The sequence below is a fragment of the Microtus oregoni genome, unplaced genomic scaffold (genome assembly GCF_018167655.1).
Source record: "Microtus oregoni isolate MIOR12 unplaced genomic scaffold, Mior012 000009F_ref0000495, whole genome shotgun sequence".
NCBI classification, from domain to species: Eukaryota; Metazoa; Chordata; class Mammalia; order Rodentia; family Cricetidae; genus Microtus; species Microtus oregoni.
Window position 1 is genome coordinate 9,906,804 of NW_024543068.1, and position 135,999 is coordinate 10,042,802.

At 47.8% G+C, this 135,999-nt stretch overlaps 1 protein-coding gene and 1 pseudogene across 6 annotated transcripts; one reads left to right on the plus strand and one right to left on the minus strand.

Moving 5' to 3' along the window:
* Positions 1-6,618: 6,618 nt before the first annotated feature.
* Positions 6,619-110,486, minus strand: Adck1 (aarF domain containing kinase 1). 6 transcript variants are annotated; one of them, XM_041658617.1, is made up of 11 exons: positions 110,427-110,486; positions 102,465-102,610; positions 99,856-99,939; positions 68,042-68,245; positions 39,070-39,228; positions 29,004-29,162; positions 23,712-23,828; positions 13,995-14,144; positions 12,423-12,620; positions 10,063-10,256; positions 6,619-8,226 (listed from the first exon to the last, which is right to left on the minus strand). In XM_041658617.1, exons 2-11 carry the CDS (start codon positions 102,597-102,599, stop codon positions 8,055-8,057), a joined length of 1,572 nt encoding a protein of 523 aa, XP_041514551.1. In that variant the 5' UTR covers positions 102,600-102,610; positions 110,427-110,486; the 3' UTR covers positions 6,619-8,054. The 6 variants fall into 6 exon arrangements, with proteins under 6 accessions (XP_041514551.1, XP_041514552.1, XP_041514553.1 ...); XM_041658618.1 differs by lacking the exon at positions 110,427-110,486 and adding an exon at positions 110,053-110,182; XM_041658619.1 differs by lacking the exon at positions 110,427-110,486 and adding an exon at positions 108,751-108,774.
* LOC121452452 lies at positions 47,893-48,355 on the plus strand (annotated as a pseudogene).
* Positions 110,487-135,999: the final 25,513 nt, after the last annotated feature.

Genomic DNA, 135,999 nt, shown 5'->3' on the forward strand with positions numbered 1-135,999 from the left:
GGCACTGGGGCCAAGGCGAGCATAGACAGCCATATGCAAATGAACTGACTTTTGTCTCTGATATCTTGGGGTGGAAGAGCCTGAGAGAAAACCATCATGAAGCTCAATGTCTAGAGCTGGTGACAACACAGGCAGGGGAACAGTTGAGGGCTGGATGATTGGAATAGAAAGGAGGGACAGAGGACTGAGATGGGCAGATAAAAAAAAAGGAGCACAGTGGTCTAGAGAGGTCCCCACAGAAGGCAGGACTTGAGATTTGTCGCCAAAGTAGAGGGCAAAGGGTCAGATTTACAGATTCTTTAGTCACTGGATTTGGGATAAACCTACTTATCTGGGAAGGCCAAGATGGGCCTTTTATGAATCTATAAACAACGATACAGAGCCGGGCGGTGGTGGCACATGCCTTTAATCCCAGCACTCAGGAGGCAGAGGCAGGCGGATCTCTGTGAGTTCGAGTCCAGCCTGGTCTACAAGAGCTAGTTCCAGGACAGGCTCCAAAAAGCTACAGAGAAACCCTGTCTCGAAAAAAAAAAAAAAGATACAACAGACATGGGAAGAGGTGACAACTGTCTACCGAGTTCTACTAATCAACTCATCCAGATGCATGGAATGAAGAATGGCAGGAGGGAGTCCACACATGAGCCCAGCTCCCACACTCATGCACGGCTCAGGTAGGGAGCCTAGTACACAGCAGTAGGGGGAGGAGTTCCTGTGGGAGTCTGTCTTTATCCTAAACCTTCCCAAGGATGTCTGTATCAAGTAAATCAGTGATTAAGGAGCCAGTGCCTGCCTGCTCTCAGGGGATCACCTGTGTAGACACCAGCAAACAGAATCAATAGGAAAAAAATTAAGCCAAATAACCTGTTCTAATTCCCTTTTCCCCCAACCTGGGTCATCAGAAAAAGAGACACAATCAGCTTACAAAGCTAATCTCTAGTGTGGCAGGGGTCACAGATGACGTATAAAGCACCCAGTCCATAGTGTGCCTTTCACGGCAGCAATGACAGTAAGAGTGTGTGGCCACTTAACTGTTCTTGCTCAGCTCTCTGCAGAGTCTCCAGCCTGCAGACTCATTTTCTAGCCCTGCACACGGGTTCACATCTAGACTTCTCTAGGCTCCCTGATACCTTCCAACATAGATCCAGGCCCCCTAGGGAAATGACCAGGACTTCTTCCCTCCAAAATCAAGTAACCGACTTAAAGTAACTCACATAAAATGACGGAGTGACGGACTGCAGGTTTATTGGTTCATACATTTGAAACCTCAAGGGAGGATCTGGCCTGCAGGAATGGCGGGGACCCAAGAGAAGTGGTCATTCTCCACAGCTCCCAATAGCCCGCTCAGGAGCACCACTGGTACTGGATGCCATCTCTGTGACCATGGTTTGGGCAGGAGTCTGTACGCTTGTAAAGATGGGTATCTGTGAAAGCAGCAGGCTCCTGGGTAGATAAGCTGCCAGCGCTGGGCTGCACGCCACTGGGTTTGCAGTGTCGCTTTTCCACGTCACCTTTAGCAACTCTACTCACAGCCACTTCAACACGTCAGGAACACCCAGGGACAGCTGCCGCCATCCCACAGAAGGGAAGTAGTGGCTCAGAGACCTGGTGACCGGAGAACTAGGAAGACCAGACTAACCTCTGGCTGCATGGCCCAGCGTGGTGATGGACTGGAGGCTACTCACGGCGCGGCTGCCGTGATACTTATGAATCAGAACTACTCCGAGACAGAACTCACTCAGCTCCTTCAAATCTCCTAAATGGATGTGGTTTCCCTCCCAATCGCCTCACATTCTGGCCACTCTTCCCTCATTTTGGGGGATGGAGGGAAAGAGAAAAAATTTACAACTACTATATTCCTAGAAAGAAAAATTGCACTTCTGATACTAACTCCCATGAGAATTTTCTGGAAAGGGTGTGTCATGGCAGGCAGTGTTCCAAGATGCCTGGCTTTCAAGGACTCAATGCCTAAGTGAGAAATAACACTCAAGAGGTACCCTCACCTAGCGGTACCCTGTGCTCAAGTGCCCAGCAACTCCAGGCAGAAGAGGTTTTGAAAAGCAGCAAGGGCCTCTCCTCCAGCAGCCTGGCAAGGATCAAGCTCTAGCCAAGCTGTGCACTCCAATGGAGGAAAACAGAAAGTCAGAACAACATGTCATGCATGCAACAAAGGGCAGAGGACAAGTCCTGGCTGTGGTCCGCCTCAGCTCAGGGTCTGTCTCCATGATGGCCCTTGGTGGCCTCCCACAGTGACACACGCCTTCTGTACAGTGTGTCCTATCTAAGGTGACAATGGTGCTCCTTAGACCATGTAGAATTGTCCTATAAGCTGAATCCATGCAGAGGCAACATGTGATCAGTGTTCAGTATTCACTATTAATATTGTTATCTTTGCCGCCTTAAAATAGTATTTATTGGTAGGTAAGTCTTCCACTCAGAACAACACCGACTTAGCACTATCAGTACCATGGGAAGTAGAGTATTTGTGCTCTTGGCCCTCAAAGATGTCCACAAATGGGACCCTACATGGTCAGAGCACTTTGCAGACGTGATCCTATCAAGGTAGATTCCTCTGGGTTAATCAGAGGTCCAGTTTCATTAAAGCAATCTTTCTGCAGAGAATTGGAGGATCAGAGAAGAAACGTGACAGCTAGGCGAGGATGGAGTGATACAGCCACAAGCAGGGGATGCAAACAGCCTCCGTGACCAGAAAAGGCCAAGCAACACATTCCCTTCATTCTCTGTAGCCTGACCAATGTGTGGTTTCAGACTTCTCACCTCTGGAGCCAGGAGAAACTGAAGCTGTGAGGTGTGTGCCACTCCCTAAGTTCATGCAAATTCGTCATAGCAGCTAAACAAACAAACCACACCCAATACAAACCGGGACCTTTCAGATCTAACGTCCCTCTCCTGGTGTCAACCACAAACCACAGGCTTAGGGACATCTCATTGACAGACACAGGGTCCTCCTGGTGCTCTGAAGCCCCCAGTCCCATTTTCTACAACAGACATGTATCCTGGGTCTACTCTCACAAATAATCATGGTCCCACCCCTGACCACAACGAAAGCCATTCACAGAGGTCAGAGAGGGCACTGGATCCCCTGAAACTGGAGCTACTGACCACTGTGAACTACCAAGCAGGTGCTGGGAACCAAACCCATGTCCTCTTCAAGGATAAGTGAGCCACAGGAGTTAATTGTAAGTATTTACTGGGCATTTACTAGGTGGCTTTCTTCTCCAAGAATACATTATCATTTATATAACCTGATCCTCTTAGTAATTATAAGAGATAATAAATAAAGTGAAAATTATTATCTCCACTTTTTTCCCTTTTTTGGTTTTTTTGAGACAGGGTTTCCCAGTATAATCCTCGTTGTCCTAGAGCTCGCTCTGTAAACCAGCCTGGCCTCAAACTCAGAGATCCCCCTCCTCTGCCTCCCCAGTGCTCGGATTAAAGACGTGCGCCACCACTGCCTATACACAGCTGCATCTCTACTTTTCTGAGAAATTGTGGCCAAATTTACTTGTCCAAGATCATATTGACCATCTAGGGTAAATACATGAAAAGAAGACTAGAACTTGGGCCAACTCCTGTCCTTACCCTTCAATGCTACCCTAAACTGACCAACTTGGAGATGGTGCAGCCACTGTCTGTGGACACTTATGGCCACCTGGTTGCACCCGCTTGCTTTGGGCTGCAAAGGAGCTCTAACTACCTAAATAGCCCTGGCAGTTGAGCTGTGCCTTCTCGAAGCACCGTGAGGGCAGAAACAGCCAGATCCCTCGCTTTGACCTCTGTTCTCCAGCTTGGTGAGTCTGAAAGGACTTCATGTTCACCCAACGTCTGTACTGAAGAGAAGAAAGTCTCTGATCCCTCTGACTCTACCTCTTTATTATCATCCCGGGGAGAGGTCCAGCCGTCACCTCCATCGCTCATGACCAGCAGATCTCAGTACAACTGGCCACAGTCCAGGGAAGGCTCTTTTGTCCCTGCTAGAGTTGTAAGCACCAGTGGGCTGCCAGGTCAGACCCACCCTGCATGACTGGCTGATGGCTCCCTATGAAGCCCACAGGTCATTTCCATTCTCAAACTTCCATCAGTGAGTCTGCCTCTTGGGGAGGAAGGGGATTAATGGTTAAGGTTCTGGTGGTGCTATAGTCACTAGTCACTACAATTAGGGATGGTTAAAGAGTTCATTTACGGCTAATGTAAACATGGAAACCACAACACCATTTTAATTACCTTGTGCTTATTGACTTGTGTTATCTGTGGGGTTTATTTCTTGAAAGCTTTTTTGATTTGGAAGAGCCTCTGCCTGATGCCCAGAGATGAAGATTCCTAAGCTGTGTCTTCCTTCTCTGGAAGAATCTGGAAGGCATATGAGACCAAAGCAGGAGTCCCAACCCCAGCTCGGGAACCTCAGAGAGCAATGTCACATTAGAGTTGTATTCCTACAGCAGGGTGGGATAAAGAAGGTGAGCCCCTAATCGAAACCCCTCAACAAAGTCTAGTCTTAAGCATTAGACACCAGACAGAGCCAGTCTACAAAATCCCTAACCAACGCTGTTCCCAGGAGTCAAGGCCTCAGATCACAGGAAGGTTTGAGAGGCTGTGCTGTTCCAGATCAAATGAGTCTGAGGAGATGGGATAATGAAATACAGTAATGGTCTAGACGGGATCCACAGCACAGAGAGGGCATCGGGGAGGAAGGGGCCAGATCAGCAGCCCCTGGACTTCGGTCATTAACACTGTACCAAAGTCGATGTCCATCTTACTAATCAAGGCAACCTGGTGGTGTGAGATGTTTCCTAAGGGAAAAAGGGATGATGAATCTGCAAATCTGCTGGCGATCGAAAATTATTTCAGAATAACAAGTTAGCCACAAAGCTTAGGACGGGTTTGGTGTGTATTCAAACCAACTAACTCAGAATCTCAGGCACATAAGCTCTGCAGGGATTCTGCTATGCAGGAAGCATGAGCGCCACTGAGGTGGAACTTCAGAGGTAAGCACGCGTCAACATATTCTGGAAGAATTATTAAAGCAACTGGCGGCCTCGGGCCAGGGTTTGGTTCAGTGAGTCTGGGCAGAGCCCTGAGAGTCTATATTCCTAACAAGTTCCGGGGTGGTGGCTGTCCTGGGACCACACCCCAAAAATCACTATTCTCCATCCTCGCAACTCAGTATGGTCCCTGGCTCAGCCAAACTATAACCCCTGGAAGCTGATTATCAATGTAGTGTCACCCAGACTCGCAGAGGCAAAACTCGGGACTTAAGAGGACCCCAAGCCACTGGTTTCCACAGGGAAATCTATAGATAGATCATGCATGGTGCCGGGAGGGGGAGCAGGGAGGAGCTGGAAAGGCAGAGCTGAACACCCATCACTGTACTGCTCTCAATAGCCTGACCCTTCCCCAGGAGGAGAAACGTGGGAAGAAAAGTCAGGAGTTCCGCACCTCGGAACCAAAGGCAGAGTTGGAAGAAAGTGTCTCATAATCCCTGCAGTCCTGGCCAACGACAACAGCCTGGCATAGAGGGGAGGCAGGCTGGTGCTGGGCTGCCATTGCATCTCCTGGAAACCAGCAGTGGCAGCACAGTCCAGGCCTCCCACTGACCCTTCCTGGGGCTGAGCCCTCCTTCCATCAGATAAAGACAACCTGACCCTTCAGGCTTTGCTTCATAGACTAGGGCAAAGAAGAAGGGGGAAGAGGGGAAGGAACAAAAGAAAACGGAAAGAAGAAAATTTGGGGGAAGGGGACAGCAGAGGGCTGTTGAGCAAATGGCTCCTTGCCAAACATGGCTGGAGGCACCTCCTTCAGTTCACAAAGCCGGAACAGTAGCACCAGGGTTGAAAGTCTCCTGCTAAATATGGACAGCCCGCCCCCCCCCGCCCCATGCAGTCAGTGTGCCCCGTGTCCCCAATGCCAGGAATGCACCACACTCTGGCTTTATTTATTCTGCCAGTTATGGACATGTAGGCCACGCGCTGGCTCAGAGCCCATCTCTGCTCCAGCCACACCTGCCTGACTGTTTACCCCGCTAAGACCACTCTTCCACAGGGACCCACACTGACTGCTGCTGATCTCCCATCTGCCCCACTACCCAGGATTTGCTTGGGGGCCTCTTAGAGCCGTTCTGTCTTCACAGGGTGTCCCTGTATGGTGTCAAGAAGGCCCCTACAGTCTGTAGTATAGAGGCTGACCAGCTCCGATCCTGCTGTGGAAAAGATAAATTGTTGATAGTAACCTGGCCGTCCTCACAGCACTTCCTCGGTGCCCGTGAGAGAACATGCAGCCTTTTAAAACAGTTTAACCTCCCTGAAAACTGCAAAGTTTGCCAAGATTCCCACTATCTCCATGCTTACAGAGCACTAACCAAAGGCCAGGGCATCGACGTACTGGGTACTTAGAGGCACTCGGCTCAGGCACATAAAACAACTCATCTACAATGCTGTGGGAGGTCACCCGTAAGTACCAGCCTACTCCTAGATTTACAAAGTACCCTCCACTCCCAACTCTTTTCTCACCCCTCCTATCCTGAAACTATTTGAAATCCCAGAGTAAGCCAACCATTACATCCAAAGCAAAAAAGCAAGCGACCATTATCTTGAACAGAAAGGACATTTATATTTATTTCAGGGGCTGTAAAAGACGCCATAAAATAGAATATGCAGCACGTATCCTCGTGACTAATAACAGAGTTTGCGAATTAGTCTCCCAGGTCTCTGGGTACATCCAACTGGTCACCAAGAACAATCAATTCTTTGAGAAAATAAAAGAATGTAATAGTCTCTGATCACTAGAAAACTCTGTGTTGTATCATTAACCAAGAGAACAGGAATAAGGCTCAGATTTGGGGTTCCCTGATCAGAGAGTTACCCGTCTGTAAGTGTGGGTGATCGTGGAACTGAGCCTGCCACATGTGGGGTCTCGGAGCCCCAGAGGCCATGCAGACGTCCGAGCGATGATGGACTTGGGAGAGGTGAACACTGACAAGGCAATATGATTAGACACAGCATTTCAACAGGTGACATGGATGTGTCCGAATGCTCCATCAGGAAGGCTGATGTCTCCAAAGACCTGGAAGGACCAGGTACAGTCCTAGACCTGAGTCGCAGGTGAGGTAAATTAGGACCTAACCATCTGAATGAGCCCAGTGCCCCAGGCATCAGAAACAAGGGGGAGCCTATCTCTGCCCGAGGTCCGAGCTTGCGGCTTCTTAATACCGCCAAGGAAGATCCAGGATGTAGATGGAAGAGGAGAAGCCTCCAAGGAGCAGGGTGTGGCCCTGTGGCAGGAGGAGTCTTACAGCCTGCATGGTTCATAGGGGCAAGGTCCCAGTGTAAATGGTGTTCAAGTCCACTGCGAGCCATGTGGATTTGCTCCCAGCCTAGCAAATAAATTCTAAACCCAATCCAGACTTCATTCTCCTAGGCCTCCCTGAGAAACCTAGGGGTTTCCCAAGGAAGCGGCTACCAAGAGCAACCAAAAGTCCAAATGGAGCATTGGAGTCAGAAGGGACAGTGCCCGCAACCTCGGAAGGGTTTATTGAAACACAACACATACAACACTGGAGGTATCGCCACGACAGCATGAACCCACAGCGGCACCGTTTACTCCCGGATGCAGCCTTCCTCACTGAGGTGAGACACCGTTGGGAGTGATATGGCAAAAATGCAAAGTCTGTTCTTTAGCAAGTTCAAGAACCTGCTTATTTCCTACAAGTGAAATGCCCTGTTGGCGCATGTGGTTGGTCCTTTCTGCCAATCCCCAGAAAAGTGGGGATGACCAAGCCCATGGCACTTACAGGAGATGGGAAGAAGGTTGCTTTATCCCCTCCCTAGAAGAAGCAAACTCACTCCGCAGTACAGTCCAGGGCCCCAAGACAAGATTTCAGTGAGGAGGGCTCCAACAGCAGAGCTAGGTGGTGCCAAGGACGACCATCCTGGCACCACAGGCCAGCCCTTGGCAGACACAGGTCAATTGGTACTCAGAGCAGGAAAGAAGGAATGAGGTGTAGAGAGACATTAGGAAGGGGCAGGGAATGACAGCCACTCTCAGTGTGGAGCCCGAGTCAGCCAGCCCAGGAGAGTCGAAACCCAGCAAAACAGCCTCAAGCCCTTCACTCGAAGCAGAAGTTCATGCAGGTTGATCTGCCAAAGACTAAAGGCCTCGCTGAAAGATATCTGGGTCCTTCTGAAGAATGAGCCGGCATCTCTCTTCCTGTGCCTAGAGGAGGGAAGAAAACAGAGGTGAGAAAACACCTCCTCAGCATCATGGAGAAGAATCAAAGACGGCAGGTGACCTGGCCAGCTCAACAGCTCCCTGACCCTGGGGATCGCTTGCTTACTTGACTATACAACTGCCCAACTGAGGGGGGTGGGTGGATGGGGGGACAGGACGACTCGAATATCCCAAAGAAGATATTCAAAGCAGTAAAATAATGAGGCACAGGGGCTCTGATTCCCTCACCCAGTAGAACACTCCATGGTTTAATCAAAAAGCACAATAAATATACGTCAACGCAGAGTCCCATTCCACCCCAATTCAAATACAGTTAAAGTCTCTACAGAAGGTCTGGTGACACTGGGAGGCTGAGCACTTTACATGTCAACCCGGCTCAGTCTCTCTGACCAAACAAAAGACATAACAAAAACTAGAATTTATGATAATGACCTCTTGTTAGGTTTTCGGCTAGCAGCGAATCAAGCCACAATGGTAAAAGCAATGACAAGGCTCCTCTGGGAAGCTATCCGTGAACCTGTAAGCCCCTGGGAGACTCCCCAGGTGTCTGGATCCCAGGAGATTAGCAGGCTCCATAATTCTCATTTCCCAGAAGACGTTAACAGAGCCAGGTTATCAGATTCCAAGACATCAAAGGGTGCACCCTCCATCATATGAGTTTACCTAAACTGAATGTGGCCCTCCTCCCTCATCCTTGGGGTCACACACCCTTCCAGGAAATGTAGCAACCCCCCCCCCAACCCTTGCTGTATGACAATCAAGGACAGCCTACAAAGGGCCCTGCTGTGTCAACTACATGGTGTGAAACCCGCTCTCCCTCTGAAACCTGTAGGAAGGGACTCCATCTCTGCTACATGGGCCTGAACTCTCTCTAGAGGCCCTGCCATGCTCTGTCTGCCGTTTATCTGTCTATGGTGCTAGTGACTTCTAAACAGTCTCTTACACCAAATGGCTCTCTACCTCCCAGACCCTGCTGAGCTCCAAACCCAAGACCTTTCTCTTTTTAAGACTTGGCTTCCTTGGCCCTCAGCGAAAAAGAGAAACCACACTCTGCCCTTCATTGGTCAGAGTATTTTGTTGTAACCCAACCCATATTTGCTAGTGAATGATCTATGCAGTCAAATAGTTGCCCAGAATAATCCATTCCTTTCCCGGGATTGACAGGCTGAGATGCCACACTAGCGAGGTTTCTTCTCTGGGCTGAGAACATCCTGCCAGACCACAGCCTTTGCAGTATATTCACCCGACTCCACTGGAGGCCCAGAGCTTGATCCCCTAGATCCTTTATCCTAGATCCTGAAGAAGCATGGTTCTTATCATCCGTGTCTCCAGGATGCTAAGGCATCTAGAAAGATCTGTGACCTGAGAGAGCCTACTAGTCACACCTCCCCAGGTCACAGCCACATCTCCAGGATAAAGAGCAATGGCCTTCATGTTTAGGCTGGTACTAGGAGCCAATTAGAAACAGGGTCATGTTGGGACTTCCTGATCACAAGTCTAGAGGGCACCTGAATGGGTTGAGATGCTCAAAAACCAACTTCAAACTTTTTTGAGGGGAAGAATCATCTGGAAAACTGGGCTGGGAGGATGCGATCCCAGGTGCCATCATTTGGCAAAGCTCAGGCGTCCTAGGCCACACAAAGGAACCATCTCAAGGCACCTGCTGACTCGCTGCAGCTGACTTTGCCCCTGTGATTCTCTGAAGGGAGATCTAGAGCTTGATAAATCAAGATTGGGCCCTAAGGATTGAGTGGTAAGGAAAGCAAAGCCCATGGAACAGTTCCTGGAACTTGGAGGTGGCCGAGACGGGAGCATACTCACTCGGCCAGTGCCCTGATACAACACCGAGACATGTTGAGGAAGGAACTGGCACTGGACCGGGTGCCCAGGGTGGTCTCAATGCTGCGGAGGAGATCATTGGTCTTCAGGATGAGTAGCATCTGGCGAGGCACGTGGTTAAGGAGCTGGCTGATCTCAGGCAGGTAGCTGGCCGCATTATTGCGGATCTCTGAGTCCTAGATGGTGGTAAGAAGACATGAGAATGGGTGGTATGGCACACAAAGCTCACAGTGCCAGGGGTACGGGTAGCCCAAGAGAACACTAATAAGCTTCAGGTGGGAGCTTCTAGCACATAGCTGTCTTGACACCCTGTGGAACATCCCCACACACACGAAAGGAAAGCAAAGCATTGGGGCCTTGTGATCCGAGGCTGACTCCCAGGCAAGCCCTGGAGACGGCACTCGTGTACACTGAGAAAGGCCAAGGGCTCTCAAAGGCTACTGGATGCCGATGTCAATTGGCCTGGAAGAAGCCCTAACCAAACCCAGCCCTATATAGTCCGTGGATAGAACTCCCAGGTCCCACCCCAGCCCTGCACCACATCCTATCTACTGTCCTCTGTGTTCTACCACTGCCTGGGTCCTGATGATGGGTGTGTGCCCAACAGCCAGAGCCCAACTGTTTATCTGACCCTTCAGGTCACCTTCTTCAGGAACCAAGAGCTACTTGCTAGCCCTAGGCTACTGGTTTCATTCTCAACCAGCAGTGGCTGTGAGCATTTATTCCCTCCTAAGTGACTGGCCCATCATACTTCACTCCACAGAAACTCTTAAAAAAGCAGACCTGTAGCCGGGCGGTGGTGGCGCATGTCTGTAATCCCAGCACTCGGGAGGCAGAGGCAGGCGGATCTCTGTGAGTTCGAGGCCAGCCAGGTCTACAAAGGGAGTTCCAGGACAGGCTCCAAAGCTACAGAGAAACCCTGTCTCAAAAAAAAAAAAAAGCAGACCTGAGCATCCTGCTCCAAGCCTGCCAAAGGCTTCGTTTCCTCCTGAGAGCTGAGTCCATTCCTCTGCCCACAGCACATAGTCTCACGTGGTGTTCTCTGGGCCCCGCCACCCTTCAGACCACACCAAACGCTCTTGCCATTGGGCCTAGGTGTGCCGGGAGTGTGTCCTTCAGGCACTCCTATGGCTGGGGTCTCTCGTAGCTTAACACCTCAGCTCGGCTATCAGGCACTACCCTAGGTCTGAGCCAGGCCCCCAGCCCCTTCCTCCCATCACTTTGTTTCCTCCAAGGCGCCCGTAACCTGCAATTATCCCACCTGCCTGTTTGTTCAGTTGTTTACTGTCTGTCTCTTTCAACCAAAGTGTAAATTACACAAAAGTGTCTGTTGATCACAGGATCCTGGAAACACGCTCAGGGGCGAGCGAAAGCAAATATTTATTGAATGAATGAACTCCAGGAACTGGGAGCAGGCACTTGATATGCCATGACAGTAAAACAGAAAGCGTAGCTTCTACCATCCCTAGATTGCCCCTCTTCTAGGGGGCCTCTTAAGGCTGGTGAGCCTGGAAGAGCGGGTGGTTTGAAGGAAAATGAGGTAATAACAGGTGAGGGGTAGACTCTTTAAGACATGGTTTGAGACTCTGGATCCAGCCATTGTGAGAGGTGCTTGTGACAAGCCAGCTTGCAGAGAAGGGCCCTGAGGCCCAAATGGCTGATGGGAACATGGAATGTCATGGGTCCGGGGAGAAGAGGGGCTGGAAGCAGTGTCCATGGTCTCCAAAAGCATGAGGAGGACCACATCTGTACCTACAGTGAAGAGAGGCCTCAGGGAAGCCTGTGTCTGCTCACTAATAACCAAAAAAACTCCAGTGAGCCTGGGCGGGTATGCAGAGGTGGACAGGAACATGGGGAACATGAGCTCCCTAAAGTCTGCATCCTGTCTGGACAGACTAAGGTCATGAATGAAGGAGTAAACATAAAAAGGGGGGGGGCTGCTTCACTGGGACAGAGCTGTTTGTGATGGAGAGGAAGCCAGAGGGGACCCAGGCACAGGGAACAGTGCCCAGTGGGTGGAAGAAGTACAAGACCCACAGGAGTAAGATGGCCCCTGGAAGGTGCCGGAGAAAGCCTGGCATCTCACCAAGCTACTGAGGTCTAGGATTTTAAGTCCACAAGCCTCATCTCTCCTCTAGGCTAATGAGGCCCCAGGGGACACAGAAGGCTATCCTTCCCCTGCCCTCCTCACCCCAGTGCCAGTTCCTACTCTCCTTCCTACTTCTCATCCTATGTAGCACCAGTCCAGCCCTCCCTCCACAACCTACCAATCACGAACCTTAGACACCGGGCTGGAAGGGATCCCCAGGCCCCAGCCTTGCACCTGGGAGAGGGTCACCTACCTCAGTGGCAGAGACGGGAGCTTGGCCGATGCCTCTTTTGACTGAGTCCCAGGACCGGGCTGTCAGCATACAAGCGAACAGCGGGTAGAGCTCGGCAGCCCCCAGGCGCTGGCTATACTGTTTCACCCGCTCCATGTCGGTCCAGATCAGAGACTGCCACAGATGGCAGTAGTCTAGGCGGAACTCCTCCGTGAGCACCTAGAGCAGGGCAGCAGTCAGCAGGCAGTCTCTCTTGGCCCCAGGCCTGAACCCTGGATGAGTGCTGACCACTGCCCAGGGGGATGAGGAAGGCCACAGCTCCCCCAACACTCAGCCGTTTCTAGGGGCCCAAGTTCAAAGCCAACAGTTTGGATATAATGAATCTGAAATTCCTGGGACCAGAAGCATTCTAGATTGCAGTTCTTCTTTCTCAGATTTGCATATCCATCATTTCTTGGGGCTGGATCACACATCTAGGCATGAAATTCATTTGTTTCTTACATGCTTTACATACATGGCCTAAAGGTGGTTTTATACAACGTGTTTAGCAATTTTGAGCATGAAACGAAGTGACGTGGCATAGAATTTTCCACCTGTGGTATCACAGAGCTCCAAAGCTTCGAGGGCTGGGAATGCAGATTTTTGGATTAGGGATACTCAACCTGTACCGCAAGCCTTGGTCCTAACTGGCAGACACTGCTGACTGCTCTCCAAAATCTATACTACCATCTCCTTTTTAGGTACAGGCTACTTCCCTGGTCCCCCACAAAGACATGCACGGTCCCCGCCTCCCTCGAAGCTCTCCCACACATCCCCTAGCCCTCTCTTCTGCTGTCTCCTCCTGTGAATCCTAGGGAACAAAGCCCTGTGGACTCCAGCTGCCACACCCAGGACTAGCATGTGAGCAAGCCAAGAAACTTCTGTTATGTCAGGGCCAGCTGTCACTGGGGCTCCATGTGACACAGCTGGCCAAATTTGACCCGCACCCTATTTTACCAGGCCTTTCGGAGGAGGCTGAGACAAGCGATGTGGTACCACGGCCTGAGAAAGGAGCTGAGGTGGACGTGGAACCTCTTCAGGACCATTTGCCACACGGAATCAAGTCAAGCCAGGGTCCCAGGCTGACGGTGAACGTCCCACTTTGATGGTGCTGATTGCAGCTCATTCCTACTGGCTGCTTATCCCAACTTCCAGAAGACAAAGTCTAGGGCCTCCAGCCCCAGCAGTCTCAACCTTGTTTACTTCATGAGGGCTAAATATGCAGTTACCCGTCTCCTGAAGATCCCACACACACCCAGCAGAGTCTGAGGCGGCCTGCAGTTCCCTGGGAAGACACAACCACCCTGGCACACTCCTCCTACCTGCTCCTCACAATGGCTATAAAAGAGGCCCGAGCAACTTCACTTTGTTGCAAGGATGCTGAGGTTCAGGAAACTCTTGGGCTAGGACTATACAAAACTGACAGTTCTGGTGCTGGGCTGGGGGTGGGGGGCTCCCAGTCCCAGCTACCTTAGCTATCTGTCCCCCATCTGCAGAGCTTCTGGAGGGCATCAGTGGGCTCCAAACCCATGAAGGAGCAGAGTTTTCTCCTACCTGGTAAAGCCCATGGTCCAAGAGGACAATCTCAGCCTTGCCCGTGTCTGAATGCCTCCGCACTAGTATGTTGCCGGGGTGGGGGTCACAGTGCACAAAACCGTTGACAAAGATCATCTCACTATACATTTTGCCCAGGTGGCAGGAGATCTGAAAGAGAGGCAGTGGAGTGGGTGCTCTGCCCTTCCCACACCTGCTGCTGCAGGGACTTCTTTCCTCGCCCCGTCTAGCCACGTTCAAGAGACAGCAGGAACCGTTGGGCTAGAGAAGCTTGAGACAATGCCATTCTCACATTGAAGACAGAGGCTCAGTTCAAACACGGCCACACAATAAAACCACTTGGAACTCAGTCGTGCTGGGACCCTAGCCTCCAGAGTTTTCTGAGTTCCCACTGTGACTTCCTACGTGTAAGGGAGAGAATGATGGCTGTCAGTCTTCACCTCCCACCGTCCTGCCCACTCTCCCCATCTCTCTCTCCTCCCTCACCACTCTTTCCCCAAGGTGAGAATGGGTTGTGGGAACACTCCTACCTACTCCCTCAAGGAACGGGGCTGGGTCAGGAACAAGTGACAGATACAAAGACCCTCCTCTGGAGCTGCCCTGCCGCCAGGCTGGTCCTGGACAGCCCCAGAGTCCAGGCCCTGCTCCCCTCTCCCCATCCCCCAGAGCCCAATGCTAATCTGATTTATGATGTCTGTACAGAAGAAACGACACTGGAGAGGCCATTTAAATCATCCTGTCACTTCTGCACGCCCTGCCAAGGCAGACTTCTTATCTCTACTGCCTTTTTATTATGAAAGCTAAAAGCCTCTTCCCAGTTAGGGAGCAGCTGCTGAATAGAACCAGACCAGGGCCCCCAGATGATCTCTCAATGGGTGTCCAGGGGACAGTGACAGACTTGGCCAGAGGATAGACACCCCAAGACACCCACTGCCCTTGGCGTTCCTCCCAGCCTCAGTTGAACCTCAAAGTCATTAACAAATGAACATAGCGGAGATGAAGGAGGCTGAGGATTAAGATTCTCCCTCAACCGTTCTGTGCCTCCCTCCTGCTCTCACGGTGCACCACACACACACTCTCGGACCACATCAGCCTCCTCTCCTTCCATGATCCCAGTCCTTCCCACCTCAGGCATTTGTGCAACCCGTTCCTGCTGCCACAAAGCCATCCTGCCATCTCCTCACCTCTAGGTGCCGGCCCTCCTCCTTCCTATCCAGGGCTGGAAGATGCTCTCACCATACACCCCTAAAGGATACGTGCCTTTCTCTCTCCTGGCACTTGCAATACTCGTGTGATTGTTTGACAAACGACCATCTGGTTCACTATCATAAACTCCTAGGGTAGCGGGGACTGGCTCTGGTCTGTTAAACGGCTTTACTGAGGTGTAATGGATGTGCTATAGACTGGCTCCGTTACACACGTGCTTGCTTGTACCAGCACCAGACAAGCAAAGGAAGACTCTGCACTCGCTGTGAGTGAGCTCTCCATGGGCTTAAAGATGCTGTGTCCCCCTGGCGTTTACACCAATCCCATCAGTCTCCCCCAAGACCCATTTATAATCAGCACCAAGTCAGGAGATCAAGAATGACATAATGGTCAAGAATGGTGGCACAGACCTCTAACTTCAGCACTCGGGAGCCGAGATGGGAGGGTTGCAAGTCCAGGGATAGCCTAGGCTACAAAAAAACTTGAATAAAATAACCCTGCATTAGAACAACAGCTGCCATCCTGCTAATAATGCTCAGAAGGCAAGAACAATTATAAGCCCCCCCACACACTTTGCAGACAGGGGACTGAGAACATGGAGGTTAAAGCTGCTCACAGCAGAGCCCCCTTTGTTCAAAGCAGGTATGCTCCCCAGCTACCTACCAAAGCCTATCTATAGGGCTCACACCCACTTCTGTACTTTTCCCTTGAGACCTTGAACCAGCGGCTTACACTGCTGATTTCAGTGACTAGCCATTCTCATGGGTGGCTGCAGAAGTGAATGAGCATGTCACAGGGCTTGGGATCTAGTGACCTCTTGTAGACGTCTCTGTGGTATTTGTCACTGGCTCTTCAAAACAGGCCAAAGGCACTACCCTACCCCACCAGCACTCAGATGCCTGAAATTTGCCCCGGGTGAAACATACCTTGGGACTTTCATTCTCATTAGGAATAGGACTTTGTCCCAGGTCGAATCTCAGGGGTCCCGGGGTCACTGTGTTTTAATTCCTGGGAGATGAGTCTTGGCCATAGCAAGGCCTGGATAAGCCAGCCAGTTCCCCACATCTGTGTCACCAAGAACCCTTTTTGTTAGGCTCCTTGGAGCTCCTCGAGGCACGCTTCAAAAGGCCCTATCTGACAAACCGATTCCATTTATTAAGTAATCATTCATTTTTATTTGTCAAGGACGCATATAAAGTCCAATCAGGGCTCCTGATCAGCCCAAGATAAGCAGCGCAGCCAGACTGAGCTGACGGAATTCCAGTCAAAATGTGGAGAAGTGACATTTCATTTAGTCTGAGCAAACCTGTCACGGGGAGATGTATGATCTCCCTTAAGCTTTCTGAAATATTGTTAATCGCTCCGGGCCCCTTATTTCTACAATGAAAGATGGCCTTTCAGGGGCATGGGGATCCAGGGTGGGGGTGCTCATATCCCTGATCTTCATGGGCAGGTGGGGGTGCTGCTGACTACTGCCATACACACGAGTGGAGACGCCAGAGAGAGTGTGTGCACGCACTCACGCGCACACCCTTTCAACACTCCCCAGCCAGCTTGGGAGCAATTCTGAATGTTCAGGTCAACCAGATGTCATTAGGATCGACAGGTAGAGAAGGCAGAGCGCAAAGAACAGGAGTTGGCTAATGCCGATAACCCAGCACTAAGGCCATCTTGGTGCTGCCGCTGTGGGCATGAGTGGCCTGAGAGGTAAGCCACCCCAGTCCTCGATCTCCAAGTAGCAGCTACATGGGACTGATGTCATCTGACGCCATCTGCTCGGCCTCCTCACAGGGCAACCTCACAGTTCAAAGTCAAATACCACTACCCAGGAGAAAGCCATTACTCAAGGTTAGATACACAAATGTCATCGCTTTGGTTTTTGAATGCGGTACACTGTTTTAGACACAGAGAAAAATGCATACCAGTTCCTACTGAGGGTGACTGTTGGTGTCATAAGCACGGCTCACAGACACGCCAAGAATGAAGTGGCCAAGGCTTTTAACCCATCAGTTAGGAAGCAAGTGCGATGGCAGACATGCTTCAAGAGCATCTGTGAGCCAGGACTTACTGGGAGCATTTAAGCGGGAAGAAAGGAGAGTTCCTGGATGAAATGGGAACTACTTACTGTCCTATGGGGTCTTAAGGGAAAAAAAGTTTTTAAAAAATCAACCTTTAGGATTATCTTTTCTACTGGGCAGAAACTATTTGCATCTCAACTGGAAAAAAGCTACAAGCTGATGCATGACTTCAGGCTGAGCTCCTAATTCTAGAGAACAAAGAAAAGCACATTTCTTTAGATATTAAAAAAATCCTCAGGGGAAGGGAGTCGGAACTGGCACAGTGCTGGTTGAACTACACTCAAGAATGATTTTGAAAGGGCATGTCACTCTTGAGGTTCTGTTTTCTTAGTTTGGGGTGAATTTTCTTTGCATCTTGCAGAACTAGGCTTGACAGCCTCTCTGGGAATCAATCTTTCCACAGGGCATCCAGCCCTTCCTACCAGCACAGGTATTCAGGGCTCTGGAAAAGTCCCCAGGCCTCTGCTGGGCTGGTGGCATCCCAAAAGAAAGGCTGATATCCCTGAGCCCGTCTGACTGCTCCGTATTACTTCAGCTGTACCATCTACTGAGGCACAGTCCATCACGCCCCCAGTGCAGCCTCTGCCTTATCCGCAGAGTGACGGTGTCTACACCATGATGGGCAGGGGCACATTTCTGGAGTAGCCACAATGCATAGGGCTCTGCGACAGATACTAGTCATTCTCTGCAGGAAATGGCTGAAGGGGCTGGGGTGGGGGGGGGGGGGAATAAAAGACAGGAAGAAGCCTGATAGCTTGCTCAGCCCACAGTGACATCAATCTGTCAAGTAACCTGACTCCAGAGAACAGGTGCTCAATGGTCAGTCCACCTGCCTCTCCACTGCAGGGGGAGCTTCCCTAAGGCTGACTTCTGAGGTGCTCTCTGTCTGAAGAAAAGGACCTAGGAGGAAATCCTGGCTGGGTGACTCCCCCCCACCCCCGTCCACACCTCGAGGCAAAGGCACAGGACAGTGCTCTTTACTAAAAAGCCCCTCAGAAGTCGGAATTGTACTGTGTGAAAGGAACGTGCCACTCATACGTGATTTCACTAATTACAAATGCCTTTATTCTCGAACAGTAGGAGAGACGGGAAAAACAGGAATCCATAAAAAGGCTGAGTAAAGAATTAATTGAGTAAATAATATTTAAATCAAGGAGTTATTCTGGGACTTTTCTCAAGGCCTGAAGTGGCTGAAAGTAGTTTAATTGGTCTATAATTGTGTGGATTAATTCATTCCTACCCCCAAGGAAAAGTGGGGGTGTCTCCAAAGCAAGGCCAGCGTCTGTGGGAGAAAAGGGAGGCTGCTGTCATGACATCTGTCCCCAGAGCCAGCCAGATTCTCCACAGAGGCCAGCCTGCTGCCTGGGGCATGTCACCATCACCATCCTCCTGTCACCAGGAACAAAGAGTGAGATACAGAAACCGCAGACCACTCCAGCTGCCCAGTGCTGCCCAGTTCTGCCCAGTGCTAAAGTTGATGCATTCACGGCACACGGCTGTCCAGGATGAACATGGCACACAGCGATCCCAGATGGGCAAGCTGTGAGGTGATGTCCCTAAACATCCAGCGCTGTGAACTCCTCAGCCTTACACTGTGGTAGTGAGGACAGGAGCAGAAGTGCCAGGGGGTCACAGGAAACTGGGGAGTGGTTCTGATGGTAGCACCTGGAAAGCCTTCTGTAAAGACTCGTCTTAACCACCCCACGGGCTGGTGCTTTCAGTACCTGGTCCCCACCATGTGACACTATTTGCAAAGTGGTTGAGATTTTAGGAAGTGGGGCTCGGCTGGTGAATGTAGGTCATTTCAGGTCATATCTGCCCCTGGTTCTGCCTGAGACCTGGTTTTGGATCTCCAGCCATATGAAGACCCACCCTGTCATGGCCCCCTCCACAGACAAAGCCATTCCAACCACCACACCCTCCCCGTCATGACAGATACAACCTTTAGAAACCATGAGCCAAAATAAACTCTTCCTCAAGTTACTTCTCTAACAACAGTAAGTGCTTTATCACAAAAAGACCAAGACAGCTTCTCTAATTAAGCCTTACCAGACTTAACATGAGAGCCAGCCATGAGTACCTGAGAGACAGAAAAGTCTTCATCTCTCTACCAGAGATGCCCTGCAAATCACCCCAAGGGGCAAAAGTGAGTCCCAGGGGCCACTGCTATCAGACACATGTGAGAGGAAGGAACTGCTATGGGCATCTGGAGTCTTATTTCTAGGGAGACAACTCACCTCACACAGAGACTGCACCTCAAAATTAAAGGCCAGGAGAAGGATTCTCCCTCCCTATTTCCCTTGCCCTTGGACAGACATTGTCCTGCCAAGACAGTCAGAGACTGGAGTTTCGGTGTCATCGTGTACTGGGCGTATACTCTAGGCTCAGCGCTGTGCCTCAGCTATCAAAGGATACTCCAGGTCACCCGCAGACTCCTGCACACAGGGAGACCTGGGTTCCTAACAGCAACACCACAGCAGGACAGCTGACAAATGACCATCCAGAGACAACACTGGACTCCACAAAGAGTGGCTCCAGAAAATTCCTTTGGCCCAACCAATACCTCTGCAGTGAGAAAACAGGTCCCCGGGAACTACTAGGACCCCCTAACATTCACGAGCAACTAAGAGGGATGGGAGTGAGAGAGCAGAACTATTTCCCTTCTGATGATTGCAGGAACTGAGTCCCCAGCATCTTCAGATACCAGCCAGCCAGAAGGGCTGGAAGATGCTGAGCCAGCCAGAAGGAGGTTAGAACAATACTGAACAAAAAATGGGAAGGTTCTATTCTGTCCACATAGGGTAGCGACAGAAATGAAAGTAATTAAGGGAAAGGCAGAAACTTCAGCCCGGCTTTTCTGATCGATGGCACTGCATACCAATCAGGTACATCCAAATCTATACACTCACAGCCTACAGAAAGGGGACAAGAAGGAAACAAAGGTTTGCAAAGACTCTAAGAGGAAGAGATGGCTCCATGAGTAATAATACCCTCATGAATTATGAATTATAGAAAATGTTTTTACACGATCCTATTGCTTATAAAGCTTGCATGATAGCATCTGTCCCATACATAGCAAAAAGGACGTGGACTCCTATCTCAAGTACTTTACTCAAGAGGACCAGAGCAATGAACGGCAGAGCCAGACAATCCCAGGTACCCATCCTGTCCAGCACAGGTCTCTTAGAAGCCCCATGCTTGGCTCTGCCCACATTTCTATTCTAGCACACACGGGCAGTGCCTGCACATAGTAGGTACTCAGAAAACATGCTGAAAGGTGACTCTGACTTCAAAGGGAAAGAAGAGGCAACACCTCTACCACAGGAACAGCAGAAAGGCAGCCACAGCAGCCAGCATGAGACAGCAGGGGCACGACCTGGGGACAGCGGGCAGCAGAGCAAACTAGGGACAGCGGGCAACAGAGCAAAGGCTAAGGAGCCTTGAACCAGCTATAGGTCCTCTGTGCCTATGACCTCAGCTCCAAGGAGGCTCAGTACCTTGATCTCTGGAAATGGGTTCTGAGGTACTAAAAGAGAAGATTTGTTAGAAGGTTTCAAAGGTTTCAGCTAAGTCCTAAATCCAACCCCCCACTCTAACAGAAGTTTGCTCCCTGGAGAGGGAGGAGACAGACTCCATAGTCATCCTCATCCTCATCCTCCTGGGGATCCTGGGTACCAGAGTTGAATCCAAGACCATGTAACAATGGCCCACTTTTCCGACTGGCCCTCTCCCTAAGGAAGTACCTGACTGGCATCTCTGCCCAGTGCCCCTGGATCCAGTCAATCCAGTCATGTGATGTCTGCCCACCAGGCCTCCTGCATCTGTCCCTGCAGCCCTGTGGTACCAACTCCCTCACCTCTCTCTTGGCTAATTTCAAGGCAATTAAGTCAGGCCTCAGCCCAGGCAGGATCTTCAACCCATACTCACTGAAATCCAATTAACCTTCGATAAAGGTCTTGCAATCGACAGTCCTTCTGTGGCTAAAAGAAGCCCTGTCTGCCTGCAGAAGACTCCTGCACAACCTTTGCTTTTAATGAGACCAATGACAATTGCTGCCACCAGCTCTGAAAGTTATTGGCAACTATGATCCCTGGATATATATGCTTCTAGGCTCAGGGATATAAACGGAGCAGCCCTGGCAGGCTTCTGGCTCCTAGAAGGTGAGCATACCTAGGCAGGGCTGCCTGTGCTGCAGGTACAAATGACAGGTGAGCACTGACCACTCAAGGGCTTTATACTGTGGTGAGGTCTTCTGTGAAGACTCTGCAACCCTTCCTACCCCAGATACTCATGTGCATGTATAGATATGAATAATTTGCATTGGTATGGATCTTGGTTTATTGATACAAATTTAAGGTCAATTTTGCTATATAATTGTGCTCTTGATTAAGTTATTGTGTTTGTACAGCTCATTTAAAAATGTAATGTATAATTAAGAAATATAGCTCAATAGAGAATTATATATAACAGTCAAGACTGTAGTCATGTTAGATTTTCTAGATATACAGAGATGTATTTCAGATAGGTAGGTATTCTTCAAACCTTTCAAAGACTACAGAATATGGCATTTAAAATGTTTTAATAACTTAGGACTTTTCATGACAATGAGACACGTTTGCTCCTGGCAACACCAATCTACTTCAAGAGGAAGATGGGCATCAAAGAGGCTCCTTATGGAGTTTGCTAGACATTTGGGCAAGAAATTGCTCTTGCCTGGACTGCTTTAATGGACATGCAGGACCCACAGAGAAATGACTGCTGAACTTGCCTAAAGGTGAGATGCTCTTTCAGGGTTCCTGCTACAAGAAAGAGTCTACTAGACATTCTGCAGGACAGAAAAAAGTGACTGACAAACTGCCAATATATATTATAGATGATTCTCTATCGAGCTATATTTCTTAATTATACATTACATTTTAAAATGAGCTGTCTTTGAAAATTCCTCCTTCATGGAAAAGTCTGCTGGTCAGTAGGCTGAAGATGGATGCCCCAACAGTACAGAAAAACTTTGGGTGACTGTCCAGACAGTGAGATATCTCTGTCAATTCTAGAGGTTTAGAAGTTGCTTACAATGTACTCCTTATTTATTTAGGTAGTATTATATCCTCTGGAGTCTTTGATAAAGTTGAAGAATTTATAGTTATAGTTTTCTTTAGTAACGATAAAATATAAAGTAGATATAAATATTGTGACTGTAATTCTTGTTTGATACCTGTTTTGTTATATGTAATCTTACTATGTTAGAGTTAAAGCCTTCATTTTTATTTAAACAGAAAAGGGGAGGTAATGTGGGAGTCCCCTCTGTGTGCTGTGACTACCATTAATGAATAAAGAAATTTCTTTGGACCTATCACAAGGCAGAACTTAGGTAGGCAGGGAAAGCTAGGCTGAATGCTGGGAGAAAGAAGGGCAGAGTAAGAGAGATGCCATGGAGCTGCCAGAGTCAGACATGCCAAAACTTTGCTGGTAAACCACTGCCATGTGATGATACACAGATTAATGGATATGGGTTAAATTAAATGTAAGATTAGCCAATATATGTAAGCTAGACCAAATAGGTTAAGCAGTGATTTAAATGGTACAGTTTTTGTGTGATTATTTCAGATCGAAGCTAGCTGGGCAGTCAGGAACCAACAAGCGACCTCCTTCAACATGCACCCTGGGTTATTTCCCAGGGATCTGCAGAGCTACACAAGCTCCCCTATTTGTTCTGAAACAGGCGGCTCCTGAAGCACCCTGAGTCAGTGCTCACTCAGCCAGAGTCACTAGCCTATAAAATACTCAGATAGAAAGGCTCCTTAAAGGTCATCAGGTCCATCACCTCCACTAAGAAAACTGAGTACCAGAGAGGTCAGTCTGGCTTGTTTCATTCTTGAAAACTCAGGGTGTCTGACGCTAGCCTGGGCATCCTGAGTACCCAGACCCCACACATGCAGGGGACTTCACTAACAATGCACGTGGGTGAAAAAGCACAACGTCCTTTTTCCTAGGGGTCCTGGGGTAACCAGGAAGCAGAAGGTTGGGTAGAGCCTGCTCTCAACTAGCCAGTTTCCCTGATACTGGGGAAACAGGAAGTAAGGACACAGCTTCATCTTCTCCCTTGCTCTGAGAAACTGATCCAGGTGACTACCGCAGTCATCTTGGTTCCATGCTGAGTCCTGCAGTGGCGGCCCAGGAAGGCAGGGTGGAAGTCGATAAACAGGCACCAAAGAGACAGACAGACTGAGTCCCTGACTGGGCACCACTGCCCAGCTGTATGGACCTAGCTGCTGTGAGCAAAGAAGCCAGCAGCAGCCTCATGCCCAGAGAGGCTTGTCCCCATTGCCACTATAACCCAGGACTGGATACGGATGCTTAGGAGGACACGGCCAGGCCTAGCCAAGCAGCCCCAAGCACACTCTGTCCCCCTGCCCTCGGCACTAGCCCACCTCACCTCATTCACATCGATACCATTCTTCTCCATGTAGGCCCTGTCATTGACCTGCCCTCCCTCCACGAATTCCATCAGGAGCACCCTCTTGGTGGACAGCTCCCAGTGGATCTGGGGAACCTGGAAAAGGAAAAGACAAGTCCCATCAGAGGAGGAGGCTATGGTCAGGGCCGGGCCCTAGTATGGACACTGGCTCATATTGCTTTTAGGATGGAGCCGCTGCCAGAGGGGAAGCCGGGGTGAGGATAGGCAGACTGCCTCAATTGAGTGGCCTTTACAGCAGACCTCCCTCAAGGTCCTTCATGATGGTGGGAGCGGCTTCCTGACTGCCCCACTGCCACTCCCCTAAGCCTTCTACACCACTCACCCCCACCCTTACCACCCCTCCATCTTACTGCAAGCCAGACACTATAACAGATATGGGTACTTGGTAGAGCAAAATGTTTCCTACCTACCTGGAAGCTGCCACTTCAATTGGAAATGTCCGCCAAAGGCTCACCATGCTTTTAAGCCTGGTCCCCAGTTGGGGGCGCTATGCCGAGAGGTTTGGGAACCTCTAGGAGGTGGGCCCTGGCTGGTGGAAGAAGGCCTCAGTAGAGGCCGGCCTTTGGGACAGGAGCTCAGGCCCTGTATCTGGAAGCTCTGTTTTCTGGTCCCCTATGATGGAAAGAGTCTCTAATACCCCCTTCTAAGTCACCACCATAATGAAGTGCAATCCTCTGAAGATGTGAGCTGGAACCAGTCTTTCCTTACTTAGGCTGTTTCCATCAGGTGCCATGGTCAGTGTTACACCCGCAGCTCACACTGGCGTTAAGAGCAGTTTCCTTCTGCCTCTCCCTCCACCAGAGCCTTGCGGGGGCCCTAACTCTGCTGTAGCACCTCTAGTGCTAGTTCTAGTGTTAGCACCTGGAAGGTAGAGAGTTTGAACCAGAGGATAAATTCGGTTTCCTGCTAGCTTCCTACCAGCCTCCTATGGCAGACAAAGCTGGATCATAACCCAGTGTCTATGACCCATCTTCCTCTTCCCCACACATGGGAAACTTAAACCCTTTCCCAGCTGGCACATAGTAGGTGGTCATGTGATACCAATTCATGCCAATCAAATGCAAGTGGCCGTTTGCTAGAAGATTCAGTGAAGGGTTATTTGCTCTTTATAAAAGGATGTTTGTGGTACTACTCCTCTCTTTCTCTTCCACTCTGAAAGTGAATGTGGGTCTTAAAACAGTAACTGCCATCTTGTAATCAAAGGGGTTAAAAAAAAAAAAAACCCTCAGAGAATCACAGGTACCAGCCCTGATGTCGCCAGACTACTAAGTACCATCGGGAGGCAACTGAGGGACTCCTTCCTGCTTTATAAAGACAATAAACATTTTGTGACAAGTTTTTAATAAGTGCATGGGGTGTGTGTGTGCCCATGAGTGCCGTTGCCAAGGAGACCAGAGACATTGCATCCTCTGGAGCTGCTCTTGCAGGCGGTTGTGAGCCACTTGATGTGAGTGCTGGGAACCCAACTCAGGTCCTCTGGAAGAACAGGACATGCTCTTCAGCACCACGCCTTCCCTCCAGTCCAAAGAACAACCATTTAAAAAAAAACTGTTGGATTGGCCTTTTAGTTATTTGCAAACAAATTATAAACTAATTGACACATTCCTACCCTCTGTGACTCTAACACCACCTAAAAGAAAAGAGAACAGGTTCCCTCAGGAACAGCGAGGGGCAGAGGGCATCACAGGTTGCACGATACCACGTAAGCGGGTGATGCAATCACCACCACCAAAGCCATGATGTTTTCAGCATGCTGTTTCTCCAAAATGTTGATAAACTATTTCCTCTTAAGGAGAAACACCAAGGACGACTACTTCAAGTGTTTTGGAGACTGAGTCCTCCCTCACCACGCAAGACTCAGCTAGACAGCCCTCAAGTCCAACTACATACTTCTCCTAGTTCTTCTGAGAAAGCCGTACCATCAGTCACTCTCTTACCTCCTGGTGCCCCCATTTCCATCACTGGTGAGGGGCCCTTCAAGGGGTGCAGCTAACCACAAGAGCTGAGAACGCAATGAGCCTAAGCTAGGTTTTCACCATCTGGAAATCTCGACTGATCAGGAAATCTGTGCCTCTTGTGTTGTTTTGAATGAAATATTTAGACACACTGTCAACTGAAGACAAGTGCATGTCTATTGTTATAGCTGGTCCTGGTCTCCTGAGAAAGGTACATTACTCAGGGATTGAGTTCTTCCATTGATTTGGAAACCTAAGCTTGGCAGCGGGCCCTGGGGCTCTGTAAACATTAGGCCAGAGCCCCAGCAGGACCTACTGGGACATTTAGAGGACAGCCAGGGGAGCACCAAGGGTGGAGTGGAAGCCCAAGGCTGCAAGCTCTCTGGGCTGCCTGGGCAGGGAGAAGCTGGGGCCTCCCTCCCATGTCTTCATTCCCTACGATGTGACCATTCCACCCTGATAATCACAAGCCCTTTTCCTCACCTCCTCGGGACTGGAAAGTAGAGTGGATTATCACACGGAGATGGTCACAAAACAACAGCAAAGTGCGTGACTTAGCCCTCAGGTCCCCAAATGGCTACATCTCACCACTGCGCATCTACTTCTTCCATCCAGGAAGAGAACGTGAGAGACAAACACAGGTAGGCAGCCGTAAAGAAAGCAAGCTCTGGGAGGCACCTCACCAGGTACTCACAGGCCCCGCAGGCCACCACTGGCCTAGAGAACCCTGATTGACAGTCCCATAGAGCCCCACCTGAGGGTTCCACCTGCTCCCACAGCAAGGCCGTCCCAAGCCCAAGAAGCAGTCTATAAAAAGGTCTGAGATCTTAGGTAGTCTTGGCCTCATGGTGGGGCCCTAGCCTTGGATGTCTGCTTTGTCCATGTGCTGTGGCTTGTCTAGCCCCTCAGCTACCACCCAGGGTGCATTCCTTCTGTAGTCAGAGCCTGGCCAGGCAGAGCACAGCTCAGCCTCCTACTTGCTGTATTGACTACAGACACAGGCATAGTCTCTCTGCATCTAAATGCACCCCCAGTTAGATGCTGATGATGGTTGCAGGGGAAGCTGCTTCACCTTACTTACCATTGGCATGGAGACACCAGATGCTGACCCGCTGGTCAAACACCGGCTGCCCTGTGACAGCTACACAGTGACTCAGGAGGGTCCTGATCCATCTCAGGGCTGAGTCAATGCAATACACTCATGCAAGCGTATGTGGCTCTGTGATTCAGAAATTCTTCCAAGAAGTACTACAAAGGCAGTTTGATGCGCGGGCTTTAAGCATGACTGTTTCCACCCTAACCCTGCTTCTGTCCCCTGCTGGTTCCACTAGGCTAATGATTTGGTCGCTTGGGACTTCTGCTTCCCCACTGATGACATGGGGTTTAACACGACACCACGGGGCTGTTAAACATTAAAGAGGAAATACATGAGCAACGCTTCTAGGAGTGTCTAACACGTTGAAAGGTCAGCTGTGATCATACGTGTTGCTCATCTGGGAGTCTAACGAGCTATGACATGGCTCCAAAAGCACACATATCCCTCGGGCTCCTGAGCTCATATGAAGAAACTCTGGCATGACCCGGCTCAATGCAACCCACCCTTGTCCCCACTCTACCCATAGGCATGCTCTGACCTCTTCCAGTTCCAAACCTATGCTTAGAACAACTTCTCCCTTCCTGCCCGACCCCAACTATCCCCCATGTTAACCGCAAGCCAGACTGCCTCCGCCTGGCTGTCTCTCACCTCCTTCCGGCCTCTCCAAAGGTTTACCGTGAAGAGTCGAGGTTATTAGACCCCTCCCCCCACTTAGGCACTAGAAGAGGCAAACTCTTTGCTGCGGCTTGATTATGCACAGATGTTGTGATGGGGTGCCAGCGTGCAGGAGCAATCTATCTGCGGTTTTAAAAGCTGAGCTGCGTTTGCAGCGCAAAATTTGTTTCCTGCTTATGATGTGCTTAGGCGAAATTAATTACTCGGGAGCCCTCGTTTCTCCCATTGTCTTAGGAATGGTATGTGAGTTCTGGCAGCCGTGGGTCAGATCAGTATGTCAATTATTTACCAATTTGGCATCCTTGTTTCAAAAATCTGTGTTGTTGTTATTATTATTATTAGTCCATGTCTTGGTCTGGCGGTTGCTAGTTGGCTCCAGCCAGGGGAGGATTCTGCTGTTTCCATGGGAACACTGGAGGAGACTGTTGGGTTGTCTGGCTCAGCACTCTGGTGCTGAGGGACACCTCTGCCAGGTAAAAGGTGGCAGAAACTCCGAGGGGAGCAGCAGACACAGAGTCAGAGAGCCTGACTAGAACTGGAACTCTACCCACGACACCACTGTGCCCCGGCATGGACTGGAAGAGGCCACCTCCAGATGTGCACCGGCATGGACTGGAAGAGGCCACCTCCAGATGTGCACCGGCATGGACTGGAAGAGGCCACCTCCAGATGTGTCAGTGCTCTGTTAGAACAACGGTGCCTGACACACTATGACGCTCACTAAACACTGATGTCTCTTCTCCCTTCTCCAGCCAGCACTTTGGAGTACTCTGAGCTCTTTGTCCTGGGTAGACTAAGCACTTCCTTATGGGAAGGCACCAAAACGAAGACAAGTGTCCTTTGTGTGCAAAGCACTTTGTAAGACAGGCAACACATGGGTCTGCTTGCTCCCATTAAGAGGGAAGTTTCTAGAGCAGGGGCCGATCGACGGTGCCTACCACAGCAAGAGATCAAGAAAACAATAAATACAGAAAAAGAATTTCTTTTAAAAAAAAAATGGGACACGCAAGTGGACACTTGAGGCCCTGCAGCCTCGTGCTTCTTTTTCTGCGTCCCTGAGGCTGTGGAGTGTTGTACCCTGTGCCTGTGTCTCCCACGCACCCTGAGGTTTCTGTTATACAGTTTTGTACACTGTAGTGATGGTCAGGGACACTGCTGTAACAGAACTGGGTACTGCATGAGCAAATGTAATAAGTCTCTTCGGAACAGGATCCATTTGCAGCAGTGCTGGCTATCACTGTCGCCGGCACCAGCATCGTTCCGTGTTCTATGGCGGCAGAGGCCACAGCACACAGTCCCACAGGGGTGCTCAGTTCATTGACGGGCAGGTCAATGGTCGTACCAGGGTTCGCTCTTTTGGAAATGGCCTTCAAGGGCTTTAACCTGGGTCTCCAACTACCAATCACCTACGTAAGAAACTTTGGCAGAGATGTCCCAACTCCCATCTTCTAAGCAGGGATAACCAGGGTAGGACTCAATTCCACCCCCACCCCCGCACTCATTCCTACTGCCCTGCCCTCCTACCTTTAGGAAATCAAAGTGCTTGAGCATGTGGGCCACCTTCTCTGCGTTCCTCCCTTCATTCAGGAAGTCCAACTCGAGAGGCAGATTCTTCTTGGCTTCATCCACCAGCCACATGAATTCAAAATCTGGGAAGAGTTGCTTCACGGCCAGGACAAGCACCTGAAATCCAGCACGCAGCCTGTCAGCCAGCCCAGGGTGCCCAGCAAGGAAGAAACACTTCTGACCGGCTGCCTGGGTTTCCCGTAGAGGACACATAGGAGGGGAAACTGTTCTCCAGGACTGGGTCACTATAACTGTACCAATTCCAAGACAATGAGAAGCTAACAGCATCCAGAAGTAACCTTGACGACCGTTGGCTAGGTGCTCCCTGGCTGGGTACCAGCATGACTCTGAGCACTAATGTCCCTCTGAATCCACACAATTATGGGACACATGTAGGTACCTGCCATGTCACTAATTAGGGCTCTGAGAGCTCCTGTGGTCTCCACAGCTGCCCAGCAAGCAAGCCCGAGGCCAGTTTCAGGTGGGTCTACCAGGCTCCCAAGGCCTTGATCAGGTCAGCTTCCATAAACCATGCTGTGGCCACTCCCATGTTTGGTCTTACTTTGTTATTTGTTTGGGGGTCGAGGAACTAAACTTGGGGCTTTGCATGTGCTAGGTAGGCAAGCTCTCGACAGCTGGCCCAAACCCCTGGCCCAGAGTTGTTCTCCGCCAGTTATAAAGGGTGGAGGGGGTGCTGCCGCAGTAGCTGACACTTTGCCTTTGAAGCAGTTACCATGCAGGCCGAGCATGCCTGGCTCAAAGTTGTGAAAGCGGAAATGCCCGAGAGCTGAAGCTTCGAAGGCTCGAATGACATCACAAATGGAAACTTCCTCACCTGACCTCATGACAGGCTGCATTCAAAATGCAAGCGCACTAAAGTTATTGTATAAAATTACCATCAGGCTACGAGTGCAAAATGTTTATGAGACATAAATGAATTCTGTCTTTCGACATCCACAAGATGCCTCATTATATAGGTACAAAATTCCATAACCCAAAAGATCCTAAAATACTCCTGGTCGCCAGCATTTTTTATTAGAAATATATTCACCCTGCCTTATTTTCTGTTGCCTTCATAAAATAAGACCTTTCATAATTTAAAAAAAAATGGAATAAATAAACCTACAGGCTTGACAAGACAAAGGTTTGTCCACCTAGATGAAAAACTTAGAATTCTGGCACTGGGTTCACCGCAGCATCTTGATGGACGGGATGAAGATGGGAGTCCGAGGGTCTATCTGGCATCTGGGTGCGAGTTTGAGGATGTGTGTTAAACATCAGAGGCAGAGGACAAGAACCCAGTGAGAGGAGCCAAGCATGTACCACACCCTGACAGGTGTGGGCACTCGGTGTCAATGCCCCCCTTGTTCCCCACCTTTCCTTTCCAGTCCCCAGAAGGACTCTCTGATTCCCCCACCGACAGGCAGCTTCTGTGCCTGCTTTTGTGCTGGTCTCAGATTATGCATGCTGTACTAGACACATGTGAGAGAAGGAGAAATCAAAATCTACTGGAAAGCCGTCACCCAAAAGGCGTTTGCTGCTTTGTTTTGAAACCTTGTGATCTCTGTGATGTACCAGGTACCGTTTTAGAGCCATCACACGGGGTTACTATGGTCAATTTCTAACAAAACAATTTTTAATTACATTGGGACATTGTCTAATTTCTTTTCAGTCTTGTCCAGTCACTTACCAGCTAGACCTTGTGACCTTACACCAGCTGGCTTCATTTATTGTGTTTCCGTTTGTGTTGCAAGAAACATGAAGGGGGTAGTGACCCAGTGGGCCAGGGCACTGTGCATCAGACCCAGGCACCTGGACATAACACCTACAGGCACTGCTTCTCATCAGGTATCCTCAGATGACCCTGATAGATAGAGCAAGCGTGCAAAAATACAAGTGGCTGTCCTAGACCTAAGTCCAGCCTGGGGCACCAAGGCTACTGAAGGCAACTGAATTCCTCTTTCTGGGCCCAAATTCAGAAAAAAACAAACAAACAACAAAACTCTGGGTGTTTTGCTCAGACCTGAATGCTCAGTCTCACCTAGAGGTGCAGGAGAGCAGCCCAGTGAGGTCTCTTACTTGTCCAGTTAGGACTTGACCTCTTGGGCCAAACCTGGGTATACACAGGGAGGTACCTGTAGCCTACACTAGGTAAAGCTGCTGACCAAGCAGCCATTACTCACTGCTTTCTGTGTGTTCATGCTATTTATGAAATTTTTTAATTATTCTTAATATCCAAGCGTACTGAAAGGCATTTTAAAGGTTTTTCCATCACTAACCATTCATATAATTAGTCATTCCTAATGCTATTGGTCACCATTAGTACTCTACGCCATTCATCACAAAGGCAGACACTTTATTAATATTCATTGCTAATAACTAATTAGCACATTAGTTCATAACCCAAATCTTCACAGGACTCATAGAACTGGGTCCCATTCTATGGGTGGTGGGTCGCTCAGTGACTACACAGGCCCTCTTTCCAGGGGAGAAAACAAGAATCCTGAGGGCATCCAAAAACTACAGACAGCACCAAGCCCTTTGTTTACTATTCTTTCCTATGCATGAAGGCTTATAACTCATCCTGAGGCATAGCAAGAGAATAAGGAAAATAAGTAATTGTGATAATATACTGAAATAAAAGTTATACAGACGCAGTCTCAAAATACCTTCTGTGCTGTGCAGACTGTGGTTGGCGGTGGGTAACCAAGCCACAGACACCTGAAAACCGTGAAAAATCAAACCGGATAAAGGAAGACTCTGTCCTTCAAACTGAGAGGTTTGCAGGTCAGTAGGGAAACTCAACTATACAATCCTGATGATTTGAGTTCAATCCCCAAAATCCAGAATAGAAGGGAAGAACCTGACCCAAGAGTGTCTTCTGACCTCCACGCAATGCCATGGCACGCAGGCACCCGTATTCTCTCTCTCTCACACACACACATGCATGCACACATGCAGACCATACATAAACACACAAGCAGCCTTTTTGGAGGAAGTGTGTCACCGCTTGGGCAGGCTTTGAGGTTTCCTATGCTCAGGATACCAGTGTGACACTCAATCAACTTCCTGTCGCCTGCAAGATGTAGGACTCTCAGCTTCTTGTATAATACTGCATGCTGCCATGTTCCCCACTACGATGATAATGGACTAAACTTCTGAACTGTAAGGGAGCCACCACAATTAAATGTTTTCTTTATAAGAGTTGCTGTGCGCATGGTGTCTCTTCACAGCAATAAAAACTCCTAAGACAGGAGCATACACACACACATACACACACACACACACACACACACACACATATACATACACACATACCCCATACCCATACTTTTTTTTGGGGGGGGGAGTTTCAGACAGGGTTTCTCTGTAGCTTTGGAGCCTGTCCTGGAACTAGCTCTTGTAGACCAGGCTGGCCTCGAACTCACAGAGATCCGCCCGCCTCTGCCTCCCGAGTGCTGGGATTAAAGGCGTGCGCTATCACCGCCTGGCACACATACTTTTTTTTTCATGTGAGACCTGTTAGAGAAGTCGTCAGTCTCACAGTTACAGCAGGTCACCAGCCCGCTATGTGAGGTGGCCAGCCTGAAATCCTGATGTCAGTTATGAAGCCCAGGATATGCGCAGTTTTGCCCCACGGGGTGAAGCAGAAGAAGGGAGGGTCATGGTTCGAGAGGGTTAGCTGCTGTTCTCTCTTCTCACGGCTTACGAGAGTCAAGAACGCCCGCTTCCCCTTCTCTATTCACTGCACACCCATCTAGGAGCCCAACCTAAGGAGATTCATTTTGGTTTCTTTCTGACAACAGATGCCACCGACCAAAATAAAGCAGGTGTTGTCTTCTGTTTGCCTTTTTAAAATTGTTTCCCAAACTGCACTTCCTCCATAAGACCCTCCCGGCAGCCAGTGTTCGCACCAGCAGTCAGCACTTACTCAGCCTTACAGATGTCTACTGGGCACTCACACGAACGGAGAAACGGAAAAGCAAAGGGACACAGGAACATTTCAGGGTATCCATCTTCCCCTCCAGACAATTGCATGCACGGTTGAGTGATGGGAAGGGGCGGGGTTTCGTTTTGGAGGTCTGGGTGGGAACAGGGTTACCTCTGAGCTCTACCAGAGAATTCGCTTCCGAATCTGGAATCAAGGAACAGTGAGCAACTAATGCCTCCCTCAAGGTGCAGTAATCAAAACAGAGCAAGGCACTGTGGTCCAGGCCTGGTGATGCCAGCACGGGAGCAGCTGAGGCCGGACTGCGCTGAGTTCACAAACAGCCTGGGCTACAAACTGAGACTCTCTATCAAAAAAAGAAAAGAAAACTAAAGATAATGAAATTATTTTCCCATATAGTAATTTGCCTCACAGTAGAGAAAAATCAGTTGTCAGACACACAATAATACAACGGAAAACTAGAATAATGTGGAAGTTTGAAAGCAAGTGATGGTATTTATTTATTTGTTTGTTTTTAAAAACAAGATCTCTTAAGCCAAGGTAGCCCTGGATGTACTAGAGCTAGCTATGTAGACCAGGTTAGTCTCAAACTCACAGAAATCCTCTTACCTCTGCCTCCCGAGTACTAGAATCAAAGTCGCGTACCACCACGCCCAGCCACAGTGACATTTATTTTTAATTGAAAAAAGGAAAGAAAACACTCGTCACTTAGTACCCATAGTGTCCCAGATGTATGCTACAGGAACTTTGCAGACACGCTCATTCCACCATCCTGCCTACTTTCTGGGCGCCCTGAGCACCCCTGGAACAGTTTCTATCCGCCCAGCCTGAACCTGGACCCAGGTTTTCCTCCGTCCTTCCTGGAGTCCTGTCTCCTACGAGACAGCGTGAGCTGATACAAAGAGGAAGGTCGGGGAAGGTGCAGAGCAAGCTGTGCAATCAGCAAAGCACAGCGGAGTTTACTGCTATCAGGCGCTGTGAGATAAAAAGCACTCCGTGGAAAGCAGCACACAGAGACAAGGCCCACACTGATCCGCGCTGGTAAAGATGGGTGTTACGGACGGTCAGCTCGGGGCCATGACGGACGGTCAGCTCGGGGCCATGACGGACGGTCAGCTCGGGGCCATGTAAACACCTGCCACTGGCTGGGTTTATCTTTCTCCAGGTAAGTTAGTAAAGCTCATGCCTTTCAGAGCATAAAAGAACAGAGTGAACACAGTTGCCCATGGGATGGCTTACATCCCTGCATATTTATGTATCTGTTTCTTTTAACTAAAATCGGCTGTTGGATTCTGTGCCAATCCAGGAATTACCTAGCCACCCACTGTTCAATCCACCCATTTAGAAAAGAAACAAGATGACAGACACAGTGGAAATGCTACTTAAAAAGTTACCAGTCGTTTCTTTATAAGACCCTTGTGAAAGGCCAAGTGACATCAAGCAATAGATCAGACAATGGCACTCAGGCCGGAAAGCTCTGCTTCAATGCATCAGACCACTCGGGGGCCGTGGCACATGCATGGCCCGGCAATGGCCATGATTTAGATCCTTAGGGGGTGACAGAGCGAGGGTTGTTCTCCACCAGATTCAGAAGTTCTATAGGCAACAGGGGTATGGGGGGGGGGGGGGGCTGTCATAGGGTGGTGCTGTGGGAACTGGGGATGTCACCACCACTAGCTTAGAGGCTACCAAGTCCCACCCTGCTCCAGCAATGACCATGGCAGTACATATGGCCTGCTGAGCTCCCACCACCTTGGGCAGGAGAGAACTGCAGCGCAGGCCCGCAGGTGGAAAGATGGTGCCCGTCCCCTCGGTCCTTCCTGCTGAATCACTGTTCCAATCTCGGGGCCCAATTAGTCTGGCTCTGAGCAGTCACACAAATCAATAAGCGTCACTAGCGGTGCATCTAGAAGTGGAGTTACCCCGACTGCTCAAGGGACAGTAGCGGGTGATAATGACAAAGCTGAAACGCGTCCCTGGCTGAGCCTCTCTTGTCTGCACAAAGTCACTGGAGTCATCAGACTTGTCAGGCGCTGGGCTCTGAGTGACTTCCCTCTCCCTGCCATCTCGCTACGCTCTGTCCCAGAGACAGTCCCCCATCCCCAAGGGTATGGCCTGGTTTGCAGAAAACACCAGACCCTAGGGTGGCACGTATTCCAGGGACCAACCCGGGAGCCAACTCCCCCACCCACCTTTCTGGCTAAGATGATACTAGGGCATCCTCCAGTCAATCAGGGAAGACAGGCTTCACTGAGAAGGTGATACTGGACGGGCCTGTGCCACTCAAGGGGATTCATTCCTCTTGCCAGGACAGTTAGTGCCAGAACAATCATGGTGTTATTACTTCAAGCAACAACAAATGAAGAGACTCCTAGGGACTCCTTTTGGGGGTGGGGGCAGGGGAAGAACAGAGGGAGAAAGCAACTGTCTTTGGCATCTGAGTGATACCAGAGCCGTGCAGCTGTTTGGGGGCATGTGAGGAACTCTGTTAGGACAAGCCAGGAAGCTGAGGAAGCCAATGGCCAACTACAGATGGGAAGAACCTTGGTCCTTACAAACCACAATGAGGTGTCGGGTTAGTCAACCTTGGGACAGCTGGTACAGGTGCCTCCCCACGTGTGAGAGTATGGGTATTCCATCTGCCTTGTTTCTCTATGGGCACTCTAATAATTGCAGCCAAAAGCGTCCTAGCTGGCACAACCTGTAGTCTTCACCTCTTCACTCTCAAAAGTCTCAATCCAGGAAGCCACTGTGCCCTCCATCTTTAGATGAGATATATGTTCAGATTCATAAGCTTGCCTTCCTAAAAAAGCAAATATCCAGAGGCTAAGACGATTAGTCCTTCTCCTTTTAGTAGGAATTACTCTAATCAGATTGCCCTTCCAACAAAGAGGCAAGCCCGAAGGCATCTGATACCTGGAATTGGTGCAGAATGAAGCCCAGCAATCTATGCAGAAAAGCCAGCCACCTACGCCTGCCCACAAGCTTCTGGTACCTAAGATGGTCTTAGTATCCCCTAGAAATAGACCATTTTCCTCCTGCCATGAAGACTTGCACACCTTCCTAGGGTTGTCATTCCTAAAAAAAGATACCATTTAGATCTGGACTTTGGAAGAAAAACTGATTTCAGATGTCAAACAACCAAAGTTTTCAAATTGGGTTTCCTGGTGGAGAATGGTAACTATGACAGGACTTTCCCACCAAAGACCCAGCCTGGTCCTGTTCCTGCTGATAGCTGGGTGGGTAGCAGCATCAGGTCCTCCTGTGCTCCCAACCCTAACCCTCTCAGTCACTAGCAAGAGGACGTTGTGTGCTCTGCAGAGGACCTGCCAGGCATCCATCCCAACAAAAGCATCCTCAGGAAGGAGGATGTCAAACTTTTACTACTATTCTTAACGCCATTGACTCTACAGCCACCATTCCTTAAGAAGTCAGTGAGGATCTGAACAGAGCAAAGTGACAGCTCTCCTCCTGGCCCTTGGGGCTATGATACCTAGGCTGGGCAAAGGTAGGCTCTTGCCTGACTCTAGAACCATCAGAAACCCATGGATCCTCCCTGGCTTCTGTTCCCTCCTGCTTATGACCATGTCTTAAGTCACCAAGAGATTCTCTAAAACCTTAGACCTGCAGCATGGGACCAAGGCCACTCAGTGGTCCTGGTCCCTCAGCCCATCTACTCCCTCCGAAAGACACGCAGCAGCTATTCCAAACCTTCACCCCCTCGAGCCTCCAGTGCCACCTCCTACCCTCTCATTCTTGGCAGATGGTCTGGCCTCCTACAGCAGAGAAAAAATAGAGGCTATCAGCCTGGTACACACTCTGCTGCCCACCTCCCCTCCCCTCTCCAGGGCCCCACACACTCATTTATACGCAGCCTCGCTGCCTTCTACTTACAAAGCGAAGACTCATCAAAGGCCAATGTGTTTGTGTTCTCGGTGCCCAATCTCCTGAGCACCCTCCTCTGACTTGACTTCTCAATTATGTCTCTCTGCTGAGTCTCCCATATCCCTCCCCCATCAGCTAAGGCCTCCTTGTGTCTCAGGAGCACTGAAGTCTACAGTTTGGACTAACTCTCCCCAGCCTCCCATGGCTGAACACTGGACAAGACGATTGTATACTGTGCCCCACTTCCTTGGGTCTCAGTTCTCGCCTTCACACCTTCATACCTTCATAACTGCACTTCCTAACACCTCTAGGATCCCCCAACCCCAAATACCCTTTTCAGTGCCTTCCTGGTTCTTCCACTTGGCAATGCTAAGCAATTCTAGAAAACTCTACTTTCCAAAATGGCTACAACAATGTTCCCATTCCAATATGCCTCTGGAACCTCAGATACTCAATACTTTCCTAACCTAGAGCAATTTCTTTTCCCTCAACTAGACTCTAGCTGATATATAGGCAAAGATTTTTGCTTGTTTGTTTTTTCTTTTTGTTTTGTTTTGGCTTGATTTTTTTTTTTTCTGAAGCATGCATAGGCAGCCCATAGATGGCGGTTCTGTTGACCTTGTCCATACTGGGTCTCATGGTCTAAGTTGATGAAGACGACTGACCAGGTCTCTTCCTCAAAAGGGCACCAGACCTCATTACAGATGGTTGTGAGCCACCATGTGGTTGCTGGGAACTGAACTCAGGACCTTTGGAAGGGCAGGCAGTGCTCTTAACCACTGAGCCATCTTACACCAGAAACCTAAGATACACTTCTACCTCCTCCTCGGCCCCTCCCCACGAAGAGCTAGCCACAAAGTCCAGATGACTCCTCCTCTACCCCCATGATACTGTCTTGCTTCATACCTTATTCTCTCACAACAACACAGCAGCCCTTCAATTATTCGGACTATGCAGACTTTGTGCTTTCCCAACGCATTCTCCTGACTGCCCACACACTTTTATTTCCAGTGCATATCTGATCACAGCAGTCCCCTGACTAGAATTCTAAATGGTTCCCCCACTGAATACTGAACATGTTGTCAGAACCACAAGTACTTCATTGTTGACTACGGCTAGTGTTCCACCTGAGCCTGTTCCTCCTGCCCCACTTATCTTCCCAGTCTCACTCCCAACCCCTCCCACCATCTGAGTTAGTGGAATTCTCCAAGCTCCTTCTGCTCCTATTAGCCTCAGGGCCCTCCCACATGTGGGGCTATCCTTGCACTGGCCAGCAGTGTCATGAGTCCTTCGAGTCCACAAGGACATTAACCTTGCAGGGAAGCCTTGTCAACACCGCGCATCCTGACATAGCGCCTTCCCGCGGTTGAGAGCTCAGGTTCCTACTTGATGAGTGTTTGTTTACATACCTGTCTCCTGTACTAAACGGGAGGGTAGGGACAGAGCTCACTTACTCACATGCCCTCATTAGCCAGTGAGAAGAGACCTTGGTTGAGTCCAGATTAAGAAGGAAAGGAAGAGAGACTAGGAAGGAGAGGGATATGTGGGATCAACAGACCGTTGACCTCCACATATGAGTATTGGCTTCTTCTCCAATAATAGGAGCACATACGTTCCCTCCTTTGCTGGACACACATGTAGAAGATTCCAGGAGTACACAGGCCCTCTTGGAACCTCCTTAGGGCCATTTGCAAGAATGTTAAGTTTGCTAATTCAAAACAAACGTCATAGAAGCAAATGAGTCATCCGCCTAACTATTTCTATGTGATCTGCACATCATTTTTCTGTGCTTGGCTTATCACGTACGTTCTTAAGCTATAATCTAATACATTATGATGCATCTCGGTCTACCCCTGAGGAGACTGCCTTTGGGGCCTTTCATGTCCGCTGCACCTCACTGGAGGCCTCCCTGTGACTCAGGTCCCCTTCAGGACCTGAATCAGCTCGGCCCCATCAGCCTCTCATCATGTTCCGATACATATCCCAGAGTATCTCAGGACAAATCAAGAACTGACCAGCCTTACCAGGGTGTGATTCCAAGTTCTTATGACACAGCCTTGGTCGTGCCTCAGCTCTCCTCTCCCACTCTGTTCCTCAGAGGGCCACAGTCCACCCACCAGCCTGAGTAAGTATCTGGGAGGCTGTCTGGCTCCTGAGGAGAAAACAAGAGAGAAAGGGGGAAGCACCCACCTCCATCAGGAGAATGTCCTTGGAGCTTTGCGCCTGAACCTTCGGGTGCTGGACCTTCACGGCCACAGTCCGACCGTCATGCAACACTGCCTTGTGGACCTGGGCCAGGGAGGCTGCCCCCAGGGGGGTGTCATCAAAGCTCAGGAACAAATCATGGATCTGCCAGGAGGGGAAAGAGAAGAGAGTGACTGAGAGGAAGGCGGCCTAACCTGGTAAGAGGGTGAGGCCGAGAGATGATGCCCCAGAGCTGTCCAGCATCCCACAGCAGATCTACTGCCTCATCGGTTTTGTGGGTCCCAGAGGGCCCTTTTGCTATGGTCAGAATTCACACCAAACAAATGGATAAGACAGGACAGAAGACACACCTGGAGGACATGTCTGCACAGGAGCACAGGAGCCTTGTAACCCCCATCAAAGGCCATTTAATGATCCACCACTGAGTCTGCTGACCCTTCAAGCACAGATCACGACAAGTTCACAGAACTGGAGCCAGAGCCGCCTGACAGGCCAGAGGGCAGACATCCCAATCCTGCCAACCTAGACAGCTCAAGACCCTTTAAGCCGGAGGCTTCAAGTCACAGCCACCTTTACCTGAGCAGAGGCCTTGATACGGGTTTCTGAGCCACTGCTGGCCTGGCCACACCCTAGCAGGATCCTAGGGTTGCCAGAGACCTAAAGTGAGTCTCTGGGAGTTCCCTTGCTCTTCTGTGCCTCAGTTTCTCTCGGCATGAAGTAGGAAGTGCACCCTGACTCTTGCATCCTCTCTTGCTTTCTTCCCCACTTCTGTCTCTTTTAGAACTGCCACATTGGTTCTTTCTGACTAGTTGGTCACCACTACATGGTCCAAATACAAATACCCTACTAGATGGAAAGAGAGCCCCCCACAACCAGAAACTTTTCTAAAGATTGGCAAAGGCTGTGGTTCAAATCCTCTCCATTTCTTTAAGCCCCTGCACAGCCTTAGAGTTCCATTTTTGCAGACGAATATACACCAATCTATTTACTGTATTTAATCACATGCCTCTGCTTCCCTGCTCCCCATTCAAGGTCAATTCAGTCCTCTTTCCTACACCCTTCCTGCCTTTGTCCCCATTTGCAACCACCTTGTCCTGTCCTCAGCACTGCCCCTTTCTCTCCTCAAACCTGAGGTGCCAAATGTCACACAGCTACCATCCCAATTCTGCTTGCTAGGACTCCCTGTAATTCTCACGTCACAAATGGCTCCCAGCTCCCTGCCATCATTCCTGTACCTCCCACTAAACATCATTACATTTACCAACATCCTCCAGAGGACAAGACCCAGGCATCAGGGAAGCATCTCAAACGTTGGTCATGAAAGACAGCTCTCCAGTGGATTAGATACCAGGATGGTGTCTAATCTCCTTGTTCCCCCAACAACACACTTGCCTTTCCCTCCTCTGTGAGTGCTAGACTTCCTAAGGGCAAGTCTCTTCTGCTGTCTACTCACTTGCTCTGGCTCCCTCAGCACAAGAACTATCATCATGGACTTGCTCTTGGGATGGAAGAACGCCAAAGCCACCTCCCCCAGATGCCATGTGAATGGGTGTGGGTGTGGGGGTGCTACGCTGGCCACTGCTATACCCCTGTAATTTGTACAGGGTTGGAACTAGCTAGAGTCAAACAAGTACCTGTTGAGTGGCTAACTCCAGTGTTCTCTCCACTGGAGAACAGAATCAACCTAGTTTTCCCCTTGAAACAGCTCGGCCTTGGCACTCACACTGCTACGACCACAAATACTCCAATGGACGTCTGTCCAGAATGGGGAAAGCATAAACCATGTCTGAACTTTACCTGGGCACAGGTTATTCCAGGTGAGGCCTCAGCCTGGCCTGTCAGAACCCTCAGGAGCCCCAGCCACCCTGATTGGCTCAGAAATGGACATGTGGCCCAATCAGACTCAAAGTAGCCCAATCATATTCAATTCTTCTACGTCTGTTTAAACAGTGGGAGACGATGTACTTTCTTTTGAAACTAGGAAGAAAAATACAATTCTGGGCATGCCAAGGGTCACAGGACAGAGACATAGGAAGCTAAGGCAAGAAAGGAAGAATCAATCCTGTTTAGTTTTAACCCTTCATCTAACCATCCCTCAATACCTCGCCTACAATTCCTTTTCTGTTTGCCTTTTTGCCTGCTTGCCTGCTTGCTTGCCTAAGTCAATTTGAGCAAAGCTTTGTAACAGAGACAACTGAAGAAGCTCTAACTAACACCATCAGGCACCCGATGAGGTGACCGAGGAAGACCCAGGCCCGGGGCCCCTTAGAGACATGGAAAGTGTGGGTTTCAGCCCCTCCCTGCCCCCTGATTGGAAGAAGGACTCAGGCTCAGTAAAAGCAGAGCTTCTGCCACTGCACAATGAGATCCACACAGATCCCTGTGGAGACTAGCAATGCCTGGAGGACCCCCAAGGAGACCATTTCTCAGGGCAGGGTTGTGGACCTCGCCCAGTCTTCCTGTGGCCCCATTCCCTAACCCTGGCCCTTGCCTGGCCCAGGGAATGTGTCACCTCCTTCTCAGAGGACAACCAGTTTTAAGCCCGTGTCATTGCGGGGACACTGCAGAGTCACTGCAACCAAAGAGTGACATGGCATCTCTAGGGCTGTGTGACAGGAACAGCTGCCAAGAGCTCCCCACAGGGAAGTGGAGGAAGGAAAGGGCTGAGGCAAGCAGATCCTAATCTCCAGAATGAGAGGAAGCCAGGCTTGCCATTTCACCTAGGAACGGGAAGGGCCTGCCCTCACAACCTCCTGCCTCCATCCAGGGATGGAGGAAGCCCCCAAGATACCCCCTAATCCCAGCTGCTAACTTGGCATTTAAACCAGCTCTAGCAGGAAGGGGTTAACCAAACTCTCAGTTTCACCCGCAGAAGCAAAGGAGTCATAGAAAGGGTACCAGGAGGCATCTGTCGGGCAAACCCCTGTCCCATCATGCCCCGACCCCAAGCCCCAGCATCTCTACAGCCATCTTTCCTTCTCTAGCCAGAACTCCTCCACCTTCCCATGCTCACGCAAGGACATACACACATACACAATAATTGATCGCTACTGGATGCTCCTAGCCGGCTTATAAAAAAGGTAATTAAAGATTGGTGCTTCAGCCTGTAATTAAATATGAATAAAGTATCTCTAAATGGAACCTTAATTCAAAGTGTTCAGTGAAAGTACTTTATGCTGATAGATAGTAAGGAAAAATAGACCCTGTCCCGAAAGCAGAATTATACCCCCCGTGCAGCTGGAACAAATGCTGCCCCTCCCCTCCAATCGCCAAGGCCCTGCCTCATTCCCTAGCCCTCTCGGCAGAAAACCATTAGCAGAAACAAACGGCAGCATCTTCAGCAATTAGAGTCAAGCAGGGCCCTCGGCTGCCTCAGGTTCCTCGTGGAAACTTGTCTTTCTTCTACGGCTTGCTTCCCTGTTCTCTCTCTCTCTCTCTCTCTCTCTCTCTCTCTCTCTGGAGGCAAAATCAATTAAATAAAACAGCTGAATTTCAAAATGACTAGTTGTGTACTTTTTAATTACCATCGGTCTGAGATTCAAACATATTGATGATATATATGGTCATCTAAAAAAAAATTATCAGGGAAAAAGTTGTTCCTGTTCTGTGTGGAGAGAAACAGGCAGAAGGACAGAACATGAATGTAAAGGGGATGGTCTTTTAGGAGGAAAAACATTGGCCAGGCAAAAAGATTAGCATCCTCCCTGGGGCTCTGGCCATACAGTCATCAGCTGTCTGTCTTGAGGAGAAGGGGTCTCAGGACCTGAAGACCAAGTGACACTGTGCCTGGACAGGCATAAGTCAGGCCTGCAGGTTCCCAGAAAGGAGGCCCTGTAGGTATCTTTTCCAAAATACCACATGGAGTGGCTAAGTACTGGCCAGGAACCTCATTTGGCCCAAAATAAGATGACAAGTCAGGGTACCCTGGAGGAGCTGAGGAGTTCAATTCCATGTCTTAGCCAGCCTGAAGCCCCTCATGGCTACTGGCTCAAGGTCACAGGTTAGGGCAGAGTGGGGAGGGACTTTCTAATAAGGCCCAACATCAAATATCACACCCCATGGTCCCCATACTCAGATCAGGTCAATTTTAGCTTCAGAAATGCCACCATCCCAGGCATAGAAAGCATCTCCCAGGTCCTGGACAGCCTGGCTCCAGGTGACAATAGGAGCCTGTCTCAAGCAGACCTAAATGCCAAGCCAGACAGCTCTCTAAGAGCTGGGACGATGCCCTGGGCACCTAACACAGACCAATGCATCAGGGTTGTTGGTGGGCAGGGGAAGCAGGTTACCATAGCATCAGCAACCAAGAACATCTGGCTCTCTCTCGTGGAGCTGACCCACCCCACACCCTGCTGGGCTCCAGTTGCCATTCATTCAAGTCTGCTAGGCAAAGTCTCAGTCCATGCTAACAGAGTAGCTAGAAGGAACCTCAGTCTAAGGCAATCAGGACAGTTCCAGCCATCCAAGACTCAGCAAAATACCTTGAACAAACAATACCTATGTACCCCCAACCCCCTCCAACACCTCTACCTGGAACCCATCCCCACCTCTGCTTCTCTCAGTCCCACTGACCTGCCCCAGGTACGCCATTCCATTACCGCTGATTCAGTTTGTGCAACTCCTGCTCTCCCTCTGAAACATGCTCTGGTCTGTAGTTCCCCCACCCCCACCTTCACGGCCATGCCTTTGCCTTCGAAGGTCACGTTTGGCCGGGATAGCAAATGAGTGACAGTGGGGGCATTCTCATTCCCCCTGTGGTGGTTTTAAAATATGTTCTGAGTTTTTAAATGTCCCCCCTCTTAAGGAGTCTATTCCCCTTCGCTTAAGTGTGAACTGGAATTCATGACCCGTTCCTAAATTACATAAGCCTCCAGTCAATCTATCCCCCTCCCTCTCATTTTCTCTTTTGGAGTTTTGTTTTGTCTTGTTTTGTTTCTGGTTGGGGGAGGGAACAGATGTCCTACCACAGGTCATACCTATGGTAAGGGGCCAGGCTTTCTGCACAGACAAACCCCAGACACAAACCTTCTGGCCCCAGACATGACATGAGCCATGTGAGAAACCCTGAACGTGATTACTAGTGTCAAATGCCAGTTTGACTGGATTAAGTCCCACAGAGGGACCCGGCAAAGTGTCCTCTGGCTGTGTCTGGGAGGGTGTTTGCAGAGAAGTGAGACCTGTGGGTTAGGAGAATGAGAAGATCTGAACTCCAACTTGGTGCCATCCATTTGACTGAGGGTTCAGACAGAAAGAGATTTTTTCCTCCTCTCTTCTGGAGTTGGGGCCATGTTCTCCTCAGGCCCCATACATTAGGATCATGAGGATCTCAGTCCTTCCTCCAGTAGTCTCCTCAAGTCCCACTCCTGGGTTACCAGGCCTTTGGCCACAGATGGCAAACAGCCAATGGTTCTCCAGCTCTGAGGCTTTTTGACTTCAGAATCCTAGCCCAGGTCTCCGTCTTCCAGCCAGCCTGTCACAGAGTTCTCATCCTCCACGACTGCATGAGCGGTTCCGCTGAGGAGTCTTCCCTTGAAAGTTTACCTCTATTGAAATCTGCCCAATTGGTTCTGTCTCTGTGGAGAACCTTAACAACCTCAGTCCAGAATCATCCATTAAGCTATTCCTGAACTCCTGACTCACAGACACACAGAAACTTTAAGTAAAATTCTCCTTGTTTTAAGCCACGAGGTTTGAGGCTAACTTTTTCTGCAGCGATAGCCAAGCGATGCATCCAGCCACACCATGCCAGACATCACTAATCCATGCAGCATTTGGTGCTACTGTAGCCCCACGATGCCTTACAAGCTCTCACAATGCAGGGCTCCAGGCAGCCACTGCCAACAGAGCAGCTCTGTCATGATACAAACCACTGTCTTCATTTCCCCAGAGACTACACCGGCCTCCTAACCAACTCATCCACTTAGATCCTAGCTCCTCCTCTACCACACACACAACTGAACTGTGCCACGTCTCTATTTAAATCACCAGATACCTATGGTCTGAATCCCTAGCAGGCCCACCAGGGCTGGGGCCTATCTGCTTCTCTTTTCCAACCTCCTCCCTCTGTCCCAACCCGAAGGCTTCCTTAGACTCCAGACTCCTCCCTAGCCCCTACAGGTCTTCTCATGTGTTAGCCCCTCCACTTGGAAGGCTGACCTTCCCTCACACACTGCCTCACTGTCACCCACTCAACGACTTCTCCTGAATACATCCTCCTGGGCCCTCCTTGAGAAGACTGCCATGGCTGCACGTTCACCTCCTCCTCTATTTCCTCAGTTTCCCTCACCCCCCTTGAACTAGAGGCTTCTGGTTTTACACAGCACTGTATCCCAAGTGCATGACACAGGACTGAGCTCAGTCAGTTACATTCTTTCTATAGGGAATGGCTAGAACAGAGATGAGGTTCCCTGTACCCATCATGGAAAAGGAACCTGGGACCTTCCCACTGACCCCGGTAGCTGAAACACCTCCAAAAGTGACCACGGTACCTTCATGGTAACCAAGGGGAGCCTCCTTGGCCCTGGGTAGCTTGAGAACTGTGGCTGGAATAACTCTGGGGAATTTTTTTTGTTAATAATGATTAATAAAAGGCAGATAAACACCCAGTGTGGCTGGCCAGCCTGGGAAGCCAGCCCATTAGAGCTGTCACTCATTAGCGGGGGGGGGGGGGGGGGGGGGGGCGTCCAATCAGATCTCCTCAGCTTAAGCAAACCTTCTGTAAATTGGAGGCTGCAGGCACTGACATTTGATAAATTATTCTTCATAATCCACCATTGCCTGTCATAAATCTAATCCTTCAACTTCCCCATCTTAATAACTCCCACAGTCTTGGAGGGTGGTGTGTATCCGCCTCTGCCAGTGACAGAGGTCTCTAGGACCAGAGATCCCGGATAAAGAAGATTATGAAATCGTGCCCCCCCCACCAGCCAGGGTAGAACCTGACAGCTGTCCCCTGGGTGATCAGAGCATAGGCAATGAGCCGCTCTTGAAGCTGCGGTGCACCTCAGCAGGCATCCCACCAAAAAGCAGAGATGTGGGTCCAATACACAGAACTAGAAGTCTGGAACTTTCTGCCTTCCAGAGCCAGCTGGCACACGGAAACACAGAAGGCTTTTCTACTTCCTCGATTCTGAAGCTAGGTATGCCCAAGGGAACATCAGGATAACTTAGCTTCTCAAGAACGGGATATTTGAGTCAACCACAGGCAACACGTTACATCTGAAGAGTGCTTGGTGTCCTCAAAGCGCTCTTACCTAATCCTCCACTCCCTCTTAAAGTTAGCTAGGGAAGCTAGTACCAACCCCATTTTACAGAGTACAACATAGTCACCAAAAGTCTTTATTCTTTTACACACACGACAACAACAACAAAATCCTAAATGATTAACATGTACGGGGCATTGTGGTTGTCACTGGGGACTTAAGGGGGAATAAGTACAAAATGAATGGAGCCACCATCAACCGAAGTCACCAGCAGGACATAAAGGGACATGGGGGCAGTTAGGAATTTATCAACTCAGCACAAATGAAGAATACAATGGCTGGTCCTTACAAACACTGTGAAGGGTTCTCAAGGAACTGAGCATAAGTACAGGACTTCTCTAGAAAATAACCAGAATAAGACCTGAAGACTGAAGAGTCAGCTAAGTTGTTACAGGAGAGAAGGAAGAGTCTTCCAGAGAGAGAACTGTGAACTGAGCAACAGCAAGAGACCCAAGGATCTGACAGCAAGCAGCTCCCAATACAGAACCCAGACCAACCTGGGCTCCCTCCCCACAGAGAAGGGGTCGTCTTCCACAGTTCATGATCACTTGAAGTGTTCTGTGCAGCTCGTGAATTCTGAACCCTAGCAGACTCAGCTTTACAAACCCCACAGGCCTTCTCAACCACCTTCAGCTGTCCTTAGACTCAAAACAAGAGAAGCCGGGAGAGTATGAAGCATGGTGTCCTTTATGTACGGACACTTCATTTGCTGTCTGTTTTTTTTTTTGTTTTGTTTTGTTTTTTTGTTTTGTTTTGTTTTTCGAGACAAGGTTTCTCTGTGGTTTTGGAGCCTGTCCTTCATCTAGCTCTTGTAGACCAGGCTGGTCTCGAACTCACAGAGATCCGCCTGCCTCTGCCTCCCGAGTGCTGGGACTAAAGGCGTGCACCTGGCTCCTTTTGTTTTGTTTTTTTGTTTTTTTTTTCATTTGCTGTCTGGACAGACTCCCTGGGCTTTGGGAAGTGGCGGCAGGGTGAAGCTACATTCCCTTGCCTCAGAGCCCAGGACAAGGAATTCGGAGCACGCAAGGAGCAAGTTTTCTGGGCTCGCTTACTTTCCATGTGAGGAAGACAACGGAGTGCAGGGATTTAAAAGGAAGAAAAACTCAGCTGCTGCAGAGCTACTGAGACCACAGGGAAAAGAGTGCGCTACAGCTATGGAGCTGGCAAGACGGCCCAGTGTATAGAATGTTTTCTGAATGAACAAAAGGACCTGAGTTTGGATCCCCGACATCTACAAAAAAAAAAAAAAAAAAAAAAAAAGCTGGGCCCAACACATGTGCCTATAATCCTGGACATGCAGGTGTAGAGGTAGCTGGATAGCCAGTCACCCTAACCAAAACAGCCAAGTGTTGTGAGAGAAAGGCCCTGTCTCATAAAGAGAAGGCGGGAGCTAGACATGGTGGCACGTGCCTTTGATTCCAGCACTGAGGAGGCAGAGGCAGGCAGATCTATGAGTTCAAGGCCAGCCTGATCTAACAGAGCGAATTCCAGGCCAGCCAGGGCTACACAGAAAAATCCTGTCTCAAAAAGAAAAAAAAATGACAAAATGATTTCTGCTCCTCTTTCTGTGCAGCGTTTTGGTCTGTCTGAGGTGGGCTGTTCTCGAATCACGGAGAGGCCGGGGGCACCGCAGCATGAGGCTGATGTGAATCCACAGGCCGATCGCCTCACAGAGGCCCACCTCACCAAGAAGCTTCTGGACCTTGGTCAGCAATCGTGTAACTACCAGCAGCTTCGGAGAGGAACCAATGAAGTCACCAAAACCGTCAACAGAGGCACCTCTGAGTTCATTGTGATGGCAGCAGATGCTGAGCCCTCGGAGATCATTCTGCACCTCCCACCACTGTGTGAAGACAAGAATGTCCCCCGTGTGTTTGTGACCTCCTAGCAGGCCCTAGGACGGGGTCTCCAGACCTGCCATTGTCTGTTCTGTTACCATCAGAGAAGGCTCTCAGCTAGAGCAGCAAGTCCAGTCCATCCAGCAGCCTATTGAAAGGCTCCTGGTGTAGGCCTGTGGCCTCTGCCCTTTCCTGTCTGTTCCCACCATACTTGTGTATCATACCGTCTGTTAGCATGTAGTGTTTTCAGCCAGTTTCTATTATAAGTATTGTACTACATCTGTTTTTTTGTATTTTTTATATGTCTTACAGGGTTGTTCTGTCCCATCTCCCCATCTTCTCATACCATTTTTTAATCTATTTCACTTAATCTAAGTGAAATGATACCTGATGTGGGAGTGATTTCTTTCTAATCTGTTGCTTTCATTGGTTAATTAATAAAGAAACTGTCTAGGCCCATTTGATAGGCCAACCCTTAGGTGGGTGGAGAAAACAGAACAGAATGCTGGGAGAAAGAAGCTGAGTCAGGAGTCGCCATGATTCTCCCACTCCAGACAGATGTAGGTTAAGATCTTCCCTGGTAAGACACCTCGTGGTGTTACAGGGATATTAGAAATGGGTTAGATTAATATGTAAGAGCTAGCCAATAAGAGGCTGGAACTAATGGGCCAGGCAGTGTTTAAAAGAATACAGTTTCCATGTAATTATTTCGGGGTTATAAGCTAGCCATGCGGGCGGCCAGGTGCTGGGGAAGTAGCCCGCTGCCCCTACTACAACAGATACCTAATGCAGAAGAGAGGCAGACTGTCACAGTTTAACGGTGGGAAGAACCAGGAAACACCTAAGCCAAGGATAGTGTCTGCTATCACCTGCGAACTCATCCCTCTGTGCAGGACAAGGTGACAGTAACACTGGTCCCTCACGCCTTTGTGTATGAGATCTCCATATATGCTACCATGACTGAAGAGCTTTCTTTGGGGGGCAGCCCCTCCCGCACACTGTCATTTGAAGAGGATGTCTGATAATGTTAGGCCTATGTCCAAGCGCCATTTATTAATGTTTGTATGCTTTTGATATGTGTAACCTTATATTCTCAGCCCACTCCCTACTGAGGGTATCAAGGCAGTAACCATTCAAAGGGATGGTCTACAGACTCAGAGGCGGCCTGAGTTTGACTGCCTGGATCGAAGAGTGACAAGGACAGAATAGTTAATTCATGTTGGAACAAAGGATACCAGGGCTGAAACTTAGAGCAAGAGACGATGCTATCAGGAGCATCCTGTCCTTTGTTGAATGGGGATTCCTTGTGGAGCTGTTTGACACCCACTTTGGGAGCCCTTATCCCTTTCTCCCTCAACATGGGTCAAGTGTATTCTCTATCACACGAAGGGAGTGAAATAATGTTGTTCAATCTTGAGCATGCTAATAAAGAGTTATGTTCATATTTCATTTTAAATGAAAGAAAAAATGTGGAAAGCTATAGATGAAGACACACCTAATGTTGACCTTTGGCCTCCACACACAAGCACACATTTATACACACACATGCACCACAAACACAGAAAAGCATACATGCATACACACATGAATAGTTAGAGGGTCAGTGACCTCCCTGCCAAGCTGCCAATGACATGCCCATCTGCAAAGCTCCCCTCATCCCAGGCAGTGTTGAGTCACTGTGACAAAGAGAATACGAACTGTGAAAGACAAAATATGGACTTTCCTGGCCTGGGGTATGCATAAAAATAGCCTGTGTTCCCAACCCAAAAGCTGTAAATGTGCTCTTACATGGGATAAGAGACTCAGCAAGTCAGAAGGAGTCAGCAAGCCTGAAGTGAGGAGAGCAGCCAGGACCCAGTGTCACAACGGCTCAGTAGGTAAAGGTGCTTGCTCCAGGGCCTGGTGACGTCATTTCAATCCCCAGGTCCCACATGTGGAGAGGAGAAAACCAATTCCCATAAGCTGTCCTCTGACCTCCACATATGTATACACACACACACACACACACACACACACACACATAAAAATGTGATTTAAGAAGGGATGAGGGGAGCCGGGCGGTGGTGGCGCATGCCTTTAATCCCAGCACTTGGGAGGCAGAGGCAGGCGGATCTCTGTGAGTTCGAGACCAGCCTGGTCTACAAGAGCTAGTTCCAGGAAGGCTCCAAAACCACAGAGAAACCCCGAAAAACCAAAAAAATAAATAATAAGAAGGGATGAGGGGAAATGAGGGTGGATGCTGGCACCTTCCTCTCCTGCAATGCCCACCCCGACCCCCACACACATTTAATTCAGTCCTCAAGTATGCCAACGCATCCTCTCCAGCTCCCCAACCTTGGTCCAAGCAACAACACTTCTTGCCTGGATGACCATGAAGACACTTGACTGGTCTTCCAGATAGTTCCACAGACCAGCTACCATACATTAGACCATGCTGTGCTTCTCACAGGGCCCACGGATGGCTGCCGGTCTCAGATCTCCTGAACACACACAGCTCACTTCTCCCAGCCACTGCCTGCAATCACCCTCAGTCTTGTTCCTGACCAGAGTGCTTATGCCCTGAGGCATATACAATTTCCAGGTGTGCATCATGTCCTTCTGTCCCTTAACTACCCTTGGCTCACAATGTCCAAACCACTTGCTCTGGCAGGCCAGCTTCACCTCCTGCACTTATTATCCAGAACACTATGTACTTCTCCTTGGGACACTTAAGCAAGTGTCACTGGAGTTTTATTGTTGGGATTCCCATAACCAAAAACTATGAGCTCCCTCACGGAAGCTTGTTCAACTACATAACACAGGACCACACAATAAGCACGATGGTCAGGTGAGGGTCCGGGAGTGCACAAGCAGGCAACGCATTAGAGACGACAAACCCCAATGCCCCAGCCTTGGACACTTGAGCTGTGCAGACTTAGAGACACTGTCCTCCCTGCTTCTACTCTTTCAGTACAAAGAGATTTTTCTTTGGACCATCAGCTCGCAAAAAAACAACATGGAGACTTATTAATTATGAAAGCTCAGCCTATAGCTTATGTTTGTCCCACTAGCTCTTATAACTTAAATTAACCCATTTGTATTAATTACATTTTGCCTTGTGGCTTTTTACCTCTCTTCCATCTTGCACCTGTTTCCTCTACATGTTGTCCTCTGGCATCTCTCCAGCACCTAGATTTATCTTATCTTCTTCTTTCTCTGCCCACAAGTCCCACCTAACCTCTTCTTGCCTATCTATTGGCCATTCAGTTCTTTATTAAACCAATAACAATGACACATCTTCACACATCGTAAAGAAATATTCAACACTCCAGCATGACACACCTGTACTGCCTAAATTGGCAGCCAGCTCAGGACACTTCACCTGTGTAGAGGTACCCAAAAGCCTTCTTGCTCCTTCTCTCTATGTCATGTCCTGTGTTGTGGTATATTATTTTAAGATATGTTATAATTGTTTATGTTGTGGATTATTTGTTTTAATGATGCAAAGATGTACTGCATTCTTTTATGGTGCATTTGTTTAACTCTGTGAAGCCATGTTACTTTGCCTGTCTAAAACACCTAATTGGTCTAATGAAGAGCTGAACAGCCAATAGCAAGGCAGGAGAAAGGATGGGTGGGGCTGGTGGGCAGAGAGAATAAATAGGAGAAATCTGGGAGGGATGAAGGAGTGAGAAAAGATTCGCTGACCTTTCCAATCCCATGAAGTTGTAACCCTTTCCTTCTAACTTGAAATTTCCAAACTATGTTCAAGGTCCATAGCAGTCAACATACACACAGCAACATATAGGTACACACGGTCAACTAACATATATACCCAAGCCTGAATCTCTATCTAGATTCAGTCTACACCCCGGTTAAAGATGAATGCACACTGGCACATAAGTTGACTCATACTACATGTACCTGTACAAACAAACATGCATACCCAAGTCTGATTCTCCATCTGGAGTCAGGCTACATCCCTGATGAGATGTGTATACACATGAGTGTATACATGCACTCAAACAAACATCCATGAAATAGGACCGCCACTAGGCATCAGGTTATTTACCTGGTTAGAAATGTAAACATGCACACACACACACACACACACACACACACACACATAAACATGCAGATATAACACACATATATACATACACACATATATACATACAGATATTTGTATTGTGTACACACAGGCATATATACACATTCACACATGCAGACACATAGACACATATGTGAATGTGCAATATAGGTGCATACATGCACATTTAGACAGACACACCTACACATACATGCATATGGAGCATACATTCACACAAACATACATGCACAAATACATGGACGCACATATATGTGAATGCATATGTATGCACATACATGTACATGCATTCACATGCACAGGCACACACACACACACAAGCACACACTTATTCTCTTCCCATGGGGTACAGGCCCCAAGAAGGGGCACTCCTTACAGCAGGACCTCCGGAGCACATATTGCCACACAGGCCCAAGTTAGGAAATGGATTTGTTCCTGAAGCGCCATAAATGAAGCAGCAGGCCCACCTGGCTGACTCATAATCAGCATAAAAAATTGATTAGCCCTTTCCAGATTAAACATTATTGTTTCAGTGGTGAACATAAATCAGCTAGACATGCAGAGCGCACCTCCCTCTACTGCCCAAGGGCAACATCAGGTGGAAAGCAGGTGAGGAGAAACAATGATGGGGGGCTCTTCCTGGAAGAGAGCACCCCTCCCTCCAACCACAGCTTGCACACAGAACAGAGGCTTCTCCAGAGGCGCATGCCAGTGCCTGACCATCTGTCCTTGCACTTCCTGAGGCCTCCACTTAGCCAACAGCTAATTACTCTTCAGGTAACAGGTCAAGGGCAGCCTGGCATGGAAGGCAAGATGGCAGACCCAGGGGAGACCAGAGCAAGGAGAACAACCTCACTTTCTCCTGAGTGAGTGTCACCAGTTTCACCAGACCCAGTGGCCTTGAACCACGCCCACCTCCTCTTAGGGGTGGACTAACTAAAGTGGGTGTGTCTCTGGAGTCTTGCCACATTGACCAAGCTCCTCTGCCCAGTCCCTAGCTCATTCACTGCTGTGTGACCCTCATTCATCCAATGTCTCTAAGGCTCACCTTCCACATCTAGGAACACTGGGCCAGGGACCCCAAACACACCTTACCAAGCTGCTCTGGGACTAAATGAGACCACGTTCTTGAAAACACCAGTGTCCATGTCAGACAGAGGAGGCACTTAGCAAATAAACAGTAAATAGTAGTAGCAACAGCAGCAGGAGCAACAGCAGCAGGAGCAGCAGGAGCAGCAGCAGCAGGAGCAACAGCAGCAGCAGCAGCAGCAGCAGGAGCAGCAGCAGCAGGAGCAGCAGGAGCAGCAACAGCAACAGCAGCAGCAACAGCAGGAGCAACAGCAGCAGGAGCAGCAGCAGCAGGAGCAGCAGGAGCAACAGCAGCAGGAGCAGCAGGAGCAGCAGCAGCAGCAGGAGCAGCAGCAGCAGCAAGAGCAACAGCAGCAGGAGCAGCAGCAGCAGCAACAGCAGCAGGAGCAGCAGCAGCAGCAACAGCAGCAGCAGCAGCAGGAGCAACAGCAGTAGGAGCAGCAACAGCAGGAGCAACAGCAGCAGGAGCAGCAGCTGCAGGACCATTAGCAGCAGCAGCAGTAGTGGCAGCAGCCCCTCCTCTGCCTGCCCACCTTCTCTTAGGAATCACAGGAAAGCAGTCCCCGGCCAGGACAGGAACATCCGTGTAAAGCACAGGCCAGAGAAAGTTGGCTCATGCTTGGCTGTCAGCAAAAACGAGTTTCCCCTCACGTAAGAATGAAGAAAATGGCCCTACCTGCTCCCTGGATCTTGCCTCTTCCCAGTTGCCCCTTCCATGTGAGCATCTTGACTACAGTCTTGGGAACTGACAGCCCTAGGGGCAGCCATATGTAAGGAGGTTAAAAGGCTGGAGCATTAAAAACTGTGCTCCCTTTGCCCTGGGTGTGCAACCCCACCTCCCAGTTACTCCACAAGACTAAGTCCTCCCTGCCTACAATGGCAGCTGGTTTAAGAGCATAGGGGTATCAGTTGCCTCCTCTTCCCGCAGCCACACGACCACTTGCCACGTGGCAACCCCTGAGTTCTCCAAAAAGAATTCTCTGGAAGGCTTATCCTGGAGTCCACTTCTGGGAGAGCCCAAACTGAGAACACCCACCACGTAGTGAGTGCTAGCATGCTATGCTCTATGGCAGACTGGCAGAGCCTAAGCCCCACCTCTAGCCGTCTCTTCTTGAACCATCACCAACAATGAAACCACTTCTAGTTCAAGAGGAGACAAGGAGACAACCCCTGCTCTGGCCTAGCCCCCAGCAGCCTGCAGAACCACTCCCCTTCTTGCTATCAAGGCGAGGGAATTCACAGGCTCTGTTCTGGGAGGTGATGAGGATGCTGCAGGCCCTCTGCCAGCTCTGGGAGGCCCAAGGACAGCTGCCAGCTTCTCCAGAGCAATAGCCACAACATCTGTCCTCTACCCCTGCCCAGCTGGTAACACTCACACTCTGAGATCTAAGGGCTGGTAGGAGGAAGTACCATTAATCCTGACCCACTCCACAGACCCACCCCCTATGACATTGCACTGGTACCTTCTATTAGTTCTTCACTGTGGACTCTGCCTAAAGCATCATTAGATCCATGCCAGGCTTTGCATGCACATGTTCCTGTTCGAGAACACACACTCACACATACACACGCTATTTATCTACCTATCTATCTATCTATCTATCTATCTATCATCTATCTATCTATCTCTCCTCCGAGTTTACTTATATATACTTTACTATATAGCCCCTGACTAATGTCTCAGGGTCTCTGACTCTTCAACTAGGAAGTATGAACGTGAGGATGTCACCTTGACAGGATCTAGACTCTGGGCATATCTGAGGGATTTCTAGATTGAGTTAACTGAGGTAAGACAATTCATCCTAACTGATGAATCACAATCACAAGGGATGAGGAGGTCTTGAGTAGAATAAAAAGGAGAAACGAGCTGAGCACAAACACAATCTCATTCTGTGGCTTAGCTACAAATGCAGTGTGAGCAGCGGCCTCGCAGGCCTGCTGCCGTGAACTGTGAGCAGCGGCCTCGCACGCCTGCTGCCGTGATTCCCTTCCCATGGCTGCCTGTGCCCATGAACTGTGAGCAGCGGCCTCACACGCCTGCTGCCGTGATTCCCTTCCCATGGCTGCCTGTGCCCATGAACTGTGAGCAGCGGCCTCACACGCCTGCTGCCGTGAACTGTGAGCAGCGGCCTCACACGCCTGCTGCCGTGAACTGTGAGCAGCGGCCTCGCACGCCTGCTGCCGTGATTCCCTTCCCATGGCTGCCTGTGCCCATGAACTGTGAGCAGCGGCCTTGCACGCCTGCTGCCGTGATTCCCTTCCCATGGCTGCCTGTGCCCATGAACTGTGAGCAGCGGCCTCGCACACCTGCTGCCGTGAACTGTGAGCAGCGGCCTCACACACCTGCTGCCGTGACTTCCTTCCCATGGCTGCCTGTGCCCATGAACTGTGAGCAGCGGCCTCGCACACTTGCTGCCGTGAATTGTGAGCAGCGGCCTCACACGCCTGCTGCCGTGAACTGTGAGCAGCGGCCTCACACACCTGCTGCCGTGACTTCCTTCCCATGGTTGCCTGTGCCCATGAACTGTGAGCCAAATAAATCTATCGTGAAGTTGCTTTGTCAGTTGTTTCGTCATAGCAACGGAAATGAACTAATACTGAGAAGACAACTACTGAATACTGTATAGCACCTGGCAGAGGCCACGTGGTCTTGATCTGTAATGTTACAAAACAAAATAGGGAGGGCTCATTCTCTCCTAGGGGCAAAGCTGTAAAGAGAGTGGAAATGACCAGGGCCGTCTGGTCCTGGAGAAAACTAACTGTAGTGAGTACGACGTGCAGGGAGAGGTTGAGAGCAGAGACACTAAGACTCAGGAAGACTACACCGAAGTGTTGTGGAATAATCTTTTTGTGCACTGTGAATATGTGTCACTCTGATTGGCTTAATAAAAGGGTGAACGGCCAATAGCCAGGCAGGATTTTCAGGCACAGAGGATGCTAGGAAGAAGGGTGGAGACGGGAAGACACAAAGGAAGCAGGAAAGCGGGATAAACAGTACAGAGATGAGGTAAACAAGCCTCGGGGCAGAACGTAGATTAATAGAGACGGGTTAATTTAAATTCTAGGAGATAGTTAGAAACAAGCCTGAGCTATCAGTCAGTCTTTCATAATCAATAATAAGTCTCCATGCCATTATTAGGGAGCCTACAGTCTGGACGAAAAAACCCAACTCCACCAAAGTCCACACCTGCCCCTCCTCAAGTTCATGTTCCCCTAGAACTTAGGCACGTACGTTAAAATCCTTGAGTTGCAATTAGCTAAGTCAAATGAGGTCATACTGGAACAAGGTGGACCCTCAATCTAGTGAGGAATGGCCTTATAAAAAGGGCAGGTGACAAAGGAGTCTGAGGTTCGGGCTGTGCAACTACAAACCAACTCCAGAGATTGGCAGCAGCTGGCAGGAGCTGGATGAGAAAGGGCAGACCCTCCCCAAATCCTGCAGGGGTGTGTGTGTGGTTCAGGCCCAGCTTCTGGAACTGGGGGAGAATGACTTTGTCTTTTCAAGACACCCACCTGGACAGCCAGTTACTGAAAGCCTGGCAAAAACAACAGAGATGTCTCTTCTCAGACCTGGAACTGCAGTCAGAGGAGGGGTGGGAAACTTGGGATTATCCAACATAGAGCAGACGCCTGCCCCTACACACCAGGGATTCTGTGGCCTGGAGGGATGGATTATGAAAATATATTTTCTTCCAAGTCCACAGGAGACCACAGGGTCTCAAGGGAGGAGTGAAGGCTCCTTGGGTCCTGGGATCCAGTGATTCCTCAGGACCAGCCTCTCTCTGAGGCACTAAATTTCCACTCTGGACCATGACAGTCCAGGAGGAAGAACACCAGATAAGAGCAGGGAGACACGGGTTCGACTCCCCATTCCGCCACCCAGATGTCCCACACCATGCAAGTTTCCTCGCTTAGATATCGGGGTTGAACAAGAAGGCTTCTAAATCCGCACGACCCGTCAGTCTGGGTTCTTATGGGTTGCTTCTGCCTAATCTACCTATTTATCCACAGACAGTGTGAAAGAAAACAGCTGTTTGTCAAAGCCCAGGAAGACCCGGGAACCAGAAGCTTCCTGCATATGCTTTGAGGGCTCGATACATCGGAAGCACAGCTGACAGTTCCTGGCATTTACCCTACAGCAGGCCCTGTGCTGCGGATGGCGTGTCTGGTTTTTTTAATTGACATGTACTAATTGTGCATACTTATGAGTGTACAGAGATGACATCTCGATACGCACATACAACAGGTGATGATCAAATCAGAGCAATCAGCATGTCCATCACCTGGACCGGTCCTCATTTCCGTAAACTGAGAACATCTGAAATACACAGCATACTACTGTGAGCTGTAGTCACCCACCTGGAGAACACTACTGTTTTTCCTCCTATCAGACTGCGGCTCCATACCCTCGGCCAGCCTCTCCACAGCCCTACCTCCTCATACCCTTGTCCACCCCTGGTGACTATTCTACTGGCTACTTTCGGGTGGTGAACTTCTTCGGCTTCCATATATGAAAGAAAACCTGCCAGCATTTGCCCTTCAGTGCTTGGCTCATTTCACTTAACACAATGATCTCACAATGGCATGTCACTGCAAGTAACAAAATTTCATTCTTTTTTGTTGCTGGATAATCTTCTCTCGCGTATATGCACCACGTTTTCTTTTGGGCACTTCGATGGGTACCAAATCTTGGCTCTCACAAATACTGCCTGATGATACAGATGTCTCTTTGCATGCTGACTTCTTTAGAAATGAACCCAGCAATGGGACCACTGAATCGTATGGTAGTCTCATCTTAGCATCTTGAGGAACCTCCACACTGTTTTCCACAGTAGATCAGAACGTGCAGGAGAGGCAGGGAATACTGAAACACACCAATAACCCCAGAACCTGGAAAAACGGGGCAATCTAGTCTACATAGCAAGTTCCAGGTAAGCAAGGGCCACACAGCAAGATCCTATCTCAGACGGGGAAGAAAGTGTGGGAAATTCCCAGTTCTCTATGTCTTTATCTTTCTCGCTAGTGTCATTTTAACTGGGGTGAGGTGTCTCATTTTCAGGAGATGGGTTGTGAAGAGGTTGAAGGCTGAGGCGGGGGTTTTGCTGTGTATCCCAGGCTACACTTGAACTCACTATGTGTCTCAGGCTGGATGCCAACTTACAGGAATACTCTGGTTTCCTCCTTCTGCTGGGCATACACTACCACTGATTAGCAATGGTGACTGCTTTGCTCAAATACTTATTAGCCACGTGTGCTGTGTCTTCTTTTGAGATCACCTGCATATTTCTTGCTGTTACTTGTTCTTGTTGCTTTTGAGACAGGGTCTCATCATGTGGCTCTCGTAGGCCTAGAACTCATTATGTAAACCAGGCTGGCCTGGAACCCATAGAAATTCTCCTGCTTCTGCCTCCCACGTGCTGGGACTGAGGGAACATATATCACATATATTTCTTAATAAGTCTTTTTCTTTTTCTATTGAGGTTGGGTATGGGGTTTTTACTGTGGATTTTATGCCTTCATTGAGTAGCCAGCCTGCAGATACTGTCTCCCACTCTGCGGGTTCACTTCAATCGGTTGACTGTTTTCTGTGTAGAAGTTTCTTCAGTTGACAAGATCCTGGTGATCTAGTTTTTGCTCTTGTCTGTGCTTTTGAGGTCTTACCTAAAATACCACTGCCCCACCCCAGGTCCTGAAATGAAGCATTTCCATCCAAACTGCCTGTATCTTCCAATCCTTACCCCAGCCCTACTAATACACAGGTTCTTCGAACACCCCACCTACAGACAAGGGAACCACGGCTAGAAAGATCAGACCCAGGATGGCACAGAGCATCTGGAACTCAAGCAAGACTCCAAGTCCAAGCCGAATAGACTCTCCATTCACCTAACACACCACTGCTAAGCACTTCTGGATGCAAGCCCTGGGCAGTGCCCTGATGAGATCCCAAGATGCCAGTGCAGAGCTGACCAGACTGTAAGGCATGGCACAGGATTTGGGTCTATGTCATATGCTTCAGTTCTACAAGACAGTCCACCTAACCTGCCCGAGGAGGTTAGTGACGGTTTCAAGAAAACAGAAACAACCCAATTCCAGAATTCCATTGAACAACATTTATCGATACCTACTGTTGGGCACCATGAGAGAGCCAGTACTGGAAAGTGACCAGCTATAGGTGTCAAAAAGGGTCCCTGAGCCGGGCAGTAGTGGTGCACGCCTTTAATCCTAGCGCTCGGGAGGCAGAGGCAGGCAGATCGCTGTGAGTTACAGAGAAACCCTGTCTCAAAAAAAAAAAGTCACTGATCCTGACCAGGGTATCCGAGGAAACCACAGGAAGCTCAGGACCCCTCCTGAAATCACAGCTAACCTAGCAGGCAGGTGGTCATGGTGGAGGCTAGACATGGAGGTTCAAAGAATGGGAACAAATCCAGGGAGCACTTGGGGAGAGGAGAACAGAATAACACAGGGCAGATGTGGGAGATGGGTCAGCAGAGGAAGACTCATGACACTCACGGAGGACCTAGGTTCAGTCCCCATCACCTACACGATGGCTCTCAACCATCCGTAATGCCATCCCAGGGGATCTGACACCCACCTCTGACCACCATGGGTCCCAGGCATGCATGTAGGCAAAAGATTCTTCCACGTAAAACAAATAAATCTAAAAGTAAAAAATAAAAATAAAAGGACAGGAGCCCAGGGTGGCCCAGGCAGGACAGGCTACAAGACTGAGAGGTTCAGCAATGCCTGCTCTTCTCGCTGTGGGGCTCTCTGGACAGCCACGAGGGCCACACGAGCCCAGGTTGATATTATTCAACAAGTTACAATAGACTGGGCATAGTGGGGCACGCCTTTAATCACAGCACTCAGAGGTGCATCTCTGTGAGTTCGAGGTCAGCCTGGCCAAATAATGAGACCCAAAACAGCCAGGGCTACATAGTGAGACCCTGTTTAAAAAAAAAAAAGTTGCACCAATCAGAAGGAGACTAGAGAGGAGACTCAGCAGGCAGAGAGGAAGGAGCAGACTGAGGAGGACTGGGCAGGAGTTGGGGATATCAAAAGAGGACCAACCAGGCTGTGTAGCCACTGCTCGCCTCTCCTCCAGTAACTAATGGCAAGCCATCCATTGTGGCTGACGTTAATGCTTCCCGCCATCCGTCTCCTACTCATTAAATTACCATTTTGTGGCCAAAATCTCTCCCTCTCATAATTGATAAAAATCTCCTTTTGATGTTCGGCATTGTTGGGGGAAAATGTTTTTTATTCTTCATTGTGTTTTTAATATAAATGTATTTTTTATCAAGATCTGCCGGGAAGGCAGGACGAGGACAAGCCTGCAGGAGGGGTACTCTCCTCCCGCCCCACACTGATCCTTCTGTTCCGTTCCCAGAACACTCCCTTGGTGGCCTTCTTAGAGACACTCTGGGGAGACAAACCAGGTGCCAGGACAAACAAGGGTAGCATTCAGGCCAGGAAAAGCAGGTCAAAGGATCTATAGATGACTGTGGGCCAGTGAGGCTAGCTGAGACCTGAGAACAGGCAAGCTGACCTCATCGGGCCCCTGCCAGAGTAAGAGCACCCACCAGGAACAGGGAGACGAGCAAGGACTCCCAGGGCTAACACCATACCTGCACAGGAAGGGCTCAGTAAACACATGTTCATAACAGGAGGACAGGGAGCAGATGGGTGGGCACCTGTGTTCAGTCTACCCGTGCTCACCCACAGCAAGGCCACCCTTAGCAGAGTCTACAAGAAAAGAAATGGGAACTAGGACGCCCAACACCACAAAGCTAATAAACCAACGGGGAGTTTGGCTCCTGCCCGTCAGTTCAATACAAACATCAGGTGTCGTGTGAGAGGACCAGGGGTCCAAGCACACGGCTCGCCTCGAGGGCCATGTGGAGAACTGGGGAGGTTTATCTGGGCACCATCCTGGCCTGCCCACTGTGCCAGACACCAGAGCGAATGCTACTCTAGATGGAATTTTCTCTTTGGTTCTTTTGTCCGGTGCTGAGGTCAAAGCCAGGGCCTTGCGAAAGCTAGGCAAGGACTTTCCCCACTGAGCTACACTGGAAATCCAGAAGCTGGCCCTTGTCTCACTATGTAGACCAGGCTGGCCTCCAATTCTCAATCCTCCTGTCTCCACCTCCACAGTTCTGGGATTGCAGACCTTCCCATCCAATTTATTAGGAAAACAGGTTGCCCTTCATATGTGAGTGGGCCTCGTGCAATTAGATGATATCCCTGAGGCGAGAGGGAAGTCTGCCAGCAGATGGCCTTCACATTTGAACCTAAACTACAGCACTGGCCGCTCTGCCAGCTCTGGACTTGCTAACCTCTATAATCACATAATCCAATTTTTAAAAAGCCAATGTATCTCTCTATTTATTTACATACATGCACATTATACATGCATATAAAAATACATATATTGATCTCTGTTCAGTTTCTCTGACTAACCCAGAGTAACACAGGAATGAAAATGTCCCCAGCCCTGGCAGAGAGCTAAGAGCCTGAAGGAAGGGCGTCCTGCAGAGGACATTTTGTCCTACTTCCCACCAAGGTCGCCCTGAGCCAGCTGCAGTCCTGTGTGTCCCTACCCGGGCTATCCCCTCCCCTACCTGCCCTTCCTTCCTGTCTTTGTTCTGGCTGGTATTGCACCCCACCATGTTGTCTCTCTGACCACTACCCCCAGGTTGAATAATCAACTGACATCTTTAGGGCACAGGCTTCTTCTCTCTTCTTCTGAACTTTCGATCCGACCCGAGAAAAACAAGACAAACAAACCATCCTCCACATGTTCCTGTGGGCGTATCTACCTCATCCTCATTGACACCCCAAGATCTCTTCTGAGTCTCCATAGAAACTCCAGGCATGTATTCCACCAAGAACACTAAACACCTGCAACCTATAGCACTCATGAAAACATGATGCACTCAATGCTGGCAGCGATGGGAAGCCACACACACAAAAAGCTGTTTCTATATTCCTACACTCCTAACAGTGGAGTTCAGCAGCCTCTATATTCCTACACTCCTAACAGTGGAGTTCAGCAGCCTCTATATTCCTACACTCCTAACAGTGGAGTTCAGCAGCCTCTATATTCCTACACTCCTGACAGTGGAGTTCAGCAGCCTCTATATTCCTACACTCCTGACAGTGGAGTTCAGCAGCCTCTATAGTCCTACACTCCTGACAGTGGAGTTCAGCAGCCTCTATATTCCTACACTCCTAACAGTGGAGTTCAGCAGCCTCTATATTCCTACACTCCTAACAGTGGAGTTCAGCAGCCTCTATATTCCTACACTCCTGACAGTGGAGTTCAGCAGCCTCTATAGTCCTACACTCCTGACAGTGGAGTTCAGCAGCCTCTATATTCCTACACTCCTGACAGTGGAGTTCAGCAGCCTCTATATTCCTACACTCCTAACAGTGGAGTTCAGCAGCCTCTATATTCCTACACTCCTGACAGTGGAGTTCAGCAGCCTCTATAGTCCTACACTCCTGACAGTGGAGTTCAGCCACTTCTATATTCCTACACTCCTGACAGTGGAGTTCAGCCGCTTCTATATTCCTATACTCCTGACAGTGGAGTTCAGCAGCCTCTATATTCCTACACTCCTGACAGTGGAGTTCAGCAGCCTCTATATTCCTACACTCCTGACAGTGGAGTTCAGCAGCCTCTATATTCCTACACTCCTGACAGTGGAGTTCAGCAGCCTCTATATTCCTACACTCCTGACAGTGGAGTTCAGCAGCCTCTATATTCCTACTCTCCTGACAGTGGAGTTCAAATGCAAAGGACTGACATAAACGTGTTCTGGAGGACAGAAGCCACACAAGGGCTTCCCCTGAACAACATTCCCACATTAGACTCTAGCCAGTGACCTCATTCTCTTTAGCCTCTCACACCGTTCCAGAGGTAATATTCTATATTCCATGACAATAAACCTCCATCATTTCTCTTTGGATTGCTCTGTTTTGCTTTTCTGTATTTCAACAAAGTTTCCTTATACAGCCCAGACTGGCCTCAAACTCATGGTCCTCTGATGTGGGATGTCCTGCTGTATATGTGTTGTTTTTATTGGTTGATAAAGCTGTTTGGGCCAATGGCTTAGCAGAGTAAAGTCGGGCAGGAAATCTGAACAGAGATAGAGAGAGAGAGAGTAGGTGGAGTCAGAGAGATGCCATGTAGTTGCATAAGGAAGAAGACACACTGGAACCTTACTGGTAGGCAACAGCCTCATGGCAATATACAGATTAATAGAAATGGGTTAATTTAAGATGTAAGAGTTAATTAATAAGAAACCTGAGCTAATAGGCCAAACAGTGTTATAATTAATATAGTTTCTATGTGATTATTCAGGTCGGAGCAGTCTCAGTTTACAGTTCTCAGCCTCTCAGTGCTAGGATAATGGATGTCCATACTGTGTTTACATGCTTGGACCATTTGCTGAAATGTGATACATCCTGACTCACCTGTGTTTTTGGGCAGGCACGTGTGTGTGTGTGTGTGTGTGTGTGTGTGTGTGTGTATGTGTGTGTGATCAAAGATGGCCAATAATCATTATCACTTCCTAAGTTCCACTATCCCCAAACCCACTTGTAAAAGAGAACCACATCTCTGCACTACTGAGCCAATCAGGCTCAGTTTCTCAATGGCTTCCCTGCTCCACTATCTACATGTCACTCCCTTCCTCCTTCCTTTGCCCAGAACCCCTTCCAAGTCCTTCCCTCGCTCAGAGGCCCTTCAAAGCACGGCCTCTGCTCCTAAACACTACACTTTAGTCAACAAAGCTCAGTCACATCCTGCCTGATGCCTCTCCTATGACTACACCTTTGCTGAGCCTGCGTCATCCATCCATGAGCCCCTCCTCCCATCTGCAACATCTCTAGCCCCACCAGTCTACGAAGAACCTTGGTCAGATACCACAGGTTTCAGAAGATCTCTCTGCTTAAATGGAACCACTCTCTTGAAAACCCCTTGGACCCTGGTGCGACCGGGCATTTATTGCCTAGATCAGTCTATCTCCTGTCATGGGGTCTGGAATAAGGTAAAACCATTCCACATCAGGTTCAAAATAGTTCCCTTTTCGCATATTCCAGCTGTTTCTAGAAGCAAGGAAAAAAGAAGAAGGAAGGAAACGGTGTAGAGCCAGCCAAAAGGCTGTTAGAACTGGTGGGAGGCCCCAGAGGGTACCTCCCCAGGTGAAGAAGACATAAGGATGGGTTCATGGCCGTCCAAGGGACTCATACATGAGGCCAAAGACTGGGTGGGGGCAGGAGGTGCAGAATTCTTGCCTCAGGATTAGGAAACAAAGAGAGACGGGATGGGGCTAACAATTCCCTTCAAGGGTCCCTGTGATGGTCAGTATTAGCGGTCAATGTGATGGTATTTAGAATTATCACAGAAATGAACCTCCGTGTGTCTGTAAAGAATCCTCTCCGTTGGGTTAACTGAAGTAAGAAGACCCACCTTGAAAGGCCTGTGGCAGGCTGGGGTCCCAAGTCGAATGAGAAGGAGGCAGAGCTAAAAAGCAGCATTCACTGCCACGGGCTTCCTGACTGCAGGTTCACTGTGACGGCCTCCCACTCCTGCCACTGTGCATGAAGGACTTCATGACGGACTGTGCCCTCAGACCACGAGCCACAATAAACCCCTCCATCCTGGCATTGCTTCTTATCCGGTATTTACCACAGCAATAAGAAAAGTAACTACGGCAATTCCCGATGGCCTGAGGTCCTCCCGAGGGGAGGTAGAATGCCAGGAGTCCAGGGCTCAAGCCTTTAAAACACAGAGCTTTGGAGAACAGAACAGACAACAGCCTTGTGACTAAGGCCTGCATCTGCCCCCTTCATGGTGAAGAGGTGTTAGTCTGGCTTCCTTGGGTCATGCCCAAGAATAAAAAGAACCTGAACCTCATTCCCAGGGCATCCCTTGGCAGGAAAGGGCCGGGGCTCCACCACACACCCCTGACTTGTGAACTTAGGTGCCATCTGCTGGCCAAGAAAGGTACTGCATTTGGACCTGTCGCCCTAAGGGTAGTCAGGAAACAGGGTTGACTCAATCCAAGCCATGGTCACTTCTGAGACAGCAGGAAATGTCCCTTTCTTTAGAGACCAGCTCTTGGGCCTCCTCTTATTACTTTCTGCTGACCTTCACTTAGCCAAATGTCCCTCAAAACTCTTCTAATCCAGTCCCTACGCAAGAATGAAGCCCTTCGATGACCTTTTCTCTACACCGATAGGACCACCTGATGCCAAGGAGCTGGGATTCATCTGGAACCAAATGTAACCATGGAGTTAAGAGTCCAGGGATGCTGTAGACTCCATCTTATGCACCATCCCTAGAGTGGAGATGCCCTCTTAGACCAGCCTGAACTACCTGGAACAGGAAATGGCTTCAGTGTACAACTGATGTTCAGGGACTCTGGGTGGAAGGGGTCCTGGAGAAACATGAAAGCATCCTCCGCTCCTGCCCACCCTTGCTGTAGTCTGAGAAGCCGGCGTACTCACACAGTCTTTGAACTTGGGATGATCTTAAACTTAACTTGGCTGATGAGCCAAGGACTGGGGAGCTAGGAAAAGAGTGATATACATGATATTCAGTTTCTATATCCTGGAAACGAGGGGCAGAGCCCGGCTGCCATAGGAGGGCCTGCAGCTGGAGGGGGCAGGAATTCACGCAGCCTGTCAACGCTGTCCTTAAAGAGAGAGTTCTTCCCCAGCAGTGTCATGGGAGGGGTTGGGGGAGGAGAGAGCGCAGAGTGAGTGATTTCCTCCGCCCTCACACCCCCACACTCACCTACCCTGCCTCCCACACAGCCCCGTTCCCCTCCCCTCCACCCACAGATGAAAAAGTGTGTCACCAGGGAACAAATGCCACCTTCCCAGGGGGTGGGGGGACTGCCTGAGTACCTATGGCACTGGAGGTTTCTAAGCCCCCCAGCAATGAGGGACAGCCACTCAGAACTGTGACCTGGACACCACTCTCGCAAGAGAACTACAAACCGGGGCAGTAGCCATACAACCGCTAGGCTTAGGACTACGTGGCTAGAGGAAGCTGGAGAAGTCAGGAGACATCTTCCAAGCCCAGACATCCTGCAGCCAGCTGGTTGGCCCGCTGTGACTGCTGACACCTCTGACCTTTCACTTCCCCCTGCCCTGGCCTGGTCTAGAAGCCACTGACCTATTCTTGCCCCACCCCTCACCCAGATGATCCCAGGGGTTAATCTTCTACCATCCCTCTCTCACATCCACCCCTGCTGAGCTGCCACGTGCCAGCAGTGATGCCTCAGCACTGTTATTTCGTTTCAGCTTGGGAGGGGGGTGAATCTCACACTGTTGGAAGCCAGAGGCCAACAGTCACAGCGAGAAGCAAAGGCAGGCCGGGCTAGCACCAGGTCAACCCTGACCCTGCTGTCCCGGGCTCCTCTATCCCAGCCCTGCCCCTCCTATGCTCCAGCTTTCTCCCTGACTCCAGCCCTAAGTCGGGTCTGCCATTCATTCCTTCTCTCTCCTTCTGGAAGAATCATTCCTCAGAGTTGGAGGCATCTGTGTCTGACCCAGGCCCCACAGAATCAGACCATAAGCCTCTGCAGGCCAGGCCATCGCTGATAGGTAGGCACCCCTTGTCTGGGTGCTGGATACTTACCACCAGCTCCAAATATCAGGAGGGGGCCTCTGTGCTCAAATTTTAGCACACAGTGTCTCAAGGCTGGGCCTGAGCTGCTGCTCAGCCACCTGCAGTGGGTACTGTAATCCTTCCCCGCGTCCAGAGCAAACCAGTGGGGGGGGGGGGGGGGGGGGGGGCAAGCAACCATACCCAGGTTTAGAAAAACAAAGCAAAAAACACCTTGCGGGTCACCATCTTGAGGGTGAAGGTGAGACAAAGACCCTTTCTTCTCTTTCTCTGTCACTCCAGGGTACAGAACAGACATGACAAGTTGAGTTTTGAGGAGCTCAAGTGCCTCTACTTTAAGGAAGCTTTTTTTTTTTTTTTTTGAGATAGGGTCTCACTATATAGCTCTGGCTGTCCTGGAATTCACTACATAAACCAGGTAGGCCTCGAACTCATAGAGATCCACCTGCCTCTGCTTCCCAAGAGCTGGGATTAAAGGCAAGCATGCAGTACCATGCCCAGCAGAAGCCTTCTGAGTGACAGAGACCACTGGAAATAGAATGGAGGAGGACCTCGGGCAGTAAGCATTCCTTCCCTGGAGATCAAGCAGGCTGGATAAGTGTCTACCAGAGGAGCCAATGCAGTGAGCTGGACGGTCTGCTGATGGCCTCCTAGCACAATGTGTTATCCCTCAGCTGCAGTGGAGTCTGCACTAGTTCTCACCTCACACTGCTGTGAGGACTAACTGTGACAGTGTCACACACGACAATCATCAGCATGCAGTAAACCCCGAGCAGCTGACAGACTGTATTAGGTCAAAGCATCCACACCACCTTAGGTCACCAGCCAACACTGCTGAATATGGACATCTCATATTTCAGCTGATATTTTTTTCCTGATGGTCACTGAGGCTCCTTCTAGCTTCTGGTTTAGCACTGAATGTTGCTGAGACATCTGATTCCACACCAGTGATGGCCACTCAGTACCCTAGGCCCAGGCAGTAGGAACTGTTTTGTAAGGGCTCCCCTTTGCTCCGGTCCCTCCCTGCTCCAGAACAAGGTACCTCCTTGCCCAGGTCTTCCCGGATGACCTGTCGGACCTCTTGCATGCTGCTCTGTGGGGCCTGACTGTGCAGCACCTTCAGCGTGCTGGTGTACTCCTCTGGCAGCAGGTAGTCCAGAGCCCCCAGGTGCTGGCCCACCTTGATGAAGGTGCCCCGGTTGGCACAGCAGAGCTCACAGAGACGTCTGGCGGAGCGGAGATGCACCTGCAAGGGACAGGCAAGCCAGAGAAGTGAGAGCAGCCTGTTCCCTAGACAGTATTCCCTTCTGCCTCTCTGCTCAAACACCTTTGTTTACTTCCCGGTGCCCAGGGCAGGTACACACACATACACACACGTGCACACACACACGCACATGCATACACACACGTGCACACACACAAACACACGCATACACACATGCATACAAACACACAAACACATGCGCACACATATGCACGCAAACACATGCACACAAACATGCATACACACATGCACACACACATTCATATACACACACATGCACACATGCATGCACACACACACACACACCCCTCTTTTCATCTTTTACTTTCCTGGTACCCAGAGAAGTCAATTCTAATCTCACACTGAGACCAGCCTCTGCACACAGCCTGGTGACTCCAGTCTCCTCCCATTCTATCAAAGCTTAACTGGACGGAGCCTCGCTCACCACACAGCTATTAACCAAGACAAACGTACTGGCTCATTCAAGGGTATACCGAGCTAATACTTCTGCCACCTACTCCCCAGCCATCGAATACTTCAAGTTGTTTGCAGTTCCACCACTGACAGGTTGATAACAGTAATAATAGTAAATAATAACAACTATTCATATATATCATATTTTTTAATCCTCAAAGTAGTTCAGGGAGGCAGAGTTGATACCTTTAAAAGTAAGAAAATCAGTTGTCTTATTTAGAAAATAGAAACAAATATCCAAGGAAAGGCTACAAAACACTCCAAATCTGGGGCTTCATTCCCACACATGGAGCAGACAGCTGGGCAGGTTTTCAATGACGGGACCCTTTATTGACACTCTGATGTGACTTGGTCCTACCTGCATTGAGAGGCATCCCTACATGCATCCAGGCTGGTTCTCCTGAGTCATCAGTCGAGCCCAGCTAAGGGTCTTGAGATTAGGGGGTGCTACCTTATTAGGTGTCAGATCCCGGAGTTACAGATAGTTGGGTGCTGGAAATTGAACCCAGGTCCTCTGGAAGAGCAATCAGTGCTCTTAACTACTGAGCCAGCTCTCCCGCCTGGGAGCTACAGCTTCTGAGTAAAGATGGGCCTGGCATGTAATTTAGGAGACAAGGAGCCCCAGTGTGCTATGGGGACCTGTTATCTGCTTCCACCAACAAGGTAGCAAAGGAGTTTGAACCCTGAAGACAGACTTACACTCCCAGGTGCCAAGAAGAAGAATGATAATTAGCAATAAACCCAGGTGAAGAGTTAACCTGAATGGAAGAAATGTCTTCCTGTAAATTTAGTTGCCAGGTGAGTCACACAGCACACTGTTCCTTTAGACAGTAGTTCTCAACCTCTGGGGATCAAACAACCTTTTCACAGGGGTCGCCTAAGACCATCAGAAAACACAGACATTTAAATATGGTTCATAACAGTGGCAAATTATAGTTATGAAGTAACAACAAAAATAATTTTATGGGTGGGGCTTGCCACACGGAGAGATTGCATTAAAAGGTCACAGCATGAGGAAGGTTGAGAACCCCTCTTCTGATAATAAGAAGAGAAAGTTGGGGGCTGGTGGGATGGCTCAGCAGTTGAGAATGCTTGCTGCTCTGGCAGAGGACTTGGTTTGGTCCCCAGCACCCACATAGGAGCTCATAAACCATCTGTGACTCCAGTTCCAAGGGATACGTGCCTTCTGACCTCCGTAGGAACTCAGCACACGCATGGGTCACACCCACACATGTGGGCAAACACTCAGACACACAGAATAAATAAAAATTTAAGAAAAGAAAAAAGAACCCTGCAGCCCTGAACACCCCCGTCCCAGCTCCAGGCTGTCTTCGGGCCCACAGGGACCCATCCATTTCCAACCCTGTTGTATGGCTCTGACGCTCATCACAACCCATTCTAAGGGAAAGCTATGGTCCCACAACCCCACCCCCTTCAGTGGAGTCCTCCAACCTTGATGCAGATGGGGTCCAAGGGGCACCAATATTCTGCTTCCTCTAGCAGGAAACAGTAAGAAATTATTCTGGACTTGGAGAGTGACCCCAGAGGATTTAGAGTTGGGAGATCCCTGCGAAGTGCAAGAACGGGGAGCTGAGGATGCAGCTCATCTGGTAGAATGCCTGTCTAGCATCCATAGGGCTCGGTTCAGTCCCAGAATCACAAAGAACTGAAACCAGGACGAAGCTATTCAGTGTCAGACAGTGGAAGGACGTACGGAGCCGGGTTAAGTTAGCCATAGCTGTCGAGGCTAAGCTGGAGTTCTGAGACGAGATGATGTGGGCTATTGTGGGCAAATGATCAGAACGTGTGAGTCTGTGTGGGGTCAGAGGCCAACATCCAACGTCCTCTTCAATCACACTCCACTTCAATCTTTGAGACAGGTTCTGCCACTGAAGCTGGAGCTCGTCCAGTCCTCTGCACTGGCTGGCCAGTGAACTCCAGGGCCCCACCTCCCTCCTGCCCCTAAAGGTAAAAGATATTAGTAAATCAAACCCCTGTAAATGGAATCATCTACACTGCCTCTCAGCTATGGCTCCGCCTCTTCTCTGATCCCAAAGCTAGGCATCAGGTTTGGGCAGCAGGGGGATTCTTTAAGGCATAAACAGAGGCCAAACATTGCCCTTCATGGTTCCAGGATCCAGAGGAGATGAGCAGCCAGCTGGAGCAGGCACGGCTCAACCTAGAACCTCACAGGTTAGTGGTGGCCGTACCCTCCACATCTTGTGGTCTCCTTCTGTGAGCCAACCAATGCACTCCATAACATGTTGAGCACCCAACCATCTGTCCCTACGGTTTCGCTTGCTGCCATGCCCACTAACAAGTTGCTCTGCCAGCCAGCAGGCTGCCCGAAAGGTGGAAAGAGCTTGGCTACCTCATCAGACCCAGCCTTGTTCTCTGCCCCAGCATCTCCACGAGTAGCTGCTATGTGCGTTTACCGTTATCGCCATTAGAATTTCACTGGACCTCTTTTAAGAGTTAGCCATCTTTCACTACTTAATAATTCTTTACATCCAATTTCCTCCGTTCAAATTACTTATGTGATTAGAAACTGGGTGATACACAGGGCTAAACCCTGGAATTAAATTTGCAATGATTAAGATGAAAATTGAGGGATTTTTCAGATCAAGGGAACTATTAAAGCCAGTGTGTGTGTGTGTGTGTGTGTGTGTGTGTGTGTGCGTGTGTGTCACTGTGTGTATGAGTGCCACTATGTGTGCAGCATATGTTGCTATGTGTGCCTGTATGTTATGGGGTACCCTGGGAGCAAGAGTGTGTATGCACATGTGTGTATCATTGGCAGACCTGCCACTGTGCTCTTTAAGCTAGATTCCCATCTACATGTCCCTTTGGTTGTGAGTCCATTGGCCTCATCCTGTCCAGCACCTCCAAAAGGAAACAGGGTTCACTGTCCCTCATCTGTGGCTTGAAACAGTGACAAATGTATATCTTTTTTTTAATTCATACTTTTAAAATATTTATTTATTTATTATGTATACAATATTCTTTCTGCATGTATGCCTGAAGGCCAGAAGAGGGCACCAGACCTCATTACAGATGGTTGTGAGCCATCATGTGGTTGCTGGGAATTGAACTCAGGACCTTTGGAAGAGTAGGCAATGCTCTTAACCGCTGAGTCATCTCTCTAGCCCCAAATGTATATCTTGACACAGAGGAATGGTCACCTTCAAACACTGTCTAAGCAACACAGGGATCCATGGTTCACCCAAACCCACGGAGACCACCAACCCTGGCTCAACTATCAGCTCCTGGGTACAGAGGCTATATGTGCCTACAATATAGTCTGTGTAGCTCAGGGTAAGTCACCCAGCCACCAAAAATGTTGACCAAAAATGGTGACAAAGATAGGTCATATAGTCACAAAACTGGGATCCATGAAACTGTGTCAGCACCTACTGCAATATAGCACCCCCATTTCCACTAAAGACGCCCTAAGGTCACCTTAATTCAGCTTTTAACACACACACACACATACACCTGAAGTCATCTTCATCTAGCTCCTAACACACACAACACTCAGAGACAAAGAGCACTGCCACTTACAAAAAACTTAAAATATTCTGTTATGGTGAAAAACCCAAATGCTGAATACTAGAGTAACACACAGACCTCCACGGTCCCTGCACTGCTCCAGCTCCCACAGGTCCACTGTCCTTTTGGATCAGAAGCCAGGCTCAGTCTAACATTCAGGAAAAGTTCCTGGCAATATGAAGTTTCTGACTTTCACTCACTCCATGGTGCCTGAGCCTGCTGGTGGCACGGAATCCATGGAGGAACGGAATCCATGGAGAAACAGAATGATTCCTTCTTTCTGGGACCATCTTCCAGCCATACACATACGCTTGATGAACAAAGCATCTCCTGACCTCGTCACCCTCTTGAAGCACGCATCTTTGAGCTCAAACACACCCAGAAGTATAAGAGAGATGAGGTGATAGACAAGACTGCCCAGTCAACTTCCTGTGATATAAAAAATGCTCTGGTCTATGGCCCACAGAGTGGCTAGAAAGTTCTAGGCCCTCTCACAAAAAGTAAGAGATGGAGCGAGAAAAGAAAGGAAGGAGAGAGGGAGGGAGAGAGGGAGAAGATAGAGATACACATAGAAGCGGAATGTTATTCTAAACATACGGACTTCAGGGTCCCCTCAGAGACCTCCCAATTCCTGCCTCTACCTCTGACATCTGGTACCCATCTGCTCAATGTACCACAGTTATGCCCTTACCTAGAACCTGGCTTCACTCATCAGTTGGATGTAAGGGCGCAGCACCTCCTCACCAAGATCCCCAACACTTGCCTCCCATCCCCACTGAACTATCACAGAACAGCTGGCATGGTCTCCCTGCCCGGGCTCCTTCTCCCTTCTCATTCCCAGTTCAATAACATGCCTTATGATTACCTCATTATCACCTTGCTGTAATGAGTTTTAATCTGGCCCATATTAATTAAAAGCATTGTTATTCGACACCTTGGTTTGTGGTTTGAGGGGGGGGGGGGACAATGAATGACTAATAAGATAAACCCAGGGCCGATTAATTACTGATCTGAGCCAATGGAGCAAAGAGCCAAGCAGGACCATTCATTTTCTCTCTCTCTCTCTCTCTCTCTCTCTCTCTCTCTCTCTCTCTCTCTTTTCCTCCTCCCCCCCCCCCACCGGGAGAAGGAGCCCTATCTCCCTAAACTTGGCAGAAAGTTACCAACATCAGACTGAACCCACAGGGACCCCATCAGAACTGTTCAAGTTTGGGGATATCATGAGAGAAGTGCCCCACAAAAGATGGGAAGGAGTGGGGGACAGTGAAAGATAAAGTCATAGATTCCAAACGGAGCCAATCGATCTTGAAGATGATTAAGTCTATTGTGCGCATGTCATAATGAGCTCACTGCACTGCACATTAACATGTGCATAAAGAAGACAAAGATGAGCACAAAGACAATGACAATGAACAGCAGCATCACCGTGGGCAAGTTACACAACTTCTCACAACTCGGTGGTCACATCCATAAACAATAGCTACCTCATGGGGTTGCTGGGAAGTGGGTCATATATGCGCTGCTCTTTGCCAAAGCAGGTATTTCTATACTTGTTGTAGGGGAATCCGAGAAGCGTTTTAATCAAGTATGGTAAGATACATAAGCACTGCCATAATTATAATGAAGGAAAGTTTAGAATTTTAGTCACAAATCCCCAGAAGTCATGGCATACCACGTGGGGTGTCAAGGAAAACTACCAGGGTAGGTAGAAAACATGGACAGAAGTCTTTGTTGCAGGTTCTACAGGAAAGACAGGTGAGACAGCAGCTTAGGACTGGCTGGCTTGAGTCGTTACTACAGGCTCTGGAGCTCAGAAGCTGTGCCTAGTTGACTGGGACCTGGTCCTGGACATTTAGAGCTAAGGGAATGAAGTCTTGAGTGTAAGAGCTGAAGGGAAGTGGCTGGAGAATATGAATTCTGCATCGGTAGGTTTGCCTACAAAAGTCACAGCGCCAAGAGAGACGCAAGCTCTCTCAGACTCAGTCACTGAGAGGAAAAGCCCGTCTAATGCCTACAAAGAACTAGGACTTCAAAGCATGCAAAGAGGATAGAAAATTCCACAATAGCTAATATGATCCTCTAGTTTTACCCCCTCAGCAGCCTCCTCCTGTCCCATGCACTGAGGGCACAAAGGCCAGCATTACCTGCCCAGACCGTTCTCCAACCATGAGCTGGACAGAGCCAATGGCCTCTCTGACATCACACTAGTGTCCAATCAGTGTCTCAAGCATAGCATGTCCTTCCCACCACACCATGACCATAAAACATGACACCCCCCCCCAGCCCCATGCTTCCCCACCTAAGGGAATGGCAACTCTAAACTTGGGAGTCTCACTGGCCATAGACTTTGATGTCCCAAAAAGGGGTTTCTCTTACCTTCACATTTGGAACACAAAACAGTGCTTTGAAAGACCCGGTGCACTGTGCAATGAAGGAAGAAAAGACCCCACAGTGTCCAGGAAGGAAGATGGACCCCACGGTGTCCAGGAGGGAAGATGGACCCCACGGTGTCCAGGAAGGAAGAGGGACCCCATGGTGTCCAGGAAGGAAGATGGACCCCACGGTGTCCAGGAAGGAAGATGGACCCCACGGTGTCCAGGAAGGAAGAGGGACCCCACGGTGTCCAGGAAGGAAGACGGACCCAACGGTGTCCAGGAAGGAAGAGGGACCCCACGGTGTCCAGGAAGGAAGAGGGACCCCACGGTGTCCAGGAAGGAAGATGGACCCAACGGTGTCCAGGAAGGAAGATGGACCCAACAGTGTCCAGGAAGGAAGATGGACCCAACAGTGTCCAGGAAGGAAGATGGACCCAACAGTGTCCAGGAAGGAAGATGGACCCGCTTGACTGCAGAGTCTCTGTGAAAAGGACTCTCGAGTTAAGGAGATGGAGTTGAGTCTAGAACGAGTTCACAGGACAGGAGAGAGAAGTAAAGAACAGTAATAAAGGAAAATGGCCCTCTGCACAGGGCCTGTCCCCTGGTAGTCAGCTTAAGGCTGATCAGCATACAGACATGCAAAAACTGCCTGAGTCCAGAGAAAGAACAACCCTATAGATTAGAGTTAAGTAGCAGGACTTACATGCGGCCTGGTCTTACCATCCAGGCTAGAAAAGTCTCGTAATTCGTGGGACACTGTTCATACCCAAGAAGTTCCAGCCTCAGTAGCTAGCCAGAGATAGCCTAAATATTGCCTCATTCATGACTAACAAATATTAAAGCAAGACCTGAAAAGAAAAACTAACTATGCCCCAGAAACTCAGCAATGCCCTAGATCAAATTTCAACAACATCCATTACAGAAATATATTAACACCCATAAAGAGAAAGTACAGTTTCTAACATCTAAAGGAAAATTAACAGATATGCAGAGGATCGAGAGAGCATGGCATATTGTGTGTCATGAGAAGAGGGACAAATACCAAACAATATCAACTCAGGCCCAAAACCAATGTGACAATTAGTAACGAATGCCACTGAAGACAAGCCTGGTGATGCAAGCCTGGATTTCCAGCACTCAGAAGCTGAGGCAAAAGAATCCCAAGTTCAAAACCTGCCTAGACTATAAAGTGCATTTAAGCCCAGGTAGGAGGACTGCGAGTTGGACAATCTGGGTGCATCATGCCACCGCACTTCTAAAAAAGAAACAGAAGTCAAAATAGATACTTTCCAGATCAAAGAAAGTCCCTAGCTCCTAAACTTGGGAGTCTCACTGGCCATAGACTTTGATGTCCCAAAAAGGGGTTTCTCTTACCTTCACATTCGGCGATGGGGTTTTATGGCAGCAGTGTAAAGTAACTAGAAGGAACTCATCATGTAACTCCAGCAGGCGTGGAACACGCGTGTAGACCAGGCTGGCCTCAAACACACAGAGATCTGCCTGCCTCTCTCTCCCAGGCTCTGGGATTAAAGGCGTGTGCCACTGCATCTATCTGGCTTTCTCCGAACGCGGATTCTGGGATTTGAACTCAGGTCCTCATGCCTGTATGGCATGTGCCATCTCCCCAGCCCAATACCTGTACCTAACTGGGAATAGGGTTTTAGACTGAAGGAATTAGTCTCTAGTGATGGAATTCAAACTGCTGACAATGGCTGAGGGAGGCAGGAAGCAAAGAAAGTTGTCCCAGCATCCCCAGGATCCGCACAAATGAGCTGTCATGACAGCAAGCACTCAGCAAACGAGCTGCAAATTTAAGAGAATAACGACGTTGTTACTGGCAACCTGCAGCTCCTCCTGCCAAAGAGCAAGCCTGCCTCCACAGATGCCCACAGGAGTTGGGGACCTGCACTCTTCAAGCTGGAAAGTAACCATTGGCCACTTGACAGGGAACCTCGTGGCCAGAAAAGCTACAGAGAACTCTTCCTTCCCTCCACCTGCCCCTTAATCACACATGGTGAGAAGATACGTAATTAATTTGTTCTCACAGTCGCTCTGTGGCCGGGAAAGTGAGGGCATTTCTGGAATGGCGATCATGGACAAGAATAGCAAGCACTAAGACCATGAGCAGAATAACACAGCAGCCAGCCGGCCTCCCCTCTTTTCTCTCCACACTTGCTCAGGATACTGGCCTGGATGTGGGATGGCATTCTCTTCTCATAGCTATACAGCCCTGTGCTTTCATGACTGATGGTAAGAAACCAAACCAAACCTGCTGCACACTGTGAATATGTATTATTCTCACTGGTTAATAAAGAACTAACTGGCCAGGAGCCAGGCAGGAAGTATAGGCGGGACAGCCAAACTGGGAATGCTGAGGAAGAACGGCAGAGGGAGTAGAGTTGCCAGGAGACACGGAGGGAGGAAGACATGCTGAGGACAGGTAAAGCCACGAGTCACGTGACAACACACAGATTAATAGAAATGGGTTAATTTAAGTTGCACAAGTTAGTAATGATAAGCCTGAGCTTTAGATTGAGCATTTGTAGTTAATATAAGACTCTGTGTGGTTATTTGGGAGCTGCTGGTGGGACAGACACTTCCAAAAGTTATGGGCAAGAAGGCCTCACTCTTGGAAAGGGCATGAGGCTGGGCAGCAGGCTCAGGGGCATGTGAAGGTATTAGGTAGGGAATCTAGGCAACTGACCATAGGTAGCAATTAGATGATGTGATCGTCAACGTGACAGGGTCTGGAATCAACTAAGGGGCATGCTTTCACAGAAGAACTATCTGAGGGGGAAGACATGCCCCAAGAGTGGACAGTACCCACAGCTGCCCAGAGAGAAGGTGATCTGAGGAGAGAGTAGTGTTGCCTTTGCCTGCCTGCCTTTGCTTCCTGAGGTTAAGTCCCTCTACTCTGTGGCTGTTGCTCCCACTGCTGCCGCCATCCTTCGCCAACGTTAGAACCCAGTTCCTTGGACCTTCCTACAAGGACCGAAGATCAGTGGGTCCGTCCTAGGAATCTTCCAGATCTTTGGTGTCAGACTGGAGCAGCAGAGGCATCCGTCCTCCTGCACTCTCGGTCTTTCCAGTGAACAAACAGCCACGGCTGGACAACCCAACCTGTCCACATCAGCTAATGTAATTATTCCACTTCGGACACCTTCATGCTCGATGTTCTGTTCCTCTAGAGCGGAGGTTGTCAACCTGTGGGTCGCGGCCCTCTGTCTCCAGAAATATTTACATTGTGATGCATAACAGTAGCAAAATTACAGTTATGAGGTAGCGGTGAAAATAATTTTATGGTTAGGGGGTCACAACATGAGGAACTTATAAGGGTCACAGCATTAGAGAGCCAGAGAACGACTACCCTAGAGAATCCCAACTAATGCAGATGAAATTAACACTTGTTAATCTCATTATATGTACTTATGACACTGTGATTCCTTAGCAAAGTGTCCTGGTTTAGAGACAGAGACTGGAATTACAATTTAAAGTTCCCCAGCAGTAAGCAAGCAAAAGAATTACGGCAGTGTATTTCAGGTAGGGGCGCCAGATACAACATTCACGGAAAGAATGGAACGTAATATAATGTAATGTAATGACATTTGGAATTTTTCATAGGGAGATTTGTTTTCTTAACAGATCCAACAGCAGTTCACAGTCCTGCGGAAGAAAGGAAGCTTGTTAATAACCCCCATGATCTTGATAGTGAGATTAGCGGCATTGCTCAGGTGCGCCCAGGTAATCTCCACAGTGCTCAGAAGTGAAAGACAAAGGCAGAAGAGAACCAGGGAGACAGCAGCATGAGAACTGGACCAGATGCTGCTGGCTCTGAAGGTGGGGAGAACCTGCGGCATCTCTAAAACCAGAAAAACAGTCAGGTGTGGTGGTACACACCTTTAATCACAAGAGAAGCGGGGGCAGAACAATCTCTATGAGTTCAAGGCCAGCTTGATGTACATAATGAGCTCTAGGCCAACCAAGGCTACACAGTGAGAAAGGAAGGAAGGAAGAAAAGAAACAAAATAGAAATCAGAAAAATCAAAAATCCAAGAGATCGATCCTCCTCCTGAGCCGCCATAGGGAACACCACCTTCATTTTGTCCCAGAGGATCATTCTGGGCTTCTGACCTCCAGCATCCCAAGTCTGTATTGTTTTAAGTCGCCATTCAATAGTAATGTTTCAGTAACCACAGGAAACTAACACAGCGGCTGTCTTGAAATGCTTTATTTCTTAATTGATGTTTCTAAGGGAAATCTAGCTCATATGGAGTCCCCAGCCTTAGGGTAGGTTCTTGGAGGCTATTCCCCATGCTCTGGCACACTGGCTCTTCCCAACCCCAGCCTCCCTACCTCTGCCCTGCAATCCCTGAAGCTCCCCTCAGGGTGGCTTGTATTCTGCCATTGCCCTGCAGCCCTGCAGGGATCCTGGTACAGGCATGAGGAAAATTAGAGTCACACAGGAGCCTTATGGCATCCATCCCCAACCATTGCTAGAATGACCACTGCAATGTCCAAAGGTCACATGACAGGGATCATCCACCACTTTCAGGGGCAGACCTTGACCATGTCCCAGTATGGGGGCTGGAACCTCTTGAGAGAACCCATCATCAGTGTGGCAAGGTAACACAGACACAAGGAAGGAAGAGGCACACCTAGCCCCAGCCAAGGCCACTTTTGCAGAGCCCCAGGAGCTGCAAAGCCAGCTCTGACAGCCTCCCCTTCTACCCTTGCTGGCTGCTGGACAGCCCTTCAGACACAGCCCAGGTCAGAGAGCTCTCCTTAACTCCGCTCTCAGTGGCTCTTTATCCTGTGACTACATTTTATCTCCTTTAGGACACTCAACAAGAGCTCAAAATATCTTGCTCGTTCCCTCGAGAACGCATCTAAGAATATACACTGAGCCTACTGTGCCAAGTGTACCAACATGGCAGCAAGCAAGAGAGACCAAGCCCTTGTCCTCTTGGAGCAAGGCGCTCTTGTGAGATGCCCAGCTGTTGCTCGCCTCCTGTCCCCTCAAGAACGGACTACTGTATACACAGCATCCCACAGAGTGGCAGACATGCCATAGGTGCTCACTAAGCAGTGGCTGCTCCATTGGTTCTATGAATGTTCATGCCTGGATACTCTGCCCAATACGGAGCATAGCATGGAGATGTCCCCCCCTTGCCATACAGATGATCAGGATGAAGATCTGTTCCCTAAAGAAAGGCCTAGGTTGAGATGAGGGAAGAGGCAATACCCCAGTTCCCAAACTTCTTGGTCCTAAATTAGCCGCCAACATGTGCCACTGTTGTCAGTCAACAGTTTATTTGTATATTTAAGCAAAATTATACTGCTAATTGGACATATGTCTCATGGTTCTACGAGGCAGAATCTATTAAAAGGTCTTGCTGTCGCAGGCAAGAGCTGGGAGAGGAGTTTTTATTCGGGGACAGGAAGAGCGCTGAGTGGATTTTAATTTGGTAGAAAATAGCTGCTTGGGGCCACAATAGTGAGAAGGAACAGGAATGAAGAGCAGCCTGCTCTACTGCTGCGGCTTGGAGCGAGCAGCCAGACCACCTACGCAGCTGCAGTGACCACCTACACAGCTGCAGCCAGCCCACCTACACAGCTGCGGCGACCACCTACGCAGCTGCAGTCAGCCCACCTACACAGCTGCAGCCAGCCCACCTACGCAGCTACACACAGCCCACCTACACAGCTGCGGTGACCACCTATGCAGCTGCAGTGACCACCTACGCAGCTGCAGTCAGATCACCTACGCAGCTGCGGCGACCACCTACGCAGCTGCAGCGCTTTCCTCCACACTTCACTGGTGAGATCACGCCATCCACAGTCCTATGTTAGAAGTGCGGTCACAGAAGCAAGAGCACCACATCCATCATGCCTGCTCAGGTCTGAAGCTGTCCTCACAGCCCCTGACCTCCTGAACTCCTTAATGGTAAGGTGGGAGAATTCTTAAATCCAAGGGGAACAGATCAAAAGGCTTCAGAAGAAATGGCCAAGAGCTGAAGGGATGGTGGGTAGGCAGACAGCAGAGTATCAAGACTTAGCAGCCCATCCTCTCTGATACAACTAGCAAATCCATGCCTGTGTGGCTGCCGGCTTGAGGAGGGCTGGGTGCGCCCCATCAGGAAGTAGTGGGCACAGGTTTAGGAAGGACTATACCATGCAGCTCATCTGAGCCCCTGGGGTGTGCTGAACAGCAGCCTTCCTTCCCAAAACACACGAGCACACAGAGAGAGAGAGAGAGAGAGAGAGAGATGCAGACACATCCTAGCCCCTGGAACTTAAAATTGTAACCTTATTTGGAAAGAGAACTTTTGCCAACATTACTGAGAATTTTCAGATGTGATCAGCCCAGAGTACCTGGGAGAGGCGAGAGACATGTCTATACCAATGACAGCTGTCCCTACAGGAAAGAGAAGGGACGATGGAGGCCAAAATCGGAGAGATGCAGCCACAGGGCTGCTTGGAGCTCCCAGAGGAGGCCAAAGATTCTTCCCTAGGACCCCATAATAGCACAACCCTCTTAGTCCTTTGATTTGGGGCTTGAGGCCTCTGAAACTACAGGAGGATGCATTGTTGTTGTTGTGTGAAGCCACTCATTAAGTCATCTGTACAACAACCACAGGGAGGTAATTAGTGGTGACCCAGTGATTAGCTGTGGACCCCTAGACAAGTCACTTAAGGAGCCTGTGACAGTTTCTTCATCTGAAAGGGGACTGACTGGGAAAGAAGGGATCACCTAGAAGAAGGGCACAGGAGAGATCAGTGCGAGCAGGAACAAACAAGAACAAAGTCTAATAACATATGTATGAGGATGCATTGGGGAACCCAGTGCTTCATATTCGAACTAGGAAATTTACTTCTTAAGCTTCTTTACAATGGGAACAATGGGAACTACACAGCTGGATGGTCTAGGAGTTAGGACGGATGACAGAGTCCTTAGCATCATACCTGTCTCGTAACTGCTGTTCGGATACATGTGAACACCTGCTCTCAGCATCAGAGAGCCTGTCTTTGTCAGACTGGGATGCATCTAAAATGGGCAACAGCAGGTAGAAGCTGGGTTTCTGCAGTTCTTGCCCTGCTGAAGGCCTTGAATTAGGTGCAGTGTAGAAGAGTAGAGAGAGAGAGTGGCCAGATTCAGCAGCGGAGAGAAGGTGGCCATGGTGGGTGGGTACCAGCCAAAGTCTGGTCCAGCATCCCTTACAGATGATTTAGGCTTGTTTCTCAAAAGGTGACCCTATGCCAGTGACAGCGTGAAAAGGGGTTCAATAGGCAGTTGTAGGTAGTACAGGGAATGCTATTTGCATGTACATTAAAGAGGAGAGAGGGCCAGCAAGACAGCTCATCAGGTAAAGGCACTTGCTGCCAAGATTGAAGGGTTCAGTCCCCAGGACCCATATGGAGAAAGGAGAGAACTGACTCCTGCAAGACACACACACATACACATACACACATGCATGCACACACACATGCACACACACATACATACACGCTCGTGTGCACATATGAACACAAACATAAATAAGTAAAGGTAACTGACTTATTTACTTGAAATTTACTTTATGATTTTAAAGCGATGACTTGCTGTGGAATAATCCTCTTGTATATTGTAAAGATTTATCACTCAAATTGGTTTAATAAAACACTGACTGGCTAGTAGCTAGGCAGGAAGTATAGGCAGAGAGACCAAACTAAGGATGATGGGAAGGAGAAAGGCAAAGTCAGGAGACTCTGGCCAGACCTGGAGAGGGCATGATGGGTATGCCATACTGAGAAAAGGTACCACGACATGGCAGAGTATAAATAAGGAATATGGATTAACTTAAAATGTAAGACCTAGTTACTAATAAGCCTGAGCTATTGGTTGGGCATTTATAAGTAATATTAAGCCTCTGTGTGGTAATTTGGGAAGCAGCTGCTGGGTATTTGGGACCAAATGGCTCCAAGACAGGAAACTTCCACCTACAAAGGCTTACTGGTTAAGAACACTGTTGCTCTCGAAGAGCACCCAGGTTCAACTCACAGCACCCACATGGTGGTTCACAACCACACATAAACCCAGTTCCAGGGGATCCTATGCCTTCTTCTGACTTCAGTGGACACCAGGCACACACCTGACCACACATACACACATGCAGGTAAAAAATGTACACATAAAATAAAATGAGTAAGTCTAATTTTTATTTAAAGGAGTTCAAAACTGTAATCTTACCAATATTAGTTGTTCAATGTTTCACATGTTTTAAAATACAAGATCTATATGCAGATATGACAAAACGGGGTATTATTAATGGCCAAAGTCCCTAGGCCACTAATGAGCCGAGACCAAGTAAGAAGGCACTGGAATGTCCTTGGGCCTACAGAGAGAGACCACCACAGGAGAGCCTGGTCTCCAGGAAAAAGCTGCAGTTCCACCATACCTCCCCCGAATGGAATGCAGGGTCTCCTAAGCCTCCCAGACTGCCAATCCCAGGATCACAAAGGCTTCAGGCTTAGGGTCCTGAAGAGAACTGCACTGATTTGTGGTATTCAGGAAGACTTGGGGACACAGTAGTCCAGAAAGGAGATGCCAGCTCAATCACAGACTGCCTCCCTCACCCCCAGCGACCCAATCCTCAGGTGACCCCACCCCAGTACATTACACGCAGCTCAGACTGCAGAATTTATCACAGGCACTAAGAAAGCCAGTCACAGAGATAGCAGGGATTCAATTTCCCTTCTCAATGCAGAATGTTCACTGGCGAAAGCTCATGATAACCACGGGAAGCAGAAAAAGGAGGTCTTAGGGGCACAGGGCGTAAAAAATCCACTGAAAAGGACCCACACCAGGTGAACAGGCACCACATATGCAGAGGAACTGTGGAACAATGATGCAATCTCCATGCTCCAGATTAGGCTTTCTCTAGCATGCACCCACTCACACTACTCTGCTGGAAGCCAGCTGACAGGGGTGAAACACAGTAATTCCAGCCAACAGGGCAGAGTTGTGAAGACAGAGCTGTCTTCCATGCCTGCTTGGCCTCCCCAGCACACAGTAGGAGTGACTGGTGGGGAGAGATTGGGTCTCCTTCCCTGCATAGCTTCTGAGCCTCAAGCAGCACCTAGCATAAAACAGCTAAATCAGCTAGAGGAACAGTTAAATAGAAAAATGGTTTGGGCTGGGTGTTGTGGTCCACATCTTTAATCCCAGTACTCAGAGGGCAGAGGCAGCAGATGTTTGTGAGTTTGGGACCAGCCTGGTCTAGAGAGCTAGTTATAGAACAGTCAGGACTATTAAACAGAAACCCTGTCTCAAAAAGCCTCCCCCAAAAAAGAGGAGGAGAAGGAAAAGTGGAGAAAGAGGAAGAGGAGGAAGATGAAGATGAAAAAGGAGAAGGAGAAAGGAGAAGAAGGAGGAGGAAGAGGAGGAAGAGGAAAAGGAGAAGGAGGAGGAGGAGAAGAAGGAGGAGGAGGAAGGAGGAGGAAGGAGGAAGAAGGAGGAAGAAGAAGGAAGAAGGAGAAGGAGGAGGGTTTGAGCAGGATGGTGCTCACATCTCCTAGAATATTCCCGAAGAACCACGCATTGCCATGGTTCCCCTATGCAAACCTGAAAGACCCCAGCTTAGCTACTGTAATGCCATTTTGCAAAGCCTTCACACAAACAAATGTAAGTTCAAGGTAAAGTCAGTACTCCTAGGCGGTCAAACAGGATATCTATGGTCAGACACCAGGCCTAGGAGGGGAACGAACAGTTCTGGGAAAAACTACATGTACCCTAGATAGAGCCAAGTCTGTTATTATTATCAGACCTTCATGTCTCCGGGGAACTTGTCCCCTAAATGAACCCATCGCCTCATTCGAACTGACCAATGAGATCCCTGTAACCATGCATTGCTTCTGTATGCCTGCTTTTGCTACCCTTTTCCTATAAAAAGACCTTCTCCCAGCCTGCAGGTGCGCAAGTCCTCCGAAAGGACTTTGCCGCCCACAGGTACCTGTGCCCACCCAATAAACCTCTTGCTAATTGCAGCCAGTGGTGTCGACTGTTCCTTGGGTTAGGAGTCTCCTCCTGAGGGAAGGACCACTCTGAGGGTCTTTCATTTGGTGCATTGGCCAGGAAGCTGAGACCCCCACCCAGGGATCACCGACCCACCACCGGGAGGTAAGCTGGCCAGCGCCCTGTCTGTGTCTGTGTCTGTGTCTGTGTCTGTGTCTGTCTGAGTCTTTTGTCGTTCTGTCATTCAGTAAGATTCGATCGGGTCTATCAGTATCTGGCGGGCCAGGGAAGGAGCTGACGAGCTCGGACTCCCCCCCCCCCCCCCCCGCAGCCCTGGAAGACGTTCTAAGGGTGTCTGGAGCCTTTGGGGCTCAATCCGTAACTGGAGGACACTCCAGTATCCGTAGGGCTAAGAGTGACCAGGTCACTCCTCTAGTTCCCAGGAGGCCTCCATCTGAATCGGTAATGCTGCGCAGCTTCTGATTTTGAGTTTGGTTTTGGCTTTTTGTGTCTTTGTTTTGATGTCCTTTGTTTTTGGTATATCTGTTTGTACTCGAGTCTAAATCTGGTACCATGAGACAATCGTTAACAACCCCTTTGAGTCTCACTTTAGATCACTGGCCTGATGTCCAGGACAGAACAAACAATCAATCGGTCGAAGTACGAAAGAAGAAATGGGTGACTGTCTGTTCGTCTGAATGGCCCACATTCATAGCCGTGGGACGGCACTTTTAACCTTGATATCATTTCCTAGGTGAAGGAGCGGATGTTCGACATAGGACCTCAACCCCCTCTTACTCCCACGGCTCCTAAGGCATCCCCTCCCCCGGGAGGGGAGCCGCTTACCCCCCTTCCCTCTGCTCCAACCCCTACTCCCCCCCTCCTCTTCCTTATATCCTACTATCCTCAAGAAAAAAATCCACTTTACCCCTGCCTGTTCTTCCCCCGGACCCTGAATCTCCCCTCATAGACCTCCTATCGGAGGAGCCTCCTCCATATGCAGGACCAGCGAGCCTGGAGGGACCTGAAGCGGCCCCAAGGCACCCCCACAAGAATCCCCAACCCCCTCACATACGGCTGGCCGACTGAGGGGCAAACGTGAGCCACCGCCTGATTTCACCTCCCACGCCCTTCCCCTCCATAGGGTCCGAATGGCCAGCAACAGTACAGGCCATTCTCAGCTTCTGATCTATACAACTGGAAGCAACACAAAACCCCCCTTCTCCAAGGACCCAGTGATACTAACTTGATAGAATCTATCCTAGTTACACACCAGCCCACCTGGGATGACTGCCAGCAGCTCTTGCAGGCTCTGTTGACCTTGGAGGAAAAACAAAGAGTCTTTTTGGAGGTGCGGAAGAATGTCCCGGGCCACAATGGATGCCCGACCCAGCTGCCGAACGAGATTGATGTGGCTTTTCCCTTGACCTGCCCTAATTGGGACTTTACCATGGACGCCGGTAGGGGACACCTATGTCTTTACCACCAGTTGCTCATAGCGGGTCTCCAAGGGGCAGCACACCACCCCACTAATTTGGCTCAGGTAAAGCAAGTGATACAAGGGAATGAGGAGACACCCTCAGCATTTTTAGAAGGCTTAAGGAAGCATATAGAATGTATACCCCTTATGACCCTGAGGAGCCTGGACAGGCCACTAGAATTTCGATGTATGTCTTTCATTTGGCAGTTCAGCCCAGATATCCGAAGCAAGTTGCAGAGATTGGAGGGTCTGCAGGAATATACCTTACAGGATTTACTGAAGGAAGCAGAAAGAATTTTTAACAAAAGGGAAACTCCGGAGGAGAAGGAAGAGAGATTGTGGCAGAGAATGAAAAAGAATCAGGAGAAAAGAGACATAAAAATAATAAAGAATTAAGCAGGCTGCTGGCCACTGTGGTTCAAGGACAAGATAAAAAGGGAGGTAGGCTGGGAGAACTGAAGGGGGCCAAAGTGGATATTGACCAATGTGCCTACTGCAAGGAACGAGGACACTGGATCAGGGACTGCCCCAAGAAGCCCAAGGGACCCCGGAAGCCTAAACACCAGGCCTCCCTATTAGCTCTGGATGAGGACTAGGAGAGTCAGGGCCAGGAGCCCCCCACCCCGAGCCCAGAATAACTCTTAAAGTTGGGGAGCAACCAGTTACCTTCCTAATGGACACCGGAGCCCAGCACTCAGTCTTAATCCAGGAACCTGGACCTCTCAGTGACCTATCAGCTTGGGTTCAAGGGGCAACCCGAGGCAAGAGATACCGATGGACAATGGATCGGAAGGTTCAATTGGCAACTGGTAAGGTGACACATTCCTTCTTGCATGTTCCAGATTGTCCCTATCCTTTATTGGGTAGGGACCTTCTCACTAAATTAAAGGCCCAAATCCACTTTGAGGACAAGGGGGCTCGGATAACGGGCCCTAAGGGTGGCCCCCTCCAAATTTTAACACTCCATCTGGAAGATGAATATAGACTTTATGAGCCTCAGGAGCCACAAATACCTGACTTGGCCTCCTGGCTTAATGACTTTCCATTGGCATGGGCAGAAACTGGGAAAATGGGGTTAGCCCTGCAACAGCCCCCACTCGTCATCCAACTAAAGGCCACAGCTACCCCCATCTCAATTAAGCAGCACCCCATGTCTCATGAGGCATATCAGAGTATAAGACCCCACATAAAAAGGCTGCTGGATCAGGGCATTCTCACTCAGTGCCAATTGCCATGAAACACCCCCCTCCTGCCAAAAAAAAAAAAAAAAAAGCCGGGGACTGGGGACTATAGGCCAGTGCAGGATCTGAGAGAAATTAACAAAAGGGTGGAGGACATACACCCCATGGTCCCCAACCCTTACAATCTATTGAGTACTCTGCCACCATCCCACGTTTGGTACACAGTATTGGACTTAAAGGATGCTTTCTTCTGCTTGTGGTTGCATCTTAAGAGCCAGTCCCTTTTTGCCTTTGAATGGAAGGACCCAGATTTTGGACTTTCGGGTCAATTGACCTGAACCAGACTCCCCCAGGGATTTAAGAATAGCCTGACCCTCTTTGATGAGGCCTTACACCGGGACTTGGCAGACTTTCGGGTTCAGTACCCCGCCCTGATATTGCTCCAATATATTGATGACCTCCTTCTGGCAGCCGCCTCGGAAAAAGAATGTCAGGAGGGCACAAAAGCCCTCCTACAGACATTGGGACAATTAGAATATCAGGCATCAGCCAAAAAGGCTCAGATACGCCAGAAACGAGTCATTTGCCTAGTTATCAATTGAGAGATGGACAGAGATAGCTGACCGAGGCGAGCAAACAGACTATCACTAACATCCCTGCTCCCCAGAACCCCCACTAGCTGCAGGAGTTTCTGGGGACAGCAGAATTCTGCTGTCTCTGGATCCCAGGGTTTGCAGAGATAGCTGCACCCCTGTACCCCCTAACCAAGCAGGGGGCAATGTTCAGATGGGAAAAGAAATAGCAAAAGGCTTTTGAGGACAATATCAAAAAGGCTTTACTAACCTCACCCGCATTGGGCCTTCTAGACATTACCAAGTCCTTTGAACTGTTTATAGATGAAAAGCGGGGATATGCCAAGGGGGTCCTGACCCAGAGACTGGGCCCCTGGAGGCGTCCTGTGGCCTATCTGTCCAAGAAATTCAACCCGGTCGCATCCGGATGGCCTCCCTGTCTACGGATGGTAGCAGCTATTGCAGTCCTTACTAAGGACGCAGGTAAATTGACTCTGGGCCAGCCATTGACCATCCTGGCACCCCATGCAATGGAGGCCTTGGTCAAACAGCCTCCAGACCGCTGGCTTTCCAATGCCCGCATGACTCATTACCAAGCCATGCTCCTGGATGCGGACCGGGTGCAATTTGGACCTGTGGTCACTCTCAACCCCGCAACCTTGCTCCCCTTGCTGGAGGAGGCAGAGCAGCATGATTGCCTCCAGATCCTTGCGGAAATGCACAAGACCAGACCGAACCTGACGGATCACCCTCTTCAGGACACTGACTACACCTGGCACACCGATAGTAGCAGCTTCCTGGAAAACGGGGAGCAGAGGGGGGGGGCAGCAGTAACCACGGAAACTGAGGTAATTTGGGCTGAGGCCCTACCAGCAAGCACCTCACCCCAAAGAGCAGAACTCATCGCATTGACCCAGACACTCCAGATGCTCCAGATGGCAGAAGGTAAGAAACTTAATGTCTATACGGACAGTCGATACGCCTTTGCCACTGCCCATATACATGGGGAAATTTACTGAAGGCGAGGGCTCCTGAACTCAGAGAAAAAGAAAATTAAAAAGAAGACTAAAATCTTGGCACTACTCAAAGCCCTATTTCTGCCCCAAAAACTGAGTATTATGGACTGTCCTGGCCACCAAAAGGGCCACAGCCCAGAGGCAAAAGAAAATCGATTGGCAGATGCTGCCACCAAGGAGGCTGCCCTAAAAACAACCAGCACCTCCTGAGCCTTCCCTCTGACTGATTCAGAAAATACAAGGCTGTTCTGATGTCCACTGCCCTATAGTCAAGAGGACACCGACCTCCTAAAGAAAATGAGGGCCACCTATGACCCCAAAGAGCAACATTGGGTCTTCAAGGAAAAGACTGTTATACCAATGAGACATACCTATGAGCTGATAAAATACCTGAATAAGTTGACCCATTTAGGACCAAAGAAGATGAAAACCTTACTGAAACGACAGGAAACTGGCCCCTACCTTCTAAACAAAGATGGGGCCCTACAAAAAGTAACTGATAAATGTAGAGCCTGTGCTCAAGTAAATGCAGGCAAAACTAAGCTTGGGCCAGGGGTCCAGATACGGGGACATCGTCCTGGTTTACACTGGGAGATTGATTTTACAGAAATTAAGCCTGGTCTCTATGGATATAAGTACCTCTTGATGTTCGTAGACACATTTTCAGGATGGACAGAAGTCTTCCCTACCAAACATGAAACTGCAAAAATGGTGACCAAGAAACTCCTGGAAGAAATCTTTCCCAGGTATGGGATGCCCCAGGTCCTGGGTACTGATAACGGGCCCGCCTTCGTCTCCCAGGTAAGTCAGTTGGTGGCCAAGCTTTTGGGGATTGAATGAAAATTACATTGTACATACAGACCCCAAAGTTCAGGACAGGTAGAACGCATGAATAGGACAATTAAGGAGACTTTATCTAAATTAACGCTTGCAACTGGCTCTAGAGACTGGGTGCTCCTCTTGTCCCTAGCCTTATATAGGGCCCCCATGGACTGACTCCTTTTGAAATACTGTATGGGGCCCCACCCCCATTCATAAACTTCTTTGACTCAAATATTGCTGATTTTGCTAACAGCCCTTCTCTGGAAGCTCATTTGCAGGCATTGCAGATTGTGCAAAGAGAGGTCTGGAAACCACTCGCTGCAGCCTACCGAGACCAAATGAACCAGCCTGTGGTACCACATCCTTTCCAAATAGGAGACACTGTTTGGGTCCGCAGACACCAGACCAAGAACTTGAAACCCCGATGGAAAGGTCCTTACACTGTCCTCCTGACTACCCCAACGGCACTAAAAGTCAACGGCATCGCAGCCTGGATCCACACCTCCTACGTCAAGGCCGCCCACACCCCGGGGGAGGCAAAGCCAATTGCAACCCCAACGTGGAGAATCCAACGCACCCAAACTCTTTTAAAGATAAGACTCGTGCATGGGGCCCCTTGACCATTATATGGGCCCTGCTGAGGCTGGGAATGACAACCCAAGGGAAAAGCCCACACCAGGTGTATTCCTTAACCTGGCAAATCCAGTCCCAGAGTGGGGAGATTGTTTGGGAAACTCAGGGACAGGTTGGCACAGAGACAAAAGATGTTTGAGTCACAACAGGAATGGTTCGAAGGATGGTTTAATAAGTCCCCATGGTTTATTACCCTGTTGTCTTCCTTGATGGGTCCTTTAATCATCCTCCTCTTGATACTCCTGTTTGGGCCTTGCATCTTAAACCACTTGGTCCAATTTATAAAAGACAGGCTATCCGTCATCCAGGCCCTAGTCTTAACCCATGAATACCAAAGGCTAAGACAACAGGAAACTGAGATTCCATAATTATCTTGAGTAAAAGATTTAACTCAATGCTAAAAGAAAATGGGGGAATGAAAGACCCCAGCTTAGCTACTGTAATGCCATTTTGCAAAGCCTTCACACAAACAAATGTAAGTTCAAGGTAAAGTCAGTACTCCTAGGCGGTCAAACAGGATATCTATGGTCAGACACCAGGCCTAGGAGGGGAACGAACAGTTCTGGGAAAAACTACATGTACCCTAGATAGAGCCAAGTCTGTTATTATTATCAGACCTTCATGTTTCCGGGGAACTTGTCCCCTAAATGAACCCATCGCCTCATTCGAACTGACCAATGAGATCCCTGTAACCATGCATTGCTTCTGTATGCCTGCTTTTGCCACCCTTTTCCTATAAAAAGACCTTCTCCCAGCCTGCAGGCGCGCAAGTCCTCCGAAAGGACTTTGCCACCCACAGGTACCTGTGCCCACCCAATAAACCTATTGCTAATTGCAGCCAGTGGTGTCGACTGTTCCCTGGGTTAGGGGTCTCCTCCTGAGGGAAAGACCACTCTGAGGGTCTTTCAAACCAAGATCCTTAGAAAGCTTCCTGAATAGCCATCCCCCTCTAGGCTTGAGGGAGAACTGTCCTCAACACAAGCAACAGTTCAACAGCTGGACAGTTGATTCTACTTCCAGAAGCAAAGAGCTGACATCTACTCGCTCCTCAGAGGGTCCGCTCACCCCTCACTGGGGAATATAATTGTTTAATGAACTGCTTGTCTGGCTGAGCAGGTAGGGAAGAAACTTCTGGGGAAGAAGCTCTATGGCCTGTGGCCCTCCTTCCTCCTCCTGTGTACCCCCCCAGGCCCACCCCAAGGCGGAGGGATAACTCCAGCAGCAGAAGCTAATGGGAGCCACCACGTGAATATCCTGACTTCTGCTTTTTACCTGCTATCGTGTTTTCCTTGAACTGGAAGCAGATAACAAACAACAGAGTGTAAGGTGGAAAGAACATGAGAATTTTTTGGGGGGGGGGGGGGCTGTGGTCTAAATGTCACTATCAAGCCTGGGATGGTGGAGGAAGCCAAAAGAGTCCCATCACTGCCTTGGCCTTTCAGTCCAACCTTACACTGGAAGCTACACCTAGCTGATGCTTCTCAAGTTCAATGGAATAGTCACCTAGAAAGGCCTTTTGATAACCACCACCCCCTAGCCCATTACTATACTCTAGTTGGAAAGGGAATTCTTTTTTACATCCAAACACCCTACTACTACCTCAAGATTCTAAGTGATAACATCAGACCCTTCCTCCTAAATGCAGATCTTGGCAATACCAAATTCAATGCCTCACCTCCAATCTAAAGCAACCTATACTCAACCAAGGTCAGTTACAACAGTTCTCAGAGTGTGATGGGCATAAAAGATTCTCATAGCAGACTTAGATATACCTTCCATCTCAACTACATGCTGTTGGGGAACCCCTCTTATTAGTTTCACAGGGGGTGGGGTGTCTCAGTGGGACATGAAGCTAAACTCTCTCTTACCTCTCCTGCTTGGGACAGGAGGAGTCATGGATTAGATTGGTGGGGACAGCAAGACCAGCTCATTCGTACTTCCTCTCTTCTTCTCTTTCCAGATCTGCTTACCTGCCTAAGAGGCACCCCCATGACTGGTGTGTCCATCCAGAAGCCTGGATAAGGAAATCTATCCAGTTAGGGGTAATGTTCGGCAAGCTGACCCAAACTTCACACTACAACCTAGCATTTATCAGTAACATGGCTGACACTTACAGCATCCTGCATCTCCTTGGCTCTGCTTCTCAAGCTGGAAGAGAACGTATTATCCATTACCTCCTCAAGCCCAAATACCACAGTAACGAAGAAAATAATCCTGTTGAACTCAAGCACCTTACACAGGGCCCAGTGGTCTGCAAGTAACACAATGTAAGGTCAGCTGAAAGGCTTTGTAGGTTCAGGGCAATCGAGATCAAGGTCCCTTCCTGTGTTATGACATTCTTCTCCGCCTTCTCTCTGTGTCTCTGTCGTGTGTGTGTGTGTGTGTGTGTGTGTGTGTGTGTGTATGTGTGTTGTCTGCTTCTGTCCCTCTGTGTGTGGTGCCTGTCTCTCTGCTTCTGTCCCTGAGTATGTGTCTGTCTGTCTTTGTCCCTGTGTGTGTATATTTGCCTGTCTGCCTTTCTGTCTCTGTCTCTCTGTCTCTTTCTGTGTTATGTGTGTGTGCACGCCTGCATGTGCTGTGGGACAATGGTTTCACCCTGTAATGATTTGTTTCTTGTACTTGTTTAATAAAATGCTGATTGGCCAGTAGCCAGGCAGGAAGTATAGGTGGGCGACGAGAACAGGAGAATTCTGGGAGGAGTAAAGAGTCAGTCTGTAGTAGACACATAGGAAGGCAGAAACAGAGCAAGCAAGGTAAGAATGCCTCACTAATCAAAGGTACCAAGCCATGGGACTAACACAGACAAGAATTATGGGCTAATATCAGTTACAAGAGTTAATAAGAAGCCTGAGCTTATAGACCAATCAGTTTATAATTAATGTAGGCCTCTGTGTGTTTATTTGGAACTAAATGGATGTGGGACCTGGTGGGTCAGAAATATCAGTCGAGGCCCAGTCATTCACAGTCACTGTGGAAAACATGTCTCACCAGGAAAATTAAACAATCCAGTGCCTACTGTAAAAAAAAAAAAAAAAAATGCTGTTCTGGATGATGGAATAGACCTGGAGGATGAGTCAAAAACTTCAGCAGGAAATAGCAAATGTATATTTTGGCAGACTTCTATAAATGATCAAAGACCAAAGCTAAGAGTGCGTATAAATGGCATTGTAATTGAGGGATTACTAGACACAGATGCAGACTATCATTACTCGAGAATATTGGAATCCAGATTGGCCTCTTCAAAAGGCAGATATTCAATTCCTAGGAATTGAAACCCTATCTCAAGTAAAACAAAGCATGAGGTGGGCTGAATGCATAGGGCCAGAAGGACAGAAAGGAAAGCTGAGGCCATATGTGGCTAATACTGCAGTGAATAATGGGACCATGACCTATTGCAGCAATGAAATACCCAGGTGAACGTTCCTGCAGGCCCAAAAATTCATGTTTCTGGGAAAGATACTATAAGATATTATAAACAAAGGTCACCAGCCATTTAGGCTGTACAAGAACACAAAGCAACTAGCAAGCCTTCAGAGATACTAATGGCCTTGCTTTTAAAATGATTAACTGAGAAACCCATATGGGTTAAACAATGGCCTTTAACAGAAGGTAAACTTCAGGCTTTAGAACAGCTGGTACAGGAGCAACTAGATGCTCACCATATTGAGGAATCAGCCAGCCCTTGGAATTCTCCTATATTTGTTGTTAAAAAGAAATCTGGAAAATGGAGAATGGTGACAGATCTAAGAGTGGTCAACATGTGTGTCTGTCTGTCTATCTGTCTGTCTCTGTCTCTCTGTTTTTATCCCTATGTGTGTGTGTATGTGTGTGTGTGTGTCTGATTGTCTCTTTCTGTGGTGGGTGGGTGTGTCCATCGACAGAATAAAAGCTAAAGAAAATATTCAGTAACTAATGACTTTAAACATTCTAATTTCACTTAAGACTTAATAAAACTGTACTTGAGAATACTCTATGACTTTCTACTCAATGATAAGAAACCTGGCATCAAGTCCCTCTGTGACTTGGCTCTAATTCTGCTTTCCAGTGTGTCCTAGTCTCCGTGTTTGAGTCTGCTTTGTACCCCAAAGGTTGATGTTTTAAATACTGGATTCCCACCTCATGTTGCTATTTTGTAGGCTATTTTAGGAGACAGGGCTTGGCTGACAGAAGACAGCCAAGAGCAGGCCTGTGAAGGTTACACCGCTTCCAGTTCTGACTGGAGTACTCTGCTTCCTGCCTGGCTAGCTGTGAACAGTTGCTTTGTGCTCACACATGGTGGGCCTTGTATGCTCACCACGAGGGACTGAGATGTCTTTGAATCTGTGAGCCAAAATCAGTCTTCCCTTCTGGAAGACATTTCTGTTGGGTATTTGCCCACTACAACACAAGGTAATCAAAACATACTGAATTATCCTCTGCTTCCTATGGATGCCCCCCCCCATCTTAGCCTTAGCCTTAGCTAGAATCACTTTGTCCCTGAGAATGTATGTCTCGTTTTACCTTTCAACTCTTAGCTTCAATACTGCCTTAAGATACAACCCTACCCACCCGAGGCCACTCTGCTCTCGTAGGCCTTAAGTGTCTTACCTGCCCTAAGACATCTGTCTACAGCCATACCACCCTGAATGCACCTGATCTCATCTGTCTTAGGCCATCTAGAATTATACAAAAAAGGCAATATACTGGGGCAGGAGAGATGGCTCAGCAGCTAAGAGCATTGGCTGCTCTTCCAGAGAACCCAGGTTCAATTCCCAGTACCCACATGGCAGTTCACAACTGTCTATAATTCCAGTTCCAGGGACCTGACACCCTTACATGGACATACATGCAGGCAAAACACCAGAGCATATAAAAATAAATAAAATATAAAAATATTTAAAAAGGCAATTTACTAAGGGGGTAAAAGGTTGGCTTCTTCCTGTCAAAGACAAAGATGACACAGAAGAAAAAGGAAGGAGCCAAAATGGAATCTTTGGAGCTGGAAGAAAGAAGGGGCCTTCTTTCTCATGTAGAATCCCAGTGTGTAATGAAGACAGGGTGAAGAAATCAGGAAAAGTAAGAAGCAGGCCATGGAGTAACCCTGTAACCCTGTGTTTTGAAATCTCACCTACAAAGAAAAATAATTCACATGCTTACATATACCAAGTTTCTCCTCTCTGTCCATTCAACAGCTGGGGCCATTGCCACATCCTTATGGGAGGGAAACAGAGGTGCTTGGCAAGGACTAGGATCAGATGAGATGGGTCCTGGTCCACAGCGGCTCCATTTCAACCCTACACCATACAAACCACTCCTTGGCATCATTTTCCTTGAATTAATTGATCTTTCCATGACCTATCAAAATGCCAATCATGCTTCAAACCCAGACATTCTTCTCCGAGAGTTCCCAGTATTATCAAGACTCATTGGTTACAATTAACACTCAGTGCCAATCACCTTAAACAACAAAAAAGAATTTACTGGAAGACATAACTAACCGAGAAGTCCAGTGAAAGACTGGCTTCAGGACTGACTAGATACAGGAACTGAGATCACCCAATTCTTTAATACCAGCTTCACCCACAAATGGGCTTTCTCTTCACAGTGGCAAGGTGGCTACCAGAAGAAATTAGCCAACAGCCTATGCTCTCTGTTAGCACAGCAGAAGAGAAAGTTGAAGTTCCAAAAAAAAAATGTCTTGGACCTAATGTTCACTGGTCAGAACTGACTCTAGAGACCATCCCTAAATCAGTATCTGGGACCAGCAGAATTGACCCCACCAACTGCTTGTGGGGACCTAAAACTCATACAACTCAGTGTGTGTGTGTGTGTGTGTGTGAGAGAGAGAGAGAGAGAGAGAGAGAGAGAGAGAGAGAGAGAGAGAGAAAGAGAGAGAGAGAGAGAGAGAGAGAGAGAGAGAGAGAAAATACAATATGGTAGATCACCAAAGGAAAGTCCAGAAGTTGTTCCCTATGAAGAGGATACACACTATAACCCAATCCTTCATTCAGAATCAGCTCCATCCTGTCCTGTCACCTCCAGCCTCTTGAAGGGACATCTACACTAGGAGTGACTTCCTTCTGGACGGTGAACGTGCCCATTCACACAAACCTCAGCTATAAGCGCCCAGGCACCAGGGATCCAGTTCTCCAGAGCCCATCCTTACCCCTTCAGCTGCCTACAAAGCGTCATGTGCTTTCTCTCCTTCCCCTTCGTGACGCAGTGGGAACACAAAGCCAGCCTGCCAGTGCCAACCTTGAAAGTGCTTCAAGTCACTGACTGCTGTCCTAGTCCCCTGGCTCTAACACACTCTGGAGCCTGGAGACGCTGGCTTGACAAGCTAGATAATGACGCTTTTCCTTGCTCACTTCTTTATCAGTCACGATGACGAGAACACTCCTGCAGCATCTATCCCTGCTTTTCTGTTTCTGCTGGATCTACCAGGAACAACTCCCAGGCACCAGCCGACACTCCGCTATCTGGTACATCCAGCCACCACGTGCTGCCCTCTCATCAAAAGCCTGGTTGTACTCTCCTCACCAGATCCCCGAGCCGTCAGCTTCTGGGGGAGCGGCGGTATCACTGCCTTGCAGATGACTGACTTACTGGAGAGCAAGTCTCTTCACAGCCCACCTGTTCTTCAGCCTCCCCAACACAAACCTCACCCTAGTCCTGGACTAGAAATCCCTGAAGAATGTCACTGTGGAGGATTCCAAGGACCACAGCACAGAATAGATGGAGAGAGGACATGGGGAAAGCAGAGGGGAATGACACCTCAAAGACAATAGCCTTGAGATATTACAGTGAGCCCTTATGCCATTCATTCAATTCTTCAAACCTTTATTCAGAACCAGCTGTGTCCCGGACCTGGGAACTCACATCATACACCAGGTCTCTCCTCATGAAGCCCTCCTTCGAGGAGACCTCTGATTTACCAGCGCATCTGCCTTATCTTTCACTGACTCCAACGGTGACTACATTATCCTCGAAGTACAATAGCCATCTCTAGTTTACAGACAAGGAAAACAGCAGCTCCACAAGCCTAGAGGACATTCCCAAAGCCAAGGCACAAACACAGGACTTCTAAATGAAAACCTTAGTCTCTTTCTGTGGCCTCTCCAAAGGCAAGAGCATAGCCTGACACTGAAATAGACATTAAACATACTCCATCCTATGCATTATTTTTTAATTATTTAATTTAATTTAATTTTACATGCATTGGTGGTTTGCCTACATGTATGTCTGTGTGAGGGTGTCAGATCTTAGAGTTACAGACAGGTGTGAGCTGCCATGTGGGTGCTGGGAATTGAACCTGGGTCCTCTGGAGAAGCAGCCAGTGCTCTTAACCACTGAGCTATCTCTCCAGACCCCTAGGCATTACTGCTATGATTAAATATACAAATTGAGAGCCCCAATCTCCAGTGTAAGAGAAGCAGCAGCTTGTGAGAAGATGTGTAACTAACCATCATATATGGCAGAAATAAAGACACAGTGACTAAATTACAGGAAGATAGCTCTGGAAAGATACACAAGAAATGATGATTGCCTCCAGGCAGGGGAATTGGATACCTGAGGAACAAGGGTCATTTTCTCTATTTCAAATATTGTATACTTTGAATTGCAAGTCATTTGAATGCATTTCCCATTAAATAGCACTTTGAGAGTACAATCAGCCAAATCCTGAGTGTGGAAATTCTACAGGATAAATGATTTGGCTCTTCGACAAGTGAATAACTAAATAAAAAATAAAATAAAGAAAGGGAGAAGAAATAATAAATTCTAAAAGGCTCAAGAAATGTCAACAAAATGCAATATGCACACACATACATACATACATACCATGTTTGGATTCAGGTTGGAACAAACTAATTATAAGCAGACATCTCAGGGCTGGGAGATGGCTCCATGGGTAAAAGTGCCAGCATGAGAACCTGGTTCAAATTCCCAGATTCTGGGTAAGAAGGCAGATGCGGGGTCATACACCTATAACCCCAGCACTGTGAAGGTAGAGACAGAAGGATCACTGGGACTTGCTGACTGCCAGCCCTATTCCAGGTTCAACTTAAGGAAATCACACAGAAAGTGGTAGAACACAACATCCAATGTATACACACGCACAGCTCACACATACTCATGAATAAATAAATAAATACTTTAAAAAGCCATTTCTGGGAGAAAGGCAATTGGACACAAACCAGCAATCGCTGTGCAATTGCTCATCTCATTAGCTGTGACCACAGTATTATGGCTGTGGATTTTCAAAGGCCTTTCTCTATTAGAGACACATGCTGAAGAATTTATACACAAAACAATATGGCGCCTGAGGTTTCATTTAAACACTTCCGAGTGAGTAAACAAAAGAGAGAAATACAAATCACACATTCCTCAGACAGGACAGTCCCACGGGAAGGGAGGGGTGATTATTCTCTGCTCTGTTCTCTGTTACATTTGTGGACAGTTAAAATGTGCGTAATGAAAAGTTTAAATTCAAGTTTTTATTAATTATCCCATCCACAAAGGACGCCTGGAAGGAGAGCAGCAGAGAGGAGAGGTATCCACACTGAGCCCAGAACTATATATAACTAAGTGTTTTCTCAGGACAGTCCAGCTGAACCACCTGAGCAAAGACGCACCGGTCTATTGTCAACCTCTCTGACCTCATGTTTGATCCCTCATATCCCTGGTACTGCTAATACATCTACATCAGTTACTACATTCTGACTGAGGAGGTGTGTAAGGTCCACAGCTCTACTCCTACAAAAGGCCCCAATGACCTTCAGAGGATAAAATAAAAAAAATAACCTTTCTGCCTAATAACACAGCTTAGAAGTCATTATCCCTCCATAGGCAGCCTACATCTCTGCTGTCACCAGAAACACACAGTGGCCTCCACAGCTGCACTTTATAGATAACAGCCTTAGTATGTGCCTTCGTTAGGGTTTCTATTGCTGTGAAGAGACACCATGACCACTGCAACTCTTATAAAGGAAAACATTTAACTGAGATGGAGGCTTACAGTTTCAGAGGTTTAGTCCATTATCATCATGGCATAGAGCAAGGTGGTGTGCAGGCAGATATGGTGCTGGAGAGATAGCTGAGAGTTCTTACATCTCAACTCACAGGCAACAGGAAGTGGTCTGAGACACTGGATGTGGCTTGAGCATATATGAGACCTCAAAGCCCACCTCCACGGTGACACACTTCCTCCAACAAGACCACACCTACTCCAACAAGGCCACACCCTCCAATGGCGCCACTCTCTTTGGGGACCATTTTCTTTCAAACCACCACAGTGTGGAAGACCCAGTTTGATGTGGGATGGCAGTCTAAATACTAAGGCACCTGCACAGGAAGGAGCAGGTAGTCTTCCACTCCCTTTGTCCCAAACCCCATGGCCAGTGGCCACTACCTCAACACCCACTCTGTCCTCAGCCCAGCTTTCCACAGAAGTAAACTGGCTGTGCTCATTCTTTAGACATCCTGGCCCAGTTCTGATGGGCCCCCCCCCCAAGTCCCTTACCTGGGATCGACGCTGCAAATACTCCTCTGAGCCATATGGGACACTCCTCAGGGAGGTGAGATAGTCATAACTGATGACGGCTGTCTGTGAAACAGGGGAGGAGAAAGCTTAGCACTGAGGACAGCAAACATCACACCTCTACCAAAGCTAGAAGTCCCACACAGGAGTTACTGGGTCTATAAGGGTAGCTGGTCCCACCCCTTGGATGCTCAGCCCGCAGATCTTAGCCTGGATGCTTCTTCCTGGCCTTCAGGGGTGAGCACAAATGGCACTCCTCCAGAGATGTCTGATCTCAAGTTCCCTTTATGGACACCAGGAACTGTCCATAATTGATCATAACCAACCACCTGTAAACTCACTTGCCCATTTGCTTCCTTGTTTGTGAACTGTTTGGATTTAAGGGCTGGGCTTTCCTACTTTTTACTGATCCCCAGCCTCTTTTACACCACACAGGTAGATAGTCAATAAATACTAAACAAATGAATGTTGTTAAGTTTGAGTTTCTAGTCTAGATCCTCTGGCCAAAACTCTCCCATGGGAGGAGAGGGGGGAGCCTTATCCACAGCCAATCAGAAAACCACAGGCTTCCAACATATCTCCAGCATGGAGGAGCCTTGAGCCCAAACTTTCCTTTTCAGAGGAAGTCAAAAGTGTTTGTCTGCAGCCAGGCAGTGGTGACACATGCCTTTAATTCCAGCACTTGGAGGGCAAAGGCAGGAGGATCTCTGTGAGTTCGAGGCCAGCCCAGTCTATAAAGCGAGTTCCAGGACAGCCAGAGCTGTTACACAGAAAAATCCATCTCGAAAAAAATTACGAAAGGAAGGAAGGAAGGAAGGAAGGAAGGAACAACTTAATGGCTGGTTTATAAAAGTGCCTATTGATATTTTCCTGTCTACCTTCCTTCTGGCTATTCAAATCCTAAGGGTCCACTCAAATCCTTATTCTTCATGATACTCATCCTGACTCCCGAGTTCCAGTGCTCACTCCTACATCTGACCACGGCAGCAGTCCTGATGTGTGCCTGGCTTTAGACTGCTTTTGAATGCATCCATGTATATGTTCCATGATCCTTCAAAGGCTCCTTCAAAGCTGAGCCTAGATGGAACAATCTGTTTTTACCCCTCAAAACATAAAACAGCGGGCCTCAAAAGGCACTAGGTAAACAGCTAGAGATGATTTCGTATCCCATAGCCTGTTATCCCAAAGCCTGATTGTCTATTTGATTCTTTAACTCAGTTTCCCCTTGAGGACACGCACCAAGTCAATGGCCTCCCTCTGAGAACATTTGACAACACTGAGTTCTCGGGAAATAAACTAAACAAACGACATCATGATTCATATCCACATGGGGGGAGCAACAGCAGCTGTTATCTATGCTCACCAGCAGCAACAAAGGAGAGAGAGCATGCTGCGTATGGTTGGCAATCTAGTCTGCAAAGACCGTACTGCAGGGTCTGGGAGAAGAGCCGTAAGCAGAGGTAAGGAGCCATGATGGGTACTGGAGAGATGGTCAGTGGCTAAGCTGACTTCCTGCTCTTGCAGAGATCCTGGATTAGTAACCAACACCTGGTGGCTCACAACTATCTGTAACTTTAGTTCCGGGGGATCTGACATCCTTTTCTGACCTCCAAGGCCTGCATATGGTGTGCATGCACGCATACTTACATACATACATACATACATGCAGGCAAAACATCCATAGACAAAAAATAAATAAATCTAAAAACTTTTCTAAAAAGACATAACACCAAGAGGATATTGCTATTGAACCACCAGAGAAAACATCTAAAGTCAAATATTCAAATCAGATTCTCTGTTTTTGGATGGAGTTCTCCCAGCCCCAGAAAAATCAACATGTAAGTGCCAACTCTTCATATTAACTCACTGGAGTGAAATCAAGTTTGCTGCCAGAAGTTTTTCTTTCTAAAGAAGGATTGTGTACGTAAATATGTGTGCGTGCATGCATGCATGTATGTGTGTGTGTATGCATGTATGTGTGTGTTTTCAAAACAGGGTTTCTCTGTATGGCTCTTACTGGCCTCAAACTCACAGAAATTTGCCTCCCTCTGCCACCCGAGTGCTAAGATTAAAGGCCTGTACCACCAGGCCTGGCTAAAGATGGATTTCTTTCGACTTGTGATTTCACAGTGTTCAATCCATGTTGGCTTTGCCCCATGCTCTTGTTGCAACACCATAGTGGTGGGAACCTGTGGTAAGGAAGGCCTTCTAAAGAGTTCACCTCAGAGCAGACAGGAAGCTCAAAGATGGCAGGCAGAACTGGACTGTCAAAGTCTTCTTCCCACTAAGTCTTCTGTCCTCGGCACTGTCCAAGGAGTACTGCCCCTCTGAGTGATCACTACCGTAAGACACAAGCCTCAGAGGCTTCAGTGCAGGGACCTGGCATGACCCTGTTGTGTTCAACCACAGAGTGGCAGGGGTTGTTACAGGACCGAAAGCCTGTGAGGATGCACACATGAGCCTGCAGCTCTGGAGACAGAGCTGACATGCCTGCATTTCCACAAATGCCAGCACACCCACCAGCCACACCCACGGAACACCTACAGGTAATGCTGTAACTCCTCTGCTACCCCCAAAGGAGAAAAACCTACCGTAGCAACAGCTCTGCCCACCCTAACAGCGCCAAAGTCATTGGGGTCCAAGTAGTTGTTACTGTAGAGGTAGACACCAGAGGCAGCAAGAGCCACACTGGTCCACGAAGCAAGCTTGAGAGCCTTTCTGGCCATGTCCCCAGACCCTGTGCAAGAAAGGAAGGTCAAGAAAGGTTAGCAATTAAGGGTTTCATAGAGTGTCGGTCCAGAATACAAATCCCAGCTCTGCCACTCACAGATCGATGACCTTAATGTCGTTTTCTTAATCCCATGGGACCTCAGTTTCTCCATTTATAAAACAAGAAAATGCCTACCTCAAAATTAAGATGAAGTGAAATAATCACATAAAGTGCTTAGTATAGCACCTGGTACAAATCAATTCCCAGCATCCTTCCTTCGACAGCACCAGGTGCTGTTCTAGCTACAGTGGAGGAGGCGAACAACCTACAGTTCTTGTCTATATGGAGCGTACGCTCTAGGGCGGGGCAGCGGAGAAGCAATAAAGATACAGAGCACGCTATCAGAGCTACCAGGAAGTGTCAGGAATCAGAGAGTCGAGGGGTTAAAGGATCCAGAAGTGGGTGCTTTTTAGACAGGAAAAGCAGGAAAGGCATGTTCACTTTGGGCACTTGGCACTAGTGTTAGAACAATACACAGCCACAGACACCATCAGCCTTGATGCACAGATCGGAAGTTGGCAGACACCTGCCAAAATGGTAGCTAGGTAGAAGCAGCCAGTAGTGCCTCCATATCTAGCCGATATCCAAAATGTCTACTACAGGCAGATGGTTCATACTGTGCTCCTGGGGGAAGACTGATGCTACCCTGTCCATACTCAGTCCTTGGTGTCTATTGGGAACCAAACTTAGACCACTGGGCAGAAAGACCCTATCCGCTTTTACTCACCCCTCCTCCTACCACCAGGTGGCTACACAGACACTGTTTGGTGACAGTGCACCCAATGGACTACCTCCTCAACCATCCCTGAGTACTCTACAACCAACTAAGCCCTTGACCCAGCTGCAGGTGCCAAAGGACAGGCCCCAGACAGAAAGGAGCATCACCAAGCCTCCTGTCAGTGCAAGGACTTCAGAGACACAGTAGCAAGATGCAGGTCATCACCTCGTAAGTGTCTGCTCTGGCCCCGTTCTGTCACCTGGTTTCTCTCTGCGTAGAAGCTACTGCTACAAACAGTCTTGTCTTCCATTTCTCTGTAGTCTATTTTGACTCATGCCTCATAACACAGACACGGGCTTTCCTTTAAAAATACACAAAGCACATCTTTTTCCATTCTTTCACTTTCAACTTAGACTTTACACCATTTCTTTAAAGAGCATATAGTTGGCCTTCTAGGCATACATTCAACTAGCTTGTGCATCTGTACTGAAATTCGCCACCTTCTCTCGACCCTTCCTACTTTTCCTACCTGTTCTGCTTCTTGCCTTTCTTTTTTTCAAGATTTATTTTATTTTATTTATGTGTATATGTATGAATGTGTATGTGATCGCATGCCCAAAGGAGACCAAAGAGGATGTCAGAGTCCCTGAAGCCCAAGTTGCAGGGAGTTATGAGTCCCTAGACACAGGGGCTGGGAACCACGTCCAGTCCTCTGAAAGAGCAGCAAGCACTCTTAATTGCCAAGCCATCTCTCCAGCCTACTTTCTCTCCTTTCTTGACGTCTCCTGGACCCAATGATACTTTGCATTGAGATCCATCATGTTTCCTCTTGCTGCTGCTCTAGTTACTGTTGAAGAGACACCAGGACCAAAGCAACTTATAGATGAAGCATTTGATCGGGGACTTGCTTACAGTTTCAGAGGGTTAGTTCATGGTCATCATGGCAGAGAGCATGGCAGCAGGCAGGCAGGCATGGTGCTGGAGCAGTAGCTGAGAGCTCACAGCCTGATCCACAGACAAGAGGAAGAGAGTGAGAGACTGGGCATGGTGTGGGCTTTCGAAATCTCAAAGCTCACCCCCAGTGACACACTTTTTCCAGCACAACCATACCTCCCAATTCTTCCTAAACAATCTACCAACTAGGACCCAAGCATTCTGACTGATGAGCCTACACAGGAGTAGGGAGGTCCTGTCATTTAAAACAGCACAGTAACCTTGTTTTCCTAGCCCAGAATTTGTCAAGGATGGTCTGAGGGACACCTGAACTGAAACTAGCCTTTGTGCCGCTTCAAAACACAGGGTGCTGAATCCCACCCTACAGTCCGCTGAACCACCAACTCTGCAGTAAGGCTGTGAGCAAGCTCGCGGTGACTTTCCTCAAAAGCTCAGGTCAGCAAGCACTCTTCCCTACCTGCACTCCAAGTGGATGCTGAGGCCACGCAATATTGCAGGCACCCAGTCCACTCTATTATTCATTGTCGATTGATAAACGCTGCTGGTAGAGGAGGCAGATGGAGGCTAGACTGTTGGGGATAGAAGAGCTTAATTGTTAACATCCTCCACTAACTCTCCCAGACACCTATCGGGTCAAAAGTAAGATGTATGACCATGGTTATGATTTTAATAAGAAAAAAAAAACCTACAGGCACATGTGTCAAACACCGGGCTGGCAATATTTTAGGAGGTTCTAGGAAAGTCAGGAAATGGGGGTCTAATTGGAAAAGGTAAGGCTTTGAAGATTAGACTGGTCCTTGGCCATTTCCTCACCTGCTGCATCCTGTCCACCAAGAAGAAAGCATCCTCAACCACAAGATCCTACTGCCATGATGTTCTCTGCCCAAGAGCATGGGAGGCCAAATGACCCCGATATGAAACTATGAGCAAAATAAATTCATTCTCCTTTTGCCTATATCAGATAGCATAACGAGAAAAAGAATTATGATACAGTCTGTGGTGTTTTGATTACGAATGACCCCCCCCATAGGCGCACATATTTGAAAGTGTGGTTATTAGGGAATAGTACTACTTGAGAGAGATTTAGGAGGTATGGCCCTGTTGGAGAAGTGTGCCACTAGGGGTGGGCCTTGGCTTTCAAATACTTAAGCCAGGTCCTGTCTCCTCCCTCTCTCTCTCTCTCTCTCTCTCTCTCTCTCTCCCCTCTCTCTCTCTCCTGCAAATCTGGATGTAGAACTCTCAGCTACCTCTCCAGCACCATGTCTGTCTTTAAGCCACCAAGCTTCCCACCATGACGACAAAGAACTAAACCTCTGAACTATAAGCCAGCCTCAATTAAATGTTTTCCTTTCTAAGAGTTGCCTTGGTCATGGTGTCTGCTCACAATGGCAACCCTAAGGCATAGTCATTACTCTAAAACAGTGGCTCTCAACCTTCCTAATGCTGTGACCCTTCAATACAGTTCCTAATGTTGTGGTGACCCCCAATGATAAAATTATTTTCGTAACTACTTCATAACTTTAATTTTGCTACTGTTGTGAACTGTAATATAAATATCTGTATTTTTGGATGGTCTTAGGTGACCCCTATAAAAGGGTCATGACCCGCAGGTCTCTGAGAATCACTGCTCCAAGACCTCAAGATCAAAATAGAAGTAAACACAGTAAGTCAGCTATTAAATAGAGCAATTCTCTTCCCTCAGTAGGCTTATTGGTTGGTTGGTTGGTTGGTTGGTTGACTGACTGACTGACTGACTGACTGGTTTGAAATAGAGTCTATGTAGCCCTGGCTAGCCTGGATCTCACTATATAGACAAGGATGGCCTCAAACTCCCCACTTTCCCAAGCTGATGCCTATGTAGAAACTAAAGTTCAACTCTGTGCATACAGCTACCCAACTACTCTCAACTGACTCACAAGGGCCAAGGTCTTAAGAGATCTGCCGCCAGATTTCTCGAAGGATCTCTGGCCCTTCCACCCTGACCTCCACTCACTCTATTCCAACTTGCTAGTTTTCCAACACGCCACAAGCTGCACTCCAAGGAAAGTAAGGAAACTATGTGTGCTTTCTTCCTAGAACAGAGGCCACCAAGCTCTTCTACAAAGGGCCACACAGTAACTACTTTTACCTTTGGGGGCTACTCCATCTCCAAGGCCACTCCTCAACCCCCCATTCTAGTGCAAGGCAACCAAAAGGGCCACGTAAAGCAATGGGCCTGGTCAACTGTGGTCCCCAGGATGTAATAAGCCAGACTGTAAGTGTGCCAAAACATTTACTAACTGAATTAATCAATGAATGGAACACCTATATGCCCCATGAGGCCTGTGTAGAGCCAGTAACACAAGTCTCTAGATGAATATACCTCAGACTTCCAACTCAATAGTCATTCTCTCCCTATTACCCCCATACTGCCCCTCACCTTTGCTCCTCTGAAGCCCACCCTCCTGCTGTACCATCCTCTACAGCAGCCCATGATGGACTGCAGTCTCGCCTACCCTTGAGACCACCTCTGAGTATCAAAGGAACGGGGAGGCAATCCCATTTTCAAACCAATGTCCTCAGTAATAAAAGCAGTAGGAATTGAAATACATAAAATAGATGATATAAGAGCCAAACTGTGTCTAAATAAATTGGAGTTGGAGCTTTCCATAAGGTGTCAGAGAGTCTTCAACATATAAATGAGCTGTTTCCCTCGGGGTATTTTAAAAGGCCTGTCACGCATGAAGTATGTCTGTCAGTGAAAAACACCTTTCATTATTAAGGCGTCTGCTAATGAATCACCTGCCCCGTTCTGTTTTCTTGCCTTGACTTTCACCTGCGTTACCTCTGAGAAAGCCCCACACACCTTACAGGAGGTCTGAGGCTACCAAGAGCCTAAAACATAATCACTAGATGACATTATTAGCAATAATCAACCTTTACAGAGTTCTCTACGCACGCAGGGTCGGGTGGGGCACACTTTTAATCCCACCACATGGTGCACTCACCGTGTTAATATTCTACACAGAGCAGTAAGATGAGGCAAGCATCATCCTCCCAGGTAGAAACGAGGACACAAAGACACAGAGTGTCCAGCCCCAGGTGGCACAGCCAGTAAACTGGTAAAGAGATGATATAAACAGGACTTTCCACTGCAAATGTTCAGCCAGTCCTTTTGTTCTTTTTAAGATTTATTTTAACCTGTGTGTATGTGTACGTGTGTCTGTTTATTGTTTCTGTGTGTGTCTCTGCACGTGTGTCTGTGTATGTTTCTGTGTCTCTCTGTGTGTATGTGTTGTCCATGTGTCTGTGTGCGTCTCTCTCTCTCTCTCTCTCTCTCTCTCTCTCTGTGTGTGTGTGTGTGTGTGTGTGTGTGTGTGTGTGTGCAGGTGCCCGTGGAGATCAGAAGGGGAACACAAGATCCCCTAGAGCTGGAGTTACACATTTGTGAGTCATCCGATGTGGGTTCTAGGAACCAAACTCCAGACCCCTGAATAAGCAACACATCTGAGCTCATATCCATAAGCCAGCTCTCCAGCCCCATCTTTCTCTTTTTTTAACAATATATCTCATTGGTAGTGAGACTTGGACCTCAAGATACTAAGGAAGTCCTTACTACTGGCTTAAAGTAAACAGAGCTGCTGCAGACAGAAGCTATCTTTTCTGACCTGCTACCAAGCCCCCAAAGAGCCAAGCCTGTGGAAGGCAGTGTTGGCAGCTCTGGGAGTCACTAATACCACGTCAAAGATCAAGCAATATTCCTCATTAGAAATGATACATTCGAGCCTGAAGCGCTGACCAACATGGATGTTTAATTGTCAAATCAATGGGAAGAACGAATTCTTTGTCTCTGGGCCAGAGGAGACCCCCAGTTTGTCATGACACCATATACCAGGAAGCTGAACAAGTGGAAGCTGACGGTCAAACAAAAATGTCCATCTCAAGGACAGAACTAAATAGGAAATCAAGCACTGATTGTGAATGGCCTTTCCAACTAACGCCTGCTGGCCACCCCTTCCCAGGCCACATCCTGAGAATACCAGCCTGAAATTACAGCCCCCACTCATATCCCCCTCGAAAACACCACTGAGGGAAGTCACGGAGGCAGCAAATTCACTTTTTCCCAAAAGTGACCCTGGCTACCTCCCATTTCCCACAGAGATTATTGGACAAATGAGCACTAATTTGTTTTTTATTCCTTCTCCAAAACAGAAAAGACCCAAAAATACTCTTGAAGAAAAACAACAAGATGAGTCAATACCCAGGAACAGCTGACCTGAGGAGACTCCCAGTCTTTGCCATCATACAAATAGTGGTAAAGTTCAATGCAAGAGCGAGCTTTAACTACACTGTCTAGAGTGTAATGGCTAGAAGTTACTCAGATCAATATCAATTAAATTAAGGAGTACCTGACCAAGGCCAAGGTTCCTCAGCAGATAAGGAAAATAAATCTTACCCAGGCACAGTCGAGAAACATCGAACTCAGCTCATCTTAGAAAAGGGACTAACAGCGTAAGGCCAAGAGCAAAGGGCAAGCAAGCAGCAGAGAAGTCAGTGAGCTCCCCAAAGGTGCTTAAAGCAATAGCTCACGTAACTCACACAACTGGATTCCCAGGTGGTATCCTTGGAGTTTCACTCAGCAGACAAGGAAGTGGAAGGAACTGCCCAAGGAAGGGTTAAGAGCCAATGGAACAAAAGCTTGAATCTAGGTGTGTCTGCTCGGCCACCAGAACAACAGGTGGATATAAACAAAGAATTGGCTGGGTCCTGGGGTGGCCAGTGGTTCTCTGTCATGGACACTGAGACCTAGGTGACCCAGTGTGCTGTCTATTGGGGTTGGACAAGACAGGAAGGGATGACAAAACCAAGCATTCTTCTCATTCACCAGACCTTCTCCGACAAAAATCCAGTGGGGTGGAGTCTATTTGGAAAGAAATGAAATGCAAATTCTCTCAGCGGAGGTAAAAATCTCACACCATACGGCCTGTTGAATACCAATCAAGCAAATAACACAGTAAAATAAATTATGCTCTAGCCCAGGGGGAAAAAAATGATACGAGTGACGAAACTACGTGAGTATACATATATAATGTAATGGGGAGGAGGGTGGGCCATAGGAAAGCAATTCCGGGGGGGGGGGGGGGGACGTACAGCTACAGTAGTGAAGCTGGCAAACATGGACAAAAGCAAAAACAAAAAAAAAAAAAACACAACCATAACCAGGTATGAAGAACTTATGGATTTTTTTTTCTTTCTAAAATAGTAGCATCCAAATCACGGTCCCCAGGATAACAACATTGCATCTCCAGGATTCATGTTGGACATGCTGATTCCAGACTTCAAATACCATCCTAGAATCAGAAGTTTGGAGGGGAGTGGGCAGAATTCTGTAAAGTAACAAGCCCTCCACATAATTCTGAGGCAGAATTCAGCCTGAGAACTACGGTGACGAGAAGACGCTTAAAGAAAATTTGTGAGAAAACAAAAATCTAATTCCTATCAACTCAGCAATTCTTTCTCGAGCGCCTACTAACCACTAAGCTTCCCACTCGGTGGCAAGTGAACACCACTTAAGTCTGGGACAGCTGTACTGGGTGTCTTCTAATGGCTTTCTCTCCATAAACCAGCTGGATGCACAGGGCATCTGGAAACTAGACTCGCGGATCAAAAGTAGATTGGCGCCTGTTGCAAGCTTAGGTGACCTGGACTCTAGGGAGCCCCTGCTCTTCACCACTCCACGCTCACCGCCCCCGGCTACCTCCGCATGGAAGCCCACAAGGCCACCAAGGTGTGAATGCTTCTGGCGGAGCCACTCGCAGCCCCTCTCCACCTCCGCCTACTCCGGTGCACGCAAGGTTGGGCCACCAAAGTGACCAGTTCACGCTAACGACCGCTAGGGCACAAAGCTAGAGTCGCAGAGAAAGGGGGCGGGGCACTGCGAGTCACCAGAACCACGTGGTCGCTCCTACTGAGGTGACAAGGTCACACGCCCTTGTTTCCTCCCAGCTTCGCCAGGGTTGCAAAGCCTGAGCTCAGGAGATGAGGAGCAGGTCTGCACCCGCTTCCCCGCGCTCCACGTGCCGCGATCTGGATGCCGGGTCTGCCCTGGCTCGGTGCATGGATGCTACTCACCCAGAGGGAAGAGAAGCAGAACCGCGGCAGCCGGGATCCCAAACTCCAGGAAACCGTACCTCCGCCACCCCGGCGCTTACTAAAGCCGGCGCCGCGCGGCCTGCCGGGACTTGTAGTTCTCCTCGGTTCCTTAGGCCGAGGACTCCAGCCAGAGCAACTGCTATTCTGAGACTAACTACGCCACTCTCCATCCCTGAGCCAGAGAGGAGTCTTTCTCTGTCGTTTCTCTCTGCCTGAGATACCGACATGGAATCTTATCCAGAACGTTTTTCAGGAGTCCGGTTATGGATTCGTATTTAGTGGGAGGATGCAATTGTAGATCTGTAGGTTTTAAGTAGGCATTAGAATGAGTCGGCGAAGAAGAAATTTACTGATGGTTGTCAAATAGTAAGAATATGCAGATGGATCTGAGTTATCTGTGATCCTGATATATTGAGCTCTAATGACCAAATGTTGACTTACATGATGTACTTTGAAAACATTACAAGACATCCCTACTATAAATATCAGAAGGTGTTCCCGTTGTGAGAAGACAAAGATAGAATGGGGGGATTCATCTGTCAATTCAATGTAATTCTAATCAAATCTCCAACAGGATTTTTACCTGGCCCTATATGATCTAAAGATTATATAGGAAAACACAGAATAAAGCATAATCAAAACATTAGTGAAGAACATGTTTCCAGGACTTGGACTTCCACATTCCACAAGTACAATTAGGCCATGAAAATGAAGACCATGTGACATTGGCATAGGCATGAGTAGAGGGATGGAATCTCCAAAAGAGCCCAGAAGCCTCCAGACCTCTGTGAAAGCTTGATTCTGATAGGCAGGCATTCCAGATCACCGGGGGAAATGGGGGTTCCAGAGCATGAGCTGAACCCTACTTATCTGTGGGACCCTTCAACTAGCTCCACGTGCAGAAACTAATTGAAGTCAAGAGTCCAATGAGAAAATTAAGGCAAATTTTAAAGTAAACCATCCTCATGAGCTCAAGAAAGGGCTTAGGTGTCATATGCACGAAGTGTAAAGGAATCCTTGATACATTTATTAAATCAACTGTATTAAATGTAAGAACTTAGCTTCATTGAAAGGCATCATAAATGAAAAGTCACATATTTGATTGAGTGTGGTGGTGCACATTTAATCCCAGCACTCGAAGGGTAGAGGCACGTGGATCTCCGTGAGTTCAAGGCTAGCTTGGTCTACAGAGCAAGTTCCAGGACAACCAAGACTACATAAAGAGATCCTGTCTCAAAAAAAAAGGAAAGGTGGTGGGGGATACTTTAAAAAGAGTAAAAGAGCCACATGAAGACTGGAAGAAAGTGATCGCAGAGGCTGGAGAGCTAGCTCATCAGTTAAGAGCACTTCCTGCTCTTACAGAGGACCCGGGTTCATTCTCCAGCACCCACATGGCAACTCACAACTACCTGAAACTTCAGTTCCAGGGGATCCAGTGCCCTCTTCTGACCTTTGTGAGCGTCAAGCACACATGTGGTATATACACATATATATAGGCAAAATACTTATAAAATCAAATTAATGAATCTGTTTTGTCCCACGGTGCACAAATAATGGGGTACAGATCCCTGAAGTCTAGGAACAAGAAGCTGTCTTTATTCCAATCGCGCAGGGAAAAGAAAAAGAAAAAAAGAAAAAAAACCTCCAGCTCGCTGGGGCCACTAGTCAATAGAAACCAGTTTGAGCCTCTTCTTATAGTAAAAATTAAGCATAGGTATGGGTCAAAGAGCTTTTACAATCTTGATGTTAGGCTTAAAGTCATGTTACATTTTAAGATTTACAACTTTTGATCATAGGATGCAAACTTAAGATGCTTGCAGAAGCCTGTGGATGATGAAGCTGTTTTTCACTGACCCTGAAAAAAAAATGTAAGGCAGAGAGTAGAGTGGGGGGGGGCAGTTAAAAGCAAAGCAGGGAGTCTCTGATAGAGGCCATACGTAGAAGCTAACCTTTGCCTGCGGTAACTGCCTAGCTAGAAGGCAGGAAGCAATTGTTAAAAGTTTACCATTGTACGCAGGTAGCTGCCAGAATGTCAGCTCTTACAGCACAAATTAATTGTTACAAGTTAACAGTGGCTGTCAGCTTCAACTTCCTCAGAATGTGTTTGGGTTTATGACTCATATATTCTGGGCTCTTCACTAGCTTAAAAAAAAAGATAAGGAGAGAAAGTGAACACAGCACAGAGAGAGTGATGACATAGAATTGACCAACATAGTCCTCACCAATTCAAATTTACAGTTCATACACACTGAAGATCAATAATGTCCAGATGGGGCAAGAATCAGTAAAGTTACATATGAGTCAAGGAATATCAGGCACAAAGTGGGAAGCATTAACTCTGTCCAGGAGCAAACTAAAAGTTGGCTCATAGGGTGGGAATTAAAAGTTGAACAGGGAACTCCCCGAAGGAAGAGTGTTTGGGGGAACAACCCAGGAACAGAGAAAGTCACCCAAAAGCACTGAGATGGAGCAGAATGCGGCCAATGGTATGGTTCTGGGGGTAAAATGTGTGTTTGCTACACACACCTGATGAGACGTGTTGGACCATCACACCACATATTGGTGAAAGGAATGACTCAGCTCCACCAGGATGACCTCTAACCTCCACATGTGTCCACATGTGTGCTGTGCACGAGCCCTTGTGCGTGCACACACAGGCACACAAACATACACAAAATAATAATTAATTTACAAAATTTTAAAGGTTGAGAAAAGTATAGCAAAAGACTGTGATATTTAATTTTCAAGGGGTTGGAGGTGATGCCCAGTCATACAGCACACTCTTAGCGTGGCCGCGGTCCTGAGTTCAATTCTCAGGATCACAGAAAATAAAGAAATAAATCTCCAGATGAGAGCAAATGAATGTATTTGCTTAGCATGAGTGAAACGGCGGGGGTGGGGGGGGGACATAATTTGGTTGCTATAATTCAACAGTAAGTTTGACTAAGAAACTGTTAGTGCTACACGCCAGCACTTGTCGCTGAGGAACGGAAAGTGTAAAGCGCTTTCAATTTATATAGTGAATGTGTAAACTTTCATATTAAAATTTAATTAAATTGATTTTTCAAGTTTGCAGACTCCCAATTAAACATGATAGATTAAACACACCTACTTAAATCCTCTCCCTTCTGAAATCCCGTGAAAATTATAAGGGAAAAAAAAAAGAATTAAAAATGCTTCTCACCCAAGAACACACAAAAAGACAAAGCAGATAGAAAAATCAGAACAGAGTAAGAAGCTCCAAAGCAGACAGGCAACTGAGGTACCTTTAAAACAAGTAGTGACTGAATCCTAACCCCCACAAGATTCTTATTTTAGAGTCTAGATTGGGATCTGGGCCTCAGTAATCCCCCAAAGGCTCATGGGTGGTTTCACCAGATCAGTTGTCTTAGGGTTTCTGTTGCTGTGAAGAGACACAATGGCCGCAGCAGCTCTTTTTGTTGGTGGTGGTGGTGGTGGTTTTTTTCTCTGATAATTTTTTATTACTTTATAAATAATAGGAATCAAAATCTCCACTTTCTCCCCTCCTCCCACTTCCCTCCTGCTCCCCCACTCCAAGGCCCTCCCCACTACATCCAGGCTTAGGAAGGTGTGCATCCAAACAGACTAGGATCCCAAAAAGCCAGTACATGCAGTAGAGACAAATCCCAGTGCCATTATCATTGGCTTCTCAGTCGGGCCCAACTGTCAGCCACATTCAGAGAGTCCAGTTTGATCACATGCTCATTCAGTCCCAGTCCAGCTGGCTTTGGTGAGCTCCCCTTAGATCAGTCACACTGTCTCAGTGGGTGGACCAACCCCTCCTGGTCCCAACTTCTTTGCTCATATTCCCCTCCTTCTGCTCTTCAACTGGACCTTGGGAGTGCAGTCCAGTGCTCCCATATGGGTCTCTCTCTCTGTCTCCATCTGTCGCTGGACGAAGGTTCTCTCCTGATCCTCTCAGCTCACACTTACTCCAACAAGCCCACACTTCCTAATAGGGCCCTGTGGGCCTGTGGGGCCATTTTTCTTTCAAATCACCAGCCAAGGGAAAGGTTCTAGCAAGGAGGTAATGTGCTATGGTAAAAAAGAAGCTGCACTGAGAGTTGTTCTCAGTCACATCGTGTTTATCTACAGAGCCCTCAGCATCCTCCCAGGCCATCCCTGGACCAGTTATATTCAGCTTCCATGGGCAGGATCCAGATATAGTACTTTGTGGAACTTCCGAGGGGTTTTAGTCTATAGCCAAGATTAGCAGCCCTTAGTGCAGACGCAGTGAATTATGTTTGCACCACGTGCCTTACAGCAGATTTTCTAATTTGATGGAATCTTTGATTCCTTCTTGATAAGCATTCCATTTTCTTGGCCTCTACTTACTTAGGAAGTCCTTGTAAGAATCAGCTGAATATTGATGTGCAGAGTTGTTACATTACATATAAAAATCCACCAATGCTTCTCTCCCCTGGCTCACCACACTCCAATGAGAGTAGCTTCTTTTTCATTCCTCAGCCTACCAAGCTGGCTGCTGCCCTCACACTTGCAACTCCCCCTATCTTCATAGGTTTGCTCCATCTTGGAATGTCTGTTCTCTGTGCTAAGGTCACTTCCACAGACAGGCCACCTGTGCTGGCTACTTTTATGTCAACTTGACACAAGCTAGAGTCGTTTTGGAAGAAAAAAAAAAACCTTAACTAAGAAAATACCATCACCTGATTGGCCTTCAGGTAAACCTGGGATGTATTTTTTTTATTCATGATTGATATGAGAGGGTAAAGCTCACTGTGGGTGGTGTCCCCCTGGTCTGGTGGTTCCTGGGTTCTATGAGAAAGCAGGCTGAGCAAGCTGTGAGGACCAAGCCAGTAAGCAACACTCCTCCATGGCCTTTGCATCAACTCCCGCCTCCACATTTCTGCCTTGAACTCCTGCCCTGACTGACCTGGATAATAGACGCTCTTCTCTCTATGTTGCTTTTGGTCATGGTGTTTTATCATTGCAATAGAAACCTAAGACACCATCCTTGTTTAAAACTGCCCAGCCACCCCAACATTCTCTGAGACTTACTCTATCCCCTTTATTATAACATTTTATTATAGCACTTTTTACTTGAAATGATATCATTCATTTCTTCAAATGACTTTGTCTGCTGCTAGAATATAAATCTAGGACATCGAGGATTTGGATCCACAGTGTCTGGCATAGAGTCAGTATTCTGTGCTGAAGACAGAATGGTGACAGAGACAAAGTCCCTGCCCTGGTAGATAGAGAGCATCATTGGGCTAAGGTGGAGAAGGAAAGGAAATGATAAGAAAACAGTTTATTACAGTCATGTGCTATAATAAACCCTAGGGAGGAGAGACGCAGGAGTGGGACAGAAAAACTGGGCAGAGGCTACTGATCCCCACTTTGGAGAGCATTGTCAGGTAAGATGTCACAGGTGAGGAAGCCAGCCACGGTGGTAGGAAGAGGGCTAAGCGTATTCCAGAAAGAAGAAACAGCAAGTTTGAAGACTCAAGGGTAAAGGAAAGCTTGGTGTGTTTGAGAAACAGGAAGGAATCCGGAGTGACCGAGGCAAAGACAGTCGTGTGCAAGAAGGTGGAAGTGCCGGGCTGGGCTACACCACATAGAGCTTGAAGGGTTTAGATTTTAATCAATGCGTGATAGGAATCCATCAGAGAGTTTTAAACCAGGAGCGGGGGTCTGACCAGAGAAACTCAATAGAAAATGCAAAGTAAGCAACAAAAGCCAGAAGAGGAACATTTCAGAATCTCCCCAAGCCCCAGCTGTGTTTCTGCAGCAGCAAGATCCGAGGCTGGTGATTGAGTATTTAGGATTTCATGCAAGATGGTGTGTGTCTCTGTTCCCGAAATGAACCATCTGCAAGAAGACGCAAAGAACAGGGTTCCTCTTAAAGGCCGGAAACAAAATCACTGTAGAGGAAGCAATTAGGAAACTGCTCCCCATGTTCCAGGGCAAAGGAAAGAACAAAGAGCCTGTGGTAAGCGAGGGAGCAACGCCAGTGTGATGGCCAGTGGTACCCAAAGGTGAACGGTGCCCTTCAGTGAGAAGAGCAGCTGTATGAAGCACTGACCGAAGCCAGGAGGCTTGTCAGTGCCTTCCCAGGATGGAAAACCGGTCACCATCCAGCTGTGTTATCCGCATGCCAATCTCCACCCCAGCTACACTGGGGTGCAAGGGCTGGGATAGCAGAAACAGGGTCTAGTGTGGGGCAGGGGGAAGACCTCTTGGGTCTGGACAATTTCTAGGCACCTGCCTAGTCTGCGCCACAATGCGATCAGCTGTTCTGGGCCTGTCGGAAGCAAAAGGAATGTTTATGATATCAGAAAGAAATCGATAACGCTGCAACAAAGCACCATGACCCAAAAGCTTCCACTTTCACCTTGCTGTTCATCATTGAAGGAAGTCAGGACAGGAACCCAAACAGGGCAGGAACCGGGAGGCAGGAGCTGACGCAGAGGCCATGGAGTGGCGCTGCTTATTTGTTTGCTTCACGTGGCTTACTCAACCCACCTTCTTATAGAACCCAGAACCCCCAGCCAGGCATGGCACCAGCCACATTGGGCTTGGGCCCTCTCTCATTGATCACTAATTGAGAAAATGCCTCACATCTAGGTCTCAGGAAGGCATTTCCTCAACCAAGATTCCTTCCTCTCTGATGATTCTAGCTTAGGTCAAAATCAGCCAATAAAGTGAATAATCTAGAATTTCTGACCTGGGAGTTGAGTACCATAATAATCAAGCTGAGGAACCCCACAAACGGCATAGTAGCTGGGAGCATCATGGTCTTCATCTGTTCTGAAAGGAAAACTGCCTTGTGAAAACACTTCACCCAACTCAGTTACAGCAAAAGCCATATGAATTCTTCTGTGTATGTGCACGTGGTGATGTGTGTGTTTGTGTGTGTGTGTGTGTGTGTGTGTGTGTGTGTGTGTGTGTGCAGCTGCACAGGCTGGGAGTGCACACTGGGCTAGTGTCCATGTGGCCTTCAAAGACAGCCTCAATGTCTTTCCTTTTTGAGACAAAATCCCATTGGCCTGCAATTGGGCAAGTAGGCCAGCTAGCTAACCATCAAGTTCTTGGATTCTTGGAATCCCTACGTGGGTGCCTCCCTGGTGCTGGGATTACAAATTTGTGCTACCACACCCAGTTTTGTGCAAACTGAGGTACTCATATTTGCAAGACAAGCATTTTACCCACCTGAGCTCTCTCCCCAGCATCCTGTGTGAATCCGAATCCTAAACAAATTTCTTGAAGTGAAATAAATGTGTATATATTTATATACATACTAGTCTGGATGCTTTAAGTATATTTTTACATTTACTCTTTATGATATATGCTATCACTATTATTATTATCCCCCATTTTACAGTTGAGCAAAATATGGTCCAGAAACCTAAGTATTTGTACAAGATCACCCCATAGACACAAAGCTGAGACAAAGCCCCATGATCCTTGACTCCAAAACTTCCCTCTGAAATGGGAGGCCCACTTTGACCAGTGATGGATTCAGAAAAAGAATCATTTCAGGCAAACATATAAGGCCAAAGAAAGTTGCACCCTAAGGTCCTCAACCCATTTTGATAGGAACAGAGGAAAATGGTAAATGGTAATTCCTTTTAACTGGCCAGTCATTGACCACAACTCCCACTAATTGACCACAGGGTCTCAGGGTCTTCTCTTGTAGAGCAAAAGAATTTCATAGGTAGAACTCCAAGGGTTCTTCTAACCTTCATAGTCCATGATTCTTCAAATCTATAGCAAGTTCTGATCTCCTGTTGATGTTCGCACACTGAAAAAGTGAAACTCGTGTAGAGGGTACCACTGAGTAAGCCTCTGCACTGAGTATTCTCTGTATTTATCCCAGAGACTCTCTCCATCCTTTCCTTCCCTGTGCTCCAAGAAGCTGGCCTCTGCTGTGGAATATTCCTTCTGAACACTGTGAAAATGTGTTGTTCTCATTGTCAATACAAAGCTGATAGGCTGCTAGCTAGGCAGGATTTTCAAGGCAGAGAGAATTCTGGGAAGAAGAAGGGCAGAGTGTGAGGAGTCTCGAGCCAGACACAGAAGAAATAACACGAGAAGTTCATAGAAGAGGCCAACAAGCCTCAGGGCAGCACATAGATGAATAGAAATGTCTTAGTTTAAGTTGCAAGAGCTGGATGGAGATAAGCCTGAGCTATCAGCCAAGCATTTATAAACTTTTTAAAATCTTTCTCATTTTAATTGTTTGGATAGGAATGTGCTATACATTTTTCCCATTCCCTTTCCCTCCTCTCCTCTCCACTTCACTTTCCCCCTGCCTCCCCGTGCTCCCAATAAACATTAATAATTAATATTAAGTCTCTGTGTGGTTATTTGGAAGTGACTGATGGGAAAGAAAAGTCTGCCTACAGGCCCCTGTACAGGCTCCATGTCCGGCAGCCTCTGTCTTCCAAATGGGTTTGTTCAATGTAAACCTGAGCAGGAACTAGAACGTGTATGTCCATTTTTCTTTGCTGTGTCCAAATACTTTAAAAGGGGGAGAAAGATTTATTTTGGTTCATCAGTTTGAAGCTTTCTGTCCATAGTCAGGCAGCCCCCAGTGTAGTGGAGCTGTCTTAATTAGGGTTTCTATAGCTATGAGGAGACATCACAATGACTATAAAGGGAAACATTTCCCTGGGGCTGGCTTACAGTTTCAGAGGTTTAGTCCATTATCCTCATGGCAACGCGCAGCAGACGTGGTGCCGGAGAAGGTACTAAGAGTTCTACATCTTGATTCACAGGCAGCAGGAAGCAACTCTGCCACACTGGACATGGCTTGAGCATAGGAAACCTCAAAGCCCCACCCCATAGTGACACACCTCCTTCAGCAAGGTCGCACCTCCTAATAGTGCAACTCCCTATGGGGGTCATTTTCTTTCAAACTACCAAAGGAGCTGTGTGAACAACAATAGGAGCATGTGACAGACAAAGATGGCCACCCCAGGGGGCCAGGAAATAGAGCAAGTCAGCCATCTTCTTTCTTCCACTTTGGTTCAGCCTATCATATGGCTAATTTGGAGTAGATCTTCTCCATTTAAGTAGTTCTTCCCTCCTCAATTAACCAACTCTACAAAAATCCCTCAGACACGCCTACAGGTTTGTTTCCATGGTGATTTGAAATCCCATCCTGTTGGCAGTCAAAATTAACCATCACAGCAACAAAGACACTAGAGGAGGCAACCTTGCTTCTCCAAAAATGCCACATCATGTTCTTCTGTTCATCAAAAGAACGATGAGGCTCTGGTGTGGCAATGGACCACGGCAGAAAAGAGAGGGAGAGGGGAGAAAGGCAGGTAGGTCAAGAGAAACATCAGAAAGGCTTTTCCCAGAAGAGATAATGCACAGCTTTAATTCCAGCACTCAGAAGCAGGTGTGCCTCTGTAAGTTTGAGGCCAGCCTGGTCTACATAGTGAATCCCAGGACAGCCAGGGCTATATAGAGAAACCCTTTCTCAAAAAAAGAAAAAGGACAAAGAAAAAAATAGGCTTTTGTCCAAAGGAAGAATAAAAAAAAAAAAAAGTGGGGGGGGAGGACAATGCCCAAATGCAACTGCAGCGAGCAATTACAGAACAATAGCTAACTGTTTTCTGTAATTAGAGGGAGAAAACCATCACCAGTGAGGATGAGAGCTGCTTTGTCTTCCTGGACCCTCTGCACCCAAAGAAGAATGGGGCTCATGTGAGATGCAGACCAGGGACTTCAATGTCTTTTTTAGTTGTCTTGGGAAATTAATCTCACACTAGCCTTCCAGTGCCAGGAAAGGAGGGCAGAGCAGGCGGCAAGGACTCTCTTACTTGGAGAGACAGGCAATTGAAAATGTGAGTCGTATTGAGGCCAGTGGCATCCTGGGAGAGGAAAGGGTCTACGCGCTGATAGCTGCAGGTGGGGAGGTTGGCATCTCTGCAGGAGGAGGAGGAGGCAAATGGGCTCTGGCACCATTTCTCATCCCCCCCCCCCCTTTAGCTAAACTCCCAGGTATAAATCCTCATATTTTATAATAACCATGGATTACCACCTATAAATTTTTGAAGGTTTTTTTTTAATCAACAGTTAGAATCACTGTGGTATATGTCAACTACATTTGTGCTCATTCACCACATAGCAGCTCACAGCTATCTGTACCATCAGTCTAAAGGGATCAGAGCGCTTCTTCCGGCCTCTGAGGACACTGCACACAGGTGCAGACAACATGGAGAGTCTTCCAGCAATCAGGTTATTGGTGCTGGTGCACAGGCCCAGGGGATTAACACCTGTCTTAGTTAGGATCTACTGTGACGAAACAGTGACCAAAAGCAACTCTGTTTCACTTACACCCACAGTTCATCACTGAAGGAAGTCAGGGCAGGAATTCAAGACAGGAACCTGGAGACAGGAACTGACTCGGAAGCATGGAGAAGAGCTCCTTACTAATGCTTACTCGGCCTGCTTCCTTATGGCACCAAGGACTGAGAGCCCAAATACGGCACTACTCAAAATGGGCCTGGCCACATTGATCACTAATAAAGAAAATGCACTGCAGAGTAGCCCATGGGTCAATCTTATGGAGACATTTTTCTCAATTGGGTCTTCCCTCTTCCCAAACGACTCTAGCGTGTGTCAAGTTGACATAAAACTAGCCAAAACAACCCCCAAAGGCTGAGGCCCCATCAGTAGGACATGGTGATGTACACCAGGAAGGAAAACACTCGAGAGGTTGCTGGCAGGAGGATCATGAGTTCAAGGCCAGCTTGGAGAGCTCAGCTGTCGTGTGCTTTCTAAATAAATCTTTTCTGCACCGGGAGTCTAAGCTCCTGCTGCCACAAAGAAAGTATTGCGTTATTATATCTATAATATACACTCGCCTTCATTTTCTGTAAGCTAAGGCTCCTCTCACATACAGAAATTTTAAAAGAGTTTTACACAAATAAGTTTTCTGAGCAGAGTTTAAGGCTTTCTTGGTGGCTGGAGGGTCATATCCATAAGTCAGAATGATATGTGTGCCACACGGGGCAGAGCTCGACTGACGTCATGCCTTCCCTAATATGATGGGATGCTTTCCCCAAACTATAAGCCATAATAAACCCTCCCTCCTCTCTAAGAGAGAGAGGGATGCAGGAATTCCTTCTGAGCTTGATGAGATGGATAGAACTATTTCCTTCTTGCTGTTATTCAACATGCAATATCTTTTCTTTTTTTCATGTTTAAATCCTATTTCTTTTGCGTGTGTGCACATGTGTGTGCACCTGTGTATGTGGGCAGAAATACAAGTGCCCTAATGCGTGTGTGGAGGTCAGAAGAGAGCCTGTGGAAGTCGGTTCTCTCCTTTCACCATACGGTTATCAGGGAACAAACTCAGGTCAGCAGGCTTTACCTACTGAGCCAATTCACTGACCAAATGTCTTAAAAAATTAATAATTAGGGCCAGAAGAATGGCTGAGAGGATAAAGACATTTACCACGCAAGCCTGACAACCTGAGTTCAATCCCAGAACCCACTTAAAGGTAGGAGAACACTCATGGCACAAAGCTGTGCTCTGCCCACTTCAACTCACTATGGCATACAGACCCACACGTACACATCACATGTGTGCATACACACACACACACACACACACACACACACAATAATACTACTAATAATAAATTTTTAAACATAAAAACTGCCAGCAGTGCTGGTGCACACCTTTTATCCCAGCACTTGGGAGGCAGAAGCAGGCAGATAGATCTCTGTGAGTTTGAGGCTGGTCTGGTCTACAAAGTGAGTTCCAGGACAGCCAGGACTGTTACACTGAGAAACCCTGTATAAAAATATAAAATAAAAAATAAAAAGCACTCCCACATCCTTCCTCATATACAGACCATCACACTAAATGGCTTATTCTATGTCTAGGCATAGAAATGTATGAGATGATTTTAGCATATTTCCAGTATTAACCCTTCATTACTACAACGGAGTAAATGAGGAAGGCTAACTTAAAAGGAAAAGGGGTTTCTTAGTTACCGGAGGTTGGAAGTTAAACAGCATGCTGATAACTTTGTAAAGACAGCCTTGACTATATCACAACATGGTTGCAAGAGTGTGTGTATATCTCCCTGTTTTTTTTTTTTAAAAAAAAGAGAGATTCATTTTTATCTTATATGTATGGGTGTTTTGCCTGCATCTTTATCAGTGCACCATGTGTGTGCAGTGCCTACTGAGGCCAGAAGAGGGCACTGTATCCTTTGGAACTGGATATACAGATGCTTGAGAGCCACGGTGTGGATGCTGGGAATCTGAACCCAAGTCTTGTGGGAAAGTAGCCAGTGCTCTTAATTGATGAGCCACATCATGAAGCATCTGTTACACCCTCTTAAAAACCTTATCTAATCCTTATCACTTCCAAATGGCCTCACTCTAAACACTATAGTCAGGGTAGTTTCTACCCTCTTGATGTCATTAGCATCTGACTCCAGAAACTAAACTCCTGTCTGAATTTCAGGATGTGATCCATACTCAACTAATCCATCACCATCTTGTTTAACCTCAAAGCAAGGAACCTATCAACTTCTACCAGAATTGGACTCTGAATCCAACATAAAGAGCCTCCTATTCATTCAGTGTGCTTGGCGTGGTGATACGTGTCTTTAATCATGGCAGTCAGGACGAAGAAGCAGGCAGATTCTGAGTTTGAGGTCAACCTGGTCTGCAGAGCAAGTTCCGGGACAACCAGGGCTACACAGAGAAGCTTTTTCTCAAGGATCAAAAAAGAAAAAGTGAGATAATTTATGCTACATGAGCTAAAACCATAAATGGATTAAACCACATTAAAAAAATTTTAACTCCTTGAATTCATTATGATACAAAAATAATGAGTCACCTCTGAAAGCTGCTAGGAAACCACATAATTATTTTTAAAACATGGTTGTTAGGGGCTGGGAATGTGGCTCAGTATCTGTGATGTTAATCTTGAATGCCAGCTTGATTGCACTAGGAGTTACCTAGGAGATTCACCAAGCACAACTCTGGAAGCCTATGCGAGGGAGTTCCAGAGACAAGTGGTCGGGAGGGCTCTAACCTACCAATGCTTTAATACATTGATGGATTCCGAGTTTGAATATACTAGTGAGAGGTAGTGGAACTGTCGAAGCCAGTTATGGAGGTAGTTCATTGAAAGCATGCCTTTGCAAAGAAGGCAAACCGCTTTAGAAGGGCATCCTGGCCCCTTTTCCTCTTACTTTCTGTCTCATATTTAATAAGAGGCAAACCGCTTGTCTGTACCGTATGCTCTTTGGCATATCGTTCTGCCTCACCATGCAGGGACTGGAAGCAATGGAGCCAGGTGACCACGGACCAAAGCATCTCAAAGTGGAAATTAAATCTTTACTCCTTTCACTCTTGTCCGGCAGGTGCTTGGTCACGGTGATGGAAGTTTCCCATGGTGGTAAATCCTTGACATACAAGGATTGAGTTTGATGCTCATCACTACAGCAGAGGGCAGGAGGGTTAGAGATGCCATTGGTGATAGAGCGTATGTCTATCATGTGTAAGGCCCTGAATTCAATCACCAGTTCCTCACACACAAAAATATCTATGTATATATTCTATAGATCATATATTTTATGTATATCAATATTGAGACTGTACTTATTAAAGAGAATCAAATGCTTTCTTTTGTGCTCTATTTTGAGAAGACAATAAAATAGTTGATGAAAGGAAATTTAAGAGGGATTCTTTCTTCTGATTGGTTGGATGGTCAACTGGTTGTTTATTTTTGTTGTTGTTGTTGTTCATTTTTTTTTGAGATGGGGTCTCATATAGCCAATACTACCCTTGAACTCTTGATCAGGAGGCTGCCTCTGTCTTTCTAGTGTTAGACTTTCAGATATATACCAATATGTCTTGCGGAAATTTTTCCTTTAAAGAAGTATTCCATTTGGCCAGGTGGTGGTGGCACATGCCTTTAATCCCAGCACTTGGAAGGCAGAGGCCGGTGGATCTTTGTGGGTTCAAGGCCAACCTGGTCTACAAGAGCTAGTTCCAGGACAGGCACCAAAGCTACAAAGAAAAAAAAAAGAAGTATTCCAATTGAAAAAGGGAAAATAAATGGCAGAATTAGACCGTCATCAACTTGCAATCCTTAATGATTGACGGGTGTAACATCAACCATGAGTGACGGCTAGCAAGACATCTGATCCTTCAAATAGATGCAAATGCCCCCACATTGTTTTAGCCTTGTCCCACCTCACCGAAAAAACAAAGTGAATGTCTGAATGTTGTCAGGTCTCTAATATTAATGAAGGATCTATGTGAAATAGACAGAATTCTGTACAAAGTGTTGAATAGCATCAAGCCATTACATGACTGACCAGCAAGACAGCTCAAAGGATGAAGACCCTTACCACCAAGCCTGACAACTCAGGTTCGATTATCCAAGATCCACCAAATGGAAGGATTAAAGGAATTCCTCTTGCCCCCACACATTCACCATGGCATGCACATGTGTGGACACATGTAATAAATAAATAAATGTAATAAAAATAAATTACTAAATCAAGGCTGTGGGATAGTCTCCAGGTCAAATGATCCAGTTTCTTTGATAAAAGCGAGTGGAAATAAATAAAGGGGGTGCTGGCAGGATGGCTCAGTGGTTTGGGGCACTTATTGCTCCAACAGAGGACCTGGGTTCAATTCCCAGCGCCCACATGGCAGCTCACAACCATTTGCAACTTGAGTTCCAGAGGATCTGATGCCCTCTTCTGACCTCCTCATGCCCTAGACACACATGTAGTACACAAACATACATACAGGCAAAACAACCATAGAAATGAAAATAAATAATTTTAATGTAATTAATATTGGTATTACATCCTAGTTTTCCAACCTTTGAGTAGGTTTGAAATTTTTATTATATCAAATAGTCTACAGGTTCATGTTAAGAACTTTTAATTTCAGAGCCGGGCAGTGGTGGCTCACACCTTTAATCCCAGCACTCGGGAGACAGAGGCAGGAGGATCTCTGTGAGTTCAAGGCCAGCCTGGTCTACAAAGTGAGTTCCAGGACAGGATCCAAAGCTACAGAGAAACCCTGTCTCGAAAAAACAAAAAACAAAAAAACAAACAAAAAAAAACCTTTTAATTTCAGAAAATACATTTTAGAATACTCATAATCCTACTTTCAGAGATAATCACTTCTATTAGTTTACAGTACAGCCTTCTAACCTTTTAAATGGTATCTACTGTGTATATCCTGCTATGAATATTTAATATTCATATATTAAAAATATATTAATTTTTAATCTGCTTAATTCAAAAAAGACATTCTTTCTCTTTTCACTAAAAAGTCCCAAAAATATTATTCTTAATGTTTACAATTGTATTTTTAGTTTCTAAAATTTATTGAATCATTCCTCTTTTTCATTTTTCATTTACATATCTGGGTGAGTGTATGCCACATGGTTGGGGTGCTCCATTGGTTACGAGCCACTTGCTGTGCTGGTGCTGAGGTATATCCACCGAGAAGACTGTTTAGACATGGGTTTAAGCCAATAGAAAGTCTTTATTAGCCGGCCAGTGGTCGAGACCCCAGTGCAACCCCGAGCCTTTTTCAGGGTGAGCTTTTAGGCACAAAACCACATCCTTGGTTACTGTGCTTCAGTTAGCAATAACAGTTAGCCAGAACCACAGAACCAAAAGGCCAGGTCAGTACATTCAGAGACTTCCCCAGAACCATGGACTTTGATGAATTAAGTTTTTGTTTTCATATTGGCAGGTGGTGCTATTTACTTGCTGAATTTTATGACCTGAATGTACTTTCCATCATGGTGTCAGTTGTGCTAAAGTCTGGGGACCTGTTACACTGGGAACCAAACTCGGGTCCTCTGGAAGAGCAGCAGACCTCTTAAACGCTGAGCCAACCTTTCCAGCCCCTCAATCCTGTTTCGGCTGCTAGTGTTTGCTGCTATAGACATCCTCGGCATTCTCCACTAGAGGGAGCACTGATGGTGTGTGTGTGTGTGTGTGTGTGTGTGTGTGTGTGTGTGTGTGTGTAAGTTGAATTAATGGCATAGCACACACTTGTAGTGCCAGCACTGTGGAAGGCCAAGGCAGGAGTACTACAGGGCCAGCTTTGACAACACAGCAAAGATCTCCCCCCATCCCATATTAAAAAGAGAATATAACATTTAATTTCAACACTTCGGAGGCAGAGGCAGGTGAATCCCTGTGAGTTTGAAACCAACATGTTCTACATAGAGAGTTACAGAACAGCCAGGGCTGCATCAAAGACCCTGCCTCAAAAAAAGAAGAGGAAGTGAGGAAATATAAACATTTTTCAAGTGCATAATAAATACTGCCAAACTTCCTTCAAATACAAAGGATTTTATACACTTCTCTAACAGCAATGAGAGTAACGAGGAAATGTCCCTTATCCCTAAAATGTTTTTCTGTTTTTGAGGCAGGGTCTCACTCTCTGCCTCCTGAATGCTGGGATTAAGGGTGTGCAGCCACAACCAGCAAGAAATCTGTAACTGGTTATAGAATCAATTCGCACTCAGAACAACCTTCTGAACACTTTTAATTTGCCAGATTTAACAAAGAGCCTAAGTGAAAAGAGCAACTAGTAAGTGTGTGGAAGGCAGACACGCCTGTCTTTAGTTTCTACCAGCTATATGACGTTGGTGGCGTTAAGGGCTCTCTCTGGGCCCGTCTCCTCATCTCTAAAACAGAGGAAAGAATGGTATTTCTTGGTGGACCACACCGTGAGCCCAGTACTTGGGATGCTAAATCTGGCATTTTGCCTCTTGTTCAAGCCAGTCTGGGCTATATAGTGAGTTCCAGGAAAATATCAGGAATACAAAACGAGACCCTGTCTCAAAAAGCACAAATAGACAAACGAGCAAGAGTCACATTTCCTAGAGGTCATGGCCACTGAATGAGATGATTAAATTATGATGTATTAGCTATTCTTTCCCAGAGACTGTTCTTGACCTGGCAAATGTTAGCTATAACTGTCACCATTACTGTCTCTATTGTAGTTTGGCTCCTAGAAGAATAAAATTAATAGTTTAGTGATAGTGATTTTCCTTTACTTGAAGGGAATGTTTTCACCGAGCATTGCCGATAGTTCCTGGATCCATTCAGATGCTTTAAGCTGCTACAAGCAACAGATACCCCAAGGCAAGCCGACGTAACTGGAGCGCTTGGAGATATGAAGAGCTCACACTGCCTATTTTTGTAATTCTTTGGGCTCTGACCCTGAATGCTGCTTGAGCCCTGCCTATGCTAGTGTCACTAGAGCAAAGCTGATGTGACCCGAAGCCCATGTTCCTACTTTGACTTCCAGATCAAAAAAGTCCTTTCCCACTTACACCCAATTAAATCTTATTCTCTCCATAGCCCTGGCTGTCCTGCCACTCGAGCTGTAGACCAGTCCTGGCTGGCCTCGAACTTACTGAGCTCTGTCTGCCTCTGTCTCTCAAGAGCTGTGTCAAAAATATGTGTTCATAGCTAGGGAGATGACTCCATCAGTAAAGTACTTGCCATGCAACTCCAAGGACATGAGTTTACTCACGAGGGCTCCTGTTCAAAGCCAGGCGCAACAGGGCAGGCCCACAATCCCAGCACTAAGGGGACAGAGACAGGGAGATCTCTGGGGCTTTGCTGGCCAGGCAACCTCATTGAATTTGCAAGCTCCAGGTTCAATGAGATATGTGTCTCAAAGTAAGTTGAAGATACCTTGGGCTGGAGAGATGCATCAATGGTTAAGAGCGCTGGCTGCCCTCCCAGAGGACCCAGGTTTAATTCCCAGCACCCACATGGCAGCTCACAACTGTCTGTAACTCCATTTCCAGGCTTCCATGGGCACCAGGCATGCATGTAGTATATAGATATAAATACAGAGAAAACATTCATAAAACATACACATAAAATAAAACAATAATTTTTTTTAAATGTAAAGAACGGAATTAAGAGCCCCAAACAGATCTGTACATATGGAAACTTGCTACATGGCAGACGGCCCTGCAGATCAGCCAAGGAAGAACAGGCTTTTAAATAAACGCTGCTGATAAAGCTGAACATCCATGGAGAAAAAGCGAAATTGGACTGAGTCCTATCTTGCATCACAGACAATATGCAATTCCACCCGGTGGAGTTGATGTAAATGCAAAAGGGATGACTATAAAGCTTCTACAAGATAAGAGCTAGCACAGGAAAGACTTTCTCAAACAAGATGCAAGGAAGGCCAACCACAATGGAAAATATCCAGAAGTATGCTAACCGCAGAATTAAGTTATTTTGTTTACCAAAAGATATCATTGTGAGAGCAAAAAGGCAAGCAGAAGAGTGGAAGATATTGGCAGCAGATAAAGGACTGGTATCCAGTCACATGTAGAAGTCTCACAAAGAATTAGGAAAATGCAGGGGGACTTTCTCAGTGACCAGAGTCTTAATTATAAGTGCTCGGCCAATAGCTTAGGCTTATCTCCAGCCAGCTCTTACAACTTAAATTAACCCATTTTTATTCATCTAGGTGCTGCCCTGAGGCTCATTTGCATCATCTATGAACTGCCATGTTGCTTCTTCCAAGTCTGACTTACGATCCCCCAGACTCTGTCCTTCTTCTTCCCAGCATTCTCTCTGCCCCCAAAATCCTGCCCAGCTATCAACCATCTTTTTATTAACAATGAGAGCAACACATTTTCACAGAGTACAGAAATATTATCCCGTAGCAGAAAAAGACATGCAACGCAGAAATAAATTGAAAAAGAAATCGAAGGTAGGAATGACAAGATGGGCACAGTGCTTGCTATGTAAACAAGAAGACCTGAGTCTGATCCCCAGCATTCTTTAGGTAAAAGCTGGGTGTGGTGGTAGTCTTGGTAATCCCAGCACTAGAGAGGCAGAGACAGATGGATCCCTGGGCTCGCAACCCAGCCAACCTTAAGTTCATGGGCTGCATGAATTAGACGCATTAGTTTATTTAAAAAAAAAAAGCTAGTTGCAGTGGTTCAAACCTTTAATCCTAGCACTGGAAAGGCAGAAGAAGACAGATCTCTGTGAGTCTAATGCCAGCCTGGTCAATAGTGAGTTCCAGGCCAGCCAGGGCTACAGAGACCCTGTCTCAGAAAAGGGGGAGTGGGGGAGTGGGGAAGGGTTGAGGAGGTGGGAGTAGATCTTAAAGCAGGTATGGGGAGAGTGGGAAGTGAATGTGCTCAAACCCTACTGTATGAAATTCCCCCAAAATTAAAAATATTATGCCACCAACAAAAAGTGGACAATACCTGAGGAACGGCACCCAGAGTTGAATTTAGGTCTCCACATGGAACTAGATGGTGAGAACCTATTACTGAAGACATCATAGGCTTTGGATACAAAGAGCAGTGAAATCAACTAGAGCTGAGCTGGAAGCATCTTCCCTGGTGCGCAGAAGGTGCTGTGCAGGCTGCTGGGAGGGAGACAAGATTATCAACGGCTTTACGATGCGGAGGACCGTGTGTGCTACAACACTGCGTGCCAGGCAAGACATGCACATCCTGCAATAACGACAAGAGTAATGAGAGGCCAGTCGCTTTCTGGTTGGATCTGAGGCCTGGTTCATGGGAGGGAACACATGCCTGGTACAGTATGGCTGGGGAGGTCACAGGCCCTGGTGGGGAAATCTGTGTTTTGTTAAACAGAGATGTAATCCAACTGCCGTCTAAATATTTATGTTTACACCCCTAGACTAGTGCTGCTCTCAACCTATGTCAGAGAAAACACTCTGTTGTTGTTGTTGTTGTTGTTGCTGTTGTTGTTGTTTGCGGGGGCCAATGGTTAATGCAGAGACACACGACAGGTCAAAGTGCTGAAACTAAGTGCCTGTTGAGTACTTGGCCTTAGTTGGGGCATCTGTATCACTCCATCCGAGGTTCAAGAACATGGTGGGAGAAGAAGCAAAAAGACAGTGATGCTAGAGGACTAAGGGGAGGGCCATAAAAGACCACACCCAGCAAAGTCCACCCTTTAGACATGCAAAGTCCAGGGGTTTATATGGTATTCACAATGCACAACCATCATCTTCTAATTTTAGAGCTTTTTACTTCTCATCACCCCGAAAGGAAACCCTCACCCACGAGGAGCCATCTCTCCTTTCCAGCCCCTGCTTCCTGCATACCTCAGCCCCGGGCAACTGCCAATCCACACTCCCTATGAATATAGCTCTTCTGAACATCTAATATAAATGCAGTGGCGCAGCAGCTACAATTTCATGGCATATTTCTTCCCCTTAGCATAATATTTTCAAGGTTCATATACATTGGAGCCTGTATCTATACATCATTCCCTCTTACCAGCAAAGACTGTAGTATACGGACTTACTACATTTGACTTATCTATTCAAAAAAACGTGTTTTTGTTTTTAAGATTTTGAGGAATTACCAAGTGCTTTCCCCAAACAGTTGCACCATTTTACATGCCCCACCAGAAATGCACGGGAGTTTCATTTTCTGTTGCTGTGTGTTTCTGGTTTTATCTTCTTTTTACGTGTATGTTTATTTAATGTGTGTGTATGCATGTGTGTGTTACATGCGTGTGGGCAAACAAGCTACACTGCATGCGTGGAGGCCAGAGGACAACTTGTGGGAACTGGTTCTCTTCTTCTACCGCTTTAGTAGTGATTAAACTCTCATCTTCAAGCTTGGCAGCAAGTGTCTCTTTGTAGGGCATCGAGGAAGCTATGAGCGAATGTATCTTTTTGACACCAGCGTGGCCCGTCAAGGACTCTGAGATCAGTTGACCCACGGTAAATTGGTAAAGTCGTTGCTCATGCAAGCCAGGCTCAAGAGGGATGGCAAAGCTGCTGGTTGTCTTCTGAGACACAGAGTGGGAGAATTCCACCTGCCACAGAGAAACTAGTTTCTTTCTTTCTATTTAAGATTTATTCATTTAGTTTATGTGTATAAGTGCACTATCAGCATGTATGCTTGCATGCCAGAAGAGGGCAGCAGAGTCCACTATAGATGGTTGTGAGCTGGCCATGTGGGTACTGGGAATTGAACCCAGGTCCTCTGGAAGAGCAGCCAGTGCTCTTCACCGCTGAGCCATCTCTTCAACCTGAGAAGCTAGTTTCTATTATTTAAAAACCTAAAATAGGATGGGCAGGTGGTTCAGTGCGTAGTGTGCTTACTACGTAAGCATGAAAACCAGAATATGGATCACCACAACCCGTGTGAAAATGTGGGTGGGCCTGGAAGCCTGCCTATGGTTCCAGTATGAAGGAGATGGATACAGGGGGTGTGTGACATAAGCTGGCTGGCCATGCTGGCCTAATGGCACATGGTGGTTTAGTAAGAGTCCCTGCCTCCATCTGTCAGTAGAAGAAAGATCTAAGAAGAGACCCAGTGTCAACCTCAGACCTCTGCACGCATATGTACTTTCAAAGACATACACACCCACTCACATGCATATACACTTATACATATGCACATGCAAAGAAGCCCGGAAATGTTTCCTGCCCTTCATCTGAAGAAATAACCCATTGTTACTGTTGCCGTATAATTAGGCTGTGAAAGAAAAGTTTCCCAATATTGGGAGCTTGTGTTCATGGCATTTTGAAGCATCTTTGGGGAGCCAAAAAGATCCCAGAGATTAAGTGCAGTTGGACTTGGAGCCAGAAAGGGCTTGGCCATAGGCAGGGCTCTCAAAATGGTCTTTCTCTGCAATAAGTAGGTCTTCAGAGACACTACCCCACACACACACCAGAAGCAGTCTAGACAAGGAAGTTCAAGATTAGATCAGTAGACAAAAGAAATAACAGAAGTTGCTTCTACTTTCTCTAGACCGTCCCAGATCCTTATGTCACCCACCACCCAAACATCTGCAGGTCCTACTAGGCCCCACCCATAAGTGGTATATGACATCACCAAGAAGCAGTCTCTACATGTTCAGCACCTGGTTGTGCTCCCAAGCATCAGGTACCACCTGAGAAGGACCATGACCTTTAAAGCAGAAACCAGGGGGGCTGGAGAGATGGCTCAGAGGTTAAGAGCATTGCCTGCTCTTCCAAAGGTCCTGAGTTCAATTCCCAGCAACCATATGGTGGCTCACAACCATCTGTAATGGGGTCTGGTGCCCTCTTCTGGCCTGCGGGCATACACACAGACAGAATATTGTATACATAATAAGTAAATATTTTTAAAAAATAAAGCAGAAACCAGCTGGGAGTCATGGTGCATGCCTGGATCCCAACACTTGAGTGGCTGAGAGGGAAAAAAATTTGAGTTTCATCCCAGTTTGGACTACATAACAAGATCTTGTTGTAAGAGAAATAAAAACAAGCAAACAGAAGAAATAAAAACTATTTTTTGCTGGGCCGATGAGATAACTCAGTGGGAAATGACACCTGCTACCAAACTTGATGACCTGAGTTTGAACCCCAGGATCCTCACAGTAGGTGGAGAGAGCTGACTCCCAAAAGTTCCTTCTGACCTCTACATGCACCTACGTGCATACATAGCCCAATAAAATACTGGTTATAGAAAGAGTGGGTGTGGAGGGGAGGTGGGGAGAAGAAATAGGAGGAGAGAAGGAGAGGAGGGAGGGGAAACTGTGGTTGGGCTCTGGGGTGGTTTGAATGAAAATGGCCCCCAACAGAAGTAGCATTTGTTGGAGGAAATGTGTCACTGTGTGGCGGGCTTTGAGCTCTCTTTTTCTCAAGCTTCCCTCAGTATGACAATCAGTCAACTTCCTGTTGTCTGTAAGATGTAGGACACTAGGCTATTGCTCCAGCATCAGGTCTACCTGCACGCTGCCATGCTCCCCTTCACAATCATAATGGACTGAACCTCTGCCACCCTCAAATTAAATGCTTTCTCTATGAGGGTTGCCGTGATCATGGTGTCTCTTCACAGAAATAGTATACCCTGACTAAGATAGGGCTAAAATAAATGAATAAATTTAATTAGTAAAAACATTATTTAATTAAAAAAATTGTGTGTGTATGGACGTTTTGCTGTCTGTACATCACATATGTGCCTGGTACCAAGAGAGGGCAGAAGCGAGCTCTGGATCCCCAGCAGGTACCCATCCACGAAAGCTTGTGTGGAGATCAGAGGGAACCCTTCAGCCCTCTATTCTCTCCTTTCATCTTGGGAATCTCTGGAATCAAACTCAGGCTGTAGGCCCAACAGCAAGTGCCTTTGTCTGCAGAGCCATCTTGTCAGCCCATTAACCAATATTACCGTATCACCGTTTTCCCCTTCAGGGTAATTAAACCATAGCCATCTACACCGTACCGCTATAGATCCTCGGATCACAGGCAGGCACAGGCTGATGGAACACGGTATCTATCTTATTACTTCAGAAAAGGGAAAGGAAAGTAAATGAATGGCCTCAGATACCTCAGATGGCTTTCTTCTGAACCCCAGAACACTTGCTAGTAACGAAAATGATCAAAATAAAGGACAGGGCTCAGAGCAAGGGGTTAATTGTTTCCCGCCAAGCTATTCAATAGAAAAGGAATAATTATCTTGGACCTAACGCTTCATCCCCATTAGATCCTTGTGTTTCACATCCCCTTAGGATTAGAGCCAGTGTTCCAAGGGAATAATTAAATCTGGGAAGAAATGGGGTCTGCAGGTGCCACGGAGTTTTTAAACAGGAACTCTCGGAGCTTGTGAGGACGCAGACAATAGAAACACTTCTCTCCGACTCGCCCACCCGAAGGACAGCTCAGTCCACAGGAGGTACCGGATCGAGTCTCAGCGAATGCAAAGGGACCCCAACTCTAAGCCTTCTGGAGTCAAAACTCGATTCTTCATACTTCAGAACATTTTTGGCTAACTTGATAAAAATTACTGTTATGCTTAGTATTCATATAAAAGCAGATTATACTCATGATAGAGGAAAAGATGAAACCCCTAAGGATTCATATCCTGAGAAATGTGTACAATCTATGGGAAGTCAACTTCAGAATGTTATTGGAAGATATGGAAGATGTGGGGGGAGGGGTGATGGAAGATTTTAATAAGTCAAAACCTAGCACACTTGTGAGTGAGTAAGAGCACATTAGAGTGTAAAGATAACAACTGTCTCCAAGAAAAATTATAGGCAACTCAATGCCAAATAAAATGCCTACAATTTAAAAAAAAAAAAAAAGCTAGGAAGAGCTGAAGAGGACCCAGGGCCAGTTCCCAGCATCCCGTGGCAGCTCACAACCGTCTGCAACTTCAGTTCCAGGAGATCTCACTTCTGGCCTCACTAGACATGTGCACAGTACACAGTGCACACACAGACATATATGAAGGCAAAACAGCCATACATAAAATTTTTAAATTAAACAAATTTCTTTGGTTTTCTCTTTTGTATGACTATAGGGGGGGTGTTGCTTTTGTTGTTTTGTTTTTGGTTGTGGTTTTTGTGTTGTTTTGTTTTTTTTTAGAGACAGGGTTTCTCTGTGTAGCTCTGACTGTTCTGTAGAACAGAACTCATGGAGATCCAGCAGCTTCTGCCTCCTGGGTGCTGGGATTAAAGATCTGTGCCACCACCATCTGGCCATCATAAAAGTTTTAAAAAAAGAATTCAAATGAAGGGTCACCAAGATGACTCAGTGGGTAAATGATGTAGGAGGGTCATCTGTCTATGTGTTACTTTCATTGGTCAATAATGAAACTGCCTTGGCCTTTTAATAGGCCAGCCCTTAGGTGGGTGGAGTAGACAGAACAGAATTCTGGGAGGAAGAAAGCAGAGTCAGGCAGACGCCATGCTTCTCCTACCCAAGACAGACGGTGGTTAGAATCTTCCCGGTAAGCCACCACTTCGTGGTGGTACACAGATTATTAGAAATGAGTTAATCAAGATGTAAGAGTTAGCCAGTAAGAGGCTAGAGCTAATGGGCCAGGTGGTGTTTAAATGAATACAATTTGTGTGTTGTTATTTCGGGTATAAAGCTAGCCGTGCTGAAGCTGGGCGGGATGAAAAGAAGGCCTGCTTGCCTCATCACTACAGGTAAAGAGTTTGCTACCAATACCAACAAACTGAGTTCGAGACTTAGGACCCACAGGATAGAGAAGAGCAACTCCCATAAATTGTCCTCTGACTTGAACCTACATCACTCTTTCCTGACAAAAGTAGATGACTAACAAACACAACTTTTAAAAAAAGAATTCAAACTAGGGGCTGGAGAGATGGCTCAGTGGTTGGGAGCACTGGCTGCTCTTCCAGAGGACCTGGGTTCAGTTCCCAGCACCTACATGGCAGTTCATAACTATCTGTAATTCCAGTTCTAAGAGATCTGACACCCTCATGTCAAAACACATAAAATGAATTTAAATAAAAATTTAAAAGTTCAAACTAATCCTGAATATCATTTGGGAAAAATGAATAAAGGGATACCATGTCACACTTTTTACATATTAATTAATTTTATTCATTTTGTATTTTAGTTTCCTTTTTTAGGTGTTTTGCTGGTTTACTGAGATGGAGCCTAACTATGTAGACCAAGCTCTGCCTCCCAAGAGCTGGAATTAAAGGCGTGTGACACCACTCCCCAACTTTATCCTCCTTTTTAAAATCTCTTGATTTGGGGACTGGAGACATGA

Excerpts from the sequence above, each read along its gene's own strand:
- Adck1 (XM_041658617.1), bottom strand. The coding sequence starts at position 102,599 with ATGGCCAGAAAGGCTCTCAAGCTTGCTTCGTGGACCAGTGTGGCTCTT. Across the intron at positions 29,163-39,069 it reads AGGACATTCTCCTGATGGAG|GTGCTTGTCCTGGCCGTGAA; the intron begins GTGGGTGCTTCC and ends GCTGGATTTCAG. Across the intron at positions 14,145-23,711 it reads ATGGTATCGATGTGAATGAG|ATCTCCTGCCACCTGGGCAA; the intron begins GTGAGGTGGGCT and ends CCTCTCTTTCAG.